Here is a 144179-nt window from a genome sequence, read left to right as displayed (position 1 = left end):
GTTCACACACACTCTGCTTTGGTGGCCTGGGTTCATGGGTTCAGATCCAAGGTGCGGACCTACACCACTCGTCAGCCATGCTATCTCAGTGACCCACGTATAAAGAGGAGGAAGATTGGCACAGATGTTAGCTCAGGGTGAATCTTCCTCAAGCAAAAAAGAAAAAAAGACTTCACCCAGTTACAGACAGGAATTTTCTCAGCACACTCTGCTTATATCTGTGCAACTATGAATATAATTGTAATAGAACTATTTTCTTGTGTGTATTTTACACACATTACTGGTGTGCATACACGTGAATGAATGAATGAGTACAGGAAAATTTTGAACTTGTAAATATGTAGATTTTTAAATAGATATTCCTATTTATGTAAATGTTTAATATTAAGTGTTTAAATTTCATTAGACTGAATGATGATCTCTGAGATCCTACTTAGCGCTGAGATTTTACTACTCTGTTTATATTCCCATAGCCTTCAATCACATCGGTGGTGTTTATGCTCGTTCAAAAAGGAACAGCTTTTTGGGGGCCAGCCCCATGGCCTAGTGGTTAAGTTCAGCATGTTCCACTTTGGTGGCCTAGGTTCATGGGTTTGGATCCAGGGTACGGACCTCCACCACTCATCAGCCATGCTGTGGTGGTGACCCACATATAATGTAGAAGAATATTGGCACGGATGTTAGCTCAGGGCTAATCTCAAGCAAAAAGAAAAAAGGTACAGCCTTTTTTTTTGCCAGTGAAGAGCTCAAAGACTAGTACAAACATGAATAGTGGATGTATCAGAGTTGGGGAATATGCAGAACTGCTGGATGTTAGAGCTGGAAGGAATCTTGGGAATACTGATTCCTAAGAATGAGACCCCAGTGGTAGAGCAGTCCTCAGTTCCAGACCTCCCGCTCTTCGCCTCCACATCTCCCCTAGCTTCCTCTGTCATTCTGCTCTGAGCAGATTACTGGCAGGTGTGCCAAGAGCCTCATGCGCTGACAGCATGAGCCTGGAGAGTTTGACCACCACCTCCTGGCCCCTCCCAGCTGATCTGTGCCCCTCCCTGTTCATTCCTTCCATCGCCTCTTCAGCCAGGGTCCCCCTGGCAGCACTCTGCTGCTCCAAGCAGCCATCTGGATGTCACCACAGATTCTTGCAAAGTTTTTCTTCATTCAGTGAAACAAAATGTCTCAGTGATTGCCAAGCCGTGGTTGAGGACTAGAAAATAAGGAAATTCTTACTGGTTTCTATCTATAAGAATATTAAGTGTTAATTTTACTTTAGGAAATAGGATTTTTTAAACATAATTTTAAAAATAAATCTTTTGTGACTTTTCATTTTATAGATAAGAAAACTTATCGTGAAATTCTTGAAGAGTTCCATCCAGTGCGTTGAAGTTTCCAAAATGCTTGCTCCAGTTTCACTGATACTGGTTATTTCTGAATTTCGTGGAACTTGTTTCTGTAACATCTAAAGTTTATGTTAATCTGTATGTTAACACCTTGTGATTAAAATGATCATCATGAGCACTCTGACTCCTTTTTGTCATAAGAAAAATAGTTCATCAGAGAACGGTTGGTTTCCATTCACCCAGTTTTAAGACGACATCGGACAGAGGTTAAAATGGAGCTTAGTTCCAGTTGGAGTCGGCACGCTGTAGCTGGTGGGCCAAATCTGCCCCCTGCCGATAGAGTTCTGTTGGTACACAGCCATGCTCGTTTTTTATGTTTTGCTTACGGCAGCTTCCATGCTACAACAGCAGAATTGAGTGATTGTGACAGGGACCCTCTGGCTTGCAAAGTCTAAAATATTTAATATGTGGCCCTTTACAGGAAAGTTCCGCCTGCTCCATTCTAGTGCTGAGTGAAACAAAGTGAGCCAGCTGATGCAGGGCTTTGTGAATCATGCAGAATAATTTTGATTTGATCCTATAGGTAGTAGGAAGTCACTAAAGGGTTTTAAATGGTAATGACATGGTCAGGTTTGTATCTCTGAGCTCCTGCAACAACGCAGAGGATGGCTTAGAAGGAAGAGACTCAAGACCAGGAGGGCAGAAGTCTAATACTGCAAAGGGGCCGTTGCCCTTAGAGCATCACCCTGGGAAAGCGGCCGGCCAACTGTCTGCAGGGGAGCCGGCGCAGTTAGAAGTAAGAGATCTCACCTGACTAAAATGAGGTTACTCTCTATGGCCTATCAAATCCAAATGCTTGTCCAAAGAGATTTTTGTTTCCAAGCTCAGATTTTATCATCAGATTAGTTTCTGGAGATTAATAAAATTGTTTCTCTGTTTATATGTGATTTCAAATTAGGGGCAGTATGAATATCAGCATATGGTTTCTGGGGAAAGTCAGATGAGTTCCATCTCTATTTTCTTGTGTCCCACTTGTTAAAAATGAAAGCGTTATGTGAGAAAGTACCTTAGAAGTTAATAAAGATATGTACAAATGTATTATTTTTTTATTGCTACTGCAATAAACAGGTTTATAGTTCACCTGTGCTTGGCAGGTACAAGAGTGAACCACTCATCCCAAGGCATTCTGCTCTCCCTTGGTTCTGGAGAGTAAAATCAACAGCTGGAGCAAAGGCAAGGTGAGCTGAGAAGAAAACAGGCTAGAATAAGAGCGCTCAGGTGCCAGGTGCTTTTGATTCATCATCTTGTTTAATTTTCATAACCTCTCTGTGGGGTAGGTAATACTATCCCCACGTCATAGATGAGGAAATTTAGATTCCAGTGGATTAAGTAACTTGCCCAGGATCACATACTGAATGACTGCCAAGAGGAGGGATGGGAACTTTGGTTGGGCAGATGCTAAAACCCATGCCATTTCTACCAGACCACACACTGGTCAGGTAACATCTGTTCCCTCGTGAACCACTGGCCACCACCCAAGCTTGTCAGAGGAAGGAGGGGAGTTGTGGATAGCAACAAGCATCCCTAAAGTGACCCGGTGGAGAGGCCATGAATTGGTGCTCAGAGGGAGGGAAGGAAGCTTCCCAGAGGACCAAGTCGCCTTCGCTTCCAGCTGCAGGTCCAGGCCTTTCTGGTCGCATCAGGGCTAGTGAACAGCTCCATGTCCTCCTCACAGAGTCTGCCTGCTATCACATAGAGTGATCTGTGGAGTGCAGAAACGTAAAGAACCAAGTGAGTACAAATTCATGCCGCTGAGATACTATCACATGCCTATTGAAGTAGGAAGACTAATGAAAAGGCTCAATGGTGTTGCTGTAGGACAGCTCTGGCAGTGTCCTGGCACTGTAAGAAGAATCAGGTTATCAGAGCTGCAACAACTCTTCTAGTCTCACCTCTACATTTCACTAACAGGGAAAATGCGAGGCAGAAAGGTGAATACGTTGTCCAGGGTCATACAGAGGTCAGTGGCAGAACCAGGACAAGAACCCAGATTTTTAAACTCTGCTATAACCATACAGCCTCCACGAAAATCAGGTTGGGAGTGTTGAAGCATTATGGTGTCGATTTGCTCTCGTCTTTGAAGCCGTTTGGTTGGTCAAGGAGTAGGGTTTCTATTCACTCTGCCACTCCCAATTCCCACCTCCAGCCAGGCTGCAGAATTCTAAGGCGCTAAGGAAATGCACTAGTGTAGAGGAAAGGAATTAGATGTGAGTTAGGCCGGGGTTCATTCACATCTTGGCTCTGCCATTTCCTGAGTAACCATGGACTCACTTTACTTCTCAGGCCTTTGGTTTTTTCATCTGGAAAAGGGGATGATAATTTCATTAGATAATTGATATGGAAGTGATTTTAAACTATAAAACTATTCAAGTGCCAGTTGTTATTTTTTACTCCTACTGATATTATTCAGTGAAGAAACTGAAACCCAGAGAATTGAGCTGGCTAATCCAAGGCCTCACAGCTCTTTAGTGGTAGAACCAGGACTTGAACCCATAGCTGTTGACCCAGCCCACTCATATTCAAGAAGAACCTCTGAAACGCACCCAGGGAGCCTCAAGAGGAGAGGGAAGCAGGGTTGAAGTTGGCAGTTTGGGTGTAGGTTTGAGGTTGAGGAGGGAAGAATGGCTGCGAGAAAGACCAGAGCAGAGCTCTCTGTAGGCTGTGTGTTCAGGGTCCGTGTTCATTCCCCGTCATGACAGAGCGGCCTGCGGGTAGATTGTGAAGATAGCACAATACGGCAGAGAGCGGGTGTGAAGGAGAGAACAGCCAGCTCAAAGCTGGGGCCTTTCTTGCTTTTGTCCTTTTACTAGGTGACTTTGGGTGAGTCACTTCAATCCTCTGGCTTTAATTTCCTTACTAGTAAAATGGGGCTAAAAATCCTGCCCCACATACCTAGCTCAGGTGGGTTTGAGATTCCCACGGACATGGATGTGGTTTATCACTGATGAAGCCAGTCTGTGGGAGCAGCACAGGATCAAAACTAGCAGGTGCCGTGGCCAAATGTCTCCCGATCTTTGCCCATGAGTGACCCACCCATGACTGTTCCAGGTCCCACCACCTGCTTGTCTAGCTTGCTGCTCATCCACACTCACAACCCCAGCCCTTCTGTGCATAGACATGTGGGCTCAGACTCCAACACATATGCATATATCCTCACAATGGGGCCTCCCAATGGGCGTGCCTCCACGCTGGCGTGCCTGGAATGGATTAGAGTGCCAAGAGAGCAGTCTTTTGGCTTTCCATTTGGCTGGCTGCAACCTAGGATGGCCAGAGTACCCTGGCCCATTGCAGGAATACTGTGAGCAGCCTCACCGATGTACCCCCAGATGCCATATAAATATAATTTTCCATGTTCTGTGACTTGAAAAGATGTTGGAACCACTGCCACACACAAGTAGAATTCACGATGGACACCACCTGAGTAAATACACGTGTCTTAAGTAAGTTTTTTTATTTGTAAAATGAAATAATAAAAATCTATCTTCATAGAATTATGATGCTTAAATGAGATAATCTATGTCAAGCCCTTAAGGGCTGTGCTGGCACTTACTATGTGCTAAAATGGAAGCTCTTATTAATATATGACATTAGGGTTGGGTTTTTTTTTTTTTTTTTTTGGTGAGGAAGATTGGCCCTGAGCTAACATCTGTGCCAATCTTCCTCTATTTTGTATGTGGGACACCACCACAGCATGGCTTGATGAGTGGTGTGTATGTCCGTGCCCAGGATCCAAACCCACGAACGCAGGCCACCGAAATGGAGCGTGCATTTAACCACTACACCACCGGGCCGGCTCCTAGGGATTCTTATTTTAGGATTTGTGGGTGGGCCTTGGTGAATAGCACATCCCCTGAAATCATATGTATAGTTACATGTCTATATACCTGGACTCTGGGGAGAGAGTGCATAGCTTAATCAGACTCTTAACGAAGTTGACGGTGAGAATGTTCTCATCCAGTTCACACAGTTTCAAGCATTTGCATACTTGCTAGTAAATGCATACATGCATAAACACGTAAATGTGCACATAAGGTATGCACTCGCAGGCCACTTTCCCTTCTGTCTCCATGACAGTTGACGGCCATTACCCACCAATTCTGGGTCAGAAGGAGAGTAAGGCAGGTCTGGCCTTGGGCCCTCCGAGGTCCTGGTCCCAACACCCTGCAGTGAGGGTGGCTCTGTTTGAGAACTGGGCTCTCCCTCTCCCCTGGGTTCCACCACTGCTCCCATTCCTCCCCTGGAATGTCCCTTGGAGGATCCTGACATCTACTAGCATGCCTACCATTACCTTCCATAGAGTCCAAGGACTACATGGCCTCTCCCATCATCTCCTGGTATTTCCTTGTCACCTCCTCGGCTTTCAGGGTAAGATGGGTGAGGACGTGATGAAGACTGGAGAAGTGCAGGTGGAACTGGGCTTCTAGGTCCAGCTGTCCCGCGACCCTCTCCTCCTCGGCCTCCTCTGTCTCTGCAGCTTCATCCTCAGCCTTACTGGCTTTGCCACCTGCCACCTTGGCCTGCCACTCCTCCCGGGGCAGCAGCCCATGGTCCACATCCACACGGATGGCCTTGAGCATGGTGAAGCAGTTGTAGAGATCAGGGGTCCCAGGCTGGGCCTGGAGCCCGTGTGCACTCAGCTGCACGTCCTGCAGTAGGCTAGGGATCATCACCACTTGCTCCATGTTGCGCACCACGGCTGAGTACCGGTCCATGACGGTCAGCAGGCAGTTCTTAGGGTAGCGCTGGGTTAGCACCTGCATGGCGGCTTCCTTGTTCATGCTGAGTCAGGCAGACTACCGCAGCACTATTTCTAGGCTGTTAGTATTACGTGTGGATGTGACCGCAGCTTGACAGGATGCCAAGGTCAACAAAGCCCTGTTTTAGGCCAATCCCAGGGCTTGAGCCCTAACATCTACATCAGGTGATCCATCTGCCCAGGAACAGAACTGCCAGACTTCTGTCTGTCATTTCAGCACTCTGGCTCAGCAAGATCCTGGCCCCTCCTCCTCCAGCTTACAGGGCCAGTTAGAGGGAAGCTTTTCACTTTGGCACCTGGTCCACTCGACCCCAGAGCAGCAATTAATTTTTCAGATCACTTGAGACCAAGCAGCCTCTTCTCTGCCAGCTTCCTATTGCGCAGCTCCCTTTGACTTGGGGTAACTCGGCTGTGAAATGAACAAGGGAGGAGGGTCATGAAATGAAATAGCTTTGTGTGGGGCAAAGAGCACTGAAGCAGGGGTCAGAAGCCCAGTTCTGCAATTTCCTAGCTGTGTTTTTGGTTGTTTGCTGGCTAGCACTTATTGAGCACCTACTTTGCGTCAAGTTCTGCCCTAAGCTCTCTCAGGGGTTATCCCACTGAATCTTCACCACCACCCTATGATGAATGTGTTAATATTCCTGTTTCACCAGTGAGGAAACTGAGGTGCAGACAGCTAAAGTAACTTGCCCATGGTCACGTTGGAACTGGGATTCCAGCCCAGGACTACCTCTCTCCCACCTCTGCTCAGTAACCTAGACTGATGTGTGATGTTGCATAAATCATACAAGTTAACCGTGCCCATGCCCTTGTCTGTAAACTTGAGGTGGTGTTGGGCGGCATCAAACAAGACAAAGCTGAAGAAAATGCTTTGTAAACCACAAGGCACCATCCCCAGACGTTTTATCTATGTGGATTCGAGAACAATGCTGAGGTCCCTCTCAACTCTAGCCTGTAATTCCACAAGTTACAATGTTTCCTCTTTACCAATGACCTAGTCCTTTTTTTTTTTTTTTTAAAGATTGGCACCTGAGCTAACAACTGTTACCAATCCTTTCTCTCTTTTTTTTTTTCCTGCGCTTTCTCCCCAAATCCCCGCAGTACATAGTTGCACATTCTAGCTGTGGCTCCCTCTAGTTGTGGCATGTGGGGTGCTGCCTCAGCATGGCTGGATGAACGGTGCTATGTCCGCGCCCAGGATCCAAACCAGCTGGGCCTCTGAAGTCAAGCGTACCAACTCAACCACTCAGCCCTGACCTAGTCCTTTGACCAACAGTCTCAGAAGATAATAATCCTTTGCAGAGCCACATTATCACAGTTGGCAAACTCGCTATATTTATTTATGAGATAACTAGGAAAATGAGGCCCAGGGAGAGGCTCAAAGTGCACAGCAAGTTACTGGCCAAGTCGAGTGAACAAGACCTTCTACATTCTGGTTCAGGCACCTGCTCACAACACCACCTCGGGTGGAAAGATCTGCTAGGTACCTCCCGTCCCAGCGAGGGTGGAGAGAGAAGGAGGGGAGCACAGGGAGACGATCTTATCTCACCTAAGCCACCTTCACCCCCACCCCAGGGCGGGAGCCCCCTCTGCACCCTCCTGACTGACAGCCATCCTCTCCCCTACTCCCTCCCACTCCTATGGCCAGAGCTATGAGAAAGTTCCTCCTTACATTGAACTGAATTCTACCTCCCTTTAGCCTCTCCCCATTAAATTGTCATATCTGCCTCACCTCAAAGTCACCGGCCTAAACTATGCTTATATTAGCACAACAGGGTAGTGTGAAAAACCATTTCCCAGCCTTTAACTCACTCGATCCCCACAGGAGCCCTATGTGGCAGAAAAACATCAGCACCACCCTTTTCAGATGAGGAAACTGAGACTCAAAAAGGGGAGGCACTTGCCCAGGGTCTCAGACATGACAGGAAGGAGGCTCAGCCCAGCTCTCCAGGCCTCAGAGGAAAGCGGAGGTCGTGCCTCTCTCCAAGTCCCCTTCGTGAGCTGGCTGTGGGCCAGACAGTTGACCTTGCATCTCCAGGACAGAGAGGGCAGCCAAGTCCAGGCCACTGGCCTGCTGTGAAGGGTCCAGCTTCCACTTTAAATCTTCCTGTACTGCAGGTCACAGAGTAGAACAGAGAGCATGGGAGAGCTCTTCCTCTCGCCGGCTGTATGGCCCTGGGCTAGTCACTCCTCCTCTCTGAGCCTCAGCTTCCTCCTATGGTATAGTAATAAGAGCAAACATTGACTGAGGGCTTGCTATGCTAAACTAATTTATGCCCAGCACTTAAAACAGAACTCAATGCTCCCAATAATCATATGTGGCAGGAGTCCCCATTTGCAGAGGAGAAACTTGAGGCCTAGGAAGGTAAAGTAGCTGGCCTGAGAACACTATTAGTTCTTAGGCAGGGAGGAGTCAGAATGGGTAATAACTCCCAACCACGGGTAGTTATGAGGACTAGAGAGGATGTGCGTGGAATACTAGTATATTGCAAGACCTCGACACCTGTGCATTGCCTCCTGACCGCTTCCCCTCTCCTGCCGTATGCTCCCCCAGTTCCTCATTTAGTCCTCCATTCTAGGACTGGCTACACACATTCCAGTTTGCTTTGTACCCATCCCAGGGCCCAGGACTGCAAATGCTCGGTAAATACTGGCCGAATGATGGCCAATAGATTCACTTCTTGATACATTCTAGGGTCTTTGGTCATAATGTCCAGTCACCTGGAAAAAACAGGGTCCCCTGCCTTGGTGATGGTGGGGGGCAGTAGGGAGGTCCCTGTGGATGAGGGAGCCCAAGCACTACAGCCACACATGGCCACCCAGGAGCTGCGTGCAACCTCACGGACCTGACTCTGAGGTGAGGCTCTTTTCCAGCATGACTTCTCAGAGACGGAGGGTGTGCTGTGCTCCTGTCCTGACAGTCGTCATGATACAGGGTGCTTCCCCAGTACTTTACTGAAAACAAAACTGGTGACAAGACACATTCGCTCAATAATACCTCCACCAGTCAGCAGCATGAAGAATTTTCCTGAAATTGTTTCCTAAACTATGAGTGGAAAAGAGCAAGTTTTCTAAATTAATAAATTAAGTGAAAGAATTTAATCTTAGCAGATTACTTAAGTAAACGTTTGCTTAATTCGTTTCCATCCCTAAATTATTTCTTTAGTTTGTTTGCTTTTGACTTTTACTGGAGAAAACATTCTGAAACATTCTTAAATGTCATCTCCTCAGGAAAACGGGGCTTCCCTTATACGCGAACATCCAGGATGGCTGAGCAGTAGGCATAGCCAAACACCACGATGCTGACCGTTGCGGTTTGGGTTTGGGGTTCTGCCAGGCCCACTTATGAGCAGGCCCCCTGGGCTCCAGTGTCCACGCTGTAAAGCAAGGAGTTTGGAGAACTCTGAAGGGAAGCCCTTCCAGCCCTGGTTGTGTAACTCCTTCTAAATCCATAGTCCAGGTCCCTGAGGACATTACCCTGCCCTAGTTCTTGTGGTTTTAACCCAAGGTCACTGACCTGGAACTGGAAACAATGATGTCCTACCTGCGGACAGGGCTGGGAGAGCTGGTCCTGATGTGGCAGTCAGGCCAGGAGTGCCCTGCAAGCCATGGCCTCCTTCTTCTTTTCCCCAGTGACCTGGGGCTGCCCTGGGCCTCCCTGGCCCATCTACTCAATGAGGGGCCTTTGTCAGGGCCTCTCCAGCTCAGACTCTGGGGAACTCCCCCCGAGCACATGGCCCCTGTCCCCCGCTGTGTCATTCTGCCTCTGTGTGTGCATCCTAATCCCATCTCAGGCCAGTCTAGTCCCAGATGTGCTCCTGGACTGGCCCAGAGGGATGAAGGGAGTGCCCCATGAATGAGTGAGTGAGTAAATGCGTGTGTTTGTGGAAAAGGGAGAGAGTGAGCAAACTGGTAACTGGGGGAATAAATGAGCCTTGTGAGTGAATGAGCACAGAACACACAAGGAGCACTGGGAAGGTGGGGAAGGAGGGTCCTCATGGCCGAGGTCATCCAACCAGTAGGCTCCAGACCAACTCTGCCTCCAGGTCCTCCTGGCAGATGGAATGCCCTGGATAAAATGTTGCTGAGGGGCCAGCCCCATGGTGCGGTGGTGAGTGTGGCCTGCTCCATTTCGGGAGCTGGATTCATGGGTGTGGATATACACCACTCATCAGCCATGCTGTGGTGGTGACCCACATAAAGTGGAGGAAGACTGGCACAGATGTTAGCTCAGGGCTAATCTTCCTCAGCAAAAGAATGTTCCTGAATCAGCAGTTGCCAGCCTTCTCTGAGAGAGAACAGAGGACAGGGATCTAAGGGGATAGACCAGACTCAGAGTAGTTTGAGGAGCAGGGATAAGAGGAAGGAGGAAAGAAGGGATGTGGGATCTTCTCAGGGAGCAGGAGAGGCGACCCTTGGTTCAGCAGGGCCCTCTGAACTCAGGTGTCCCTGCTCACAAGATGCCGTGTTCCAGGGTTGGGAGGTTATCTGGTCCAGCTGGGTCACTGCAGGAGGGGAATCCTGGCAACAAAGAGGACGGAAGCAGCAGAAGCTGGACTAGACCTCAAGTGTCACCTCCTGCCCTCAGATAGGGAAACTGAGGCTGAGTGGGGCACTTTACTGGAATGGCCTGACCAGAGCTGCCTGTGATCTCACCCTCACTGTATCTGAACGGCCCAGTCTGGACAAACTAAACTGGCTCCAGATGGACTGGGGTCAAGGCCCCTAAGGGCCAGGCCAAGAACACCACGTGAACGCAGTGCAGGGAGTAAGATGATCAAGTCATGCCCTGGGGTTGCCTGACTCCAAGTAACCCTAGCTGGGTTTGAGCCCAGGCAGCTACAGAATGGACTCAGACTAAGGTTGCAACAAGTTTTCTAGTTTTAAAAAGGATTTTAAGGGGCCGGCCCCATGGCATAGTGGCTAAATTCAGCGTGCTCTACTTCAGCAGCCCAGGTTTACGGGCTTTGATCCAGGGCGTGGACCTACACCACCTGTCAGCCATGCTGTGGTGGCGACCCACATATAAAGTAGAGGAAGATTAATACATATGTTAGCTCAGGGCGAATCTTCCTCAGCAAAAAAAAAAAAAAAAAAAAGATTTTTATACACATACAGATCACCTGATGTCTATGGACCTCTCGCTGTTTTTCTTCTCATTGTCATTCCAGTCCTGACCTATAAGGGGACATATGGGGTCAAGAGTCAGGTGCTGCTCCACCCATTACCTCTAGTCACTGAGCGCCTGCTGTGTGCTCCTACCCTTGCTGTTCCATCAGAAGGCAGGAGAAAACAGGACATGGTCCCTCCCCTCCAGAACCTGATTCTCGCTGTTGTCAGGGGACCTCAGTACTGAGAGCCTACTGCGTGTTTACACTGCGCTGGGCCTGCGGGTATAACAGGGCATGAGGCGGACCAGGCAGTTTTTAGCCACTGGGAAGAGAGCCACAGTGAACACAGGCACAGATAAATGTGATAATATCACATTGTGACATGGGCTAAGAAGAAAATACAACAAAATAAGGAGGTAGAGCCTGGCTACTACAAGTGTGGTCTGCAGAGCGGCCACAAATGACTTCCAGGGAGCTCATCAGAAATGCAGATTCTCAGGCCCTGCCCAGACCTGCTGAATGGGAAACTGCATTTCAACAAGATCCCCAGGGCGTGCCTGTGGTCAGGGGGTCAGGAATTCACTCCAAACACGGTTACTATCCCCAGGGAAAAGGAGGCCTCTGTATTGAGACCTGAATGTTCTCAACTTCTGGAGCTCCATATTCGAGGCACAGGGAACAGCCAGTGCCCTTCATCATAAAATATGCTCCTTAAGTGGTGCCGGCCTGGTGGCGCAGTGGTTAAGTGAGCACAATCCGCTTTGGTGGCCCGGGGTTCACCGGTTTGGATCCCAGGTGCGGACATGGCACTGCTCATCAAGCCATGCTGTGGTAGGCGTCCCACATATAAAGTAGAGGACGATGGGCACGGATGTGAGCTCAGGGCCAGTCTTCCTCAGCAAAAAAGATGAAGCTTGGCAACAGTTAGCTCAAGGCTAATCTTCCTCAAAAAAAAAAAAAAAAAGAATGCCTATTCTCATTAAAGGCACAGCTAACTCGCTGGGTAACCTTACGCAAGTCATTCCACCTCTCTAGGCCTCAGTTTCCCAACTGGAAAATTGAGGAGTTGGACTAAATAGAGGCTCTTTCAAGCTAAAAATATATATACAATCCTCTGAATAGAGGATTTTGAGGCATGAAGAGTCAAATGGCCAGCTAAGAAAGAGCTATTGGAGGGAGCAGGGAGGCCCTGGAGTCCTCAGGTCACCTCAAGAGGCCCAGGCCTTTTCTCACACTCAAGAATATTGGTATCTCTGCTGTTCGGGGAACCACCCCATTACAAAGGCTCCGCGTGAATGGCTGACCGGAGTAGACCCAGGAAGCTGGCAGGACTGCCCATCCAGCCTCCATTCCCAACTTCCTCCCTGTCACACCTCTTCCCCGGTTCTGGGAAGACCCAGTCCTTCCTCAGGCCGATACAGCTAGCTCCAGGACAGCCTAAGGGCTTCTGGGCTTGCTGAGTAGTAGACAGAGTGGCTGGCATGCCAATAAAATGCTCCCAAGTCAGTCAATTGCAAAGGTCTGGATTATCAGAGCTGGACACGCTCCAGTGACCCTGCAACCCAACCTCCCCTTTGTTGATGAAGACACTGAGACTCCAACTTAAATTTCCCATCATGTTCTGTTCACTCCCCTGGAAGGACTTCACCAGGCCATACACGTCACTTACTATAAGGCTATGATATTTTAAAATTCTGTGACCAGACAAGACTAGTCACTCACACAGAAAACACGTCTATATGTCCTCTACCTGGGCCAAGAAACAGGTCTGACTCTTGCCCATGACCCCAGGAGCTCAGGAAAGTATCCTTAGTTTGAAGACTGAAAAGATGAATGAATGAAAACTGCAGAGATCTGTCTGCCCTTGGCATGCTTCCCAGGTACTTCTTCATTCCTTCCTCCGTTTTTTTCATTCAACACACTTTTCCCAAGATCCTCCCTGCCCCGCCCCCGGGGAAGCGCTGGCTACAGAAGGCACTCAGTGGGGAGGCTGCCAACGCCAGCCCGAGGACTCCAGAGAGCTCCATGGTGATGGGGCCTTGGCTCACCTGCCTCCTTCTGAAATGGCCAGTCCCCGACAGAGATGCTCCACGAGTCACCCTCGCTGAGAGGAGTTCTTACTCTGTCCACAGGGCTGGCCCTCAGGCTGGGAGCCAGGTCAGAGTCCAGAAGTGACTGAGGATCCCCTCTCTGCCGGGGTCCAGCCTCGGCAGAGTCCAGCTTCCCGCGGGAGAGATGGCGTCGGCGAACGTGTAAGTGCTAGATGTGAGACTCGAAGCAGTTGCAAGCAAGTCCAATTTATTTCGGGGACAGGGTACACTTATATAGGAAAAAAATCACACGAGGTTGTCTAACTATTGTCGTCATGGGAACAATAGATGAGGGGCAGTGCGTGACTAAAGGTAACAATCAAAGGTGGTTATCTACATACCAGATGTGCAGCATACATATCGATTGTTCAGGAAGAGGTTACATAGTTTCAGGGTCTTCAAAGAAGTTAGGAGGACAGCGAGTATATAATTAACGGAATATAGACCCCCTCATCCTTGGGGGCTGCTATTTGTTCTTTGAGATATGTTTATTGCTAGTTCTGCCTGTTTTTACAAGGCTTCCAGGACAGAGGGAAGACGTTAATCAGTAATAGGCTTTAGAAAGGAGGACAAAGGACTCTGCTTAAAGAATTATGTTCCCTGGAGAAGCGCCTTGCATGATTCTCCTTCCATTGCCAGACCTTGTCACAATACAATGGCAGCTAGATTGGGGGAATGCTTCCCACACCTCTCCACTCTGGACAGCTGTTGGGAGGCAGCTTGGTTGCAGAAGGTGGAAACACTGACTAAGAGCCATGAGTTCATACACAAAACTCAGCCCATGAACCCTTCTTCCGGGCCTTCTCAGGTCTCCCAGGTCTCAATCCATCTCCAGCCATCTTTTGGGGGCCTCCTACCCTTTCCAGCCTGGGGTTCACGTGCTCTGGCTGCTCCATGATTCTTCCCTGCACAGTCAATCTTCCTGCAGTGCAAGAAGGGCCCGCCCCTCCCCAGCTCAGATACCTTCCATGGTTCCTCGTGTTAAGTTCCTGTGGCTGCTGTAACAAATCACCACAAATTTGGTGACTTAAACCAACACGAATCTACCACATCGCAGTCGTAGAGGCCAGAAGTCCAAAATGGGTCTCACTGGCCTAAAGTCAAGGTGTCAGCAGGGCTGTGTTCCTTCCTGGAGGCTTCAGAGGAGAATCTGTTCTCCTGTCTTTTCCAGATTCTAGAGGCTGGCTGCATTCCTTGGCTCATAGCCCCTTCCTCCCTCTTCTAAGCCAGCAATCCTTCTCATACTGCCATCTCCCTGGTTGTCCCTCTTCCCGTTATGAGGACTTTTGTCATTATTTTAGGCCCACCTGGATAATCTCCCCATCTCAAGGTCAGTTGGTTAGCAATCTTAATTCCATCTGCATCCTTAACTCCCTTTCGCCATGTAACCTAACGCATTCACAGGTGCCAGTGATTAGGACCTTGACATCTTTGGGAGCCATAATTGGGTCCCCCACACTCCTTATCCCTTTCAATTTGGTTTTTACATACCATGATATTTCTTTCAATGAAATTTTGCACAGAAGCCCAATGAATAAAACAAATTGAGAAGAAACTGATCTGGCCGCAGGAGGGTGAGGGAGGCGATAGCTGCATCCTCTTGACTATCTTTCCTTAGCCCTCAGGTTTAGAGCCAGAGAACCCGAGAGACTCCGCAGAGTACAGCTGCAACACAGCCAGCCAAGGTGAAGTGCAAAGCCTCGTCCTGGCATTCGAGGCCTCAACTAGCCTCCAGGCCTTCTTCTCTGCCAGCAGGTCATCAAACCTGAGCTCCACCTGTGGGCCAGGCTCTGAGCTGGGCAGGAGGGACACCTGGAGGCACAGTCTTGGCCCCCAGGGAGCTCAGAGCCTGATGCGGGAGGAGGACAGACAACTAAGCAGGCCACTTCAACCTCGCCGGGTAAGTATCACAAGAGCCCAGGGAGCAGAGAGGAGAGGGGCTTGGGGAAGCTTCCTGAAGGAGTAGCAACCTGTGGAGTTAGCAAGGTGGAGAAAGGTAGAAATAATCTTAAATACAGGATGGTAAGGGGAAAGTTTCTCTCTCTCTCTTTGTATATATATTCACTCACTATACACAAGGTACATACACTATATACTATACATATATGTATAAATACTATATAAGACTCTAGTATATATAGTATATAAAAATATATATTTATATATTAAAAATATATAGCATATATACTCTAATAGTATACAGTATATATAGAATAAAAGATATGTCTATTACAATCGTTCTGATTTCATGCATCTATACATGATTTGTGCATACATACATATACAGTAAATAAAAACTTACATGGGAATGAAAACACGAATTTGAAGAGCCATCTCTGGGAAGAGGGAGGGCAAAAGGGAGAAGGACATGGCTACTTTATATTTTTTAGGTCTTATTTCTCAAGCAGAGTGATGGGTACATGGACATTTATATATTTATTCTCTAATATTTTTTAATACATTAGGTACTTATAACAAAAAATAAATAAATAAAGGAAAAGTGGGAAGTGTTTTCCAGGTAGAAGTACCAGCTTGAGCAAAAGCCCAGAGACATGAAATGGCAAGACCACTGATGGCTTCCTCAGCACGCCCACACTTTCCCAAACTCCACAGTAACTTTTCCAAGTCTTTGCTCCCCATCTTCCCACTTCACCCCGTTAGGTCCAGCCTCAGCCCCCGCGGCTGACCTTTCTGACCAGATCAGCCTCTTCCCCTAGAGGGTGGGCTCTCATCCCATTTGCCAGAGCACACCTCTCGTCTGATGTTTCAATTCCTGAACGTATGCCTCGCCCCAGAGGCCACAGACTCCAGGAAGGCTGAGCCGGGTCCAGCCCCAGCGCCTGGCTCGGAGCGGGCGCCGGCCGCTGCGGCTCTGGCCAGCAGGGGGCGCTGCGGGGCAGGCGAGGACCGGGGCTCTGGACCCCCCGCCCGCGGGAGCACACGGGTTTCCAGGCGATGATTGTCCGCCTCGTCTTCATAGAAAAGGGTTGGCCGATGGCGGAGAGAGTGGGCGGAAAATCCTCTCCTCGTTCGGAGACCCCACGCCGCAGACGGGCGTCACGAGTATTTCGTAGCTGCATATTAAGGGGGCTTGACTCGGTGAAACACACGGCCGGTTTCTCTTCCCCATCACTGCCCAGTCGGATGGATTCCGTGGACTGCTTCTTTGCTGTTCCTGGATGAAATCGCGGCAGGCCCCCTAGCTTTTCTGGGAGTCTCCTGTTTATTGTCAGGGATCTAAGCGCAGGCCAGTGTTCCAGCAAAACTCTCGCAGTGGCGGCCATCTCTGCTGGGACACCTGCTGGCCGGGGAGGGGACGGGCAGCCCCGCTCCTTCCCGCCCCGCTCCTCGGCTCCTCCGGCCTCTCCCGGCGGCCTCTGCTCCAGGGCTTGGCGGGGAGGAGGCGAAGTCACAGCTAGCTAGGTCTAACGACACTAGAGCCCTCTCTCTGGACGCGTCAGGCGCCAGATGCTGGCACTGTCTCTCAGGAGCACGTTGATGGCTCCTTGGAGACCCTCCACCCCGTTCACCTGCAGTAGCCCTAAAAAAGGGGGTGTCTCCTTCGGGCTGCTTACGACCCCTCAGCTTCTGCATCCCTCTTGACGCCTCTGGTCCCCTCACCCATAAGTGGAAGCCCTCTTCCACGGGGTCCTTTTCAAGAAGGCCTCCCTTCTGCTTTCTGCGGGGTCTACATGTGCCCCACAGGAAACACTCACAACTGGAAGTGCAGCCCCTGCCGAGAGCCCCTCCACTCGCCAGCTCTCGCCAGACTCCAGACTCCAGACCCCAGAGCCTCCCGGCCAAGTGCTCCCCACATTGTTCTCTGAAAGCCTCTCCTGCCTGGTGTGAGGAGGGCAAGGGCAGCCCCTCTGCTCCCTGGTGAGGTGAGGGTTGCAGGACCCCAGAGTGAGTTCTCTGACAGTTCTCTCCGAGGAGCGGCTCCTCCCACCGTCTGGGGGGATTTCAGCTTTCTCTCCGGGGCTGGCAGGTGGGTAGGAAGGCGGGTCTTAGCCCTGCCGGCCCTCTCTCCCTCCGGGTCCTGCACAGGTGGTCCAGTCTCTCCCCTTAGAGGCAGCAACTCTGGCGTTGTTTCTGCCTTTGAGGCCTCAGCTGAAATTCTGAGGTGACTGGAAAAGTCTTTGTTTACATCTTATTAGTTTCCAGACTTTGTCAGAGAGCAGTGTCTCTAACCTCAGCGCAGAAGAGACCTCGTCAGCGTATCCTTCCAAAACACAAATCTGACGGTCCCTCCCCTGTGGAAACCCTTTCACTCTCCAGCCTCTCCGGTGGGCGTGCTGCATGTCAGCTCCTGGGCTTTACAGACACGGCCTGTGATGCTTTCTCTCGCACTTTTGCCTTTGCTGCCACCAGAAGAGTTTTAGCTCTGCTTCTCCGCTTGGCTGAGGCCTTGTGGTCTTTGAAGACCAGAGTCAAAATGTCACCTCCTTCAGGAAGGCTTCCCTGACACCCCCCTCCACTGTGCTCTCACAGGCCTTGTCACAAATAGTGTTTTGTTGGAATTATCACCAACTATACCTATCTTCTCACTAGATTCTGAGCTCTTTGAGGGCGAGGATGGTATTTGTTTTGTTGACTGTGTTTAAGTTTTTTTGTGAAAAACACCAAAAAGAAAGTCAAAATCGCTCATAACCCTACCACTTCTTTTTGATATCACAGAAAGGACAAAAAGCCTTCCTTCTCCTACCTGTCCTGCCAATCCTACCTCCAGTGACAACCACTTCTACTTAAGAGGGTGGTATGCTTCCTCACTGCCTTTTCCTGGTGCGCGCACACACACACAATTTTATAATTCTTACTATATGTCTTGGTCTGTAATTTCCATTTTCACTTAACAGTCTATCTTGGGCATTTTGCATGTTAGTGCATATGATTCTACCTCATTCTTTTTTTTAAATTATGTATATATATATATATATAACATAAAATTTGCCATTTTAACCATTTTTAAGTATACAATTCAGTTGCATTAATTACATTCACAATATTGTGCAACCATCACCACTATTTCCAAACCATTTCATCACCCCAAACAGAACCTCTGTACCCATTAAGCAATAGCTCCCTGTTCTCTCTCCCCCACCCTCGCCACAACTCCTGGTAACCTCTAATCTGCTTTCTGTCTCTGTGAATGCCTCATTCTTTTCTAATGGCTGAATATCATTCCACAGAAGGAGACAGCAACATTTATTTAACCATTCTCTACTAATGGACGTTCAGAGTGTTCCCAATTTTTTGATAATTCAAACAATGCTGCAACAAATACCCTCATGCATAATACATGTGGGAATATTTTGGTAGAAGGCCCAGGAGTGGGGCAGCTGGGACCGAGGGTGTGTGCATTTAAAAGTCTAACAGGAAGCCCTGAGTCACCCCAGTTGACCAGGTAGATCCCAATTCTGTGATCTCTTAGCTTTACTCTTTGAGGCAAATTCATTACTCATTGAATCAAGGCCTACCAAGCCTTATCTCCCTGGGGAAATTGTGACTCACCTGCTGGAGTGGTGGGTGGAGGACAGAAAGCCCCCGAGGAGAAAGAGAAAAGAGACAGAAACAAGGATAGAGTCAGGGGGGAAAATTAAAAGGTGGAGGAAAAAGAGTAGAGAGGAAGAGAATGCAGAGAGACACACAGAGAAAAAAGAGGCCAAGAGAGAGAAGACGAGAGTCAGAGGGGAGACACGGAAAGGAGAAGTGGAAGGAGAAGGATAAAATAGAAAGGCAAAAGAGGGAGAAAAGGGAGGGGGAAGCCAGAAGAAAGAGAAGACAGGAGAAAGGAAAGAAAAGATGGAGCAGGAGGTAGGGTGAGTTCCTTAGCTGATATTTTGGCTCAGTCCAGAAAAGAGTGCTCGTGCTTCAGATGCCAAGACAGAGGTGGTGAAGGCCTGCCTATAGCCCAGCTGGTGTTTTCAGCCCTTGCCTGCAGTCCCAGCAGCCCGCCGGGTTGCGGGGGGGAGGCGACAGACCCTGAACACGGGGCAAAAACATACTCGGGGCCGCCCCACCCTCTGTGTCCGGGGGGTGGGCACAGCTTTCCTAATTATTTGGCAACAAGGAATAAGATCCTCAAAAAAGGTGCATAATCCTTGCACAGTGTCTTAGCTATAAAGGCTGCACACTGCAGTGCTATTTCCTATTTATAGTAAAGGAGAAAAAGGAAAGAAGGAACGAAGAAATGAAATGTGGCTTAATGGATTTATGATGTATTTATACAACACAGTGCTTTGTAGTCATTACAAATGTTGTAGAGAAGAACTTGATAATGTGGGGGACGTCCTGACGATACCAGATTAAAAAAAAGATAAGTGCATAAATGTTTAAACCAATCTTTAAAATGGTATGATTCAAATTTTGTTAATGGATATGTGTGTAGTGGGGGTGGCACACCCCAGCCCAGTCTTCTCAAAGTTCAGCTCTGTTTAGCTCTGCGCTAACAGGTAGTAGGTTTTTGTGACGATTCCAAGTGCAGACCCTCCCCCTTCCCTACTAGCTCCATGCTCTCTCTTTTGGGGGAATGCCCATTAAAGTCTTGCCAGGGGGGTAATTCCTCATCTCTGCTTCCATCACAGAAGCCCAAGCGATTGGATTCTTTTTTGCCTGCCCCTGGTATAGCCAGGGGCCCGCCTGTGACCATAGCAGCGGAAGCCATCCAGTTCTCCAGTGTGATCCTGGTCGGGCTCCTACCACCTGGCCCTCCTCTTTTTTTACTTGAGGAAAATTAGCCCTGAGCTAACATCTGTGCCAACCTTCCTCTATTTTGTATGTGGGTCGCCTCCACAGCATGGCTGACAAGTGGTGTACGTCCGTGCCCAGGATCCAAACCCATGAACCCGGGCTGCTGAAGCGGAGCGTGCCTAACTTCAACTACTATGCCACAGGGCTGGCCCCAGTAATGATTTTTCCTGTGTGAGCTTTTTATTGACACATAGCATATACACAGAGGAATGCACCCAAGTAATTTTCACAAAAACTAAACACACCTGTGTGACTATCACCCAGCCCAAGACAAAGAACATTACCAGCATCTCAGAAGCCCCCCATTTGGGTGGCAATGATTTTAAAGAGGGTAGTGGGCAGGGTCTGAGAGCAAAGGAGGAAAGAAGGAAAAGATCCTCTCAGGTACCAGCCTGAGCTGATTTTTGGTCAGGAGGGCCCCCTGCTTTATTAGCAGCAGCTGGTGAACTGGCCTGCATGGGGCTCTCAGGGACACACCACACATCTGGTGTTCAGGGTTTGCCCTTGGGAACTTGGTGAGCAGGTTATTAGCCCTGGGCAGCCCTGCAAAGAAAGACAAGGAACAGGGTGTTTCACAGACCAGGTAGGGCTGGGCCAAGAGCATGAAGGCAAACAGGGAAGAGGATGGCTTCCTGGCTGGGCTGGAGGGTGTGTGCTCACGAGGGTCTGGGAGTAGCCAGTCCCAGGGGAGTGGCTGCAGCAGACAGTATTTGCTCCCTGAAGTTTCTATTTGTCCAGAAATGATTCACATGAGTTCCACAGATCAGCGCCTCCTCCTTTTCCCTGACTCTGGACACCTGTGTGGGGGACAGAAGAGCATCGTGGAACAAGCACAGCCGTGACATCAGGGAGACCTGCATTTGAACTCCAGCTCTAGGCTGTGTGACTTTGGGAAGGTCACATTCCCTCTCTGACCTCCGTTTCCTCATCAGCAAAATGGGACAACAACATGTACCTCATAAGATTGTTGCGAAGAAGAAATGAGATAATCCATGTAAAATGCCTGACATTGGGTGGGAACTTAGTAAATGTTTGTTCCTTTCCTTTGTCACATTTTCAGTTAGCAAATATTTATCTGGGGCCTAGTATGTAGCAGGCAACTGTGCTAGGCACTGGGAAGAGAGTGGCGAACAAAACAGATATGGAGACTGGCTGCCCTCATGGAGCTTAGAATCTCACGAGTGGGACAGACATTCAATCAATAAACAAACACACATCGTGAGGGGAAAAAAGCACAATGTCTCATGAAAAAGAATCTCAGTGGTGTCTTCCTTTAAATAGAGTGGTCAGAGAAGACCTCCGGGGGAAGGTGACATTTAAGCTGAGACCAAAAGGATGAGAATGAACCCAGTATTTTGGAAAGCAGTACCCTGAGGGGCTAACAGGCATGGGTTATACATCCAGATGTATACGGGTTTCAAAACCTGGTTCACTGCTTACTCAGCTGTGAGAGTTTACATGAGGCTCTTTGCCAATCTGGGCATCAGTTTTACCTTCTGTAAAATATGGCTAAAAATACCTACTTTACAGAATTGTGAGGATGAAACCGAATCGTGTATAAAGGGGGCCCTGCATGGAGTCTGGCACACGGCAAGTACTCAGTAAAATCAGTTCCCCTCCTGGCCCAACTCATGAGGAATTGTCGAGTAGCTGACTCGGAGACAATGCAGGCACACATGTACACACACATGTCTACATGCACCATGCACACACACACACACACACATTCAAGAACACACAATCGGGACATAGATGGCTTACTCAAGCTGGATATTCGAGGAGATTTGAGTAAAAGGACTCTTTACAGAGGTCTGCAGGGTTTGGGGAGAGCAACAGGGCTAGTAAGAGTGGGGGCCTGGTGGAGGCGAGGAAAAGTTGCCAGAACCCGAGAGAATAGCTGTGTGCAGAGGGCGCCTGACAGGAGCTGGGACCTTCTGGAGAGGGAGCCAGCTGACTTACAGAGACTGGGCAAGGCGGGGGCCGAAGGAATAATTACTCTGACCTCAGCCTCCCCTTGCCCTCTGATCTCCTGCTAGGCCTCCCGTTGGCCAAACGCAGGTGGAAGACAGAGGGCCTGGAGCCTGGGGATGAAACCTAGAAGGACCAGCCGGGAGGCCGGCAGTGCTGGCTTTGTGCCCTGGTCTGGTGGCACAGGGAGTAGCCAATGCAGCAGGCTCTGGAGCCAGGTTGCCTGGATTTGAATCCCGACTTAGAAAAACAGCCTTTCTCAGCTCCGATTTCCTCACCTGGAAAAGGGGGATGATTTGAATCTTCCTGATAGGATCGCAGTGAAGATAAATGAGATAATTTACCTTTTATTGCCATCCTGTCTCTAGGCATCTTGACTCCAACTCCTCGAAAGGGGCATTCTTGGGGTTAAAAGGCCCATGCGCTGGTGAACTCAGGGCACACTTGGCCTCCAGCCTTGGTCTGTCTCCCTGTAGTCAAGGCCAAGCAGAGCAAGTTCTAACCTCAGCCGGGAAGCTCTGGCTGCCTCCTGCCTCCAGAGAGGAGCTTGCTGCGTCTGGGGCCAGATCGGGGGGAGGGCTTCAAACAGAAGCCCAGCCATGTTCTCTCCTGATATGGGTCTCCAGGGATGGGCCCCCGCGCCTGCCCTGTGCCTGGCACTGACTGTACACATTCCTTTCAGAGACGCTGTAGGGGCATTACAACTGCCATTTCTGAGCTGAAGAATGTGAGGTTCCCTGAGTTAAAGGGACTTGCTTCTAAATAAAGACTTCCCCTGGGCAGAGTGGGGGGACTTCCCGGGGCAAAGAGCACACAGTGATTGATTATGAAGTTGGTCCATTGAGGCACTGCATTCTCTGGAGTTTATACTGTGGTCTTTCCATCCAGAGGCTGCCTCAGCTGAAGAAGATCAAAAGGGGACACCCCTCATTGCTCCTGTCACAGACCTCCTTCTTTCCCTTCCTCTTCTCACTCAGCACCTCCCTGCTGCCTCGGAGCCCTGTGTACCCCTCCCTACCCCACTCTGCTTCTCCTCACCCTTCAGACCTCACCCCAGGAAGGCTTCACTGCCCTTACGCCCCACGAATGAGCCCACCATTATCTGTACGCTCGCCTAGTTTCCTGCTCTTCCCTCTCAGAGCACCGATCACGCGGTATAACCAGTTATTTATTTGTGTGGTTATTCAGTTAGTCTGTGTCCCCACTGACAGTGAGCTCCATGAGGCCAGCTCTTATCCCCTGGTTCACTACTCTTTTCCCAGTGCCTGGTGCCATGATTGACACATAGTAGGCCCTCAGATATCTGTGTCCCTCCTCTCCGTAAGGGGAAGAGCACTACCTGCTACCAGTGTTGTTCTGAAGACGAAATGGGGGCAAAGCTCTCCAAAGTGCCTGGCCCAAAGGCACTGGTCCAGTCCTGGACCACTCTCTAAAGACCTGGATATTTCTCAAGTGGGTGTGGAGCAGAGGGAAGGGAAGAGGGTCCTGTGGGTTGGCAGGGGTCTCCACTGCGGGACTCACAAAGGGAGCCTTATATGGGAGCAGTGGAAGGAGGCCTCGTGGGACAGCTGGGCGCAGGACTGCCAGGCCTGGTCTGGGCACTCTGCCACAGGCAGCCCTCTGAGGGCCCTTTCATCTGAGTCCCAGCTGCCACTTGGCTGGCTGGCCCAAAGCCCAGCTGCCTGGAGGGGAGAGGGGCTGGCGGCTTTGTCTCAGGAAGAAGAACAAAGACTCGGGTGGGCTGGAGGAGGGCGGAGGGAAGCATGCTCACTCCTGGAACCAGGCGAAAGGGAAACAAGATCCAGCCATAGGCAGCACCAAGGGCTGTCTGAATGCTTTTCTTGCCATAGCATCAAGCAAGACGGGATTGCAGGGACCATCTCAGACAACATCCCCCGCCACGTTACGGGTGGAGAACTGAGGCCCAGAGAGGGGCAGGGACTTGCCCAAGGTGACACATGAATGGCAGAGCCATAGCTAGAACCCTGGTCTCTTATCTCCCGGTGCTGATGACTCAGAAAGAGGCACTGGGGGCCGAGCCCCGGAGGCCGAGTGGTTAAGTTTGTGCGCTCCACTTCGGTGGCCCAGGGTTTTGCCGGTTTGGATCCTGGGCACGGACATGGCAACATTCATCAGGCCATGTTGAGGCGGTGTCCCACATGCCACAACTAGAAGGACCCACAACTAAAAGAACACACAACTACGTACCCGGGGTCTTTGGGGAGAAAAAGGAAAAATAAAATCTTTAAAAAAAAAGAGAGAGGCACTTCATCTCTGGGAGGCTTGAGGGTCCTCCCACATAAAATGAAGATGCTCATTCCTATTTTGAATGGTGAGGGTGAAACGTGCTAATGGAATTAAAAGGAAGAGGAGGACCATTTGAGTGGGGCCTCAAAAGCTGCGTAGGAGTTTTCCAGAGAGAATGAGCTAGTGGAGAAAGGCATTCTGAGCAGAGAGAACAGCACAAACAAAGGTAGGAAGGTGTGGAAGTACAGGTTGTGATTCAGAGTAGCTGGGGCTGGAGGAGAAACAGGAAGAGGAGCTAAAAGAAAGGCTGCTTGATGCTGTCAGAAGTGCCCACTGTCCTTCTGAGTGTCCAGCCCTCCTTTCTGGGGTGAGGACCTTCAAGACTCAGCCTCCTGGTGAAACCATCCTGGCCAATGCAGCCATCAGCCCTCTGCGGGGAGTAGGGCTACACAAGGGGAAATGGGCACCTGTGCTGTGCAGAGCCTGTGGGAGGGCAGGAAAGCCTGCAGTGGGGAGGTCACAGCTGCCTCCCCACTGATAGCAAACCTGAAGTGAGTTTGATCACCCGTTGTGCAGTAAGCCAATCTCTGACACTGGGTGTGGTGGAAGAAAGTAGGAATTTTATTTTTGCACAGTGCTGAGCAAGGAGAGAGGGCAGCTAACGCTGAAATCCCAAACTCCCTGAAAAGCTAAAAGGAAGGGTTTTTCTTTGGGGTTTTAGGTAGGGGAGGGAGAGAACATGGCCTTGCTCGTCGGAGCTTTCCCACCAGCCTGTCTTTGACCTTGAGACTACTTGCAGAGAGGAGGAAGCCTGTGACCTTGCTGGTCTGCAGCTTTCCCACCAGCCTGTATCTCTTTGCGGGGAGGAGATAATCCAGGTGCTTGTCCTTGACAGTGTCTTTCTCCATGGAGGATAGTGGATTCTGGAGCCAGGAAGCCAGAGAGTATGCAGGGAATGAGTGCTTTGGTTTTAACCCCATATATGCTGGGTTTAATGTGGTGAAACTGATATCAGGGTCGGTATCACCACGGCTTGGTCCTATTTGCAGTCACGATGTTCAAGGCCCATACTTTGCCCAATGTCTTAGTCTATTCAGGCTGTTTTAACAAAAATACCATAAACTGGATGGCTTATAAACAACAAACATTTATTTTTCACATTCTGGAGGCTAGCAAGTGCAAGATGATGACTCAGGCAGGTCCGGTGTCTGGTGGGAGCCTGCTTCCTGGTTCATAGACCATCTTCTTGCTATGTCCTCAGACAGTGGAAGGAAGGGGCTAGCAAGCTCTCTCGGCGTATCTTTTAAAAGAGTACTAATCCCATTCATGAAGGCTCTACCCTCATGACCTGCTCACCTCCCAAAGGCCCCACCTCCTAATACCATCACATTGGGGATTAGGTTTCACCATATGAATTTGTGGGGGATGCAAACATACAGACCCTAGCACCCCGATACAAAACAATTCTTCACAGTTACAGAAAGAGAATTTTGGAGTAAGAATGACATGGAGTCCAAGCTTGGCTCTGCCAGTTACCAGCCGTGTGGCCTTCAAGCTGTTCACTTAATATCTCCAAGCCTTGGTTCCCTCATCTGTAGAGTAAGTTTACCTACTTGGAAGGATTGAGACAAGTGTCTGTGTTCAGTGCAGGTGCTCAGCACATGATCATTTTCCTTTCCTTTCCCTCCTTCACTTGGCACAGCTGACCCCTCTGCTGGGAAGAATCCCTCGCAGGCTTCTCTCAACAAACCTCTCCCTCCAAGACTCACCTTACATGCCACCTCTTCCACAAAGCCTTCCCAGATCTCCCAAATTGAAAAGCCAACTTCCTCCTGGCATGCCTGCCTTGTTCTTGTCTTATGTTACCTTTACTTTTTAAAAATTTTTCTCTTTTATATTTTTTCATGTTCCCTGCAACTAGTGACCTAATACAAAGATATATTAAGAAAAAAATCAATAATTTCCTCTCTCCCTTTCAACCCCCACCCTACTGAATAACCAACGTTAACCCCTGGTACGTATCATTCTACACCTTTCTGATTATATGCTAACATAAACAGATATTAGTTTATATAAGAGAAGGTTTGTTACCTTTATGGTTTTACACAAATGGATTCCCACTGTATACACTGCTCTGATATTTATTTTTAATTGCTTAATAAATCATGGATGAATGAATAGATATAGATGTACCTCATTCTTTTTAATAGCTGCGTAGTATTCCAAGGCATGGACAAATCATGATTTATTCAACCATACTCCTATAGATCTAATTTTTGCCACCACAAACAAAACAGTGATAAACATATTTGTTCATAAATCCTTTCATAGTAGTACCTTTACTTCTATTGGATAGACTCTCAAAAGTGGGAATATTGGGTCAAGTGGTATCTGTATTTTTTCCTCCCAGTAGACATGGCCATAGTACCTTCCAAAAAGGTCACAGCAGGTCACATTCCAATCAGCAAAGTTTGAGGAGCTATTTTCCTGCATCCTCATCAGCTCTGGCATATTGTTATTCTTCTTAGTATTGGTCAAAATGATGAATGAAAATGGTACAACATCGCTCCTTTGATTGCATCTCCTCTACCCCTACTAAGTTTCAATAACTTTTCATTTTAGTTATTTTATTTTTCATTTCTAGAAGTTCTATTTGGCTTTTTTCAAATCTGCCTGGTCATTTTTGATGATATCTTCTTGCTCTTCATTCCTGTTTTAAATGAACCCTTATATTTATTTAAGCACTTGTGGGGTTTTTGGTTTTATTTTTCAAAGATTGGCACCTGAGCTAACAACTGTTGCCAATCTTTTTTTTTTCTTCTCCCCAAAGCCCCCCAGTACATAGTTGTATATTCTAGTTGTGAGTGCCTCTGATTGTGCTATGTGGGATGCCACCTCAGCATGTCCTGGCAAGCAGTGCCATGTCTGTGCTCAGGATTCGAACCACCGAAACTCTGGGCCACAGAAGCAGAATGCATGAACTTCACCACTTGGCCACGGGGCCGGCCCTAAACACTTGTTTTATATTCTGTGTCCAAGAATCGCAATATCTGAGGCACTGGTGGACCAGTTTCTGTTGACTCTTGCTCACAGTACCTTGTTTCCTTTTGTGGTTTGTGACTTTTGATCATGAGCTTGCAATTGTCAGCCCGATATCTGTGCGGATTCCCTGAGGGTTGGTTTGACCATGTGCTTTCCTCCAGGAAGGGTTTTCATTTTCTTTGTCAGGCATCTGGGGGCACTGCCAACCTAAGTCCATTTTAAATTAAATCCCTGGTTGTTGTTGTTATTGTTGACCATGAGAAAAGTATTTGGGCCCCAGATCTATCTGAGCTCTAGCCTGTAGCCAAAAATTCTCAGGGGAGACTTTTCTCAACCCAGAACCAAGGAATGAGACGGGTAAGTTTCCACAGCATTCGCCTTTCAGTAGCGGATTTTTTATCATTTATACTTTTATAGTCTCTGTTCTGACATCCTACGACGTTGTGAGTGGCCCAGACTTTGTCTCCTACTCTCTCTCTCTCTCCTTAAAATAAAAGTTTTAGGTCACTCAGGGTTGGAGATGACCTCAGGGAAGGCCCTGGAGTCAGTGCCGAATCACCTCAGAGCACCTCAGAGCATTTCCTTGACTTTCTTGCCAGCTCAAACATAAAGATATACACATCAATATTCAATATTTTCCATCTCAGTTTTGAGATGCTTTGTAGCAGGAGGTTTTGAGACTATCTAGTCTTCCACATTACTGGAAACAGAGGCCCAGTATGTTTTCCTATGCTCATGTACTCTTTCATTAAAGTTATTTTGCTCATATCTTTAGGACAGAGACACGTCTCTGGCACCTGTGTCCCCAGCCCCCAACCCTTAGCCAAGGTCGGTATCAGGAACGCATGGTTGAATAAATGAAGTGACAACCCACAACCCACTTCGAAGGAGGGAGAAGAAGGGATTGGACAGGTAGCCATGGCTGGATGGAGTGATGCTGGATGGCTAGTGCCAGGGAGTCTGGGGGCACTGACGGTCACTGAGCCCACGCTAGGAAAGGCCCATAAATGCATCACTCTAGTGTCTCCCAAATTTCCATGATGACAAGATGCTTGTTAAATGTACGGATTCCTAGGTGCTTCCTTGGCGATTTGGTTTTGGTATCGTGAAGTTGGGGCCCAGAATGGTTTAACAAGAGCTTTAGGTGAGTCTTAGCAACAGAAAAGTTTGGGAAACACAACAGATTATGTCACTTAATTTAATTCTCACAAAAATCCAGCGAAGTAAGTACTCGCATGTATTTTACAAAAGAGGCACTTTGGGTTCAGAGAGGGGAAGTGATGATGGTCACACAGCCGGTAAATGGCAGCTCCGGGGCTCCATTCCCAGTTATCTCACTCCAAAGCTTTATCTTTTTTCACCAGATACTGATTCATTATTATTATTTTTTCCCAAGTTTCTGAACCATTAGTTTATGACCAAGAGTCATCTTTTTTTTTTATTGTGGTAAAAACCACATTAATTTACATTTTAACCATTCCTAAGTGTACAGTTCAGTAATGTTAAATATATTCACATTGTTGTAAAACAGACCTCTAGATCTTTTTCACCTTGCAAAACTGAAACTCTGTATCCATTAAACAATTCCTCTCTTCCCCTGGTAACCACCATTCTACTTTCTGTTTCTACTGACTACTTCAGATACCTCATATAAGCGGAATCATACAGTACTCATCTTTTTGTTACAGGCTTATTTCATTTAACATAATGTCCTTATGGTTCATCCATAATATAACATGTGACAGGATTTCCTTCCTTTTTAAGGCTGAATAATATTTCATTGTACGTATATACCACATTTTGTTTATCCATTCATCCATTGATGGACATTTGGGTTGCTTCCACCCCTTGGCTATTGTGAATAATGCTACTATGAAAATGGATCTGCAAATACATCTTTGAGATCCTGCTTTTAATTCTTTTGGATATACATGCAGAAGTGGAATTGCTGGATCATACAGTAGTTCTATTTTTAATTTTTTTACTAACCTCCATAGTATTTTCCATGGCAGTTGTGTTGTCAGTTTTTTTAGATTTTATTCTTCAGAACAGTTTTAGATTTACAGAGAAATTGAGAAAATAGTACAGAGTTGCCACATACCCCACCCTCAGTGTCTCTTATTCTTATCACATCACATTAGTATGGTACATTTGTTACAATTAATGAATCAATATTGATACCCAATTATTAACTAAAGTCAACAGCTTATTCATATTTCCTTAGTTTTCACCTAATGTCCACTTCCTGTTCCAGGATCCCACATTAAATTACATTCACTTGTCATGTCCCTTTAAGCTACTCTTGGCTGTGAGAGTTTCTCAGATTTTCCGTGTTTTTGATGACGTTGACAGTTTACTGGTCAGGTATATTGTAGGATGCCCCCTACTGGAATTTGATGTTTTCCTCAAGATTAGACTGGGGTTATGGGACATGGGGAGGAAGAACACGGAGGTAAAGCACCATTTTCATCACATCACATCAAGGGTACACACTATCATCATGATTTTATGACTCTTGATGTTGACCTTGATCACCTGGCTGAAGAAGAGCGTCAGTTTCTCCACCATGAAGTTGTTCTTCTTTCCCCCCCTTTCCATACTGTCCTCTTTGGAAGAAAGTCACTAAGCACAGCCGGTAGTTTGGGAATGGAGAGTTATGCTCGCCCTCTTTAGGGTTATTATTTTTTTTTTTTAAAGATTTTATTTTTTCCTTTTTCTCCCCAAAGCCCCCCGGTACATAGTTGTGTATTCCTCGTTGTGGGTTCTTCTAGTTGTGGCATGTGGGACGCTGCCTCAGCGTGGTCTGATGAGCAGTGCCATGTCCGCGCCCAGGATTCGGGCTAACGAAACACTGGGCCGCCTGCAGCGGAGCGCGCGAACTTAACCACTCGGCCACGGGGCCAGCCCCTAGGGTTATGTTTTAACAAGCAAAATAACCCACACAACAGGCATCGAGCGCTTTTCATCACTGGTCATGCTTTGCACTTTTAACAGCTGATCGGAGCTGTATAAATAGTCCACATCTGCTGTCTCCTGGATCCTCACTCTTCTCATCTGTAAAATAGGTGTTGCTGATCCTTCACTTTCAGGACTGTAGCCAGTAGAAACTCTTGTCGTCAGTGTCTGTTCCCTCCCCCATTTGGCTGTCGGGGAACTCCGGGGCGAGAAGGGAGCACGGACTAGCCTAGGGTCTCACCGCAAGCCCGCCGACTCCAGGCCAGTCCGGGCTCTAACCACACCCTGGGCCCAGCCGCCCCACCCCGGGGCGGGGAGCTAGGTGCACTTCCGCCCGCCCCAAGTACCTGCATGTGGCGGGCTTGGGCGGGACGCGTCAGCGGCGACGGGCTGCACAGTGCCAGCTGCCTGTGGGACCAGACGATGAACCTGACCGCGGCGCCCCGCTCTGTGCGGCCAGCCAGGGCCGTGTCCCCTGCGGGCCCGCCGGGGGTGAGTGCACAGCCCGGGACGCACGGGGGCCCACCCCGGCCCCCGCGCCTCTCCCTCCTTCAAGGGTCCCTTGTCCGCTCCTTGCCCTGCTCTGACTCCCTGCGTCTGGCGCGCAGTCTCCGCCTCTGGCCGGGCTCTCTCTTTCTCTTTGGCTGTTCCTGCCGTTTTGATCTCTCTCCTTCCGCGCCACCATCTCCAGTCCGGCTCAGTGCAGCCTCTCCTCTTTGGCCTCTTTCCTGCTTGGCTGCCTTTGTTTGTCTCCTTCCTCTCTTCTCGGTCTTTGTTTTAGCTGTCCTCTTTGTGCTTCCTCGCTTGGTCCCCTGTCCTGTCCGCTCTTCCGCCGTCCCTCCCCCTCCTCTGCCCCCACCCTGTCTCCTGGCGGTGGGAGAGGCAGCCCCAACTAAAGGCTGGCCGGAGTATCATTCCCTCACGCCGCAAACCCCTACCCTTTCCTGCCTGCCCCAGCCCTCTGGTTGGGTCCTGAATCCGCCTGCCCACTCCCAGGGTTTGGGTGAAAGGAGTTTGAGGGGAGGACCAGGCAAAGGCTCAGAGCACTCTAGGAGCAGAACATTCTAACCTCTCCTGGCTAGGTGCTATCCTGAAGACTTGTAGGAAAGGAAAGCAGATCCAGTAGTGCGGGACTGTGGCTCTTTCCAATAGGACAATGATAACGTCATTGTTGCTGGCAATTGACAGAGTTGCCTGCTCAGAGGCAGGGCTGCCCTAGGTGCTCAATAAATGTCTGAAGGCATTACTGGGCAAGGAGGGAGCCAAGAGGGTGCCTGATGCCAAGTAGAGCAAGACTGGCCCTCATCAGAATACCAGGCACTCCTGTAAATCAGTGTTGTGGGTAAGCTCCAGCTGATTCAACAGAACCTTATTGAGCATCCTTGCTGTGCTAAGCCCTGTAGTAGGTACTGGTGACATAGAGATGAATCAGGGATAGTTTTCCCTTAGGAACCTCACAGTCTAATGGGGGATACAGATGAACAAACAGAATTACAAGAGAGGTAACCACCATGACAGTGGAAGCACAGGGCCCTCTGGGATCACGAGGAGACAACCCATCCAGAAACATTCCTGGAGGAATTAACTGGAAGGATGAGTGGGCAAAGTGAAGGGAGTGGGGCGGTAAGTGAGTGAAGTCCTGGAGGCATGGGGGCCCAGCCTGACCTAGATGGTGGGGGTGGGGGAATGGGAGGCAGGCTTCTGGTAGTTGATTGCTAGGGTTGCAAAGGGCCTTGTAAACCTTGTTAAGGAGTCTAGAGTTTATCTGGAAGGAAATGTAGGGTCGCTGAAGTGTTTAATGCAGGGAGTGACCAGATCAGATTTGCACTTCAGAAAAACTGCTCTGGTTTCAGTGTAAAGATAGGATTGGGGGAGGGCACTCAAGGGGGCAGGGAGCCACGGAACTAACCAGGCATTTAGAATTGCCAGGACTTGGTGATTGATGACCTGGGTTGGGGGAGGTTGAGGACAGGAGTAGAATGCAAGATTACAGCCTGGGTTTCTGGCTCAGACGACTGAGATAGGGAACAAAGGAAAAGGTCAGGGTTCTGGAGTGGGGAGAGATCTTTAGGGGCCTAGAGGACATATGAATGGAGATGTCTCTCCATTGACCCGACTAAAGGTGACCAAAAGAAAGGTATGAATGTTTGGCATGGGAGTTGCAGATGTGTAGGAACCCTTTAGACTGGAACTGGGTGAGAGCTGGCCTGTCTGATTCATCCTTGTGTCTTCGTGGCCAGCACTGGCCTGGGACCCTGCAGGTGCTCCTAGAGACCACGTTTCCCCAACCTATGCACACAGGGTGTGGGACAGGCTTTCCCATCCAGGAATGCTTTGGCAGGGTGACTGGTAGAAAAGCTGGGGAAGAGGGGCCACCAGGAAGGGCAGGTGGTTCGGAAGAGGGGTAGAAGAGAAGTCTTTATCTACTAGAAATACATAGTGTAGTATTCATGGATGCTGTAGGAGGTCTGATTCCCAAAGAGATTGGGAGTTTTGGGAAAAAAGGAGGGGGGGAAAAGTGGGACAGAATTAAGAAGCTTGGGAACAGGGCCAAGGTCTTATTTGATAAAGAAATGGGGTTGAGGATGTCAGGGCTGGAAGCTATTTTGGTAAGTATCTGGAAATGAGCTTCAGAAATGGCACTTGAAGTGCCTGGATTCATTAGGCTTTCAGAGCTGGAGAAACTTAGAGTTCTCTTTGTCCATTTTGCCTCCCTATTTCATAGATGACTAAGCTTAGGCCCAGAGAAGGAAGTGAGCTGCCCCAGACACATCGCTAATTACTGGCGCAGTGGGACTGGACGTTGAGAGGGGTAGGGCACCCATGCTGTGCTGGAGTCAGACTGATATGGGTTTGATCCCAGCTCCAACTTCATCACTTCTGAGTTATGTGTCCCTTCTTTCTGAGCTTTCCTCACCTGTAATGTGGGGAGATTAAGAGCGCCTGTGAGCTCTCAGTGGTACAGGAGTGATGAGAGCACATCGATCCATTCAAGGATTAAAGTCTGCAGCTTTGCATTTAACTGCCTGCTTTACAGGGCCACCTTGGGGTTAACCAAACAGCCCTGCAAAGGGGCTTTGAGGTTTGTGGGAGAGAGAGGGAATCATAGGTTCTGGGATTATTTTTCTCCTGGCTGTATTGTTTGGCTGCTGTCAGAATGCATCCTCTTGTCTCCCTTCTTCACTCCAGCCTGTAAAACTATCCCCTGGTAGGAGCTGTTGCCATGGCAACTCAGTTCTCCCCAGCAGTTTGGCTGCCTTTGGCTCTGTTCATTCCAGTACTTTAATCTTAGCGGTAGAGCCCACAGACAAGCTGAGAATGAGGTCACACCTAAATCAGACTGAAGGGTAGTCCTGAGCCCTGGCCCTGCAATGACCTTTGATAAAGTCTCCAGGTTGAAAATGCAGCCTTCTCTCTAACACTGCATAGATCTTTGCTGCTGCTGCAGCTATCACACCCCCTAGGAAACCTTCTCTGGCAACCTCCAGCACATCCACAAAAGAGCCGACCCCTCTTCCTTTGAGTTTTCCCTCTCAGCACCTACATCTTGCAGCCATCTGTTTCCCTCTCTCCCCTGTGAGCTCCTGGAGGGCAAAGACTGTGTCCTATTCGTCTGCTTAGGAGGCGGCTTGAATGAAATAGGCCCCTCTACATTTGGTTGAATTAATGAGTAACTAAGGGAATGAAGAATGGAGGTATTTGAAGATTGAAAACTAATTTATGTGATGACTCAGAGGGCAAGCTTCGGGGTAAATTGCACCTGAGTTCAAATACTGATACCATCACTTAATAGCTGGTCAATCTGGGGCAACTTCAGCTCCTTAAGCCTTAGTTTCTTCATCTGTAAAATGGGGATTTAATGCATTCTTCAAAAGGATTGCTGTGAGGATTGAGTTAGAGACTGTATGTACAGAGCTTTGCACAAGTGCTAGACTGTGAGAGGAGGGACTGTGTCCTGCTTGTTCCTCACTGTGCACCAGGGACCTGGCACAAAGTAGGCACATACACATTTTATTGAATGAGTGAATTTTAAATAGTGAAAATTGTCTAGGAAGCTGGTTTCTAAGGATAACATCTGGGGTCTCAGCTCATATGTAATGATCGCTAGATGGTCTGCTGGTATTTTTGGCAGTACTTAGTGACTGCAGCCCAATTCTCGGTCTGTTTCCACGTCCCTCCCCACACTGGCCTGTGGGCCTCTGCAGGCAGGCACCACATGGGTGTCACCCACATCCTTGGTGCTCAGCCCAAGGTCCAGCATAGAGAAGAGGCCTCCAAAAATTCTGTTGAACAGCTACACCTAACTTACATTGGCACCGCACTTTACAGTTTATGAGGCAGTTTTATATCCATTGTATCTGGTGTTATTGGCCTTTTCACCACCAAGGATATTCCTGTTATTTAATCCCCATAGGCCCATATTTTGAAAAACATCCATCAAACAAATTCCATTTGTTAATTAATCAAAGTCATGCCAATTGCTAATCAGAACTTCTGATCTCTATGAAATAAGAATTTGTATCCCCAACTTCCAGCACAGGATGTTGACACACGGTAAGTAGCCAAGAAATGCTTCCTGAATGAATTTAGCCTTTCTGAAAGGTTGAGAAAGGTTTGCACCCTTTTTTTTTTTTTTAAGCTGTATCTTAGATCTTAGATCTGAGCATCCCACTATTGGGAAATTCTAACTTCACAACACCTCCATATACCCTTTTTATAAATGAGGAAACTGAAGCCCAGGGAGGGGAAAAGCCTTGCCAAAGGCCACAGAGTTTGGAGTTTGGGAGTATTCTTGCTGAGAATTGCTTCCACAGCAGCCCCCTCTACTAATATTCTGTGACTTAAACAAGACCGTTAAAATGCTTGAATGGGTATTCTTATATCAAACTGAAATCTTTTTTTCCTTAAAATGCGCACACTCTGGAGCTCTACAGCATAAATATAACCCCCTTGCTAAGATGGGCCCTCCAATAGCTGAAGCCAGTCATCACGCCTCCCCTAGATTCCGTGCTGGGTTGTTCTTTGGATGAAAAGGTCATGAGCTCCCTGGAGGTGGCACTGTTGATTCACTCTGCCTCTTGTGCCCTCAGCTATCTCCCGTCGTAGAGCTGAACGTGGGGGGCGAGTTCTACACCACCACCGTGGGCACCCTGAGAAAACTCCCAGGTTCAAAGCTGGCAGAGATGTTCTCCAGCTCAGCCAAGGCCTGCATAGATGCGGAGGGCCGCTTCTTCATCGATCGCCCCGGCACCTATTTCGGACCCATCCTGGACTACCTGCGCAGCGGGCAGCTGCCCACGCAGCACATCTTCGAGGTGTACCGTGAAGCTCAGTTCTATGAAATCAAGCCTTTGGTCAAGCTCCTGGAGGACACGCCACAGATCTTCGGTGAGCAGGTGGCTCGGAAGCAGTTCTTGCTGCGGGTGCCAGGCTACAGCGAGAACCTGGAGCTCATGGTGCGCCTGGCGCGGGCCGAGGCTGTGGCGGCGCGCAGCTCCGGAGTGCTGGTGTGCGTGGTACCCACAGAAGAGAACGCCTCATTTTGCGCGGATGCCCTCCGCGTCCTGGAGGCGGACAAGAGGTCGGTCATCAAGTTCGGGCCTTGGAAGGCGGCTCCGGACGTCAAGGACCTCCTGGACTGTGTGAAGATGGACATTATGGCCCAGGGGTACCAGGTGGACTATAAAAGCCATAATGAGAAGGCATTTTCATTTGCTCACTCCGATTACTTCTATACTTTCCTCTTCACCTGGTGGTGATCCCCGGGGGCAGGGGCTGTGTGTTATGGGCTCTGTTGGGGCTTACGAAATTAAAAGTTGCCTTGAAACGCCATCTTCCTTTAATTTCAAAAACAAACATCAAACAGCTTCCGAGGTGGTCTACCGAGGCTTGCCCCCAGATATTTATCTCCCCCTTGAGGACTTTCCAGTCATTGCACCTGACTCCACTGTGCTTGCCTAGTGAGGTGCGGCTGCTCCCTGTTTAAGGCCTCATGTACCTGCCAGACCCTTCCGTCAAAGTCCGATGGCAAGGCTGAGATGAACTGGAATAGTTCAACAATGCTTTGGCTGGGGATGCAGGATGACAACAGGAAAAGAACAGGATATCATGAATCTGGATAGTCTGACCTAAAAATGTAGCCTACCCAGCTTCAGCTTGTGGTCCAATCCTCTAACCCTGGTGTGTGCTTCATGAGGAATATGCCAGGTTAGTACCTATACTAGATGCTGCTCAGATCTCCTCTCCCAGGTGCTGTGAGTGTTGGCTGCTAGAGCCTCACAGCTGTCACCTTCTCTAGAGCAGTGGTCCTCAAGGTGTGGTCCCTGGACCAGCAGCATCAGTAACACCTGAGAACTTGTTAGTAATACAAATTCTCTGGCCTCCACCTCAGACCTACTGAATCAGAAACTCTGGGGGTTGGCCTGGCAGTCTGTTTTAACAAGTCCTTCCTGTGATCCTGATGCACTCTAATTTTGAGACCTGCTCTAGAAAAAAAATTGCCATCTTGCTTGTGTGGAGGTACGGAAGACTGACCCCTTACTACAAGGAGGAACCAACTCGGTTCCAGAGCTCCTTGTGGGATCCGGCTGAAGCCAGTCTTCATCTGACACCACAATCTTGGTTAGGATTCCTCCTCTGCTCTAGCCTGCTTCCCTTACTCCCCTTGCCTGAGGGCACATCCTCAATAAACCGCTTACACAGGAGATCCTGTTTCAGGTTCTGCTTCACAACCTAAGACATTCTGTAACTCTAAGGAGGACACATGTAGACATTCATCCTTCTCCAAGTCCATGTCTGGGAAAGGTGACCCCCTTCCCTGCCTAGTAGGGTGAGCAGCCATCCTGGGTTCCCCGGGACTGAAGGTCCATTTAACTGTTAAGCTTTAAGGAATTAATGCTGACTCAGGGAGTTTCAAACTTAAACATAAAATTGCTCAGAACATAGTCATTTTTCAACAAGCATTATAATTCAGTAACCGCATCTGCTTGTATATTTTTTCTTATTTTCAAAGCTTGTTCTATTTTCCTTTTTTGGTATTTAATGTGGCTGGCAATTTAAAGTGGAAAAATCTCGAATGTCTATTTGAACTTTTTATCACGAAGCAATTCAACATTATCAAGGGCATGGAAAAAAAGTTCATACCTTTTGATCAATAATTACACTTAGGAGATTAGATTTCAAGGAGACAGCTCCTTGAGATCTAAATAGGATTGCTTAAAATTTCAGTTTCTTGAATTATGGAAAGGTCAGTGTCGTCCCCGATATTTCTGCACATTCCCAGAGGGCCTGTCCTCTGTGGTCAGCTCTGGGTTTCTGCTCCTGCTGGATTCATTCAGCATAGGGATCATGTAGCTATCTGGAACCTGTTGTTTCTGGTATACAAAATCTCACCCAGATTTAATGCTCAGATCTTTTTCTTAATTTTTGCAAATAACATTCCCGTGAGCTATTTCTCACATAGCAGACTGGAAAATACAGGCTAATTAATGGGAGGGAATTTACAACACAAGTGAAAATAACTTCAAATTGAATATTGGACATATCTATTCTTAAAAGTGTGTCAGTAACTCCCATCGCTAGGGCTTTTCATTGGTAGATTGTATTTGTTCCTATTCTTTCTTCCCCCTCTGTTCTTGCCATGCTTCTCTGTAGTTGGGAATAATCTTTCCCACTCCACTGATGGGGGTTGGCCTCATGACTTAATCTGGCCAATGGAGTATGTGTGGAAGTGACAGTGTGCCAGTTCCAAACTGAAGCTTTAGAGGCATGCCAAGTTTCCACCAGCCCTCTTGTGTTCTTGTCATTTGCCAGGAGAAGACGATGTTTCAGTTTAGCTCTTTCGTTGCTTTGGCTCTAGCCTGCGTCCTTTAGGAGCTGACTCTTCCTAAGCAATTTACCAAACTATTTTATTAAACAAAGGCAATTCCAATATCTACCCCCAACTTCCAATCCATAATACACTTAAGATAACATACTACTTTTTTCTTTTTTTTTTTTGTTTTTTGAAAATTGGCACCTGAGCTAATATCTGTTGCCAATCTTCTTTTTTTCTTCTTTCCCTCCACAAAGCCCTGCGGTACATGGTTGTATATTCTAGTTGTAGCTCCTTCTGGTTGTGCTATGTGGGGCGGCACCCCAGCATGGGCCTGATGAGTGGTGCCATGTCCGCGCCCAGGATCCAAACCCATGAAACCCTGGGCTGCCAAAGTGGAGTGCATGAACTTAACCACTTGGCCACAGGGCTGGCCCCAATAACGTATGACTTTTTATCCCACTTAAAATAGCAAAACAATTGGAAATCAGTCACATTAGTTATGGTACATGTATATAATGCCATGTTATGCAGCAATTAAAATTACATTTATAGAGGGCTTAAAATTATTGGGGAGGAGAATGCTCCTTTAATTCAATGCAATTTAATTAAATCTTTACTTCAAAAAGGACTTAAGATGGTGAGGCTTACAAGGCTATGAAAAAAAGACGTATCCAAAAAGATGTAAATTAGAAATACAGAAATCAAGTGGACATTCTTGGTTGCCTATCCAATATACTATCTCTTCCCTTACTTTTTCCTAACAGAAAAGGCAAAATAGTAAGGCATATACATAATGTTCAAAATACTATATCTGTTCATTTGTGGGGGCATATAAGACTTTTCAGAACTGTTGAGATTTACTAAAGAAAATTATAGAGTCACAGGAGGAAAACTTAAAATGGAATGCTAAATATAACCGTCATTATAATCCAAAGGAAAAACACAAAGAGTAAAACCTTTGAGATTGCCCTCATGGAGACACCCTAGTTTATAGCACTCTGCCAGTTTTCAGGTCTACATAATTCTCCTAGAGTAACTTTTTTTTTTAATTCTCTACTTATTTTCCCTGTCCTTCCCCACCCCCCTCCCCAAACATTCTCTTCTCTTTTCTGCTGTGCTCAGTGTCCTGGAAGGCGGATCCCTAGGTACTGCAGGCCCAGTCCCTTTCCTGATTGGCTAAAGACTTGGAAAGTACAAGAGTGAAAGACTGGTGACAAGAAGGCCTGGGGAGTTGGCATGTAGCTGGACCTCTTGGAAGGCTGAAAATATTTGTGTTTCTTATGAATGCCCACCAGAGGGCATCCATTCTAGAAGAGGCTCTCAAAAAATAAATGGGCACAATGATCCAACCTGTAGACGTCAGTCAGCGTCTTTCCCCATTGCTTGCTCAATGGAGTCATGAAAAAGGTGGCCATGATGGCAGGGATGGAGGCTATGCACGGCCTCTACAGTACAGACTTCCTCTCACCAGAGCTGATCTGGCCACTGAAGGATGTCCAAGAGTAGAGACCGACACTAAGCATTTGATATGGTATTATTGCCGGGGGGCGGGGGGGGGGGGGGGGGGGACTAGACGCTTCTTAGTGGTAGGTTGATTGCACTGCAGATCAGTTAGCTATACTGTTCTGTAACAAACTGTTGGGAGAAATGCTGGCGTTTCTAAGCAAATGGCATTGACAGCTTTGTTTCAGGATGTTTGCAAAGCTGCTTCGGGGTAGGAAGTAGATTTACTTACATTACAGGGTAATAAAGCTTGAGACATTTCAGGATGGTAAAAAATGTCTCCCACTGGGTTGGAAGGCAGATTTGTTTCCTAACTGGTATAATAAAGATAAAGTCTCTCTCCAGAGGGTAGGGTTGTTAGTGTTCTTCTTTTAAGATCGAGGGTTTCCTAAAGTCAGTGTTCTTCATCTGTGTTGCAGATCTATTGTGTGCATGGCATTCACCTGCATCACCTGCGATGCGCTTTTGGGGGGTGGGGGGCAGGAGAACCAATACAAACAGGAAGTTCATGCCACCTGCTATGCTGTGAATAGTAAACTGTCTAAATCCATTTTGGGTTGTCTCCTTACCAGCTGAATCCATGGAAGTGTGGCAAGTCACCCTAGTAGCTGAGGGACTGTCTGACTACATGACAACACCCTGATCCTAAAACTTAATTAACCATTAATTATTTCTCATAAACTTATAGATTGGGCAGTTCTTCTGGTCTTAGCTGGGCTCACTCATGCATCTGTAGTCACATGGTGGATCAGCCTAAGCTGTCCTCAGTTGGGTCAACCTAGCTTTGTTCCATGTGGCCACTCACTCTTCAGCAGACTAGGTTGGACTTATTCTCGTGGCAATGGTAGGATTCCAAAATCAAGCAAAAGGCCTGGGGAATTGGTATGTGGATAGACATTGAGGCCCAGGCTCAAAACTAGCACACTGTCACTTCTGCTACATTTTTCTGGCCAGGCACAAGGCTAGCCCAATTCAAAGGGTGGGGATATAGCTCATGTATCTCTTGTCTGTTTTTTGCTGAGGAAGATTTGCCCTGAGCTAACATCCATGCCAATCTTCCTCTATTTCTTTTCTTCAGTATGTGGGCCATGAGCACAGCATGGCAGCTAACAGAGTGATGTAGGTCCATGCCCAGGAACTGAACCTGGGCTGCCGAAGTGGAGCATGCCAAACTTAACCACTAGGCCACCGGTGCTGGCCCTACATTACATCTCTTACAGGAAGTAACTTCAAAGCTACATTTCGAGGAGAGGAGAGGAGAATTGGGGCCATGTTTGCAATCATTCTACTGCACACTGGATCCTTCCGTCAGGGAGGGAGTGGTGATTTATCCTTACAGGAATAGATACATATTCCAGATTCAGATTTGACTTTTTTACTTCTTTAGACTGAATCTTTGCATCCCCCCCCCCCCAATTCCTTTCTTAAAATCCTAACCCTCAATGTGATGGTATTAGGAGGTGGGGCCTTTGGGGGGTGATTAGGTCATGAGGGTGAAGCCTTCGTGAAAGGAGTTAGTGCCCTTATAACAGAGATCCCAGATAGCTCCCTTACTTCTGCCATGTGAGGACACAGTGAGAAGATAGCTCTCTAGAAACCACGAAATGAGCTCTCACCAGACACTGAATCTGCCTGCACCTTGATCTTGGACTTCCCAGCCTCCAAAACTGTGAGAAATACATTTCTGTTGTTTATAAGCCACTCAGTCTTTGGAATTCTGTTATAGTAGCCTAATATCTATATATAGCCTATTGGTTCTGTTTTCCTGGAGAACCCTGACTAATACATCTAACTGTGGTGTTTCTGCCAGCCCTACCATTCATGGATACCTTATTCATTTTCATGTATTTCACACATTGCCTCTGACTAAGGAGCTTACGTTACGGTGAAAAAATTATAGTAAAGAAATTCGTTGGTCTTGCTAGGCACCCCAACACTTTGATGCAGCCGCTCTGACAAAAACAGCATAGTGACTTTTTGCAGACTCAGTTATGGTGCTAGCTGAGAGACAACACATTGTGAGTTTGAAGTGCTGTCTTACAGGTTTGTGGTATATGCCTTTTACCAACAGCTAAAATATAGCACTGTTCCCCCCACAGTTAGAATACATGGGTCTTGGAACTAAGGGGTGGAGTTAGGAGTGGTTCTTGTCATTTTTACACCAAATAACTCATTTATGAATTTTTGGGTCCAGTGGGTTGGGAGTACTTAGTCTCCAAGGGAGGAACAGTTCCACAGAAGAACAGAGTTGTTCCATTACACTGGCACATGTAATGAGACTGCCCCTGGTCACTTGGGGCTCTTCTTGCTTAGGCAAGAGGCAGAGAAGGAGTTACTATACCAGTCTGAGTGACCCAGATTTCCAAGGAGAAGTTGGGTTGCTGTTATGCAATTGGGGAAAGGAAGACTCTATTTGAAGCCTAAGGGATTCACTGGGGCACCTCACTGCATTCTCATGCAATAATGAAAGTCAAAGGCAAATGTTATCAATTCAGTAAAGACAGTTTTTCATTTCAAAATTAGATAATGGAATATTCTTGTTTATGTACTAGTCTGCCCCCAGCTTCTTAATTTTATTTCTATGGCTCATTCCTGTTCCCTGTATGCACTTTACTCTCAATATGTACTGAATTTCCTTTGGTTTTCTGAGTGCACCAAACTCCTTCCTGCAGCCATGTATCTAATAATATTGATGTGGATCAAGGCTGCCCCAGGGAGAGAAGCCCAAGGCGTTCTGGCCTACATGCTAATCTATATGACCCAATTCATATCTAAAGTTATACGACCACACAGTAACCAGACCCCATGTGCACTGATACCATTTAATGATTTTTCACATCATCTTTCCTTTGTCTAGTAGAAAATAAGTCACGTACCCCTGCCTTATAAATTTAGCCCTAATCCTCAACACATTGCAGCCCTTCACTGCCCATGGGTCCTGTCCCTATGCCTACAGCCCTTTACTGCCCGTGGGTTCTGTCCCCATGCCTACAGCTGTTCACTGCCCATGGGTCCTGTCCCCATGCTGTTTTGTGCTATTCTCTGAATAATGGAGCACTACTACCAGACTTTGAGAGTCCAAGAAATCTTTCTTTTGACTCTTTGTCTCGCCGAGCCCGCAGCATTTCTTCTGGTGGCCTGTACCGGGATCTTGCTTCATTGGCTTGTGAACTTAAACTCCGGTAAGTGCCCTTTTCTTCCTTGTGTCTTCCTCTTTTTCAAGGATGGATCTAAGTTCACTTCTCCATCAGGAACCTTCTTGGACAGCTGTATGAATCTAAGTTTGCTGCCCATGGCTACTCTACGGGGCAAATCTTGGCATTTAGCCTGAAGAGAATCAGTACCTTAAGCCTGAGGGTGATGAAGAACGAATTAAGCCATTCCTTCCTAATCCTGTCTGTAACATACAAATATTACATGGGTGCAAGTCAACCACTTAAGTCATTAGCACAGTCACCAATCTCCAAGACTCCCGTGCCAGGTTTCTTTTCCTAAGGCTGGATTGGCATTCCTCCTTATGGCTCCTGACCAAACTCTGAACCATGGGAAAGTCCCAATCCGGGCTCCGGTTGAAGGGAAGTACCTAACTCTAACCTTGGTTGAGTATGGGAACCCTTTCTTGGGAGAATGGCAGCTTATATTTGATAGAATATGGTAATCATAACAATAATAACTGCTAGCATTTATTGAAGGCTAAGTAACTTTACTAAGCGCTTTTCATTCCACTTGACATATTTATATATGCGGTAGACTCTGTGGTCTGGGATTCCTTTCTTTCTGGACCATTCACTGTTCTGAAGCCAGATTAAAAATCATTTCCTCTGTAAAACCTCCCTGAGGCATCTTGAAAAAGTTAGCTCTGTTTGAACCACATTCCTCTGTTACCCAGCACACTTTGGTTGCCCTCTAATGATCAGTTTGGGTGTCTCTCTTCCCAGTTAGACTGTAGGACCTTGAGGGTAATGACCATCTTTTATGCATTGTGGAGTCTTCTGTACCTACCACAGCCTGCCGCTTTTTCTAAGCATCCCATGTTAACTCTTTTGAAAGAACCAAACAATGAATAGCCAGAGTTTAAGGTAGGATGTAAAACCGACCTTGGATTTATTAACACTAACACGTGAACTACACTTTACAGTGTGCGAAATATTTCTGCATTCTTGTATCCCATTGTCATTACATCTTTGACAGGTTAGGTGTTATCAGCGCATTTGTAGTTGAGGCTGCTTGTTCATTAAGTGCCAGGCGGAGCCTGAAGCTTTGTTGCTCGACCCTCGGTCTCAAGATTCTTTCCACTCTACCCCACGTATCAGAGGAGGGATTGATTCCTTAAAGAATGGGTAGCTTTTGAACAATTGGAGTGAGCGAGCAGGAAAAAGCATCCCAGGTCAGGAGAGGGATGACGCAAGGCTTGATCAAAAGGAAAGCTCAGGGACGCTGCAAGCAGTAAACACTGCGAAGAGCAAAGGACGACGAAACTCCTACTCGGCGTCTTCCCGTTATCTCGAGAGTCAAAATCCTTACGCAAGTCCAAGTTTTGCCTCTAGCTCTGAACCGCCCCGACTCTGCCCTTTACTCGGTACTCCCTCCCTCCCTCTGCTCTGTTCCACGCCAGAACACTTTGAGACGAGCAGCAAACTCCCGAAAGCTCCCATTGGCTCGTCTGCCCTGTCAGTCCCGTCTCCTCCCGCCAGAGGTCCCGCCCCCTCCGGGCTACGCTCTAGTTTTCGTTCCCCGGCCGCAAGAGGCGGAGGCGCCCAAACTTGGTTGTACTGCGGCAGGGCAGTCGAGCAGCAAGAAGAGGCCTCTCTTTCCCGGAGGCCCACTGCCTTGTGGGACCGTGGCAGGTTCCTCCGGCTTGGGCGGGATTTCCGGGTTCCTATGCCACGCCTCCTGTCGAGTACGGAAGCTGAGAGGGTCTGCGGGCAGCCATGGCGGCGCACCTTAAGAAGCGGGTGTACGAGGAGTTCACTAAGGTGGTTCAGGTAAGCTCCGAAAGGAAGGGTCCCAAAATCTGTCCTGGCGTAGGGAGAGGTTATCCACGTCCCCGGCGCTTTGCCAGAACAGACGCCACAAATCTGGGTTGACTGCCGCCTACTTTGATAGGCTGAGACTACATTTTAGTGGGTGTGTTCGTTTGCCGCTACTGTTGCCATTATTATTAACTAATATGTGCAGTCTGACACTTTTTTTAACTATTAGAAGAAACAAATAGCACTTTACAATTTACGAAAATACCGTTATCTCATTTCGTTCGGATTATATTAGCATCTTCATTTTACAGCTGTGAACTTTGAGCCTTCTGGAGGGGTACGAGGACTTAAAACCAGTTAGTGGCAGAGACCCTCCTAACTCCCGTTACAAAAAAAAGAGCCCAGGGACAAGTTGGCTGTAGGCAAAGGTCTAAGGGATTGGAAGAGGAGTCTATAGAAATCCTCAAGACCCAGTCAAAGGAGGCAAGGGTCACAGGCTTCATAGGGGTAGAACTCTCCGTTGGTGGAACAGCTCACCTAGGAAGGAGGGTAATACCTTCCTCCTTTAGAGTTGTTTAAGGACTGGTGTCAGAGCAGTCAGAGATTCTCCATGTGTCTCCTCAAAAATGTCGCTAAAGTAGAGGTTGATTCCAAGTCATCCCTTGTGTCGTGCTTCTCAGACTTTACGTGTATACGAATCAGCTGGAGATCTTGTTAAAATGTAAATTCTACTCTGTAAATCGGGCAGGGGAGGTGAGCCAGTAATCTGCATTTGACAAGCCCCCAATTGATCCTAGTGGATCAGCAGCATCCTTAGATCTGTAGATCACCCTTAGGTCCTTAGACTTGTAGAATAGCAAGACTTAGACCATCCAGCAGGAAACTGATCCTTAAACATTTCATTCATTCTTTCAACAAGAGTTTATTGGGTAAATGAGTGATTACTATATATCAGGTATGGTGAAAGGCGTTGAGCTACAAAGTCCAATATGCATTAGGGTCCCTGTCCTTTAGGAGCTCACAGGCTAGTGGGAGAGAGAGAACAGCAAATCTGTCATTATAGTACGGAGACATAATTGCATTGACAAATCAAGTCTTCGTCTTTTGCAGCAGCTCCTTTTTTAAAAAACTCCCTAGACAAACTCCCTAGCCGTTTGGGATTTGACAAGTATTCCTTCCAGCTGTATCACTTTCTCTTTTGTTTTGTAGACACATCTTTGTAGCATATTCTCCTTGTCTGTAGGGAAGTTAATCTGCTCCTTATTCTTGTTTTTTCTTAAATTAACTTTGATTGAGATTTAACCTTGACACTTTTTTGTTGTTCCTTTTTATGTGAAATTAGGTTTCCTGAGCTTTTAGAATGAGCCAAGATTCAGGAAACCTTTTCTAACTTCACAGAGCTCCCTCTTCTGTGACTTGCATTCTGCGATTTCCCGGCTGTTTCCCATGCACACTTTTCTTGTCTTTCTTTTTCTGTAGTACAATATATGTAACATAAACTTTACTATTTTATAGATAAATTCTTAGACTCATGCAACCCCCCCAAAACTGAATCAAGATGATAGGGAATCTAAGTAGGCCAATCATGAATAAAGAGATTGAAACAGTAATCAAAAATCTCTCCAAAAATAGAAGTCTAGAACCAGAAGGCTTCTTTGGAGAATTCTACCAAATGTTCAAAGAAGATTTAATACCTATCCTTGTCAAACTATTCCAAAAAGTTGAAGAAGATGGAACACTTCCTAACACATTTTATGAGGCCAACATCACCCTGGTCCCAAAGCTAGACAGGGACAACACAAATAAGGAAAATTACAGGCCAATATTGCTGATGAACATACATGCAGAAATCCTCAACAAAATATTGGCAAACCGAATACAGCATTACTTTAAAAAGATTGTCGTACACTATGATCAAGTGGGATTTATATCAGGGACACTGGAATGGTTCAACATCTGCAAATCAGTCAGTGTGATACACCACATTAACAAAATAGGGAATAAAAATCACATGATCATCCCGATAGATGCAGAGAAAGCATTTCACAAGATCCAACATCCATTTATGATAAAAACTCTTAACAAAATTGGGATATAAGGAAATTGCCTCAACATAATAAAGGCCATGTATGACCAACCCACAGCTAACATCATACTCAATGGGGAAAATTGAAAGCCACCCCTCTGAGAACAGGAGTAAGACAAGGGTGCCCACTCTTGCCTTTCTTACTCAACATAGTACTGGAGGTTTTGGCCAGAGAAATTAGGCAGGAAAAAGAAATAAAAGGAATCCAAATAGGCAATGAAGAAGTGAAACTCTTGTTGTTTGCAGATGGCATGATTTTATATATAGAAAACCCTAAAGAATCCATCAGAAAACTATTAGAAATAATCAACAACTACAGCAAAGTTGCACGGTGCAAAATCAACTTCAACAATCAGTTGCATTTCTATACTCTAATAATAGACTAACAGAAAGAGAACTCAAGAATATAATCCCATTTACAGTTGCAACAATAAGAATAAAATATCTAGGAATGAGTTTAACCAAGGAAGTGAAAGACCTTGACAATGAAAACTATAAAACATTATTGGGAGAAATCGATGATGACATAGAGAAATGGAAAGATAGCCCATGCACATGGATTGGAAGAATAAATGTAGTTAAAATGTCCATGCTACCTAAAGCAATCTACTGATTCAATGCAATCCCAATCAGAATCAGAAGGACATTCTTCATGGAAATAGAACAAGGAATCCTAAAATTCATATGGGGTGACAAGAGACCCTGAATAGCTAAAACAATCCTGATAAAAAAGAACAAAGCTGGAGGCATCACAATCCCTGACTTCAAAATATACTACAAAGCCACAGTGATCAAAACAGCATGGCACTGGTACAAAAACAGACGTGCAAATCAATGGAACAGAATTGAAAGCCCAGAAATAAAACCACACGTCTATGGACAGCTCATCTTCCACAAATGAGCTAAGAACATAAAATGGAGAAAGGAAAGTCTCTTCAAAAAATGGTGTTGGGAAAACTGGACAGCCACATGCAAAAGAATGAAGGTAGACCATTATCTTTCACCATACACAAAAATTAACTCAAAATGGATCAAAGACTTGAAAGTAAGACCTGAAACCACAAAACTCCCAGGAGAAAATATAGGCAGTACACTCTTTGACATTGGTCTTAGAAGGATCTTTTCAAATACCGTGTCTACTCGGACAACGGAAACAAAAGAAAAAATAAACAAGTGTGACTTCATCAGACTGAAGAGCTTCTGCAAGGCAAAGGAAACCAGGAACAAAACGAAAAGATAACCCACCACCTGGGAGAAAATATTTGCAAATCATATATCCCACAAGGGGTTAATCTCCAAATATATGAAGAACTCACACAACTCAATAACAAAAAAACAACCTGATGAAAAAATAGGCAGGGGATATGAACAGACATTTTTCCGAAGAAGGTATCCAGATGGCCAATAGGTACATGAAAAGATGTTCAATATCACTAATCATCAGGGAAATGCAAATCAAAACTACACTAAGATATCACCTTACACCCGTCAGAATGGCTATAATCACTAAGACGAGAAATAACAAGTGTTGGAAAGGATGTGGAGGAAAGGGAACCCTCAAACACTGTTGGTGAACTATCAACTGGTGCAGCCTCTAGGGAAAACAGAATGGAGATTTCTCAAAAAATTAGAATAGAAATTCCATATGGCCCAGCTATCCCACTACTGGGTATTTATCCAAAGAACTTGAAATCAATAGTTTGAAGAGACTTAGGCACCTCTACGTTCATTGCAGCATTACTCACTATAGCCAAGAAGTGGAAGCAACCCAAGTGCCCACTGACTGATGATTGGATAAAGATGTGGTATAGGTATACACATGGAGTACTACTCAGCCATAAAGAAAGACAAAATCATCCTGTTTGCAACAACATGGATGGACCTTAAGGGTTTTACGTTAAGCAGCATAAACCAGACAGAGAAAGACAAATACTGTATGATTTCACTCATATGTGGAAGATAAACAAACACACAAAGAGAACAGTTTAGTGGTTACCAGAGGGGAAGGGGTTGGGGTGTGGGCACAAGGGATGAAGGAGCACATTTGTATGGTGACTGACAATTAATATTGTACAACTGAGGGGCCGGCCCCGTGGTGCAGCAGTTAAGTGCACACATTTTGCTTTGGCGGCCCAGGGTTCGCCGGTTTGGATCCCGGGTGCGGACATGGCACCACTTGACAAGCCATGCTGTGGTAGGCTTCCCACATATAAAGTAGAGCAAGATGAGCACAGATGTTAGCTTAGGGCCAGCCTTCCTCGGCAAAAAAAGAGGAGGATCGGTGGCAGTTAGCTCAGGGCTAATCTTCCTCAAAAAAAAAAAGTACAACTGAAATTTCACAATGTTATAAACTATTATGTCCTCAATAAAATAAAAAGAAAATTTACCATTTTAATCATTTTTAAGTGTATAGTTCAGTGGCATTAAGTACATTCACATTGTTGTGTAGTGTCACTTCCTTTCTTCCCAACATTCTGTGGTTCCCACTTCCGAAGACTACTCACTCTTCCTTCAGCATGCCACGTTTGCACCTCTCCAAACTTTTGTACCTGTTGTCTCTTTTACATAAAATGGATGTCTTTCTTCCCTTTGTTTTTGTTCTCCACCCGTTGGACTTCAATTTTTGCTTCAAGATCTAACTGAAACCTCAGCGAGTGTTCACTGTCTTCCTCCCTTGCTTCTGTAGCACTCTGTCTTACTCATCTGTTTGTCCTTATCACTCAGTGCGCCTATAATTACCAGTGTACATCTCTCCTCACTAGTCTGAGCTCCTTGAGGGCAGAGATAATGCCTGGTTCATCTGTGTCCCCCAGGTAGATCATAGGGCCTGGCTCACAAAAATGTTGATGATTCAATAATAGCAGGTATCAGTTTGTCTTTCCCCTTACAAACTCTCTAGGAAAACAAATATTTCCTAGCTTTTGATCTAACTGCAGCCCAGATAACACTGAAGATTGAATTTGTCTGGAAGAGGATGGAACTGGATAAGGATTTTAAGAGAACAGCTCATTTCTTCACTTTATTCTGCATGAATGGTTACCGTGGAGTGATAAAATGAGTTCTAGTGCTTCTGTTCTTTTTTCTTTGCTATGAAGATGAGGAGGGAGAGAGAACTGACTTGTATCTGGTGCTTGTTGTGTCTTATACAATAAAGACATGCTTCTTGAGGCAGCCCTGTTGGCCTAGCAGTTAAGGTTTGGTGTGCTCCACTTCGGCATCCCGGGTTTGGTTCCCAGGCAGGAACCACACCCCTTGTCTGTCAGTAGCCATGCTGTGGTGGTGGCTCCCATAAAAGAACTAGAAGGACTTACGACTAGAATATACAACTATGTACTGGGGCTTTGGGGAGGGGAAAAAAAAACTCCAGGAAGACTGAAAACATGTTAGCTCAGGGTGAATCTTTCCCAGCAAAAAAAAAAAAAAGATGTTATACTTCTCAGATATGCCTACGATACAGATACTGTATTGCTTTTTATAGAAGCCTCCCCTAGCTAGTAAGTGGTTATTGAACCCCAGTTCCTCTGACTTCAAAGCCCTTGGTTTTTTTATCATGCCGTACTATGTTCCTGTCTAGAATAATTCTGATTTCTTCTCTGTAGAAGTATAAATTTGTAAGGAGGTGGTTGTTCAGGATGTGAAAATGATGCATCAAGTGTTAAGGAAAGTTACTGATTCCATTTATCTTATGATCCTCTCTATACCCCACCAGGGCCTGACTTAAGCCCTCGAGTGACAGGTACTCCTTTACATGAACTTGTTGGCACCCATTATATGTAACAAATGCATCTAGGATGGTTCTAGTTATGCACCATTCTTGGGAGAATTTAGAAGATAGTCACCCAAATAATTTTGTACGTTTTGTGCTCAGATGAGGATCCCTGGTTGAGAAAGACTGGTGGTTGGTGTCATCCTTCCCATTTTACAGATGATAAAAGTGATAATCATGACTGACTTACAGTACAGCAGCAGAGTTGGAATTCAGAGACAACTCCTAATTCTAAATCAATCATTCAGTAAACATTCATTAAGTGGCCGCACTTTGCTGGAGCCAGCCCCGGTGCCTAGTGGTTAAGATTCAGGGCTCTCACTGCAGTGACCCTGGTTCGTTTCCCACCCAGGGAACCACCCCACCCGTTAGTTGGTTGTCATACTGTGGCAGCTGCTTGTTGCTGTGATTCTGAAAGCTATGCCACTGGTATTTCAAATGCCAGCAGGGTCATCCGTGGTGGACAGATTTCAGCAGAGCTTCCAGACTATGACAGACTAGGAAGAAGGACTGGGCCCCCCACTTCTGAAAAAATTGTCCATGAAAACCCTATGAATAGCAGTGGAACATTGTCTGATATAGTGTTGGAAGGTGAGAGGACGGCACAAAAAGACTGGGCAGAGTTCCACTCTGCACAGCATCGCTAGGAGTCGAAATCAACTCGATGCCACTAACAGCAACAGCAGTTTGCTAGGCATGTGGCAGTGTGTTTTTTCCCTACCCTGAACATTCTTCTAATAAAGGTGGAATGATTTGGGTGAAAACAGTCATCTGGAGTGAGGGGAAGATTTTTCTCCTCACTGTAAGCTGCATACGTTTCCCCTCAGTTCTAGTTTTCTCAGGAGGGAAGCTGAACCTGGTAGGTGCCTCAGCACAGTCTGAATATATTTGTGCAATTGAGATTTCTTTTCTGATGAAGAATGGAGCAGATACTTTGTGTGTCCTCTTAACCCTAAAGTTACAACAATCCTAAGAGATAGTCAGAACAAAATGTTAGTGGACCTACTTTACAGAGAAAAAAACTGAGACTTGGAGAAACTAAACAACTTGCCCAAAGTTCGTAGGAGCTAGTGAAAAGCAAAACTGGGACTCATAGCCTTATCTCCAATCCAGTGTTCTTTTTCCACTTCATAGCACTGTGTTTTCCTAAGACTAGGTCTCTTACCTACATTCATTATTTGGTATAAGGACAAGTTAATTCCATTAAATGAGGCAAAGTTAAACTTGCAGACCCTGTGTTTTCAGTTAGGTCTTCATGTCTTATCTTCCCTCCCCCCTTGCAGCAACAACAGGAGGAAATTGCTACTAAGAAACTACGACTGACAAAACCAAGCAAATCTGCAGCACTCCACATTGATCTGTGTAAAGCTACCTCCCCAGCAGATGCTTTGCAGTACCTACTCCAGTTTGCCAGGAAGCCTGTGGAGGCAGAAAGTGTGGAGGGGGTCGTCAGGATTCTCTTGGAACATTACTACAAGGTATGAAAGTCTTGAGGACCTGATGGGAGTATGTGTAAGAGTGGTGTCATGTCTGCAAAATGGGTTAGTACTGCCAAGTAAGTAAGAAGGTGTTCATTCAGCAGTCTTTTACTGAGGGTCTTCCACGTGCTAGGCACTGTGGATACAGAGATAAAAAAAGATCCACATCCTGTCCTCAGAAGCTTACAGTATCGAGATGGAGACGGGGTGAACGGTAAGGATAAGGTGCGTCACGTTGCTGGGGCACTCTGAGTGTAATACGTACCGCGTGCAGTGGGAGCACAGAGGAGGAGTTCATTTCAACCATGACCCTTCTGAACAGGGCTTGTCTCTGGGATGTAGTCCTGTCATCCTGCTGTTACTGCCCCAGTTCAAGGTGCTTATCTCTAATTGCAATAGCTCTTTTTTTTTTTTTTAACTTTTTTTAAGCTAAGTGGCATTTTATTTCTTCATGTATTTTAATGGATTAGAAGAAAACATCAATTTATGCATATTAACTATAGGAAATAGTTTAAACAGAAAATGAAATCCACAAAATGTGTTTATTTTTCAGTTTTTATGTGTAAGTGAGATCTCAAGTAAAAGCAGAAATGATTTTTAAATATTTGAATCACAGATGAATTAAAAATTTAAACTTTAGTATGAAAATTAGTAAGCTTATAGAAAAGCAGAGATGGTACTATAATGAACTGCCAAGTACCCATCTCTGGAATTAAACAGTTATTGACATTTTGCCAAATTTGTTCTGTTTTCCTGAAAATTTTTACAGTATCATAGTGTTTTTCCCTAAGTGATTCAGTAAAATATCTCTAAAACAGGGACATCTTTTTTTAAAACATAACCACATCAAATAAAACTAAATAATTCCTTAATGTCATCTAACAACTAGTCCATATTCAAATTTTCCTAGTTGTTTCAAAAATGTCTTTTTATGGTTGATTTGTCCACATCAAAGTACAAACAATGTCTACACATGACATTTGCTCTTTCTTAAATCTAGAACAGCTTTTATCATTTTGGTGACATTGATCTGTTAAAGAAATTTGGTCACTTGTTTTGTAAAATGTCTTGTCTTCTGAATTTATTTACTTCCTTGGGGGTTAACTTGCTCCTCTGTCCCCTGTATTTACCATGAACTGGAAGTTAGATCTGTAGGTTTTGTTCGATTCAGGTTAAGCACAGTTTTGAGAATTTAAGAATACTTTGTAGGTGATGATTTGTACTTCACGTTGCTTCTGTCGGATGCACATAATGTCTTGAAGTCCCACCTAGCAGAAGCTTCTCATCTTTTTCCCTTCAGTTTCTCTTCTTTCTATAAACTGTCTTTATTTAGAGCTTTTATGTATGCCATAAAGGTCCTTCTATTTACATATATAATGTTCTAGCTTAATCAAAATGCTTGTAGTTTTCCAAAGACCTGTGTGTTTTCAGAAATTGGTATTCTTTCACATGCTTTTCCCTCAGCCTAGAACCCCACTCCTGTGATCTGGTCTGCCATTTTCTCTGCCAACTGTGTTCCTTTCTCTGAGTCTTTCCACTTACATGTCTTTCTCTCTGGAACACTTCACTCAGATGTTCATATGACTGCTTCCCATGTTTCCTTCAAGTCTTTGCTCAAATGTGGCTTTTTCACAGATGCCTTCCTTTATCCCTCTATTCGAGACTGAAACTGCCTGTCCTACCCCAGCACTTTGTAGCCCCATTTTGATTTTATTTTCTCCATAGCATTTACCATCTTCTAATATTCTATATGATTTTCTCATTTGTTTTGTTCCTTGTCCATTTCCCCATGCTAGAATGTAAGCTCCTCTTGAGTAGAGATTTTTGTTTGTTTTTTTAAGTTGATGTATCTGCAGCACCAAGAACAGTGTGGGGTAAAGTAAATATTTGTTGAATGAATGAATGAATGCTTTGTGACACTTTTTACTCAGTTAACAAATGATTATTATATATCAGGTATTGTTCTGGGTGGTGGACAGTGTCCTGTTAGCACATTTGTTAGCTCTTAGCATTGCCATTATTTGTCATGTGTGTCTATCTCCTTCAGACTTTGAGCCCCTAAATTCAGAGACTACATATCTATTAATAACTTCTGTCCCAGTGTTGGGCAAGTTCTCTGGAACACTGTAAGGGCTTAATAAATGTTTCCCTCATGTTGTATATGAATGAAATCAGAGTTTTTGTTCTCAAGAAGTTTTCAGTCTCTTAGTGGTCTATTTTTAGTTGTCACTTTTCTTATCAATATCTACCTATTATTATTATTACATAATAATATAACTCTGTTGTCAATAATCATCTATAATAATACATCTAAGAGCAATTAACATTTATATAGCTTGTTGGAGTTTATAAAGCTCTTTCCACGTGTAATATTTTATTTATTCCTGGTGACAACACCATTGTTCTCTCTGTAATCCAGATAGGGAACTAGGCTTAGAGCAGTTTCACTCAGCTTAGTAAATGGAGGGGTTAGGTTTGAATCTGAGTTGTTTTTTGTTTTTCAACTTTTTGTTGTGGAACATTTCAAATATATTTGCAAGTAGAGAGAATGGTTTAATTAATTCCCATGTACTCATTACCCAGCTTCAACAATTATCATTTCTCGGCCAAACTTGTTTCATTCCCACCCCACTGTCCACTTCTACTTCCTCCACCCTCACCCTCTCTACCAGATTCTTATGAAAACAGTTCCCTGGCACCATATCATTTTATTCATAAATTTCAGTTTATATTTCTAAACAATAAAGATTCTTTTTGAAAACATAGTGACAATTCCATTTTCATGTCTAAAAGAAAAATTGGACTCGGGTGTCCTGATGTCAGACCCCAGGCTCTTTAACCAGACCATGCTGTTTGCGTTAGTCTAGCAGATTCTAACCCCAAAGGAGTGAGGAGGGATGCCAGATGGGGCCAGTTCTAGATTAACCACCATAGTGTTTTTTACCCTTTCTTCTGTTTTATCCAGAAATGTGGTGTCTGGTATTTTAGTAGATAAACTACTTTGGATTCTGCTTTTCTTGTCCAAGTCTTTCTGTGGTCAGGCAGCAGTACCTGAATTTATTTCACATGAGGGATTCTTCAGTTATACCACTGTGCTCATTGCTCTGTAGGATGTAGGAGAACTTTGAGACCTGATCCTTGTCCTTTAGGGGCTAACAGTATAGTTGGTAGAGCAAATAATATATGTAGCATTTAGATATTAAGGACTAAAGTTATTCTTTGGTGATTTTTTCATTCTCTCAAGATGTTCTGAATACTAACTCTGCCAGGCCTTGTGCTTCGTGTTGGTGATACAGAGATGAATATATGATCCCCGATCTGAGTCTAGTTGGTAGATGAGACAATAAATGGATAATAAGAATACAACGTTATAGGTGCTGTGAAATCTGGGACAGGTTATGATGTGACCTCAAAGAAGAGGATAATCAGTTCTACTTGGGAGCAGGGGTCTGGAAAGCCATTATATACTAGTAATGATGCTTCAGATGAGTCTTCAAAAAACAAATTTTGGCCTCTTGGAAAACAGAGGAAAGGCATTTTAGAAAGAAGGAGCAATTGTGAGCAAAGGCATGGAGATGTGAACTAGCCTGTTACATTAGAAGAAATGCAAGTAGTTTGGCTGGTGTAGATTTTAGGTTGAGAGCCCTTTAAGAGGTAAGACTAGAAGGATTGAAAGGGGTCTGATCCTGAAGAGTCTTGCATTCTGCTTTGTGGGGTTTTGTTTTAGACATGTCACTGTGGGGGCAATATGGAGGAATTGGATGAGGGCAAGACAGGACTTAGGGTGATCAACCAGGAGTTAAGTCTGCAGCACTGTCATGAAAGCCTGAACCAGGACAGTTTTGCTGGTGAGAAGAGCAGTTATTGAAGAGGGCTTCCCCAGAGGCAGTTTGTTTTAAGCTTAGGAGTGAAGGAGGTGATTTATGTGTTTCAGTAGCAGGTGTCCCAGGGGATTATTTCAGAAAGTAGGAGAACTACTCTGAGTAAAGGATCCGGATGGATAAAGAATGTCACTAGGTCAGATACTCTCTTATTCTTTTTGTCCCATTCTTACCTTCTTGCCTCTCTCTTAGCTGCTAGGCTTAGTACTTCTGCTTTCTGTGCAGTTCCCTTGTGTTTGGAGGTCTGACTCCATTCCAGACTGTTGAAAGGCTATATAGTTGTTCTCCTATACTCTCTCACTACAAAATTAGGGTATTTGGCTAGTCCAGTGCCTCTGAAAGACAATTACTTAATTCTATGGTGTTAGTTCATTGAGTTGAAGCCCATAAAAGAATTGGCTTTTATTTCTATTCAAAAGTGAATTCAGTGTCTTCCTTCATTCTCCAGTCTACTTTATCTCAGGAAATGGTACCACCATCAATATAGACCCTTAATTAAAACCTGAGAAAGTTCCTTTATAGCGCCTTCACCCTTTCCTCTTGTCATATTCCCTTCCTCACCAAGTCTTGTTGATTTTTTCTTCTAAATATCTCATGAGTCCGTTTACCTCTGTTTCTACTGTTACTTCAGTAATCCAAGTAACTATCATATTTTTAAAACTTATAAAACCTATGAAATATAACACATAAGAGTATATAGAATAACTTCATACAGCCTGTTGATTTATCACAACATGAACACAGTATGTAACCACCATCCAAGTCAGGAAATGAAATATCTGTATCCCATAGGCCCCCTCAAACTCCCTTCTAATTATTTCTCCTTTCTTTCCCAAAGGTAACCATCACTATCCTGACTTTTAGGGTAGTAACTTCCTTTCTTTTATTTTTTTACTATTTAAACCCGCACCCCTAAATACAATTAATTTTTGTCTCTTTTTCAACTTCACATATGAGGGAATACAGTATGTACCTTTTTATGTGTGGTTTTTACTCAAAATTCTGTTTGTGAGATTCATCATATTGTTGCCTATAGCTATAGTTCATTCATTTTTTACCACATTATAAGATTTCATTGCATGAATATTCCATAATTTGTCTATTGATTCTATTATTGATGGACATTTAGGCTATCTCCAATTTTTAACTGTTACAAGAAGTACTGCCGTGAACATTTTTGTTTTTTTTTTTTAAAGATTTTGTTTTTTTCCTTTTTCTCCCTAAAGCCCCCCGGTGCATAGTTGTATATTCTTTGTTGTGGGTCCTTCTAGTTGTGGCATGTCGGACGCTGCCTCAGCGTGGTTTGATGAGCAGTGCCATGTCCGCGCCCAGGATTTGAACCAACGAAACACTGGGCCGCCTGCAGCAGAGTGCGCGAACTTAACCACTCGGCCACGGGGCCAGCCCCAGCCGTGAACATTTTTGTACAAGTTGGTTTGCATGGCTTGCATTTCTGTTTAGTATATACTCTGGAGTGGAATTCCTGAGCCTACTGTTTCCAAAATGGTAGTACCAATTTAGTACTACCTGAATTGTACAATTTAGTACTACTTCTATTAGCAGTATGTGAGAATTTCAGTTGCTCCACATACTGGCCAACAGTAGGAATTATCAATCTTTTTCATTTTGACACTTCTTATGGATGTGTACTATATCATTGTGACCTTAACTTGCATTCCTCAGATTACTAATGAAGTGGAGCAACTTTAGCGTGTTTAATTGGCCATTTGCATATCCTTTTGGGTAATGCCTATTTATCTCTCTTGCCTATTTTCACTGAGGTGTTTTGTTTTGTTTTTTGGTGAAGAAGATTGGCCCTGAGCCAGGATCTGTTGCTAGTCTTCCTCTTTTTGCTTGAGGAAGATTGTTCTTGAGCTAACATCTATGCCAATCTTCCTCCATTTTGTATGTGGGACACTGCCACAGCGTGGCTTGATGCACAGTGCATAGGTCCACGCCCAGGATCTGAACCTGCAAACCCTGGGCTGTCAAAGTGGAGCGTGCAAACTCTACCACTATGCCACTGGGCTGGCCCCTTAATGTTGTATTTTGATGAAAAGAAGTTCTTAGTATAGCCCAATTTGACAATCTTTTCATTTATATTTTGTACTTTTCTTGTCTGATGTAAGAAGGTTTTTCCTACCCTGAGCTCATTAAGACATTTTGCTAGACTATTACTAGGAGCTTTATTATTTGCTTTTCACACATGGAGTTGATTGTTGTGTACTGTTGTCCCTTGGTATCCGTAAGGGATTGGTTCCAGGATCCCTGAGGATACCAAAATCTACAGATGTTCAAGTTCCTTAGGTTGGCTCTCCATATCCGTGGGTTCTGTGTCTGTGGATTAAACCTACCATGGATTGTAAACATAGTACAGATGGTCCCCCACTTAGGATGGTTCGACTTACTATCTTTCGACTATATCATGGTAAGAAAGTCATACATATTCAGTAGAAACCGTACTTGGAGTTTTGAATTTCGATGTTTTCCTGGGCTGGGGGTGTGCCGTATGATACTCTCTCCTGATGCTCGGCAGACGCAGCAAGCTGCAGCTCCCAGTCAGCCACGTGATTTCGAGGGCAAACAACTGACACACAACCATTCTGTTTTTCACTTTCAGTACGGTATTCAGTAAATTACGAGATATTCACCACTTTATTATGAAATAGGCTTTGTGTTAGATGAGTTTGCCCAACTGTAGGCTAATGTAAAGTGTTCTCAGCATGTTTAAGGTAGGCAAGGCTAAGCTATGATGTTCCATAGGTTAGGGAGATTAAATGCATGTTTGACTTACGATATTTTCAATGTATGATGGGTTTATCAGCATGGAACCCCATCATAAGACAAGGAAGATTTATACATATCTGTGGTTGGTTGAATCTGTGGATATGGAATCTGTGGATATGGAAGGCCGACTGTATGTTGCTTGGATATGTGGAAACCCAAATGTTCCAGCACCGTTTATTGAAAATAATGTCCTTTTTTCATTGCTTTGCAGTACCACCTTTGTGGTAAATCAAGTGTTTCTGTATGAGTGAGTATGTTTCAGGGCTTTCCTATTCTGTTCCATTGGTTTGTCTATTCTTATGCCAATGCCATGCTGTCTTAGGATAGTATTATAATAAATCTTGACATCTGGTGGGATAAGTTCTCCCACCTTGCTCTTCTTTAAGAATATCTTGGTTGCACAACCAGAAGGACCTACAACCAGAATTACAACTATGTACTGGGGGACTTTGGGGAGGAGGAGGAGGGGGAGGGGAGGGGGAGGGAAGGGGGAGGAAGAAGAAGAAGATGAAGATGATTGGCAACAGATGTTAGCTCAGGTGCTGGGCTGGTGGTATGCCATATGATACTCTCTCCTGAGTAGCTGCCAACACCCAGTTTCCAGGAGCTCCAAGAGCAGTGGTGCTGGCAGCAACGTTGGGTGCCCAGTGTTGGTGGTGCAGGTTGCTGCAGCTCGCGTCTAACATGATCGCACAGTGGAAGAAAGGTGTTTTTAATCCCCAAAGTACATTTCTGGCTAAAAGTTAATGACATCAGGAAGGTGTAAAAAAATTCCCATTCACTTTGCAGTGTTTGGGTGTAACATACTGAGTGAGAAAAGCTCTCTTCCCTGAAGTATATAAAGTTAATTTTTCAGAAATAAAGCCTTCGAATACTTGGATCATTGAATCCCTTTTGAGAAGTTAGTTTCTCCTGTTCTTGCTTATTGTTTAGCTGAGAGTAGAGTGGCAAGGTAACAATAGCTTTTTTTGTTCCAGGAGAATGATCCATCTGTGAGACTGAAAATTGCATCATTGTTGGGTTTATTGTCAAAGACCGCAGGATTTTCCCCAGACTGTATTATGGATGATGCCATTAACATCCTGCAGAATGAAAGTAAGTTGCAATTTAAAAGCTGTCTAATCAGAGCGGAAATCCTTTAGTTCCTTTTATATAGAGTTTAGAACAAAATTTTGTTGTTGGTTGTTATTGAAAAGCAATTTGAGGATGATTCAATAAAACCATACCATGTATATACATTTATTTACATTAGAGTTAAAATACAGTTTTGTCTCTTCATAGCTATCATTAATTGACCTCTACCAAATGCCATATACTTAAGGTAGTTTACATGAGTTATAAGATAGGTATTATTGTCCTTATTTTATACATGAGGAAACTGAAGCTCAGAGAAGTTAACTAATGTGTTTAAGGTTACATAGTATGTGACAAGAGTTGATGTTTTGTTGACTGTGCTATGCTCACTCAGAAATCATGAGAGGTGCTGTCCTCCTCACATGGTCCCTCACAACTTAGTTCCTATAAAAATGACATTTCCCAGGTCTTACATGTTGTTGCTTTTTCTATTTGTTCCCTGTTGATGCCCACTAAAATTATTCTTAGCATTTAGGTGAAATGGAAAATCGCTTCATCTTTTTAATTTTTTCAATTAATTATCTGGTTTTATTTATGTACAAGATTTCTTTTATAGAGTTAGTGCCTCACTTGCCTTAATATTTATTTTAAAATTAAATAGAAACCTTTTGTTGCTGTTTTTAAAAATATTGTAATTTTATATGAATTGGTTATAGTTTCAAAGAATTGTTTTATTTTGGGGTATACATATTTCAACAAATATCACTATTTAAATATTGGACAACATTTAGTCTATGAACTTGAGGTTATGAGAGTAATAAAGGGCCTGTGAACTCAGAGACAATCTAAATTCATTTATCATACAACTGTTTAATGGTAAAAAGTATCTTACATATGTGACCCATAGGCTGAAGTTGAGAATTTTTAAAATTTTGTTAGAAACAACTTCATATTAAAATTTTACTTGTATTGGATTTTTACCCAAGACTTTTAATTCACAGGAAACAATGAAAATATCTTTAAATTTTTTTCAAGAGGAGTTGGTTTTATTGAAATGCCAATATCACAACATTAAACAAAAATTTAAAAAATATTCCTACTATTTCCATAAAACAATGTTTTACAAATTATCTTTTACTTATATACATTTTATATGGTTTGACTTATAGTGAAAGTACTATTTTGTGTTTTACTGTGCTCACTTAACATTACATATAATTTTTTCTGTTTCTACATTACCTTCATAATATTTATGGTGTTGATAATATATTAAATATCAACAAGTACACTAGTGTTTGTAATGTTTTGCTACTGTAGATAGTAGCAAGAAAAATTAATTTCTTTTAAAAGCACCAAACAGTTACATTGCCTCAGTACCAAAGTATCCTTTTTTGCCATGGAAAGTTCTTGAAGGTGCTAGCTATGTACCTGGAATAATCGCATACTTTAAGATTGGAGATTCATAGAGCTATAGACTTTTTGAGCTGTACATGGCCTTATAGAGATCATCTGGTCTAATTTTTTCATTTTGTAGATGACAGAAACAAAGTCCCAGAGAGATGAGGTGAATTCATTTAGCTAAATAGGAGCAGAACTGAGAACTTAATGCGGTGCTTTTTCTTACAGACCCAGGTTTAGCTGAAACACTTTACCTCTAAAATGGAAAAATTATAAGAGTTAAATTTTTTTGCTGAGGAAGATTTGCCCTGAGCTAACATCTGCTGCCAATCTTCCTCTTTTTGTGTGTGAGCTGCTGCAACAGCATGGCCGCTGACAGGCAAGTGACGTAGGTCTGTGCCTGGGACCCGAACCTGGGCCACTAAAGCAGAGTGCGCCAAACTTAACCCGTAGGCCACTGGAGCTGGCCCCAGAGAATTAATTTTGGTGCAAACCTCATCCTAGCCTTTAAAAGAAAGAGACTCAAATTATGCAGTGTACGTGGAAATAGCTGTTTTACTTTTTGTTAACATTCTAATTCTGTTTTTTACTTAATTATCTCTAAGAGATTTGATCTGGGTCTCTTCCTGGTTTCCAGTTGCTAGCCTACCTAGATTCACAGAAGATAGAACTGGAAGGGACCGTAAAGATCATCTAGTTCAAGCTCTTTATTTCATAGCTGAGGAACATGAACTCCAGTGAGGTAAAGTGACTGCTGACGTCACTCTGTATTTTTGACTTAGAATTAAGCCACAGACTTAGAATTGAGAGTCTCCCAGTTATCAGTCTTGTGTGCATTTTCGAATCCCAAGAACATGGTCAACGCTCTGGCCCCGAAGTCTTTCCTTTCAATTCGTCAGGTGTGTGAGTTCTGTAACTCCTTGGCAAGCACTGGGCACGGCACTTTATATCTGCTTCTCTAGTACGTATTAGATCACTAATGATAATGCAGAGCTTGCTTTAGAGGAGGTATAATCATAATACTGAGGGAGCAGAGGAGAGAGCGAGGTCAGTGCTGACTGGTGGGATCTAGAAAGGCTCAGTGAAGAGGGGGCTTGGAACATCAGAGGTGGGGAAGAGTAGTGCCAAGAAAAAGGAACCTTATGATAAAAGGTAGAGAACTGGGAAAGTACAAGAGATACTTGAAGAACTGGATTGTTTTTGAGAGATCAGCAGAGAGTAAGGGCTTTAGGAGGAAAAACAATGGTAAAATGTGTTCAAGCCCAAGGGTTGGTGGTCTTGAGCACTGAGGATTTTGAATGTTATTTTGTAGACAGGGGAAACCATGTAAAGGTTTTTTGAGCAAGGGATGAAATGATCAAGTCTGGATTTAGAAAGATAATTTGGTGGCTCTGAGGAATTTGGTTTGATGAACTAGGTGGTTTAGAGAAGACATGTTGAGGATTCATTTATTGTCCATGTGGAGATGTCCATCCTACCTGTAGTTGTAATGTAGGTCTGGAACTCAGGAGAGGGACTAGGGTTTGAGATTTAGATTAGATTTATGATTTATCAGAGGCAAGAGTTAAGTTTTAAAAAGATTTATCTAGCTTTTCATGGATGTTAGGCAGAATCATCTTTTTGAAGAAATACATTGTAGAGTGGTGTGGTGGTGGTGGAGATTTTCACCACTTTTCTGTTTTCTCTAAGTACCTTCTTTTCTCTTCGTATGTCACGTCTTTCATATTGGAGACTTTTCTTGATGATCCTTGGCCTTGCATGTAAATTTAAGACTCGGCACTAAAAAGCTGATTGGTACTTGTGTGTGAATGGATGGGGCTTGTCAACTAGTAGCCTCCACTCTAGGATGATCCTCTATGTCTTTGGAGGACTTTTAAATGTTAGTATCTTTTGGTGTGTTTTTTGTGGGGCCCATCAATTTTTCCAGTTATCAGTTCATGACTCCCCTTCTAGGAAGACAGAGAAATGCCCGGCTGCCTTCTTTTTAGAGCCAAAGCAGTTGAAGGTGGCTAGGGAGAGGGAGGGAGTGTCTCATTATCAGTACTTATGACTCTCTCTTAATCTCCTCTTCTTCACTGTAATTCCTCCTTGTCCTCACCTGATATCCCCAACATTGGATCCTTTCTGGTCCAATTTCTATATAAAATAAACCTCCTATTTCAGTGGTCACTTGGCTGTGTAGGATTGGGAAGGAGGGGTCCAATTCTTCTTACAAAGACCTCAAACAAGTCCCTGCCTTATCCCTGTTTTTTTTATTTTATTTTTTTGAGGAAGATTAGCTCTGAGCTAACATCTGCTGCCAATCCTCCTCTTTTTGCTGAAGAAGACTGGCCCTGAGCTAACATCTGTGCCCATCTTCCTCTACTTTATGTGTGGGATGCCTGCCACAGCATGGCTTGACAAGCGATCTGTAGGTCCACACCTGGGATCTGAACTGGTGAACCCGGGCCACCAAAGTGGAACGTACAAACTTAACTGCTGTGCCACCGGGCTGGCCCACCTTATCCTTGTTTTTTGGAGTTTTTTTGTTTGCTTGTTTAAATCTCCAGTTCCTGAATCTAGAATTTATTTGCTTTGAAGTGACATCCTCCTCAGTAGGCATTTTATGTTAGATTTCTCAGTTTTGCCAAAGAGCTTTTCTTTGCTTTCCATCTCTAAAAAATTTGTTGATTTTTCTCATCTACCTACCTTATTCTCTGTTTTCTTGGTCTTTGTAGGTTTATACCTTTTAATTTCTTTACTCTTATTATATTAATGTTTTAGGATGCGTGCCCTGCTGAGGAGTTTGCACTTTATCTTGAAGGTGATGAAAAGCCCTTAGTCAAGCATAAAACATTTTTGGAGCACTATTTCCAGTGCTTTGGAGGACTCAATTTTTTAGACATGATCCCTTTAGGAGCTTAGCTTTTAGTTGAGGGGAATCCAGGATCAAATAGTAGAACCTAGCTGACAAAAATCTACATTTTTTACCCAAATACATTTAGTTTCTACAGTGATCTCCTTTTGAAATTCTACAACCCAACTTTGTCTTCCTTTCTAGAATCTCATCAAGTCCTAGCTCAGCTCTTGGACACTTTGCTTGCAATTGGCACCAAACTCCCAGAGAATCAAGCTATCCAGATGCGATTAGTTGATGTAGCATGCAAGGTAAGAGTATGACTGTTAGACACACGGTTACTTCTGAACAGTTTTGCAATATCTGGAGAGATGATAAGAACTGTAAGATCGGCTTAGCTTTGTCCTAAATCCGTAACTGAGAATTGCCAAGGACTCTTAATGGTTTTTAAGAGCTGCCTCAGATTTTTGTTTCTTGATGTTGGATTAGGAGCAAAGTTGAGTAATTGTTTTAAAAAGCACTTCCTCATCCTCCCCAAAGAAATGAAAATAATTATAGTAGCTGCCATGTATACTGTGCCTAGTATATGCACTCTGCTAATTATGGTACTTTGTGTCCAGTTTTTCATTTGTTCCTCACAGTCCTTTAGGTAAGTACTGTTAACCCTGTTTTACAAAGGTGGTAATTGAGGTTTAGGGAGTCTAACTTGCCCAAGTTTTCACAGTTAGGGAGTTTCAGAATCAGGATATAAACTCTGGTGTCTCTGATTGCAATGCCTATGTTCTTTCTATTATGCTTTGTTGCCTCAGTAAACAGACCAAACAAGTGTTTGGGAAAATTTTTTTTAACTTTGTTTTTTCTAATTATGAAAGAAATACATGTACATTAGCTGTGCCTTTGATTTAATTTGGAGCTTTTAATTAGCTACCTTTTGTGCATAACAACAGCTCCTAAACCTTGTAGAATTGGTTTTGCTTTTAATCTTTTTGATAAATTTATTTTGAGACTATGAGAAAGATATGTTTGAATTGTGGAAGAGTATTATATGCATGGATTAGAAAACTATTTCTGAGCTCCAGGAGCAGGTGTTTTATTTATCTTAGTAAACAATAACAAAGGCAACAAACAAAGCCCAAACACTTTGACAAGTACAATATTAAAAGCCTAAGTGGAAAAAACTAGGGATTATATGTTTGTGAGAGTAAGTCGATCTCCCGTGTGAAAGAATATATATATGTGAGAAGCTTTGTACTAAGTAGATTGTTACTTGAAGTAACAGTTTCTTAAATTTCTTAAATTTGATGTATTGCTTTTGGTTTTTTTCCTGTACACAGATTGTTAGCTACTTTTTTAGACAGATAGCTGTAATTATATTCTATATACAATTTTTCTTTTTCACTAACATTTTTTTTTTAAGAATTAGCCCCTGAGCTAACAATTTTTGCCCAGTTTTTTTTTTTTTTCTGCTTTTTCTCCCCATATCCCCCCCAGTACATAGTTGTATATTTTTTAGTTGTGGGTCCTTCTAGTTATGGCATGTGGGACCCCGCCTCAGCATGGCCTGATGAGCGGTGCCACATCCATGCCCAGGATCCGAACCGGCGAAACCCTGGGCCATGGAAGCAGAGTGTGTGAACTTAACCACTTGGCCACGGGGCCGGCCCCTCACTAACATTTTAACAGAAATATATTCATTATATTGGAAATATTTCTTAAAGATTTTTAATGAATGCATGATATTTCATCCAATTGTTAAACCATAGTTTATGCCATCATTCTCCTATTATTGGACATTTATATTGTACCTGTTTTTTAAATTATAAATAATACTGCAGTGAATATTGTTAGTCTAATGTTTTTTGTATTTAGGGTTATTTCCTAAACATAGATTGTTACAAGTAGAATTATTAGTTGAAAGCATTTAGGTTTTTTTTTTTAAGGCTGTTGACACTTTTTGCCAAATTATATGCCCAAGTGTTCCAGTTTATATGCCCACCAGTGTTCTAGCATTAGATATTAATGTTTAAGAACAGAAGATAAACCTGTTAATTTGGTAGGAGGAAAATGGTGTTTCATTTTTAAAAATTTCCTTTTTAAAAGATTACTAGTGAGCCTTCATATTTAATCTTCATTTGTATTTCCTTTCTTGAAAATGAACTTTTTATGTTCTTTGCCAGTTTCTCATATGTGGTTTTTGTGTGTTTCTTTACTGTTTGTAGAGGTTCTAATAGGGTAAAAATTTGACCCATTTGGAGATGGGAGTTTTGTCAAAAGCTTTTGCAGACTCAAGTAAATAAAGACTATCTATGATTCATAGCTATAGTTATTATTTCTATTGCCTAATGTCATTTTGCCTGTGATTTTGTCATACATTGTGCCCTGAGATGTAATTCACGTAAAACTTTCACCCTTTTGATAGAATACTACAAAGTATGTTGTCCAACCACAATGGAATGAAATTAGAAATGAGTCACAGAAAGAAATTTGGGAAACCATAAATATGTGGAAATTAAACCACATGCTCTTGTATAACCAGGGGGCCAAAGACGATATCAGATGGGATGTTAGAAAATACTTTGAGATGAATGAAAATGAAGACATGACATACCAAAACTTGTAGGATGCAGCTAAACTGTGCTTACAGGGAAATTTGTAGCTAAAAGCCTATTGTAAAAAATAAGAAAGATCTCAAATTAGTAACTTAACCTTCCATCTTAAGACACTGGAAAAAGAAGAGCACACTAAATATAAAGCATGCAGAAGGAAGGAAATAAGAAAGGTTAGAGAGGAAATTAATGAAATAGTGGTAGAAAAATAGAGAAAATCAGTGAAACCGAAAGCTTGTTCTTTGTAAAAATCAACAAAATTGACAAACCTTTAGTTATATTGACTAGGAAAAAAAGAGAGAAGACTCAGATTACTAGAATCAGAAATGAAAGAGAGGATGTTACTACCAACCTGACAGAAGGGAAGAGGATTATAAAAGAATACCAAGAACAATTGTATGCCAGTAAATTAGGTAACTTAGATGAAGTGGACCAATTCCTACAAAGACACAAACTGACTCAGGAAGAAGTAGACAATCTGAATAGACCCATAACAATCAAAGAAATTGAGTTAGTAATGAAAAAACAAAACAAAATCTACCCATAAAGAAAAGCTCAGGCCCAGATGGCTTCGAATCAAACATTTAAATAAGAATTAATAGCAATTCTTTATAAACTTTCCCCAAAAATAGAAGAGGAGGGAACATTTCTCAACTCATTCTATGAAGCCAGTATAACCCTAATAGCAAAACCAGACAAAGACATCACAAGAAAAGCAAACTATAGATCAGTGTCTCTTATGAATATGGATGCAAAAATCCTTAACAAAATACTAGCAAATCAGATCCAGCAATATGTAAATAGGATTATACAACGTGATCAGGTGGGATTTATCCCAGAAATGCAAGTTTGTTTCAACATGTGAAAATAAATTAATATAGTACACCATAAAAATAAAGGACAAAAACCATATGATCATCTCATTAGATGTGGAAAAAGCATTTGACAAAATCCAACACCATTTCATTGTAAAAACACTAAAAAAACCTGGGAATAGAATGGGACTTCCTCAACCTGATAAAGGGCATCTGTGAAAAACTGACAGCTGACCTCTTACTAATAGTGAAAGACTGCCTGCTTTCCCCACATAAGATCAGAAACAAAACAAGTATGTCCTTGTGTCCCTTTCTACTTGATTCAACATTGTACTGGAGGTTCTAGCCAGTGCAATTAGGCAAAAAAAAAAAAAAAAAGGAATAAAAGGCATCCATATTGGAAAGGAAGAACTAAAACTATCCCTGTCTATTCTCCTGACCTGACTTGGTATATAAGAAGTCCTAAGGAATTCACTAAAAAACTATTAGAAGTAATAAATGAGTTCAGCAAGGTTTCAGGATACAATGTCAATATACAGCCATACCTCATTATTGCACTTCGCAGAAATTGCATTTTTTGCACATTGAAGTTTTGTGGCCACCCTGTGTCGATCAAGTCTTGATATGGAATCTACTCCTGGCTAGGATGCTGTGAAGGTTGTTGAAATGACAACAAAGGGTTTAGAATATGACATACACTTAGTTGATAAAGCAGTGGCAGGGTTTGAGAGGGGTGACCCCAATTTTGAAAGTTCTCTTGTGGGTTGGAGATTACGTTTCAACATACGAATTTTGGGAGAACACAAACATTCAGTCTATAGCATGTCCTCAGAATTCACCCATGTTGTAACTTGTGTCAGAATTTCATTCCTTTTTTAAAGCTAAATAATATTCCATTATATGTATATACCACATTTTGTTTATCCATTCATCCATTGATGGACACTTGGGTTACTTCCACCTTTTGGCTATTGTAAATAAGGCTGCTGTTAATGTGGGTGTACAAATATCTTTTTGAGTCCATGCTTTTGATTCTTTTTGGTATTGTTGTGGACTGAGTTGTGTCCCCTCAAATTTGTATGTTGAAGCCCTAACCCCAATGTGATTGATTTGGAGATGGGGCCCTTTAAGGAGTTAGTTAAGCTGAGATGAGTCCATAAAGGTGGACCCTAATCCAACAGGACTGGTGTCCTTATAAGAAGAGGAAGAGAGACCAGAGTTCTCTCTCTCTGTGTGCGCATAGGGAAGGGCGGGTGAGGATACGGCAAGAAGGTGGCTTCCTGCAAGTCAGGAAGGGGGTCCATACTAGGAACCTAATTTGCTGGCACTTTCATTTTGGACTTCTGGTCTCCAGAACTGTGAGAAAAGTTTCTCTTGTTATGCCATCAGCCTGTGGTATTTTGTTACGGCAGCCCATGCAGACTAATGCAGATGTATGCCCAGTTGTGGACTTCCTGGGTAATATGGTAATTCTGTTTTTTAATTATTTTTTTTTTTGAGGAAGATTAGCCCTGAGCTAACATCTGCTGCCAGTCCTCCTCTTTTTTGCTGAGGAAGACTGGCCCTGAGCTAACACCTGTGCCCATCGTCCTCTACTTTATATGTGGGATGCCTGCCACAGCATGGCATGCCAAGTGGTACGTAGGTCCATACCTGGGATCCCAACCAGTGAACCCCAGGCTGCCGAAGTGGAATGTATGAACTTAACCACTGCACCACTGGGCCAGCCTCTCTATTTTTAATTTTTTGAGGAACTGATGCACTGTTTTCCACAGTGGCTGTACCATTTTACATTATCACCAGCAACGTACAAGGGTTCACTTTCTCCATATCCCTGCCTACATTTTTTTCTTTTCTTTCTTTTTTTTGGACAGTAGCTGTCCTAATGGGTATGAAGTGGTATCTCAATGTGGTTTTGATTTACTTTTCTGTAATGATTAGTGATTAATGATGTTAAGCATCCTTTCATGTGCTTATTTGCCACCTATATATCTTGGAAAAATGAGATTCTAACCTTTAAGGAACTCACGAACCAACATTCAGGCTTATAAAAGATACACAATGTATTATAATATGTTTTTCACAATAACAAGTAACTATGAGGTATAAAAGTTGCTCAGGTGAAGGAGTGAAAAAAAGTCTTTGGGGTAGAGAAGTATTAAGGAGAGCATTTTGGATGTTGTCTCACTTGGGATTTGAAAGATCAATAGTTTGTGAAACAGGTAAGATTAGGGCAGAGTTGTTTTTTTTTAATGATTTTTTTTTTTTAAAGATTGGCAGCTGAGCTAACGTCTGTTGTCAGTCTTCTTCTTTTTTTTCCTTCTTTGTCTCCCCAACCCCCCCAGTACATAGCTGTATACTCTAGTTGTGGGTCCTTCTGGTTGTGCTATGTAGATTGCTGCCTCAGCATGGCTGGATGAGCGGTGCCATGTCCCCATCCAGGATCCGAACCAGCAAAACACTGGGCCTCTGAAGCGAGTGCATGAACTTAACCACTCGGCCATGGGCCAGCCCCAGAGTTTTTTGGTTGTTTTTTAAAATTAAAAAAATTTTTTTATTGAGTTCATAATAGTTTACATCAATGTGAGATTTCAGTTTCAGTTGTCCATTATTTCTTGTCTGTCACCATGTAAGTGCTCCCCTTCACCCCCTGTGCCCAGCCACCACCCTCCTTCCCCTGGTAACCACTGAATTGTTTTCTTTGTCCATGCAGAGTTTCTTAATTAAAATTGTTTTAATTGTTCCAAAAGAAGGATATAGTGTCGGGCTGGGGCTTAACCTATTTAGGGAATTGAGAGGGTTTTCTAGAGGAAAAGACAGTTGAGTTTAGACTTTAAGATCTTAAGGCATGGTAAGAGGTAATTAAGCAAAAGGAATGGAAGAAGTTGGTGGGAAGAGTATTCTAGGCAAAGGGAACAGCAAAGATCCTGTGGTAGAAAGGAGCACACTATGTTAGAAGACTTAAAAGATGGCAGTCAGGCTAAAGCTATGGTTCTCAGTGCGGTCTGAGGTCTAGGAGCCCTTGGGTTCTCAGGAACTCTTTGAGGGGGTCTTTGTGGTCCTCCTTTTTCAGCTACTTATTTCTAAGAGACTATGTTTTCTTCATATACTTCAGACAAAACAACATTGTTTTGTTGCAGATTGACCGTAGAAGCAGATATGAGTCATTATTCTAAAGGAATTAATAAAGAAATGTTTTTAAAATTTCTGGCTTAATTTCTAATACAGTTAATATTGATAGACATTACCCACATAAACAAAAGGTTTTTGGGAGTTCTGATTAGTTTTTAAGAATGTAAAGGTATCCTGAGACCAAAAACGATTTAAGAGCCATTAGGCTAGGTGCAGGGCCTTGTAGGTCTTGTTGAGAAGCCATTGAATTGTTTTGGATAGATGACGGGTAGAGAGGTGACATCAGATTTGCATTTCATAAAGACTGTTCTTGTGTTTCAGACAACTGATTGGAGAAGAGGCAGTATAGCTGTGGAGAGACCAGTCAGAACGTCATTGTAGTAGCCTACGTGAGAGGTGACAGTAGTTTGGATTAAAATGATAGACATATGGAAAGATATGGATAGATTTGAGAAATATTTACAAAGTAAGATTGATAGGACTTAGTAACTGACTGACCACAGGGTGAGGATGAAGGAATTGTTGAGGCTGATTCCTAGCTTTCTGGTTTATGTGCCAGATTAGATGGTGGCGCCTTTCACTGAGAAAGCAGTGGTTGGGTCTGGGACAAATCCACGCACCCCAGCAATTTCAAACTTACCAAAAAATGTTACAGAAATATAAGGAATTTTCATATATCCTTCTCCCTGATTCACCAGAAGTTAAGTTTCCTATATTTGCTTTATCATTCTCTCTCTCTGTTGTTCTTTCTTGAACCATTTAAGAGTGAATTGCAGACATCGTGCCCCTTTTGCACTATAGTAAATACTTGTGTGTATTTCACACAAGAAGAAGGATATCATTTTTATAACAACAGTACAATTCTCAAATTCAGGAAATTTAACTTTGATACAATACTAATACTAATCTGTAGACTTTAAGTTCTACCTATCATCTTAATATTATCCTTTCTATAAATTTTTGTTGGCCCGATGGTGTAGTGGTTAAGTTCATGCGCTCTGCTTCGGTGGCCCAGAGCTTGTGGCTTTGGATCCTGGGCGCAGACTTATACACCACTCATCAAGCCATCCTCTGGCAGCGTCCCATATACAGAAAAATAGAGGAAGATTTGTGCAGATGTTAGCTCAGTAACAGTCTTCCTCAAACAAAAAGAGGAGGATTGGCAACAGATGTTAGCTCAGGGCCAATTTTCCTCACCAAAAAAAATAATAATAATTTTTCTTTTCTGGTCTGGGATCACATATTGCCTTTAGTCTTCATGTCTCTTGTCTTCTTTAATCTGGAAAGGTCCTTCAGCTTGTCCTTGTCTTTCATGACCTTGACATTTTTGCAGAGTATGGGCCACTTATTTTATAGACTGTCTTGCCGTCTGGATTTATGATATTTCTTCTGTTTAGATTCAGGTTATGCATTTTGGCAAGAATACCACATGAATAATATTGTATCCTTCTCAGTGCATCATATCTTGAGATACAGATGAAGTTTGACTCATTATTGATGTTTTTACCTTTCATACTTCGTTAAGGTGGGGTCTACCAGGTTTTTGTCATAGAGTTACTATTTTCCCTTGTGATTAATAAGTAATTTGTGGGGAGATACTTTGAGGTTATATAAATATCTTCTGCCACATCAAACTTTTGCTCACTATTTTAGCAACTATTAGTAAATCTTGCCAAGTCAGTTATTGCTCTGATCATTACAAAATGGTGGTTTTCTAACTCTATTATTCCTTCTGTGTTTATTAGTTGGCATTCTACTGTAAAGAAAGCTTTCCCTTCCTTCCTGTCATTTTATTCAATAAATTGTAAACTATTATCGTTATTATTTCTTGAAGTTCAAATTGTTCCTTTATGTGTATTTTAAATAAAAGGTGTGAATTTCCCATATTCCTTGTTTCACAGTAGGAAGAAAGTCATGCTTTTGCGTACTCTCAACTTTTTCAAGTTCATCTCATTTTATCCTGTCAGTAATCCTTTGAGGTTCATTGTACACCTAATCCTCATTTGAGAGATGAAGAGATTTAGTTCACAGATTTTGCCAAGAAATTAATATTCAGTTCTTGTGTAGCATCTGCACAACTGAAATTGGAGGTCTTCTGCTTGCTTTCATATCTGTGAAGATTTTTCTGGGAGACTAAATATCTTGTTATTTTACTTATAAGGGCTCCTTAGAGCCTAGTTTAATTCTTCTTTGTTTCTCTGTCTCCATCTTGCTTTCTATTCCAGTCTGTTTCTTTTCTGTTCCTTTATTCTATGGGAAAAGTACATTAAGCTTTTAAGGCAACAGATAGAACCATATAGCATTTTAACATTTATATACTCCTCAAAGAAATATGATGTGTGGTTTGTTAGGAGAGGGTATCTGTTAGAATCATTTGCATATAAAGTACTCTGAATTTTTATCTGTGCTTAAAATTGATCCATATTGAAACTAAATTAGTCAGTGTTATTTTTGTCTTATTTAACTTCATTCTCAGATTTTCTTGATTATGTAACTGTTGATTTTTTTTTCTATAGCAAGAGTATTAAACTGGTTGGTTTAGCTTGTTTTATTTTTGAGATGGTTTGCTCTTATTGGGAATGTGGTTTGCATACTCACTCCATTAATATAAAAATGATGGCTCTTTAATGGCCTGAGTGTAACACCAAAATAGCATCATCTGCAGAGCTGACACTAGGCAGCTATTACTGTTGATGGCCGTGATGCAAGAAGTGACCTGTAGGGGAAGGACATCATAAAACTGTAATAGCTGCCCTGAGGGTGTGATTTAGACTTCCGCTCTCTTTTCGGCTAACGTTCAGTGCGCAGTAATAGGCAGGTTATGCGTCAGTGTTGCTTGGTTACCTTAATAGAAGCTAGAAGGTTTTAGTTTGTTGTTTGAAAATCAAATAAAGTATTTGTAACAGTGGTAGCAGCCTTCCAGGGGCTGGTGGTTGAGTCAACAGTTTGGTTATGAGAAATGATGCTTCTGTACTAAATATAAATAGTTTATTAAACAAACAAACTACCCTGCTCTATTAACTGTGACAGTCATTGTCAGCTTTGTATCTGGAAGTTTCTCTTAACTTCTTGGTGTCTTATTTTGATGGATAATTTTGAGCCCTTACTATATATATAAGGCATTGTGAGGATTTAGAAGTGTATGTTTTCTTTAGCCTAAATAACTGGGAGGCAGGAATTAACTCTGAGCTAAAGTGTTTGAGCCATTTTAAGTTCCCTCTCTGAGAACCCCACCCTCTGTGTGGGAGCTTTCCTCCCAGGTTTCCTTTGTTCTCTCCTCCAAGTAACCCTCCCTGCCCACCCCACCTTCACAGAAGACATAGCTTCTCCCCCAAAGTGCAGTTTCCCATTTAGTTGAGGCATCTTCCCCTGGAGTGTTCTGATGTGAACCATTAACCGGTGCTCACTGTCTTTCCTGTCAGCTGCCCTGTTGTTTGACAACCGTCACTGGAAAGTTCATGCTCGTGTCTGCCAGAATGGCGGAACTATTTCGTCCGGGTGGTCTACTCTTACCTCTGATCCTTTCCATTTTCTGTTTTTTTTTGCCATCAATTTTCCTTCTCTTCTTAAATAGTTTTTGTTTTTTTAAGTACATGCTAAGTGCCAGGCACTATGCTAGACGCTTGTGCTTGCTGAATGTCTGTTATGTCCCAGACACTGTTAGCTGATTTTACATACAGTAATTATTAAATGAATTCATTTAATCCACTAACCATAAAATTCATAGTAGGATATATTATTCCTATTTTTACTAAGTAAAGATTTCTAAAAACTTAAGAGGCTTAGTGAAGATCACGTAGATACTAAGTGGCGGGGCCAGCAAGTCTGTGCTCCTTCCACTCTGCTACTTTGCCTCTCAAACAGGAGGTGAATCAGTTTGTGAAATCTACTTTCTCTGCAAAGCCTCCTACACCTCCTGGAGGCATTCTTACACCTGCGTGGGTGTGGTTCTGCTGTAGCTGTTCCTTTCTTTTTATGATCTTAAAGGACTCTCATTCTTATGGATAATGTAATATTTTTCTAATGTTTATGAAAAGTATGGTTATTTTCTTTTTTGTGTGCATTTAGGCTGTTTAATTTTTTAAAAATCTCAAACATGCAGAAAAATTGCAAGGACAGTAATAAACTTTCTTGTGAACCATTTTGAGTAAGTTGCTAATGTGTTGCCCCATTATTCTTGAATACTTCAGTGTGTGTTTCCTATAAACAAAGATATTCTCCTACATAGCCTCAATACAACCATCAAAATCAGGACATTAAGGAGCCGGCCCGGTGGCGCAGCAGTTAAGTTCACACGTTCTGCTTTGGGGGCCCACAGTTCACGGGTTCATATCCCAGGTGTGGACATGGCACTGCTTATCAAGCCATGCTGTGGCAGGCAGTCCACATATAAAATAGAGGAAGATGGGCACGGATGTTAGCTCAGGGCTAGTCTTCTCAGCAAAAAGAAGAGGATTGGTGGCAGATGTTAGCTCAGGGCTAATCTTCCTCAAAAAGAAAAATTAGAAAAAAAATCAGGACATTAACATCAACACATTACTACCATTTAATCCTCAAACCTCATTCAAATTTCACTATTTGTTCCAATAATGTCCTTTATAGGAAAATGCTCCAGTTCAGAATTACTTTATATTTTAGTCGCCATATCTCATCAGTCTCCTTCAATCTGAAATAATTCCTGAGCCTTTCCTTGATTTTATGACCTTGACACTTTCCAAAATTATAGGACAGTTATTTTTTAGAACCTCCCTGAATTTGGGTTTGTCTGATTTTTTCTCATAATTAGATTCAAGTTATCTCCCTTTAGCAAGAATATCACAGATGTTATGCTGTTCTCTTCTCTTTGCATCCTATGATGCATATACCGTTTTGATTTGTCCCATTAATGATCACGTTTACTTTGATCACTTGGTGAAGGTAGTGTCTGGTGGACTTCTTTACTGTAAAGTTACTCTTTCCTTTTGAAATGAATAAATATTTTGTGGAGCAGTGCTTTGAAACTGTGTAAATAGTCTGTCCTCAGACTTTCAATTTATTAATATCAGTTATGGACTCATAGATTTCTTGTTTATTCAGTGGATCATAATCTGTTACTATCATTATTCATCTTGATGTTCAAATTCCCTGATATGGCCAAGTGGGAGCCCCTTCATGCTGGCTTATATGTCCCTTTGACTTCTCTTTATTATTCTTTGAATACTTCCTTTCTTTCTGGCATAAAATATTCCAGGCTCATCTTGTACTTTCTCTGCTCTAGCCCTGGTATCAGTGGTTCTCCAAGAATCCCTAGTTCCTCTTAGTGGAGAACTGTATTATTTATTTGTTTTTTTTTTTGAAGAAGAAGAGTAGCCCTGAGCTAACTACTGCCAATCTTCCTCTTTTTGCTGAGGAAGACTGGCCCTGAGCTACATCCATGCCCATCTTCCTCTACTTTATGTGTGGGACGCCTACCACAGCATGGCTTTTCCAAGCGGTGCCATGTCCACACCTGGGATCTGAACCGGCGAACCCCGGGCCGCCGAGAAGCAGAACGTGCAAACTTAACCGCTGCACCACCGGGCCAGCCCGCGGAGAACTGTATTTTGAAACCAAGATCTGGGCTCTGAGTGTGCTCATTGCTGTTAGGGTCTTGCTGCTTTTGGGCCCTCTCAGTGGACAGAGCTAGAGGATATAGGTACATTATAAACTACACGTTTACGTCTGTGTTTATTTCTTTATCTGTATTTAATGAAAATTGTATTATCATCTCTATTTGTAATTCAAACTCAACACTACAGTGTTCATTCTAGTTTTTTCTGTTGTTTGTAACTTTCTTCTTAGACAGTATTATCCTTAATATATTTACTTATTTGATACATCTTCCTGTTTGTTCAGTTTTGTGTCTGTGTGTTACTTACACCAGGTGTTGGCAACCTAGTTAGCTAATCATAAGAATTGGTTATTAATTTAGTATCACTATATTTATCAGGCAGTAATTAGAAACCTGAGTGATTCTTAATGGAAGAAGAGAATAGTGTTACTTGAGAGTAACAGTATAAATATATGTAAAGAGAACAGTTAGGTATTATAGAGCTTTTTGAGTATTTAAGGTTCAAATGCCCAATACTGAACATAGTGAGCAAAGTTTTCAAAATCATGAAACTGTTTATGCATCTGAGTGGGGAAAAGAGCTCTGGATTGAGTGAGTGCCAGGAGATGTGGATTCCAGGATTAGCTCTTCCACTAAGTTATATGTGTGTTATTAGACATGTCACTTAATCCTTATGGTCCTGTAAAATAGGGGATTGGCACATTTAGGCTGGAGGAGAGAGAGAGGTGATTGTGGAGGGTACTTCCAGAGACTGTAATTTCCAATGTTAGAGTGAGCAAGAGAGAAAGAAACTAGTTGTGTGATTTCAAATCAATGATTTTATTTATAGATAGATAGCTTTTATAGATAGAAAATCCTGGAGAATTTGAACTGGAAGGGAATAACTAAAGATAACTTGTTTTCTATTGACAATTATGTAGGTACTTATCTCCCAGTGAAACCATATAGATGCTTTATCTGTGACCATATACCTTCCTTACTGTTTTAGATTATAGTAACAATAGCTAATAGTCATTTTATGCTTTATAGTATATACATTTTTTACATTTATATTATAAATATATACATGTATTTATATTATACATGCATATATTTATATATATATTTAAGCCTCATGATAAACCTGTGAGTTAGGTAAGGCAAGTATTATTGTTCCTTCTTCATAGATGAGGACGCTGAGACTCTGAGAGGTCCAGTGACTTGACCAGTGTTAAATGTATAGTAAGTAAGAGCTGAAATTTGAAGTTAGTTCTTTTATATTTTATACGTATACTTTATATTATGGAAAATTTCAAATTTGCTATTCTTTTCAATTTTGAGTATAAATTTGACAATTATTTGTACTTTGCAGTTGTTTTACTCTATTATCTCCTCTCACTTTTTACTGCTTTGGAGAGTTATTTGGTAGTGTCTTCTTAAGATGGACATACACATGTCCTTTGATCCAGCAGTTCTACCCCTAGGTATACATCTAACAGAAATGTGAATATGTACACCAAAAACCACACTCAATAATCATAGAAGTGTTATTCAGAATAGCCCAAAACTGGAAATAACCCAAATATCTGTCAACAGTAGAAAGGAGAAATGGATTGTGGTGTATTCACAAAGGGAATACTATACAGTAATGAAAATGAATGAACCATTGCTATATGCCCTACTATAATCTCTGATCTCACAAAATATTAAGCAAAAGAAGCCAGACACTATTTGATTTTACACAGTACTAAAATAGGCAAAATAAATCTATGTATTAGAAGTCAAGATAGTAGCTATTTTTGAGGGTGGTAGAGTAGTTATTGGGAGGGGGCATGAAGAGAGTTTCTCGAGTGTTGGTCATGTTCTATTTCTTTTTCTGGGTGCTTGTTATATGTGTGTATTCATTTTGTGAAAAATAATTGAGTGGTACACTTAAGACGTGTATTACTGTATGGATACTAAAAGTTTTGAAAATTTATAATTTGTGTTTTTAGATTTGGTAGCAGATAAATTTCAATTTAGGGGCCATTTTTAAAGTACTTACTCTTTTTTTTTTCTGTCTCTCTTTAAAGTACTTACTCTTTACAAGGCAAACTGCTAGCTGCTGGGAATTCAATGATGAACAAACAGGAGTCTTATTTTCTAAGGAATCTTGATTCTTTTCGGAAGACACATACTCAAGTGACATGCTACCAGACAGACTACTAAGAATGTAGTTTTGAAGTCATCCCTAAAGTTGATGCAAAGCTTTTGTTTCTGTTTTTTTTTAAGCTTATTTTTAAGATATCTTAATCATGTCCTTTTGTTCTCTTTTCTTTTTAATAGCACCTGACAGATACCTCCCATGGTGTAAGAAATAAGTGCCTGCAATTACTTGGCAATCTTGGCTCTTTGGAGAAAAGTGTCACAAAAGATGCAGAAAGTCTAGCTGTCAGAGATGTCCAGAAGATTATAGGGGATTACTTCAATGATCAAGACCCACGTGTCAGAACAGCAGCTATAAAAGCCATGGTAAACATAATCATGGAAACTAAGTGGAGACAGTTTTGTTTGTTTGTTTTTCAAAGTTCATGGCTAATGCTGTCTTGGATACATTTTGAGTCCTCCCAGAATGCACCTTATGCACACTTTCACGAAGGTGTTGGTGGCATCACAGAACTCAAAGGCACACGTTCCTCTATAACGGGTGTGCTTTTCTTTGAGCTTCTCTGATAGCTTTCATCTGTATTTCTGAAACACAGAGGGTACAACCTGTACCTGTTGTAATATGGTACTAGTCATGTCCCTTCTCCACGTCAGTGGGAGGGATGTTACTTGGTATTGTATTACAATAGGTACAGGTTGTACCTTTCATGTTTCGGAAATACAGGTGAAAGTTACAAGGGAGGTGTTTTTTCAGGGGGAAATGGTGTTAACTATTTCTTCCTTAGCCTTCTTATCATTATTTCATATTTTTCTAATATCCCCTTGGGAAACAGTCCGTGGGTTAGATTTATTAAGTGTTTGAGTGCTTCTACTAAAAAGTCTTTGACCAGGTTTCTTATTTATATAGCACTAATTTTGGCTAAAGGGAACCATGTTAAATAATGGGGGAAAATATGTGAGATTGTGGAGAGACATTGGAAATATTAATCTTTTTTTCCAAATACTTAAAATCTATCTCTGTTATCTAGTTGCAGCTCCATGAAAGAGGACTGAAATTACACCAAACAATTTATAATCAGGTACCTCACATGACTGCTGTCTGGAAGGGGAGGAGGCATCACTAAACCAGGAGGATGGCACACTGGTTGTCAGAATTTGAGAACATAGAGCTTCAGCTGGCTGTCAGTGGCAGCATTAATTGGGATGAATGTGAAGTTGTATCCAAAACATTCTAAGAAGAGAATGGAGGATATGTAACTGAATAACACTAGTATATGTGAAAAGGACTTTTAGGAGGATTTAGGTAGCTCAGTATAAATACCAGAGTACACAAAGAGAAGTGTAGTGTTCAGCATAAGGAAAGTGGTAATCTTGCTGATCTTTGGTTGGTTGGTTGGTCCAAACATGAAGCAGTTCTGGGCACCACACTTAACAAACTAGAATATTTCTGGAGAAGGATGACCAAGACCATGATATCATAGGATAAAAAAGATACCATGTGATTGTTATATTGGTAAAGAAAGGCACAATGAAGTTATAGTATCACTAGGAGAAGCTGATTGATTCCCTAACCAAAAGGCCTTATAAGGTAGTAGTTCTCTTATAGAATAATTGCATGAATTTAGAGACAAGCAATCTGAATTCATGCTCAGAAACCAGATTACCAAGAGTGGTTTTGTCTTTTAGAGGAAGATGATAACTAGCCAAGCCCCTGTGACTGATGTGTAAACCAAATTTATTCTTTTACAAAATGAAGTAGAATGAGTTCAGAACGGTTATGTTGATGTGACCAGCACCTTCTCTTCCTAAAGGAAAAGTAATGGGAAGCCAAATAGTTAAAAGAAGCTTGGAAAGTAAGGACTCAGAGGAAGAAGAGTTAGTCAGATGATTTAGATGTTTAGTAGCATAAGACTGTGTCAGTTAACTAGGCTGGCAATGGTGAGGGCCTCAAGGGAATGACAGTGGAATGGTGGTGGAAGATTTGAGATATAAGGTAGGATTAGGTACCATAATGAGTTGTCTTGGTTATGTTGCATTTAAAGGGTTGGTGGGACACCCATGAGGAGAATTCTAGGCAAGTGGATAGTTGTGAAGGTCTGGCGCACAGGAGAGATCAGAGCTGGAGGTGGATATTTGGACTTATCAATGTCTAAGGTGCATACGTATACCTAAGGAGAGTAAAAAAATTGGAAGAGACCAAGGATGGAGCCATGGGTAAGGTCCAACATTGAAGAGGTGAACAGAAGAAAGGAGCCCTAGAATGGAACTGAGAGCAGCCAGATGGAAGAGGAAGAAAAATATATTCCAGAAAAGGCAAGAGGGAGTTCTCATAGTCAGCAGTGTCAAATGCTGGTGAGAAGTCAATTAGGATAGGACTGAAATCTACCCTTTGGATTTAGCAACAAAGTGGCCGTTAGTGAGTTTGAAGAGAACAGTTTTAGCAGGAATGTAAACCAGATTAGAGTCAGTTGAGGTGAGGTGGTTTAACAGTGATTATCAACTATAAAGAAACTTGGCTATGATAGGAAAGCAGGATGGAAGATGGTAGAATGGGGCATAGGATTAAGAGAGAGTTTTTGTATTTTAAATGTAGTTGCTAAGTATGTTTATATGTTGAAGGGAGAGCCAGTGTTTTGGGAGAAGTTGATGGTAGAAGAGACAGGGGGAATAAATGGTGGAATAAGTTCCTTGAGGTAGAAAATCAGATTCATGAGCTGACTCATCCAGCAAACATGAGTGAATATCTAAGGCTGGTTGTGCATTGCCAAGCATGTTAGATAAGATCCATGTCCTCTAGATTCTCATGGGTAAGACAGGCAATTAACAAATAAATACAATAATTATAGCATATGAGTAGTATTGTGAAGTAAATAAATAGGTGCTATCATAGACAATCACAAAGAAGAGGTATTTTGGAGGATGGTAAAGGGAGGCCTGTGTGAGGAAATGAAGGGATCCATAGCAAAAGTAGAAGGTTTAGAAACTGGAAAGTACACTTCTTCCTCAGATATTGAGGAAACAAGATGTGGGAGAATACAAGTATAAATGAATTTATGACTGTTATGGAATAGTTGAGAGAGTTTATGCCTGAGAACCTTGATTTTTCTCACATAGGCAAGTCACCTTATGCTGGTAGTGGGACAGGGGTCCTGAGGAGGAGGTTAATAAAAGCTGTCTTGAGAAATGGAAGTGGAAAGCAGGGGTGTAAAAGATTTCAGAGTAGGGTCAATAAGGTTAGTGATGATGAGCCACCCATCCCCTGGAGAGTGTGGTCATCTTTGCCAGTGCTCTGCAGCCCTTGTGAGGAGTAGAGAAGGTCTTGGGTTTGTAGAGCAGCTGTAGCAGAAATCCTGAGGACGTTGTGTATGATGATGCTGACAGTGCTGTCAGGAGACTGGAGTAATGGAAGGGTATGGAGCAAAGAGAAGGTGGTTCATTTGGAGAAAAAGGATGGGATTAAAGTAGTGGCTCTCAACCAGGGTGATTTTGCTCCCCAGGCACATTGGCAGTGTCTGGAGATATTTTGGATTATTGCAACTACTGGGAGAGAGAGGGTGCAGTGCTACAACCATCTCCAGGGTAGAGGCCAGGGGTGCTGCTTAACATGTTACAATCTATAGGACGGCCCCTCGCAACAAAGAATTGGCTAGTCCAAAATGTCAGTAGTGCCAAGGTTGAGAAATGCTGGTTAAATGGATAGGTAGGTTAAGTGGGATTGAAAAGCAGGTGTGATGGTTAAGACATGGACTTGGAAGAGCTGGTGGAGTAGCATGTTATGGTCAGAGCATGAATATAGGATTTTTAAATTTCAGAAATGGAGTAGTTCTGGATGTTGTTGAAGTCTAGGGTATTGCCATGACTATAGATGGACTATGGATATTCCATTTCAGACCAAAGTAAGACAGAAAAATCTGGCCTCTTTTGGCAGCTTAGCATTAAAATTGTACATTTATTTGGAGTGCTTGAGTTTTCAGATGGATTGTCAGTCAGAAATTTGTGCTTTGATTTTACAGATAGGGGAAAAAACCCATCTTTGGGTTTGAGGCTGTAAGAGCAGCACTGTGGGCTCCCAGCAGGCTTTGCTGGGATTGATGCTATTCTAGATGGCTTTTGTGCTGTCTGTCAGTCTGTGGTTCTGCTTTCAGACATGGGGTGGGAGGGTGCACATTCAGAACACAGCCAGAGCAGCTGATAGAGGCCAAGAATTCTTTGTTGGGCAAAGACTGAAGAAGTTAAAACCACCTACAAGTTATTTTGATTGGCATCCTTATCCAACCGCCCTATCTTCATTTTGAAGAGTTTAGACATCACCTGGAAGGACAGAGAACTAACAGACTTCTGGAATCCTTGTTTGCAGGCCTGTAAATTGCTCTCTGATGACTATGAACAAGTGCGCAGTGCTGCAGTCCAGCTTATCTGGGTTGTCAGTCAGCTCTATCCTGAAAGGTCAGTGTGGGTGTAAACCAGCTTTTGTTCATTGCCAAGCCATTTTTCTCTCCTCCCACCATGCAAAAAGCCCACCTCCAGAAAAGCAATGTTGGTTAGATTTTTGGATGGCAGTGTGGAAGAGGGAAAAAGCACAGACCCTGAAAATTAGGATGCCTGATCCTTGTTTTTCAGCTCTGTCATGAACTTTCTATGTACCCTGGGAAAGATACTTCACCTCTATGAGTCCCAACCACCTCATCTATAAATGAAGAGATTGGACTATCCTTCTCAAGTCCTTTCCAGCCACTCACACCCCCCGCCTTAATCTTTAAAATTGTTTGGGGCTCGTTTAATAAATACAAATACCAGATAAAGATACCAGGTGACTTTGATAATAATGATCACCTGTGTAGTGTTTTCCTGGCTAAAAATATTTTCACAGTAATTAAATCATTTATTTTCACAGTGATTTTTTAAGATGGAGAGATGAATATTACTCTATGTTATAGAAGAGTTCTTTCTATAGGAAAAAGAACTGTTTTTTCCTCTTCATTAAACTGCCTGCTGAAATTGGAAAACCAGAATGAGTTGATAAACCTATAGACACCAAAAAAAAAAAGACTAATTGGAAATTGTTTCTCCTTTTAGGAGCGAATTTACAAGTACGTTTTATATTGATTTATTCTGAAATCTACTATATTGACAGCAATGTAACTATAGGAGAGAATAAACTTTAAGATACAAAATACTCTCTGGTGGCAGGTTTTTGGTATCTTCATAAATCTTTGAACCTTTGGTAGGTTAAACACTTTTATTCAAGACACTGAATATTTGCAGTGCAACTAAAAGGGTTGGTTCGTGCTACCATAGTGATTTGTTTAATATGAAATGTATTTTGTCATTCTAGGATTTGAATTATTTAATTGTTTCAATTTGTGCCTATTTTCCTTGGTCGTTCTCAGTTTTTTGAACTGGCAGCATTAGGCCTATATTTTGTCATTTGTGGTTTCTTTTAATTTAGCATTGTCCCCATTCCTTCTTCTAATGAAGAAATTCGCTTAGTTGATGATGCATTTGGAAAAATTTGTCACATGGTCAGTGATGGCTCCTGGGTGGTTCGAGTTCAAGCTGCAAAGTTATTGGTAAGTTATACTTTATTTAATCAAAACTTTTCCTATTACACTTCTACAACATTTTGAGAAACTATAGATAGGGACAGGTTTAACTCATTTTTAGAAGCTCTAGTATTTCTTAAAACAGAAAGAGGTGGCTTCCTTCCCGTGGAGAAGTAGTCTTTTAGAACTAGAAAAAACTTAAAGATAATCCTATTTAAATTTACTGGCATATGAGACAGCCAAGGCCTGGTTGCTACCATTTACTAAGCACCTCTTATAGCCTAGATACTTTGCTATGAGGCCCTTTGCGTTATCTCATTTACTCTTCACAGTAACCCTTCAAGATAGATGCTGTTATTCCCGTTTTGCTGGTGAGAAAACTGAGGCTCTGAGAACTTAAGTAAATTATCTAACTTATACAAATAGAAAGTTGTAGCCTGGCTTCAGATACTAATCTCCTGACTTTTAGCATGGTACTTTCCTACTGTTTTGCCTTTAGGGACTCAGTTCATTTGTAAACAAATTTTAACTTTTCAGAGATAGACTGTCTTACAGAAGAAAGAGTGTTGGTCCAATACTCAGCCTTATTTTATAGCTGTGTTATCTTGGACATGTCACTTGATCTTAGTTTCCTCATCTGTTAAGTGGGTAATATCTCTCATGTTTACCTCACAGGGTTGTCATGATGCTCAAATGAGATACTGTCTATGAAAATGTTAATAAATTGTAAAATACTGTGTGGGATGGTGGGGGCGGTTATATATACTATATAAATAGATATAAGTATCTGTAAAAATTTGTATAAACATCACAGCAAGAAAATCTGAGATTCTTTTTTGGACACCTCCCTTTTGAGGGCCTCCAACTTTGCTGATCTTGGTATGACCGTTGGCTAAATACTTTGGACCTGACTGTACTGGACACAGATCCAGTGATAACCTAGTTCTATGACAACGTTTATGAGGTGACTGCTAAAACCTGTGTGAAGCATTTTCGTGGGATAATAAGGAATCTGGATGGTTTCATTATTTCCTGTTTATAGATTATATTGCTTGTCCGTAATAAAATATAGTGTTAAGCCAGTTATTGATTTTATTTTTAAATTCACATTTTAAAGCTTTGTTTTGATTTGTAAATATTTTAAAATCCAGAGCAATCTAATCATTCATCAGATTCTTTCATTCAGCTTTTCCTGAGCATCTACAGTGTGCTGCATGTCTGTATGTGTGTGTAGGGGGTAGTGTTTCAGAGGAATAATTCAATGACAGATGACTCTAACGTGTCAAGTACTTTGTGTTATAATTTCAGTGATTTCAAATCCAAACAGCTCAAAATTATATAAATAATTATGTTTGTGCTTCAAAAGTAGTTAATACTCTAAACTTACTGATAATAATTCTTATTATTTATAGCGTTCTTAGCCTACTAAGCTAGACACTTTTCGTCATACACACATACACACCCACTTCCTTATACACAGGCACACCTGCATTTATACATACATACGTGCATATACATGCTCACTTTTTGCAAGTAATTTTTAATCCTTTTAAACTCCATGAGGTAGATACTATGTTATTCATTTTATAAATAATAAAACTAAGGCTTAGCATTGTCCAAGGCCACATAGATAGTAAATGACACTTCATTTACACTTCATGATCTAAAGCCCATGTCGGATCCCTTCCTTTTGAGAGTCCAGTTACACGCTGGGAGCTACGGTTGTGCAGCTAAGGCCCTGCTGGTTTACTAGTTCCAGCTAAGCTGGAAGCTAAGAGGTAAACTCCCCCACTCCAGCTCTTGAGTGGACAAACCTGTGACTGAGTGAACTACATGTGGTCTTTAGACCACATGTTCATCAAGTAGACAAACACTGAGCATAGTATATAGTCTATGTCTTTGAAAGAGTGGATAGTCTGGTAGGTTGACATAGGCAATCAGTTAATTATAATAACTGGTACTCCTAGGAAAGAGCACGTAACATAACCACAGAGGCTTCTTGGAGAAGGTGATTTCTGAGCTGAGTTTGGAAAGATGAGTATGAGTTAGCTAGGTAAAGAAGTAGGGAAGGAGAACATATGAGCAGAGATACAGAAAGAATACAATATCATGCATACTATTATTGTGTAAACTACGAGAAGTTCAGTGGTTCTTGATGTGGGGAGATAATGTTCAAAGTAGGGGATGTGTAACAAGGTAAAGCTCAAGCTCAAGAGGAAAGCAGAAGCCAGGCTCTTCAAGGACTCAAATGAAATGATAAGGCTTTAGGCTTAAGTCCTTGCACAGAAAATGAACAATCCCCATTCTCCTTGGCTCATAGCAGCATGAAAAATTTCGGATGTGGACTATATCAGAAAATTCAAAACCATGTAAAACGTTGGTTTTTGGTATACATAACTGCCCTAATGAGGCAAAGAAACTTGATTTCCAAGTGCACAGCTCCATGAGACTATTTAGGATACAGTCACTACTTTGAAATTAATCATAGTAGTTGACATTCTATCTAGAATAGGGTCTTTAGTTCAATGATTTCTTCTTCTTTTTTTTTTGATGAGGAAGATTGGCCTTGAGCTAATATCTGTTGCCAGTCTTGCTCTTTTTGCTTGAGGAAGATTATTGCTGATCTAACATCTGTGCCAGTCTTCCTCTATTTTGTATGTGGGATGCTGCCACAGCATGGCTTGATGAGTGGTGTGTAGGTCTGCCCCCGGGATCCGAACCCGTGAACTGTGGGGTGCCGAAGCGTAGCACGTGAACTTAACCACTATGTCAGTGGGCTGGCCCCTCAATGATTTCATTTTAAGATGTTTAATTTCTCTTGTTCAGTAAGAGTTAAACCTTATTTATAAGCCTCCAGAAGTCTTTTACCTTAAAAATTATAACATTTTCAGACAATTAGATTGTAGGATAATATGTCTGTAAAGATCAGCCCGGGGCTAATCTTTCCCAGGGTAAATGCAGATGTCTTAGTTAGTGGCAATTTTACATCTCACATAGTAATCAATCTTTGTTTTTTGGTCTGCTTCTCTTTTTTTCACCTAATTGGATAGAGGCTGGGAACCTTAAAATTGGAATAAACAAGGAAGGCATAGATTTATGTTATTATACTAATTGAGCAGTTTCTGCTCTGAAAGCAAGTTTGGCACACTTGTTTGTTGAATATCATGGTTTTCTTAGTGTTTATATAAATAGATGTTTTTAAGTAGTGGTAGTCGTACAGTTGGAGAAATTTTACCTGAATATATTTGTCTTGGTTAAAGTAGACAAGAATGTAGATGTTTTTCTGATTGGCGAGATACACTTTATGATAGGCTCGTTATCTTTTTGGTCCAAATCTGCTCCTCCTATGCTTTCATTAATGATGCCATCATTTACCCAGTTAGAACCCAGAGGCCTTTGGGAATCCTTTCTCGATGACCCATGTCCACTGAGTCATCAACTCTTATCAGTTCTACCTTCTTGACATCCCTCGAATCTATCCGTTTTCTGTTCCCACTGGGCCTGTCATCTTTCCGGTCTCACCATTTTTCAAGTGCATTACTATGCTGTAAAGGTCTTGGTGTTTGTGGATTTAAAATGGAAAGTTTTAGCTATTCTTAGATAACAGTGGAAATTTGTTACAAGTAATGATACATAATTTTTTTGAGACTGGAATTTGAATAGCTACTGTCGAGAGAGCTCAGCTGAAGGCATTGGAGGAGGGCATTGAGACTATAGATTACGGTAATCACAGTACTGTGAAGTCATTAAAACTTTCGTTCTTTGTAGAAAAAAAATGCTCCTTAAAAAGCCCACTGTTAGCGCTGGTGGTAAAACTAAAGAGAAAGTGAGGAGATCTTCAAAATTTATACTTTTTGTTCATAAAACTGATGTTTTGTATTGAAAAATGAATGTTAGATTTGGTATTAGCTCAGATCTATGTAACAAACTGTACCACATAAGAATAAGAAAAAGTGTTTTTGGTTTTTTCTTTTTAAAGATTTTATTTTTCCTTTTTCTCCCCAAAGCCCCCTGGTACCTAGTTGTATATTTTTAGTTGTGGGTCCTTATAATTCTGGCATATGGGACACCACCTCAACGTGGCCTGACGAGTGGCGCCATGTCTGCGCCCAGGATCCGAACCGGTGAAACCCTGGGCCAGCAAAGTGGAGCCCGTGAACCTAACCACTTAGCCACAGGGCTGGCCCCGAAAAAGTGGTTTTGAAACTACTTAAGTCAGAACAATACAACAGTTGCTGTCCTAGAGTTGTAGGAAAGGCGTTAACTTGGGTAAAGATATTCCCAAAGAACATGTAACTTTTTGTGGAATATGTGATTGGAGAAAAAGTCTGAGCTTGTAGAGGCATTTCCATATTTACTAACTTGGGAATAAGAGAAGGTCTCTAATACATTCCTTAAGAATGTCTAGGACCGGGGCTGGCCCCGTGGCCGAGTGGTTAAGTTCGCGCGCTCCACTGCAGGCGGCCCAGTGTTTCGTTGGTTCGAATCCTGGGCGCGGACATGGCACTGCTCGTCAGACCACGCTGAGGCAGCATCCCACATGCCACAACTAGAAGGACCCACAACGAAGAATATACAACTATGTACTGGGGGGCTTTGGGGAGAAAAAGGAACAAATAAAATCTTTAAAAAAAAAAAAAAAGATTTAAAAAAATAAAAAAAAATAAAAACAAAAAAAAAGAATGTCTAGGACCTGCTCTAATAGCCTCCTAACTGGTCTGTCTGCTTCATTTTGATTCCTTCTGGTCCATTAGCCACATTGCTGCCAAGATACTGTTTGTGAGGTGTAAATCTGACTGTGTTTCTCCCTTATTTGAAATGAGCAAGTTACTGAATCTCTTAGGCTCAATTTCTTATCCAAAAATGAGGATAATGTACATTCTTCATGGGATTATTGGGAGGGATAAATTTTTAAAATACACATAAAATATTTTGTACATTGGTGAGCTCCTTAAATATTTAATAGAGATTATGTGGTTATTATTCATAAAGCAAACTCTTTACCATGACAAACAAGGCCCTTTATGCTCTGATCCCTACCTATCTATTTTGCCTCATTTTTGGCACCCCTATCCTATATTCCACTTATAGAACCACTGAATGATTGCCACATCGCATTCTCTCTTCATGCATTTGCCCTTGTGATTTCCAATTCCCAAAATACCTCTCCCTGCCTCCACCCCATATTGCTTTTTTCTGAGTTCCCATAGCCCCCTTTATAAATGTGTATTATGACATTTCATACCATTATGCGGTTATCGCTTTACTTGTCAGTTTTCCTCACTAGTCTGTGAGATTGTTGAGTGTAGAATTGGTATCTTTTTATTTTTGTATTCTTGTTCCTGGTAACTGTAGGCATATAATGGAATGGTTGCTAAATAAATATTTGTTTTATTGAATGAGTGAATGAATGAACAAATGAATGGCAAGACTGAAATGAAAAGCAATGGAGAGAGAGTAGTAGTGGTGAAGGCAAAGGATTCTGGAGCCTGGGTTTATAGCACAGATCTATGTTTTACATTCCTTGTGACCTTGACTGAGTTACTTAATTTTTTTGTGCCTTCTTTTCTCCACATAGAAAATGGGACTAATAATAGTATTTACTACGTAGGGTTGTAGTGAAGATTAGATAGATGAGTTTAATATATGTGTAAAGCACTCAGAGCAGTGCATGACGTAGTAGGCTCTATTTAGGTGCTAGCTGCTGCTGCTGCTAAGGTTTTTGTTGTTTTCCTGATAATTCAGAACCTATTGGCTCTTTGCTATCAAGAATAATGTTATCTTTATGCGTTTAAGTTGGCTGCAAACTTTGAATTTTAAGATAATGTTCATGGGGCCTGCCCGGTGGCGCAGCAGTTAAGTGCGCATGTTCCGCTTCAGCGGCCCAGGGTTCACTGGTTTGGATCCCGGATGTGGACATGGCACCGCTTTGCAAAGCCATGCTGTGGTAGACGTCCCACATGTAAAGTGGAGGAAGATGGGCACGGATGTTAACTCAGGGCCAGTCTTCCTCAGCAAAAAGAGGGGGATTGGCAGCAGATGTTAGCTCCGGGCTAGTCTTCTCCAAAAAAAATAGATAACGTTCGGGTCTTAGAAGTTGTTTAATTTGCTCTGTATGTTTTTCTTTTTACAGGGCTCTATGGAGCAAGTCAGTTCTCATTTTTTGGAGCAAACGCTTGACAAGAAGCTGATGTCAGATCTGAGGGTAACTGAATTCTTTGTTGTTTAAACTCAGTTTCTGTAACCAGCATCAGTGTAGCTATGTGCCAAGTTGTGTTGATTTAATTTGCAGCCCATGCATTTGTTAAGTTAATGTAGGGTGACTAGATTACATTTTAATGTAAAATCTTAGTAACTTGAACCAAATTACAAGTTACTTCATTAAATTTTAAATTATTATAATGAATACTTTTATACAGGTTGTGTTTTACAAAAAGAAACAAAATTAACTGTTGGAAACTATAAAAGTCTGGTCTTATTTTGTGAGATTGTCTGACATCTTAGGACTCCTTTTCAACAGCAGTTCCCATGGGAGAGTGAGTAAATCCTTTCCCTGAACAGTAACAAAATGCCTCTTACGGAATGCCCTTAAGCCTTGACTGTGATAGTTCTCTGATAGAGTTGTCAGGACCAAATATGAGTCTGAGAATATGATATGAACATTCATTGTCAATACCTTTATTATCATTTTCATAATTTAAAAATTAAGAGTTAGAGAATCTTGGATAAATAGAAGGGAAAGGGAAACAATTTACCCACGTTCCCACTACTCTAACACAGTGACTTTCATTATTTTCATATATTTCTCCCCAGTTCTTTTTCCTGTGCATGTTTTAAACACTGAATCATTGTATAGTTGCTGGTTTTCATATTTATCACTACATCATTTGGTTTTTTTTAATATTGCTAACTTCATTTTTACTGATAGCTTAATATTCTGTTAAGTAGATGTGCTATCATTTTTTAGCCCTTCATTACACATTTAGATTCTTCTAATTTTCCCACCATTATAAGTCACATAAAGAGTATCATCTTCATGCATATTAGATTTTTTCTTCTTTGAGTTGTTCTGTAAGATAAATTCTTAGGAATGATTGAGGAACTGATATCTGTGCTTCATTAAACATTGCCACATGGCTTTCCTGAAGGGCATAGCCTTCATTTGAGGTTGGTGATTAAGTGTTCTTTGTGTATACTGGGGTAGAAGTGTAAAGAGGGACATGCTCATGGTGAATGGTGAGGAATGGGAAGTACAAGTGTTTAAGACATATCACAGGGTACAAACTTTACTGCTGGGTCTGACCTACATCCTATAGGCTCAGATTGCTATATTTCATCAAGTTCCTTTGAGATGATCAACCACGAGGATGTGGACTCACACCAAGAATGTTCATAAGAGGCTGATGTATAAAGTAAAATGGCACTTCATTCATTCATGATGAGAACTGTAGCTGTCAAGTGGACTGGATCTTTACTTTAGCCAGCCAGTGTATTCCCCCTTACGCAGTCTGTGCAGAAAGTGAATTTACTAGAAGGCTGCTTGGTGAGCGCAGTGTTGCTCAAATAGAGCATGATTTTGCCAAATAGAGACTGACTTCTACTGGGACTGAAAACAGTTCTTCTCTGGGGCCAGCATAGTTTCTACTCAGGATGGTGCTTGGAGAGACACTGCCATTATTTACCTCTCTGATTTTCCCTTTCCTGTGTTGCCAGGGCAGACATAACCACCCATCTGATCACCACATTCTTTCGCTATCTTAATGAGTTTATTATTTTTAAATAAGGTTACTATCAGCTGTGATAGACCTGAGAGCCTTTGGTCTTACTTTAATCTCTGATCTATTGAGTATTTTTATTAAAAATGTAACTTGGAGAGCAGTCTTATTTCCTACCTTCTCATCTGCTTGGGGTTCATCTTACTATTCCCTCATGAATCTACCGCAAATGGTAATTGCTGTCATCCTCCACAGAGGAAACGCACTGCACATGAGCGTGCCAAGGAGCTTTACAGTTCAGGGGAATTTTCCAGTGGCAGGAAGTGGGGAGATGATGCTCCCAAGGAAGAAGTAGATACGGGGGCTGTGAACTTGATTGAGTCAGGAGCTTGTGGAGCCTTTGTTCATGGATTGGAAGATGAGATGTATGGTAAGTATGACTGCATAATATTATCAGTGCCATTTCCTGAGTGACTGCTGTGTGTCAGGCATTGTACTGGGTGATATACAGGCATTGTTTTGTTTTAATCTTCACAGTCATTTTATGAAGTGCCTACTACTATTTTAATTTTACAAACAGAAGAGACTGAGGCCCAGGTGGTATGATACAGTGGTTAAGAGCATGAACTTTGGGTTCAGTCAATCTAGGTTCAAATTCCAGCATTTCCATAAAACAAGGTTAATGCTAAGTGTTTCTGAATTGTGAGAATTAAATGAGATGATATATACATAAAATGCTTGGCCCAATACTTGACTCGTTTATAGTAAACACTTAATAATTGATAGTAAAAATTTATATCAATACTGTTAACAACAATAACTTGTTATGAGTCACCCAGATAGTAAGAGACAGAAGCAAGTTTTAAATCCAAGTATGTTTGACTTCAAAGCCTTTGTATGACAAATGAAGACTTTATTTCACCTTCATTTTTTAAAGATATTTTCACTGGGAATAGAATTGTAGATTAATAGGGTTTTTCCCCCCGGTCTTTTAAAGATGTTGTTCCACAGTTTTCCAGTTTGCATTGTTTCTTTTGAGAAGTCTTCTGTCACTTTTTATCTTTGTTCTTCTGTACGTGATGTATCTTTTTCCTCTAGCTGTTTTTGAGATTTTTCTCTCTATCACTGATTTTAAGCAATTTAGTTATGTATCTTGGTGTAGTTTTCTTCATGTTTCTTATGCTTGGAATTTGTTGAGCTTCTTGGACCTATGGGTTTATAGTTTTTGTCTCATTTGGAAAATCTTTGGTCATTGTTTCTTTAAATATTTTTCTGGCCCCACACTCCTTTGGAGATTCCAATTACATATGTATAGGCATACCTCAGAGATATTGGGGGTTCAGTTTCAGACCACTGCAATAAAGCAAATATCACAATAAAGCAAGTCACATGATGTTTTTGGTTTCCTGGTGTATATAAAAGTTATGTTTACATTATACTGTAGTTTTTTAAGTGTGCAATAGCATTACATCTAAAAAAACACTATACATATCATAATTAAAAAATACTTTATTGCTGGGACTGGCCTGGTGGCATACCAGTTAAGTTTGTGCTCTCTGCTTCAGTGGCCCAGGTTTTGCAGGTTTGGATCCCGGGTGCGGACTCACACACTGCTCAATAAGCCATGCTGTGGTGGTGTCCCACATATAAAATAGAGGAAGACTGGCACATACATTAGCTCAGAACAGTCTTTCTTAAGCAAAAAGAGGAAGATTGGCAACAGATGTTAGCTCAGGGCCAATCTTTCTCACTAAGAAAAGCCATAAAATTTTATTGCTAAAAAATGCTAGCCATCATCTGAGTCTTCACCTAGTCATAATCTTTTTTGCTGGTGGAGGGTCTTATAAAAAATGCAATATCTGCAAAGGACAATAAAGGAAAGCACAATAAAATGAGATAGGCCTGTATTAGGCTGCTGAGGTTGTCCTGCAGCTCATTGGTGCTCTAGTCTTTTTTTTTCCTCCTAGTGTTTTTTCTCTTTTTTTCACTTTGGGTAATATCTATTGCTTTGTCTTAGAGTTTATTGATCTTTTCTTTTGCAATGTCTAATCTACTCTTAATCCCATCCAGTGTATTTTTCATCTCAGACATTGTGGGTTTCATCTCTAGAAGTTTGATTAGAATTTGGATCTTTGGGTTTAGTATCTTCCATGTCTCTACTTAACCTGCTTAGTCTTTTCACTTTGTCAACAGAGAATGCATTTACAGTGACTGTCCTAATGTTCTTGTCTACTAGGTCTATTATTTGTGTGATTTCTGGGTTGGTTTTGATTGATTATGGATTAATCAATCCACATTATGGATTATATTTTTCTGCTTCTATGCATGCCTAGTAATTCTTGATTGGATGCCAGACATCGTGAATTATACTTTATTGGATGCTGAACATTGTTATATTCCTGTAAATATTCTTGAGCTTTTTTCTGGGATGCAATTAATTCAGGTCTTATTTTTAAGTTTTGATAGGCAGGACCCAAGCAACATTTAGTTTAGGGTATATTTTTCTCCACTACTGAAACAAACTCTTCTGAAAAAGCAGTTGAAGCCTATGTGTGAGCTTTGGAGATTGTTCCCTCTAATCCTGTTGAGTGGTTCTTTCTCAGACCTTGGATAGTTCCCTCACAGATCAGAACTCAGCTAGAGACTTGAGGAGGATCCTCTGCAGATCTCCCAAGCTCTCTCCTTGCATGCATTTCTCTCCTTTCTGTGCTCTGCCCTATGAACTCTAGCCACATGGCCTTTCCAGACTCCCAGCTCTGTCGTCTTCTTTTTTTTTTTTTTAAAGATTGGCACCTGGGCTAACAACTGTTGCCGATCTCCTTTTTTTTTAAGGATTGGCACCTGGGCTAACAACTGTTGCCAATCTTTTTTTTTTTTTTTCTGCTTTATCTCCCCAAACCGCCCCTGTACACAGTTGTATATCTTAGTCGCATGTCCTTCTAGTTGTGGGATGTGGGACGCCTTCTTAACGTGGCCTGACGAGTGGTGCCATGTCTGCGCCCAGGATCCGAACCCTGGGCCACTGCAGTGGAGCGTGCGAACTTAACCACTCGGCCACGGAGCTGGCCCCGCTCTGTCTTCTCAACTCAGGGAGACCTGCAACCTGGAAACTCTCTCCATACAGTAATCTGGTGTAATCATAGCGTTCACCTCATTTATTTCCCATCTCTCAGGGATCACCGCCCTTTCTTGCTTGGTGTCCGGTGTGTTGAATACTGGTGTTTCATATATTTTGTCTTTGTTTTTAGTTGTTTCAGTGGAAAGATAAATCTGGCCCTTGTTATTCCATCTTAGCCAGTAATAGAAGTCCTGAAAAGCTCTTGTGATTTCCATAATATGATGCTGTCTGTCTCACATAGATCACAGAATGTCAGTACTTTGAGATAATTGATTCCATTCTCCTCATTTTCAGTGAGGGTAACAGACCTGGGGAAACAGTGTTGGTTGTCCAGATTTTACAATAAATTTGTGTCAGAGGATTAGAACTCAGATCTTTAAAATGCCTATAAAAATTGCCTCGCAATAGAGCTGCTTCTCAGAAGGGCAAGAAGATTACTTTTGAAAGATAATTTTCTACTAGTGGATATAAGAATTGGGTTACCGTATCCAATTTGCTGTAAGGTTTTCTGTATAAATAGAAATTAGTGAAATCTGCCTCTGCTTCTTTGTTCTCTATGAACTTGATACAAGAGTTATAATTTAAATGGTATTAGTTAATAAGGAAGTGCAGTTATTAAAACCCATTTTATCCTAAGACAAGTAACTAGCATCTATTTTATTTTGTTTCTACCAGCACTTTTGCTTTGTTTAGTTTCTACATTTGGATTTCTTTACTATTAATGTTTATGTGGTTTAGTTCTACAGTGGTCAGTTTGTCACTGAGATTTGATTAAAGGAACTTAATTTTGGAAAGTGAGTAGAGCATAATCTGCATCAGGTATGGCAGCTTCCTAATTTTCTCATATTTATAAAATTCGGGGTAAATAAGGGTTTAAGGACACATCGCTGGGAATGAAATGCCACCTTCTTTCATTGACTGTGGACTCTAGTGTAGTGTCTTCTCATTTCATGTTATCCCTCCCTACTGGGCCTTTGTTCATGCGGTTCCTCTGCTTAGAAAGGCCTTTTTCCTTTCCATTGGCCTAGCAACTCCTTCAGATGTTGTTTTAGGGGTCACTTGTTCTAGAAAGCTGCCTCTGATCCTGTTGAGTGGGCTGTGTGCCTCTTCTGCATTTTCGTGTACTCCTGTGCTTTTCCATTGTACCACTTGTCGTTCTGTAATGCAGTTAACTATTCTTGTCTGTAGGTGCTGGGAGACAGTCTTGTTCTTGTTCATTTTTGTATCTTTAGTACTAAGCATAAAGCTAGTAAGTAGCAAAGTCAGGATCTGATTACGCATGTTAAGATCCCAGAGGATCAGTCTTTTTTCTTTTTTTTTTTTCCCCACTAGCATAGCCAACTCCTTTTCTCTGCCCTGGACCCTTAAGGAGACTGTAATGTAATTTAAACATTCCAAAAAGTGCATTAGAAATTGTTAATTTACCTGCCTGTACCGGGCTGTGCATGCAATGTAAAATACCAAGTTTCTTTGCTTTTGCTCAGAATTGCATCAGTTCAGGTCATACTGATTACGTCATGCTGATCAAAAGTTTCTCTGTGATTCCCTTCATAGACTTGCAAGAGTTACACATGAGTCTATGTGCTGTAATGGTTAAAGCCCTAGGAAGAAGAATCAGTAGTTAACACATTTGGGGCCATCTCTGGCTTGCTTTGTAATTATTAAAAGTTTCATGTTTAAATTACATTATTGTGAAGTGGAGCAGATCCTTCCCCTCTGATGAAAAGGAGGAATTCATAACTACCAAGAAAAATCTGAGTCATCTCCCTTTAATGTAGTAATTCTGCTTTTAAAGTGTCTATAAAACCATTCTTATACAAAAGCCAAATTATATTTGTGAGTTTTAACCACAATTTGAGTGTTTTTCTTTTCTTTTCTTTTGTGAAAGTATACATTTTGTTGCAGAACCATATGCGAGCCACTGGAACAAACAAGCGTGTTTGGAAGTCTTGTGAGCATTGTCTGTAGCTTAGTCATCTCTCCTCTCTGTCTCCCGGCACTTGGCACAGGGCTTGGCCTGTAGTACACATTCAGGAAACATTGTTAGTGAGGGAACAAAGGGCCTCCTGGACTCAGTGGCTTTACTCTTACAAGTTCTGAGCGTGCAGAGAGGTAGAAGACATGCCTCTATTTTCAAGGTGCTTACGAGACCCTTACCTATGCCATAGCTAAGATTTGTTGAGCTTTTAACATATGCCAGGCAGTGTGCTATGTGCTTTACCTGTATTATGTGATTTAGTCCTTTGAACACCTCTAAGAAAATGGGTATTATCTCGATTTAACAGATGAGAAAATTGAGGTACTAGGAAGTTAAGTTGCTTATTTGAGATCACCCTCCAAGTTATTGGAGGGATTATTCTTCACGATTCACTGCAAGACCTCCATCATTCCTTAACCCCACTTTGTGATGCTAGTCTAGAATCAGCAGACCTGGGTACTAGTCTTATCTCTGCTCTTACTCACTTTGAGGTAAGTTAATTCACTTTGCTGAATCTTATCTCTAACATGAGAGTGATGATATCTAGCCTGTTTTAATTTTAACAGTATTATTATTTAAAAACTGCCTTTTTAGAAAGTACTTTACTGTAGTTGGAATACTGAGGTAAATAAGACAACTTAGTTTGTGAAGAAATTCCGTTAGTGGAGACAGATGTGTGACTTGATCACAAGTCTGCAGAGTCAGGGTGTAAACCTTAGTCCCTGTGACACTAAAGTCCTTGCTCTTAGGTCAGTGTGAAGGTGGTAGCTGACTCCGTGGGCAGGAGGAGATCTCCCAGAGAGAGCTTGTAGAGAGAGGAGCAGAGAGTGAGGAGAACTTGAATGAGAAAACGTCTTTCTTAGATCTTTCCCACAGGTCTTAACTTGATGTGCAGTTTTCTTTGTCCCCTTTTCTCTAGAGGTCCGCATTGCTGCTGTGGAGGCTCTCTGCATGCTGGCCCAATCTTCACCCTCTTTTGCTGAGAAGTGCCTGGATTTCCTGGTTGACATGTTCAATGATGAAATTGAGGAAGTACGTCTGCAGTCCATACATACCATGAGAAAAATCTCTAACAATATCACCCTCCGAGAGGATCAGCTTGACACTGTCCTGGCTGTGTTAGAGGTGAGCGTTTACAGTTTGTTGCTCCTTTCTTCAGCAATACCTACTGAATGCCACTTTTTTTTTTTTAAACCAGGTGTTGTCCTAGGTATTGGTGATATACTAGTATATAGGCAGCACAGTTCTGCCTTCTCATCGCACAGCTCCCCTAAGATGGAGACTGACTGTTAAATAGGAAATTCAAATAACACTTGGTATTGCTATGATCAGGAAAGGATATGGTGCACTGGGAATACAGAGAGTAGCTAATCTGAATTGTCTGAGGAAAGATTGGGGAGATAGAGAAGAAAGAAGGAGTGTTGTAGTGGACACTTGAAGGAGGAGTAGGACTTAATGAGGCTTTTTACTTGGAAGGAGTGGCACTGATGGAGAATGGAAAGGTACCAAACAGAAGGAGCAATGTCTAAAGACCCAGGGGTAAGAGTGAGTATGATGTATTCAAGGAATTAAAAGGAATTAATTGTCATAGTGTCATAGAGTGGAAGAGATGGAGGAGGGGAGGGAAGTGGCTATAGATAAGGTAGGGGATAAACTATGAAGAATTCTCTTCAGCCTTTGATTTGATTTCATTCTTTAGTGAATCATAGGATGTTGCAGCAGGAAAAGATCTTAGGGATCAATTCATTCAACCCTGGATTTTTACAGAGAAAAAAGTAATTTGTTTGAGGTCACATAGCTAATAAGCGGTTGTGCCAGGATATGAATACAGATTTGCCTCCCAGGCTGTACAACTCTATGGTTCTTGAATTATTTTTATAAAGTGTCTGTATTTTATTTGTGAGTACTAAAGTTTTAAAAAATATTAATAAAAGAGATTTGGCCTCTGGTTTTTCTTTTTTTTACTTTTTCAGATATTGTGCAATTTGATGTTTAGTCATTAGAGTTTGTTACACATTTCTGCTACATACTTCACAAAACAGATCGGGTACTTCGAAGTTCCCTATCATTCTCTCAGTTGCTTAGCACTTCTGTTAAGATTTTTCCTGTATTTCGGGGCCAGCCCCGTGGCCAAGTGGTTAAGTTCGTGCGCTCCACTTCGGCGGCCCAGGGTTTCACTGGTTCCGATCCTGGGTGCGGACATGGCACCACTCATCAAGCCATGCTGAAGTGGCATCCCACTTGCCACAACTAGAGGGACCCACAACTGAAAATACACAACTATGTACTGGGAGGCTTTGGGGAGAAAAAGGAAAAATAAAATCTTTAAAAAAAGAAAAGATTTTTCATGTATTTTTTCCTAAGATGAGTTTGCATTCAAAGTATTGTTCGGTAGCGGTGGTCCCTATAACCTAGCCCATTCTTTCCTTTTTAGCTTTCTTTCCCATCATTCCTCACCTTGAACCTCATGCTGTAGTCACTCCCCTAATCATCATGCTTTTCCTCACCATTTTTTCTTTGTAATTTTTTCCCACCTGCCTGCAAAACTGCCGCTTTTCACCTAGCTGACTTCTCCCCTTATTCCCAGGATCTACATTAGGCAACAGATCTAGGAAGCCTTCCTTAACTAACCCCACCCCCTTGTTGGGCTAAATAGCATGCCTCTGAATTCCAATAACACCCAAGTGTAGACTACTGTAGCATTTATCAGTATATATTCTGATTATTATTCAGACCCTTCTCAAGGGGGCAGGGTCTTGGCTTTTTAAGTTCTTTTATTCCCAGTGTCTTGCAGTGTTGGATGCAAGGAGATGCAGAGTAAATGTTTGCTTAGTAGCTAAACTATGTTTTGATGTACAGAATTGTTCATAGGGCCACAGGTATTACTTATTAGTGAGTGCTTTTTTATAAAACTCACGAAGAATTTGTTTAGGTCTAAACTCCTTGACTTGTGGTTCTGTCCAAGAAGTTTAGACTTATATAAACTCAGTGTCTCAGTGTTCACTCTTGTACTCAGTGCTCCTTGTATTTACCATGTCACTGTACTTCATTGCATTAAGACTTAGCTAGCTGACCCTTCCAGCTTTAATTTGCCTTTTTTGTTTGTTATGTTAAGCTACTACCTGAATTCATCAAGCACTGTCTATGTTCTAGAAATGTAGTGGTGTCGAAAACAGATACGTTTTCTGCTGTTACAGAACTTATATTTAAAGAGAGGTAGAGTAAAAAAAAACAAAATGATTTCAGATAGTGAGAAATCTTATGCAGAAGATAAACAGTGATGGAGGAATGGGGAATTTCACTGTAAAATTGAGTGGTTAGGAAAAGCCTTTCTAAGGAGACAATGTTTGAGTTGAGTCTTGAATGACAAAAGAAACCAGCCATGTGAAGGTTGGGGGAAAGACTTTCAGGTAGAGGCAGCTAGTAGAAAGGCTGTAAGGCACGGATGAGCTTGGGGTGTTTACAGAACAGGAGTAAGAAGGCCAGTATAGGTGGAACGTAGTGAGAAAGTACAAGTATGGCATGAAATGAGGTCTGAGAGGTGGGTAGGAGCAGGTGGAGTGCCTTGGGGGCCATTGTAAGATGTTTGGATTTTACTCTAAGTATTATGGGAAACCACTGGAGGATTTTATGCAGAGGGGTAACATAATGATTTGCCCCTCTTTCAGCATATGTCATTCTTGATGTTTTCTTGAAATTCATATCTGATAAATTGACTCTTTCCCTCATTCCTTCATTTAAGGCATATTTATTGAGTGCTAAGCCCATGTGTCTCTTACATAGTTTTCACATTTTATCATTGATGACAGGTTTACTGTATTTGTCTTATCTCCTAGATGAGACTATGAGCTCCTTAATTAGAGTGACCATGTTGTACCCTTTACTGTATTCTTTTCAGGGTGTAATGTGATGACTTATGCATAGTGGATCCTTAGTTAACATCTGAAACAAATCTGCACAGGTCAGCTGGATAACTGGGAAGTTCTTAAGAAACACACAAGTTGTTTTCTTCTTACTTTGAAATTGTTTCTTCAATACATCGCTATAGCTGTCCCCTATGATTGGTAGAGATTTGGGAAGTGTTATATCTTATGGTTAAGTCCACAGCATGTAGAGACAAACAGATCTGAATCAACTTGTCAGTCCCTCTTTTTGGTCCTTCCTTTTTCCCTTTGTTTTGTTGATATTTAGTGACCACCGATTATGTGCCAGGTGCTATGCTAATAAAGAGGATACAATAGTGAGCAAAAACCATGGCCCTGCTCTCCTGGACCTTATAATTTAGATATGAGGGAGACAGACAGATGCAAATGAAGGTGTAATAATAAACTGAGGAAAGGAGCTCGCGACAGAAAGGAGTGAAGTCCCATGGGAGTATATCATAGAGGCGCTTGGTCTTTGCAGGTTTATGAGATGCAGCCATTAGGAAAGGCTTCTGAAACTGAGCTCTAAGGAAGGAATTACGTACTAACTAGGCAGAAAGAGTTGGGAGTGTGAGGTATAAGAGCATTCCAGGCAAAGGAGCAGCAAGTATAGAAACTCTGGGGTAGGTGGAAACATGGCACAGTTGAGAGACCAAAAGAGGGCCTGGCTGTAACAAAGAGCTAGTGTGTGGTGTGAGATTAGGCTGGAGGGGTGGGTGGGACCAGCTCATGCAGAGCCTTGAAAGTCATATTAAGAAAAGAGCAACTGGAAGCTATTAAAGGATTTTAGCAGAGTGTCGTACTGGCTTTGTGACTTTGGACAAATTATGTATTTAATCTCTCTGGTCCTTAGTTTTCTCATCAATAAAGTGAGGATAATTCCACATGAATATGTGTTTCTTATGAGAATTAAATGAGAGAATTCATGTAAAGTGCTTAGCTTGGTGCATGGCACATAGAAAGCATTCATATGGTAGTAGTTCATATATTGATAAAGTCATTCAAGAAACATTTACTGATTTTTTTTTACTGAGCCGGATTCTGTACTAGGTTCTGAGGATGTCCAAGTAGACAGTGCTAGTTCTTGCCTGTGAGTTGCTCACAGTTTTACAGGGAAGGCAGCAGTATAAACCAGTAATACAAAGTGGTATCAAATGTAAGGTAAGGAATGACATTCTAGCCAGAGGGATAGCATATGGCCACAGGTAGAGGCTGGGAGGGGTGAAATGGCACAGCATGGACAGGGAACATTGATAAGTTCACGTGGCTTTGAGGGAGAGGTTAACGGGAGAGCTGAGCAGGGGACTGATTGTGAAGGGCCTTGTGTGCATTCTGGGGAGCCTGAGCTTTATCCTAGAAGCGGTGGGAAGCCAAATGAGGTTCCTAAACGGGAATGACTTGGTCAGATGTGTTTAGTAGGAAGTTGGCCCCTCTAACTGTACAGAGTAAAGAGATGAGAGACCTGCAGGATGTGAGAGGGTGCCTGGAGAATAAAGAAGGCATGTCTGCAACCCAGCGTTGAAGCAGCATCCTCTGTTCTTAGATTTTGCCATGTGGATGCAGATATGTCCGTTAAAATTTTTAGTTTGATTTCTTTCATGTATTAAGTAAAACTTAAGATATAAAATTTTTAGGAGAAAATATTTGTGACCTTGGTTTAGACCTTGGATTAGATAGAACACCAAAAGCTTAACCCATAAAAGAAATAACTAGATAAATTGCACTGCATCAAAATTAAAAAGCTCTTCAAAAAGACACTGAAGAAATTGTAAAGATGGCAAAACAATGTGAATGTACTTAATGCCATAGAGCTGTACACTTAAAATGGTAAGTTTTATGTATATTTTACCACAGTAAAGAGAGATAATGAGACCAAAGCAAACACACAGAATGCTTTTGGTATATAAACCATCCATAAAAGGGGAGGAGGTGGATTTGGATACAGAAACATGCATGGGGGAACACAGTGTGAAGACCCAGAGAGAATGCCATCTACAAGCCAAGGAATGCCAAGCCTACCAGAAGCGAGGAGAGAAGCATGGAACAGATTCTCCCTCAGCCCTCACAAGGAACCAGACCTGCTAGTAACTTGGTTTTGGATCTCAAGCCTCCAGAATGGAGACAGTAAGTTTCTTTTTTTCTAAGCTAAAAGAAAATGTTTTTGAAAAGACATACTGCAGACTGAGAAAAATATTTGCAAAATACATATCTGATAAAGAATATATAAAGAATTCTCAGGGCCCACCCCAGTGGTGCAGTGGTTGAGTTTTCACATTCCACTTTGGCAGCCCGGGGTTCACCGGCTTGAATCCCGAGTGGACCTGTGCACCGCTTGGCAAGCCATGCTGTGGCAGACGTCCCACATATGAAGTAGAGGAAGATGAGCATGGATGTTAGCTCAGGGCCAGTCTTCCTCAGCAAAAAGAGGAGGATGGGCAGCAGATGTTAGCTCAGGGCTAATCTTCCTCCAAAAAAAAAGAATTCTCAGAAGTCAGTAATAAAAAGCAGATTATTCAGTTGCATTAGGGAAATACAAATTAAAACCTTAGTGAGATATTACAACATACCTATTAGAATGGCTGGGAAAAAAGAAGAAAAGAAACCCTGACAATATCAAGTGCTGTGAGGGTGGGGAGCAACTGGCACGCTCATACACTGCTGGTGGGAGTGCAAAATGGTAGAATCACTGTGGAAAACAGCACGGCAATTGCTTATAAAGTTAAACCTCCACTTACCATGTGATCCCACAGTCCACCTCTGAAGTATTTCCTAAAGAGAGTTGAAAACATTTTCATGCAAAATCCCATATGCAAATGTTTATTGCAGCTTTATTTATAATAATCCCAAACTGGAAACAACACAGAATCCTTCAGTTGGTGAATGGGTAAACTGTGGTACATCTATACAATGGAATACTACTCAGTAATAAGAAGGAATGAGCTGCTAATACACGTAACAACGTGGATGAATCTCAAATGCATTATGCTAGGTGAAAGTTGCCGACTCAAGAAGCAGCATGATCTCTGATTCCATTTATATGACGTTTTGGAAAAGACAAAACTGTAGCAGGAGATATCTCAGTGGTTGCCAGAGGCTGGAGGTGAGGAGTAGACTACAAAGAGACGCTAGGAAAGTGTTTGGGTGATCAGAATGTTTTATATCATGATTGTGATGGTGGTTACATAACTATATGCATTTGTTAAACTCATATAAATCTACACTAAAAAAGATAAATTTACAGAATGTAAATTATATGTCAGTAAACCTGACTTAAAAAGATGCTTTGGAGATCCTATTTCCTTCTAAAAGGAACCAAAATTCATAAGAGAAGTGGCTGGTTCCAGGTCTGGCACGAGAAACGTAACAAGATGAACTTATACCACGTTGTCATACAGAAAGCAAATATTAGCCATCAAAGACCTATAAGATTGTATCAGAAAGACCCAGGAGACAAATTAAATAGCCTCTCACTGGCCAAAGGTGAAACACATCATTAAGAATTATAACTGCAAATATGTTTAAATTCATGATTTTGTAATGAAACTTAAAAAACAAAACAGTATGTTAGTCATGTTTGGAAGATTAATAGTCAACTCATTTTGAAAACTGGTAAATTAAGCAATCAAGCATTTATCCTTCTTTTTTCCTACATAAACTGAACTTCAAGATAACTAGCTGGTTGATAAAGGAAGATTTCTCTTGGTAGAAGTATTCCAGTTAATAAATGCAGAGGAATGATAGAATTTGTGTATTATTGTTTTACAACTTTAATGAATTACTAGATCTAGTCAGTGATCATCAGTGGTTGCTAACATCCCAAAAAAGAAACAGACATCGAAGTGCACAGTACCACCTATGAAGTGGTCTTATAAAAAAGAAAAATTGGGACAACTAATCTTTGACAAAGGAGCCAAGAACATACAATGGAGAAAGGAAAGTCTCTTTAGTAAATGGTGTTGGAAAAACTGGACAGCCACATGCAAAAGAATGAAAGTAGACCATTATCTTACACCATACAAAAAAATTAACTCAAAATGGGTTAAAGACTTGAATGTAAGACCTGAAACTGTGAAACTGTTAGAAGAAAATATAGGCAGTGCACTCTTTGATATCGGTCTTAGCAGTATCTTTTCAAATACCATGCCTACTCAGGCAAAAGAAACAAAAGAAAAAGTAAACAAATGGGACTACATGAGATTAAAAAGCTTCTGCAGAGCAGAGAAAACCGTCAACAAAACGAAAAGACACCCCACCAACTGGGAGAAAATATTTACAAATCATATATCTGACAAGGGCTTAATTTCCAAAATATGTAAAGAACTCAGCAACAACAAATTGAACACCCTGGTCAAAAAATGGGCAGAGGATCTGAACAGACATTTTTCCAAAGAATATATCCAGATGGCCAAAAGGCACATGAAAAGATGTTCAACATCACTAATTATTAGGGAAATGCAAATCAAAACTGCAATGAGATATCACCTTACACACATCAGAATGGTAATAATTAACAAGACAAGAAATAACAAGTGTTGGAGAAGATGTTGGGAAAAGGAAACCCTTATACACTGCTGGTGGCAATGCAAACTGGCACAGCTGCTATGGAAAACAGTGTATGGAGATTTCTCAAAAAACTAAACATAGAAATGTCATACGACCCAGCTGTTCCACTACTGGGTATTTATCCAAAGAATATGAAATCAACAATTCATAAAGGCTGTGCACCCCTATGTTCACTGCAGCATTTATTCTCAATAGCCAAGACACAGAAACAACCCAAGTGCCCATCAATGGATGAATGGATAAAGAAGGTGTGGTATATATACACAATGGAATACTATTCAGCCATAAAAAAGACAAAATTGTGCCATTTGCAACAACATGTATGGACCTTGAGAGAATTATGCTAAGCCAAATAAGTCAGGCAGAGGAAGACAAATATCGAATGATTCCACTCATATGTGGAAGATAAACAAACACACACATAGATAAGGAGAACAGATTAGTGGTTACCAGAGGAAAAGGGGGTGGGGGAAGGGTGAAAGGGGTGAAGGGGCACGTATATGGTGAGCAATAAAAACTAGACTATTGGTGGTGAACACAATGCAGTCTATACAGAAACTGAAATATAATAATGTACTCCTGAAATTTACAGTGTTAAAAGCCAATATGACCTCAATAACATTTTAAAAAATTTTTAAAAATACTAATAAAAAATAAATTAAAAATTAAAAAAAATTTAACCTGGATCTGATCACGCCTCTAAATCTAAACACCATCACAGGACATACAGGGGAGAAATTGCAGGGGTTGGAGGGGAAAGTGAAATGTGAAGGGATTTTGCTTATTAAAAGATACTTAAGGGACATATTTAACCCAATTGTAATATGTGGACCTTAGCTGGAGCCTGATTAGAGCCAACAAAAAGTTTTGGAGTCAGGGAAATTTGAGTACTGACGGGATATTTTGATATTAAAGAATTATTAAATTTTTAAGCATGATACTGGTTTTGTGTTTTCTTTCTGTGAAGAATCATTTTTAAAAAGAGATTTGTGGAAATATTTACTGATGGAAAGCTATGATTTCTCTGATTGGCTTCGAAGTGATCTCATTGGGAGGAGTGGGTAAAGGTACGGATGAAACAGAATGGACGATGAGTTAATTGTTGGAACTGGGAATTTATTATCTCTGCTTTTATGTATGTTTTAAATTACATTAAAGTTTTAAAGAACTGGCAGGAAATGCTATGGAGATATCAAGTAAGAGTAGAAATGAGGTGTCCATTGACTTTAGCATTAGAAGTTGTTGGTGACCTTTTCTAATCATTTTAGCGAGGTCAAGCAGGAGGCATTGGGAGGGAAGAGGCCACTTCTGACGTCATCTCATACTACTCCCTGTTTACTCTGCTCTAGCCACACTGGCTTCCTTGCTATTTTTCAAACATGCTTCCCTTCATGGCCTTTATGTTTGCTGTTCCCTTTGGTTATCCCATGTAAAGTACCCCACATATGCCAACTCCCTTACCCTTAACCTGCTTTATACTTTCTCCATAATATTTATCACTCTCTGACGTATATATTTAGTTATTTATTTTTGTCTTTTCACTAGAATGAAGCTCTTGAGAACAGGGATTTGATTTTAATCGCAGCCATATCCCTAGCACTTGGGACATAGTAGGTGCTTGATAAATGTTTGGCTGTATAATGTATTCAATAAGTGTTGAATGTATAAATGAATAAGTGAATGAATTCTTCAAATCTCACTTGAAATGTCACCTCCTCTGTGAAATCTTCTCAACCATCAGCCCCTCCACTCCCAGAAAACTGGGAGACTTTTTGCCCTGTACTCCCATTGTAATTTGTACACTCCTCCATAATAGCTCATCCACACTGACTGCTGTTATTATGACCTTTTTTTTTTTTAAAGGATTCATCCAGAGATATCAGAGAGGCTCTTCATGAACTCTTATGCTGTACTAATGTTTCAACCAAAGAAGGGATTCATCTTGCACTGGTGGAGCTGCTGAAAAATTTAACCAAGTACCCTACTGACAGGGACTCCATATGGAAGTAAGGACTTTTTGCTCATTTGCTCACTGAGTCCAATGTGGTAAATGTACAATATTGACATTATTCAGTGGATCATCATAGATTGAGGGTATGGCTGTCAATTTTCCGTTCAATTTAGAAACCTGAGTTAATCCAACTGAGCTTAACCCAATTCTCAGGAGTCTGAATCCTAAACTGAAGATCGCATTTTAGATTATGTATTCATTTGTCCATCCATCCACCAGCAAATGTTATGTGCCTGCTATGTGCTTACTGTGTGCCAAGCCCCGTGGTAAGTGTTGGAGGTACAGAGATGAATTGATTAGATTTCCTTTTCCTCCTGTCTAGTGTTAATCTCTCCTTTGTCTGTTTTGCACTTTATACAGGATCACAACTATCATTGTAGAGATTAGAGGCAGGGCCACCCCTTAGTTTACAGATGGAAAATCACAATCCTGTTTTCCCCTGATTACCTCTGGCTTTACTGACTAGAGTCAAACTGTTAATGCTGTTCATGAATTGCTGTTTGAGGAACTACTTGCATACATTTAATATAAAATGTGTGTTATTGTGCTTCGCCTATTTAAATGATCTTATGTGATGAGGTCACTCCAACTGTATAATTTATTGATTTTCAGAAAAATTTGTTACTAAAAGTAGAAAAACTATGGGTCAAATCAGGTACTTGGAAGATATATTAAAAACTAGAAATACCAGGGATTCTTGCTCCAAGTAACATTTTTGCTATCTGATTTTCTGTTTTGCCGTTTCTTTCATGTTTGTTCAGTCCAGTTCAGCTCAATTCAGCATGTTTACTGATTGTCTTCAAGGAGTGCTCAGTCATTTCGGGTGTGGGGGTTGTAGTGGGGAGAAACACCTATATCAGTAACTGCAGTTCTGATACAGTTTACTCACTGTGAGAGAAAGGGCTGAGAGAGGTCAGAAAATTAGTGAATTAAGTTCTTTCCACATTGAGGGAAAAACAGGACTAGAGAAAAGTGTGCTTTCTCTACAATATCAAGTGTTTTAAATGTGATGGCTTTCATACCCCATGTATCCATGAATTTTTTCATGGTATTTGTTTTCTCTCTTTTGCTAGTCTACCTATGTTCCAGTCCCTGGGGAAGTCCCATCTCCTCTGTGAAACTTCCTCTGATCGTAGTGACCTCTTCTACCTTTGATGGGTAGAAAGCAGAGTATCATCCACTTGATAGTTCATTACCTTGTAATGTTAGTCATCTTTGCCTCAGCTGGATTATAAACTCAATAATAATAGAAATTAAGATTTATATTTCTTTTCAATTCAGCACACCTTCTAAACCACAACTTAACAAATAAAAAATAATAAAAATGCGTGATTACCAGCTCTTGTGTAGTTCTTTGTAGCTTATAAAGGGCCTTCCTGTAGTCATAGTATTTGACTAATAGCCAGTTAATAATAGCTAGCTAATAGCTAATTGAGTTCTTAGTATATGACAGACACCTTGCTAAGTACTGTTCATTCATTATCTCATTTAATCCTTGTAGCAACGATATGAGGTAATGATTTCTAATACCATTTTGTAGGTAAGAAATTTATCTGCCCAAGGCCACACAGTTATTAAGTTTCCTATTTCAGGTCAGGTCTCTTCTGATTTCAGAACTTCACCCAGGATGTCAGTTAGAATGCTTTTGCCTACAAGTAGCAGAAAATTTGATTAAAAGTGGCTTAAACAATATCTAAATTTTTTGCATAACAAGAAGTCAGAAAGTTGGTTTCAGGATTGATCTTTCAACAGTTTAACAGAGTTAATACTACTCTGGTTGATTTCTCTGTGATTCCCTTGACTTTCTCCTCATAGTGCAAGATGGCTGCCTCATAAGACAATATCTTAAGACAGAAAGGAAAGAGAACTCCTTCTCAGGCATTTTTCTTTTTGTTTAGTTAGGAAACTATTCCTGAGAAGCTCCCCAGCAGACTCTCCTTCTTACTCCATTGACCAGAATTGAGTTACTGGACTACCTGCAAACCAGTCACAGGAAATGGGACTAAGTTTGCCATGATGGGTTTAGACCAACTGTGGTTGAGTCCTGGGGCTGGGCCTACCTTATCTGAGCACTTTGGTACCTACCTGATACCTGAGTAAAATTAGGGTTCTCTTGGCAAGGAAGATGGGGGAAATGGCTGTTGGTTAAATGACCAGTATAGTATCTGCTATACCAGCTCTTTTATCTTCATAATAACCAAATTTTTTTTTTTTTTTAAAGATTTTATTTTTTTCCTTTTTCTCCCCAAAGACCCCTGGTACATAGTTGTATATTCTTCGTTGTGGGTCCTTCTAGTTGTGGTATGTGGGACGCTGCCACAGCGTGGTGAGCAGTGCCATGTCCGCGCCCAGGATTCGAACCAACGAAACACTGGGCCGCCTGCAGCGGAGCGCGCGAACTTAACCACTCGGCCACGGGGCCAGCCCCCATAATAACCAATTTTTAACATGAATTAATTGAGTGACTTATCTGAAGTCATAGAGATAGCAAAAGTAGATGGTTGAGAATTTGTGATCCTAAATTAGGTTTTCTGATTCCAATTCCCAGTACTTCTTAAAGCATTTATTAGCTTACTAAAATGGGCTCTCATTTTCTTTGTTTCAGATGCTTGAAGTTTCTGGGAAGTCGGCATCCAACCCTGGTGCTTCCCTTGGTGCCAGAGCTCCTGAGCACCCACCCGTTTTTTGACACAGCTGAACCAGACATGGATGATCCAGCTTGTATCCTCTGTGCTTAGGATAGGCCCTGCTGACGTGGCAGGGAATTTTGTCATCTTTTTCTGCAGTGTAGCTTAGGTGGTCTGAGTCTTATTTTTTTCCTTTCTGTTAGGTAAGAGTATATCCTGAACGAGCCTAGTGGTTATTATTCTCAGCTTTCATTCTTGTTTTCACAGCAGTTTGCCTTTGCCATTTAATACTACTAATAATTAATATATTTTTTTACTGCTTATTGATTGAACACCTAACTATATTCCACATACTGTTTTAATGCCTTATACATTTTATCACTGATCTTCCAGACAACCCTGGAAGGAGGTATTATTCCCAGTTTACAGATGAGGAAACTGAGACTCAGGGAGGCTATTTAACTCTCCAAGCAGCAAATCTGGGATTCATAGCCAGACATCTTTGGTTTTAAAGCCTGTGGACTTCCCCCTATATCTTTTTCCGTGTTTAATTTGATCTGCAGCATGAAGGAGGGGATTGGCTGAGCTGTGATTAGTCTAATTACTCTGCCTCTGATGCAAGTTCAGTGGGTTTGTGATAGCCATGGACAGCCTGCCGTGCAATTGGATTGTTTTCTGTTTACAAGAGTACATTTACATCAGTGCATCCATGCTTTCCCATGGTTCTTTTTGCTCTATGGCAGATCCGTGGTGAGGTTTAGGGGCATTTATTGAGATTCAGGGATCAGCCAAATAACTGGCTGTTGTAAGATGACCATTGTATTCTCTCAATTCTGTTTATTTTCACAGTGTGTTTGGAGAATGTTTTTAAAGATCTGTGTGATTGATGTGCTAACCAATGCCTAATTCTATATTTACCTCTAAGAAGGGCACATCCCGGACCTTAGCTCTAAAGGTGCAGTGCTATAGCTGTTTGAAATTCAGCTCATCAGAGAGGGGCTTGTGGGCTAGGTATTCACTACAAATCTCACGTGACGTATTGAAGTGCTCTGAAATCTGAAGGCCCTTTCACGTTAAAAAAAAACACTGAACATTTTTGGAAGCCTCTTATGTTAAGGTACTTTTGTGGGTAGTTGGATCATCATGTTATTTAGGAAATATATGTGGCTGTGAGTAAGAGATTGCCCCCAATTGTAGCTTGAACAAATTACTGTTTTTATTTTTCTCCAATGTAAAAGAAGTCTGGAAGTAAGCAGTCTGGGGCTGGTATAGCAACTCCACGTTATTCTTGTAATCCAGGTTCCTTCTGTTTTTCTTTTCTGCCGTTTTCAGTGGTCCAAGAGTCTTGCTAGAGCTCTAATCACCAGGCCCAGGTTGTAGGCAGGATGTTAGAGGATATTTGGAATAAAATCAGTATTCTGATAGTAAGGAAAAAGGGAAGAATGGATATCAGGTAGGCAAATAGCAGGCTCTGCCATTGGGATGCATATGGAAGATTGGAAGATATGTTTATCTTTTACTTTTAATTTCTGATTTTCCCTCTCTTATAAAATTAATATACATAGAAAATTCAAAAAAGTAGAAAGAAGAAACTTCATATTTAATTCCTGAAGTCCTACTAACCAAAGTAATTGACTGTTAATATTGTGTATTTCCTTCCCCCTTTTTAAAAGCTTGAGGTTGGGATTTTGCTATTATTTTGTTTTTTAACATAGTTTATTTCATCAACAAATATTTGATAACAGCTGCTCTCATATCCTGCATATATTTTGGACCCTGCTTTTTTCACTTATGACAAAATGCTTGTATTATAAATCTTAAATATATATTTATATATTATATATTAAACAATATTATAAATTCTTTGTAAATATAATTTTTAATGATTGTATAATACTCCATCAAATAGATGAAGCACAAGTTGTATAATCATTCTCCAGGTTTTGGACATTTAGGTTGTTTCTGATTATTTGCTATTATAAATGATTCTGTACTATTTGATTATTTACTTAGAGCAGATTTTGAGATGTGGAATTACCCGGTATTTCTACGGCTCTTACTGTCTAGTACTAAATTGTTGTCCAAAGGAATTATGCCAGTATATAGTTTAGTAGGCAATGTACTGAAAGTTTCCGTTTGTTAGTATTCTCAGTAGCATCAGGCATTATTTTTAAAAACCTTTGTTAATTGGAGGGGTAATTGGGGTAACTTGGAGTCGGGTAGTGTGTTTCTTTGTTTGAATTTGTGTTTCTTTGTTTGAAAATTGTAGTCATTTAATGGGAATTTTCGGAGTGGCAAGTTGGGGCACCAGATTCTGGCCAAACTCAACCGTTTATACCTCCAGGTTTACTTAACCCTCTCATCCATCAGACATTGCAGTTTTGGTTCTTATTTTCAATGCTGCCAAGACCTGTCCCACAATGCCAGCACTGTTCTCAGATCATACCTTCAGGCACTATGCCTACCTCCGAGACAGTCTTTCTCATCTTGTTCCTGCCTTGAGGGTATGTTGAAAACATCTTTTGTCCTTGTTTTTGGTTTTTTGATTTTGGTCTTTTGTGGTTGTTCAGTAACAGAAAGCAGACTATATATTCTTTGAAAACTCATTCATTTATTCTCTTTCTCTCTTGGGCTCTCTCCCAGTGTTTTGTACTTTTGCTTCTGTATCCTTTACCTTTTAAGAAGATTCATTTTTTAAATGACTCTGGGTTATTGATTATGTTATGTTAGGCAAGAAAAAAGAATCTAGAACAATATATTTTAGACCACGGATTAGATTGCGCTGTATTTTAACATTTACATAAAGCCATAATTCTCAACAAGTTTATTTTTTAATAATAAAGTCTTTATTATTTTTAAAACCTAGAGATATAGAAAGAAAAAACTTTAAAAATGAACCATAATGATAATAGTAGCAAACACTTATTGAATGCAAACTGTGTGCAGGTAGTTTTCTAAGCTCTTTATGTTTGTTAATTCATCACTGCTTAGGTAACTAAATCACTTTATTTAGAGCAATGTATGTACATGGTTAGAAAATTTAAACTGTATAGAAGATACAAAATTAAAAGTGAAATCCTCTTTGCTCTCCCCTCCTCATTCCCTTCTTAAAAGATAACCACTTTTAATAGTAAGAACAAGAATTATCATCATATAAGACATTTTTATAGCATTCTATATATACTTATTTGGGAATAAATCATCACTCTTCTATGAAGTGAAAGATCAAATAAAGTTTAAACATAAATGCGACAACAGATAATGGGACAATTTTTGTCCCATTTCTATGGTTAGCCCATTTATTTCTGTTAGCAATAGAAAATAATATTATACCATTCTCTTTTCTTTTTCTCCTTGCAGTTTGTGGCTACCTTGGGTAGACCCATGTTCTCTTTCCCTTTCTCCCACTGAAGCTGGGGAAGGAAAGAAAGGTTATTTACAGAATCACCAAGCCTTTTTTCCCTTTCCTTTGGTTGGCTCGCATTTTTTTCTGTTTTTTTTTTGTGTCACCAAAAGCTGAGCCACAGAATTTGATGGCACTGTAACCCCTCTATGTTTGCTTAGTTACCAGGTAGAAAACTAGTGTCGTCAGCCGTTTCCCCGAGTCTCACGCCTCACGAGGATCCTTCCCATCAGTTCCTGCAGCAGAGCCTTGAGAGGGTGTACAGTCTGCAGCACTTGGACCCTCAGGGAGCACAGGAGCTGCTGGAGTTCACCATCAGGTGAGGTGACCACCTCTTTCCTTTGCAGAGTTAACCCTGTCGTTGGGCTCAGCTTGACTGTTTTGATTTCCAGTGTTGGTTACAGGCTGGTTTTCAGACTCTGTTGGCCTACACTCACATATGCTTTTATGATCTGTTTGTATTTGGGTTAGATTGTGGTTTGAGCATATTATAAAGAAAAGCTCTTTGTGTTCATGACCAGATTGATGATTAGTAAAAAACTAGAGTTACAAAGAAGCTGATTTTAGTTTTTCTTTCCTTGTATATTAGTTAGATTAGGTGACAGAAAAATGCCAAGTAAGAGGACAGGTTAATTATTTCTCACAGGCAGGACAGAGCTGAGATAGTTGTCAGGGGCCTAGGCTCATTCTTTTCTTGTTTCTCCATCTTCTGCGTCAAGTGGCCTCTGCTTAAAGACCCACCTCTAACTATGCCCTCTCTATTCCAGCCTGCAGGAAAAGGGAAGGAGCAGGAAAAGGGTGTCATTTACACCCTCACCCACTTCTAAAGACACTTCCCCAGAGTTGCATGTTTTAATTTAACTTGCATCCCATTGACTAGAACTTAAGTCACATGGCCATATCTAGCTGCAAGGAGCTGGGAATGTAGTCTTTATTCTGGGTGACTAGTGCTTAGCTAAAGTTTGGTGACTGTTACTCGGGAAGAAGGGGAGGATGTTGGGGAACAACCAGCAGACTCTGCCAAACCTTATTACAATGTCCTGGATGATATGAAAAGAATTGAAATCCATTTGACCCTAGCAAAAACAATGTCTATCTGCTTTTATAAATAAGGTTTGATTGAAACACAGCTGCTCTCATTCGTTTAGGTATTGTCTATGGCTGCTTTCATGCTGCAGTGGCAGAGTAGTTGCTACAGACACCTTATGGCTTGCAAAGCCTAAAATATCTACTATCTGACCCTTTACAGAACAAGTTTGCTGACCCTGAAGTGATGCCTCGATCACATTTTTTTCCTCTTGTGTTCTCTCATCAAAGTGATTAGTTTTAGAATCCACTATCTAAAGTTGTTGGCCCTGAGCCCAGGAAAATACGCCTTACTTCCTAACTCAGCCCCGTCTAAATAAACATTTAGGTTTTGTCCTTGAAAGTTTTTTATCCTATTGGCACTAAAGCAAGTCAAATGCACAAAAGCAAGCCGATTTGGTCATCAGCTGCAGTGCTGGCTCTTAGTAGGTGCTCAGTAAACACCTGTGGGTTTGAGTGGCCCTCATGATCTGGGTTTTATCATCAGGCTGGGTTTTACCATTTATCAGGCTGGTTAGACCACTGTTCTAGGGCTGTGGTCAGTCCTCAGTGCTGTGTTTCTATGTCTAAGTGCGTTCTGAGGAGAGTGGTCAGTATGGTGAAAGATTCAGGAAGGAAAGCAGGTGGTGCAGTAGTCATTGACGACCTGCTATATTTTACAACCATTATTGCAGTTAGATGTTGTTACCATTTCACAGGGAAAAAATGGAAATTTGGGGAAGTGAAGCAATTTGCTAGGAAGAAGCAGAACCGGAATTTAAATCCAGCTTTGTTTGACTCTAAAATTAATACTCTGTGGTATGCAGCAGTGAAGGGGTTTCTGTGTCAAGTGGAGATTAGATCAGATGACCCCTGGGGTTCTTCAGAACTTACATTTTCTGTAGTTGTTGAAAAGTGAAATGTTAGTTAGAGTTTCATACAGAAGTTTCTCTGATTAGGACTTGGGCCATTTACTTGTTAGTACTGGTGTAAAACTAAAAAACAAACTTCACCATCATACATGTCACCGTTTGTTGTAATCCAAGCAGTCATTTAACCCAATCAAGATCTCACCTACAGAAATTCTGCTCAGTTCACTGAAGGCTCTGGGAGATGATTTTTTTGTTTATTTCTAGAACTTGACATAACTACTTTGTCTTCACCACTGTACCTTAGGTGCCTTATAGGAGGGAGCTCAGTAAATATTTGTTGAAAACTCTGGTTAGGATGGCTTAAGCAGGAATGAAGACTTTTAAGATTTTTACAGATGGCATTTTCTTCTGGCCATACCTCACCTCCAGGTATATAGATGGATGTTCTGTAAGGCTCTGCTAACCTTGATCATAACAAGAGCTGCTGTCTATCAAGTGCCCACTATGTACCCACTCTTCTAGCTGCTGTATGTACATTATTTCATTGAATTTGAAAACAGTCCCATGAGAATTTCCCAATTTTTTACAGTGAGTGAGGGAGCTGGGGTTCATTCATTTGTTATATGGTTTTTTGAGTATCCATCATCTGCCAGGCACTGTGCTAGGCAGAAGGGAAACAGTAGTAAATAGGGCATAGTGTCTGCTGCGAGGGATCTTACAGCCTAGTTGGGGAGATAGCTAGGTGAACAGGAGATGTGGTATTGTGCTCTTCACGCTGCAGTACAGGAAGTACAGGTTCTCTAGGAGAATGGAAGGGGGCACCTAAACCCTTCCTTGGGTGGTCTAAGCAGTGACCTGAAGAATGAATAGAAATTAGGTGAAGAAGGGAGAAGACTATCAAGGACAAGGAACAGCAAAGTCCTGGACTAGAACATAGGTCTTCGTAGCCCTCCCATCTCATCATACTGCTCTGTTTCTGGGTAACATTTTGTGTGACATGAAGCATCTAGTATAATGAGATTTAAAACCAAAGGACTTGGTTCAAGTTTTATCACTTCCTAGTTACATGATCTTGGGCCTCAACTCCCTCATCTGTAAATTGAGGGTACTGTATAGCTCACAGGACTGTTGTGAAAATTATTATAATGATACCTGGAAAGCATTTTGAGAATAGCAGTTAGGTAGATAATCGTAGGGCATATATGAAATTTTGCTTTAAAATTTAAATCTAATTGTGACTCATTTGACACACTAGATATGCTCTTGATATTTGTAAGTCAGTCCGATCCCAACTTTATAAATGTAATTGTGTTTCTAAATTCACTGGTGTTGGAGGAGTTTGTTTTGTATAGAATGCTGCAGTCACTGGTCTTTCCAATAAAGAACTGATTTTTCGGAGTTTGGATTTTTTGTGTAAGTCCATTAAGGTGCTGTTACTGGGAATACATGTTATTGTTTCAGTAAACCCTATCACTTTAGAAGTATTCCATGATAGACAATTGTTCTTTTGGAGTGAAACAGCTTATTTGAATTTGAAACAGATATGGCTTCATTTATCTGGAATCGATAGAAATACACTTATTTCCTTGTGAGAACTCTTTTAAACACCAACCTTTAAAGAATTTCTTGGTTAAATTCTTTAAAATCCTCCTCTTGCTATGCAACTTTCAATGTCTCTAAGGAGTAGTGCCTCTGGGAACTAGTCTAGTAACTAAAGAGGTGGAAATAAAATGTTTGTACTTTGTGATCATCTGGGTGCAAGGCTGAAGATAGCTTTTGAAAAGTCATCAGGACTCTGTACTCGTTTTGCATTTTCTAACATTCCTTGTTATTCTGCCAAACTACTAAGAGACATTAATTGTGTAAATTTGATGTTTAGAGATTATAAGAGATTGAAAGAAATGTTTAGCTATAAACATTTGATTTACACATCCCGAGTCTTTTTGACTATCTTTAAACAAAGATTTTAAAATTAACTATTTCAGCTTATTGTGTAAACTTAAAAAAAAAATTGCAATATATGTAAACTTGTTTTATTATAATATTTTTTAAATAGTACTTATTGTCATCATGTGGACTAAGGATTGCTACAGTGTATGTGCCTGGGAGGGACTCTTTTGCCCTGCCAGATCACATCTGTAGAAATGTGGCTTAATATGTATCTGATTTTAAATCAGTTTTGGTCTCATCTATAGTTGATGTAATTCATAAATAAAATGAGTTCATTACCGAATAAATAAATGAAATGCAATATGATATAGTTTTAAAAAAAGACTGTTAGAGTCAGACAGACCTGAGTTCACGGCCTTTTTTCGGCACTTATTAATTCTGTGACCTTGGGCAAACCACTTAAACTCTGATCTTCAGTTTTATTCTCAGTGAAAGGGGATTAATTGCAGGTCACACTGTAAAGACTAAATGTGAGGAAACACCCAGCACACTTAGTTCAGGGCACATAGAAGATACTCTTTGTACCTTTTTCATTAGAGTCCCTAGTCTCCTGATGGATGTCTAAACTGAGGCTTCCTGAGGATTGTGGACATAAAGAGGTACAGAGAGGAAAGACTGGGACACAGAGCATTTTGCCCAGGGCTAGCAAGTTTCCATTTTTGTTTGTATTGTAGTTCAGATTTCCCATGGCTAGTTGGGTTGCCTCTTGTTCTGTGCAGTTCAGAACAATTGCTACAGTGCAAGGCTGGTAGAATCACTTAACACCTGGGGGCAGTCAGCTAATGTATATAGTCAGCAGGTCAGTGTTGTCTATAACTGTAACAGAAGGCAGTATCTTCCTGGAGAGGAAATGGTTCAGAAGTAGGATGCTTCAGGGCTGTCTCTTGCAAGAGAGAGATCACAGAAGTGAAAGGGAGAGAGAAGTTGGTCTCCAAAATAGCATGTCACAGGTGTGCTAGCTAGTGCAGGTCTTGCCTTTTATTGTGCTGGCTCTCCAGGACCAGCTCAGGCCACCAAAACTCACAAGAGGTGATAATAAGCCACAGACCACACTTTCCTCAGTCAGTTTGGGGAAAATTCATTTTGTGCCCCTGTCCAGGGCATCCCCTTCCTAGTATCAAGGTCCTTGGAAAGCAGCATTTGCTATCAGAAAGTTGGCTGAGATTGAAGGGAGGGGCTTAATCCATATGACAATTTTGGACAGGCTACTATGAAACCTGATATATTATGCCAGCCCTGAAGCAGTTAATGTCCCTCATGACCCAAATCATCAGGTTTACCACAGATATCGTTTCTATATGAAATTTTGATGCTGCCATTAAAAAACAAGGCAGCTTTCTATGAATTCTTTCTGAGATGGATCATTAGGTTATGCGCACCCATTCCTTCCCAAAACAGGAAGAAAGAAAAGAAAAACAGTACTTTTTGTAGATGTATAGCATATTTCCAGAAGAAATCAAAAGAAGTGGTAATGATGGTTGCCCCTGGGAAAAGTGCACTGGTTAGAACCCAGGTATAGGAAGGTGGACTAATTTAATTGTATAACCTTTAGTATCTTTTGAATTTTATACGTTATTGATGTAATTCTATAGCTAGGTATGTATTTTCTATTTAAAAAAATTAAAATGTTTAAATCAGTAATCCCAGCCCCCAACACAACTATTTTATTTGCGCGTGCCACTGTTTTCTTGTCCATAGGCAGATACGTTTTGTATGGTGGCAATCACTTTGTCTATACCTACATCCAGTTAGGATGCTTTTAACTGCAAGTATCAGAAAATCCTTATCTCAAACTAGTTTTTAATGGCTGTTTATTTTCTCATATGAACAGAAATCAGAGGCAACTCTAAGTATGGTGTGGTCAAGTAGTTTATTTATATCATTAAGGACCCAGTTTCTCTCTGTCTCTTTGGATTTTTCTTGTCCTCAGCATTTGCTTTATCCCAAGGCCTTTTTCTCAGAGTTACAATATGGCTCCAGTGGCAATCAGAGCTATAAGCATTCTTGTTTAGTCTATTGAGAGAGAGACAGAAAGAGACAGAGGGAAGGAGAGACACTGAGAGACCACCATCAGACCTGCTCCAAGTATGAAATGTAAGTCCTTCCATTAGGACCGATAAGGCCACATATGTCACATAACCGGGGAAATGACACCTGATTGGCTTAGAGTCGATCAGACTCTACCTGGAACTGGATTTGGGGACACCTTCCCTTGAACCAAAGCAGGGTTCAATTAGTAAGGAAGAAGCGGAGGATGGCTAACTGGATAGGCAGCCAACAGAGTCCACAGCAATACCTTAAAAGAATTTTATTTTCTGATGATACAAAAAAATACTTGTCCATTGTATAAAACACTTGGAACATAAAGCATAGTTGGGAGAAGGCACCAAAAAAGCACCCTGATACCTCTATCCAGAAAACTACTCTGCTGTATTTTTCTCCTATATGTAGTTTTTACATAGTTGAGATCATATACCTTATTACTATTTTATATTTTAATGGCTGTGGAATATTTCATTGACTGGATGTACAGTACTTCATTTAATAATTCCTCTACAATTGAATATTCAAGTGGTTACTGGGTTTTACTATAATAGTCCACACAACAATGAATATTATGGAGCGTAAAGCGTTTCATTTCTGTTGAATATTCCCCTTAGTGTTTCTTCTCAGCGTAAAGCTACTGATCAAAATATTTGATCACGTGTGACTTTTGTTAACATAGTGACTTTTGTTAACATAGTATGGTTTTACTTTCCCAAAGAATTACGTCAGCTTAAACTGCTATCAGATGGTGAGTGAACCAGTTTCGTTATAACTACTCCAGCAGTGGTTGTTGTCATTTAAAAATTTATGACCAATTTACTAGGTGTAAAATGCTTCTGATGTGATCTTTATATTGGTGTCATTATCCTTATCTTAAGTTTGGCTTGGGGTTTTATTTACTTCAGGGATCTGCAGAGACTTGGAGAACTTCAGTCTGAACTGGCAGGAGTAGCTGACTTCTCTGCTGCCTATCTTCGATGTCAGCTTCTTCTCATCAAGGTTGGTTTGGATTCATTATGTACATAATTGTGATGCTAAGAATGCACTTTAACAGATCTGGCAGTTTTTGAGGCCGTAAGTGGAAAAATATATGGTCTTATGCAGCCACTTAGCAATGGAGAAATTATGTACTCTGCAATATAATTATATTTGTCTCTAATTAAAGAATTAACTCATATAGGAATTTGAATTTTTTAACTTTGGGAGAAATCTTTCATCGTTTTGTAATTAGAGCAGATTGGATAACCATTTTCATTAGAATCCCAAGGATTTTAATTGTTTTTTTATAATTTGATTAGCAAAGAACTTTTATATTATTTTCTTAAAATGCTGATTTCACTTTGTCAAAGTCAAATTAGTTGAAGGTTGATTTCATTGCTTTTTAAGGGCCAACCTGCTGGCATTTTATACTAGGTAGTCAGATTATGAAAACACACACAAAATTTGTACCCAAGAAGCTGTTTCAGTTTGCTGAGGTGAAAACCAATTAAACTAGTTCAGTAGCTTTCAGCTTTGCAGCAGAGTTTTGCTATAAATTTAGGCTTAGCATTTAGGAGAGCCATTCTCACTTGATAAGACTTTGTCTTGGCTTTAGTTCCAAATGTTGTTAGTCTTCAAAGTGATTAATGATATTTGACCAAAGTTAGAATGAATGGGGACCGGCTCCATGGCCGTGTGATTAAGTTTGCATGCTTCACTTTGGCAGCTCAGGGTTTTGCTGGTTCAGATCCTGGGTGCGGACCTAGCACTGCTCATCAGGCCATGCTGAGATGGCATCCCACATAGCACAACTAGAAGGACCTACAACTAAAATATACAGCTATGTACTGGGGGCTTTGGGGAGAAGAAGAAAAAAAAAGGAAAAAAAGATTGACAACAGATATTAGCTCAGGTGCCACTCTTTAAAAAAAAAGATTAAATGGAGGAATCAGAAATTATTTCCCACTGTAAGATGTGTGAGCTTAGGGTTGTGCAGGTGTGTGTATACATGGAAGGTGGGTGTGTACACTGAAGTGGGTTGGGATTTAAATAGCCCTTGTTTGGTTAGATAGATTCTTTCAAATATATATACCTGTGTAACCACCACCACGGTCAAGATATACAACAATTCCCTTTTTCCAAAAAGTTCCTTCATGCCCCTTTGCAAAGTTGTTTGGATTTCCAAGCTTCTATGAAATAGGACTAATAGCGTCTCTACCCAGGTATGGGTTGGTAAGAATCAGTGTGGAAGCCCTTGCCCTAGTGTCCGGTACTAGTGAGTGCTGTGTCGATGGCGCTTCTTCTTGCTTCTTCCTTGGCATCCTGTCTTCTCCATAGGAATATAAGAAGCCCTTTGAAAAGAATCCACTTTTCTAAAGTAGGAAAAGAGAAGAGATTACTCCTAAAAAGAAGACAGAACTATGTTGTTTACTCAAGTGGCAGGGTAGGTAAGGCATCCAGACTTAGATCCTGAAGCAGGCAGGTGTTTGATAGTAGAGGAAGAGCTAAGTAAATTGTGGCGCGTCTGCTGCACAGTGTATTCTGTAGCCAGTAATGATCTTTATGAAGAATTATGCACCAACATGACAAATATGGTATAATGTTATATACCCAAAAAAGCGTACAAAATTACTTCTGCTTTCTGGCTACAACCATGTGAAAACATGCATCGTTGATCTCCTCTTTCTCTATAATAGGTAGGGCTTATTGGCTTAAAAGAATAAGATTGAGAGGAAGTCCTGATCATGGTAGATTTTCAAAGCAAAACAAACACGTAAGTCTCAAATGGCATGCCAGTCTTTGTGACCTCTGTGTTCTGTTCTTTCCTGATTTCTCTGTGTAGGCCTTGCAGGAAAAGCTGTGGAATGTGGCTGCCCCTTTGTATTTGAAGCAGAGTGATTTGGCTTCAGCAGCAGCAAAACAGGTAAGCTTATTGAGACCTTCTTCTCAGGTGAATCTCTGTCTAGGAATGGTTTCACCCAAGTCTGAGCCAGAGGCCTTCACATGGCTCCTTGTCTCTGCTGTGGCCTCCCCAGTTTGAGCTGTGACAGAAGTTAGTGATATGGGAAGCAGCATGGTTAGGAGACACAGCACTGGCGTTAGAGTCAGGGGACCTGGCTTCTAGTCCTAGGTCTGCCTCTAATTTGCTGGGTGATATTGAGCAGGTTACTTAATCTCCCTGGATTTTTACTCCTCTATAAAATGTAGCAATTGAATTAGGTGATTTTTAAGATTCTTTTGTGTTCTAAAATATTATCAGTTTGTGTTTCAGATATCATAAAATTCAATAAATACTATCCTGAATCTTTCATCTGAAATGTAGCTGAACTCATTTTGAGTTGTTTATGTTTTTAGCCTCTACCATCTCTTGAATGTTAAAAGATTCTTATGTTTCTCCTCAGTTCATTAAGTAGCATTTAATTTTATTTGCCTTGCGTTTCTTTCTTTCTAGCTTTGAGCAGTTTCCCTTCATTTCTAGGTATTGGGATTTGGGAACTCTTCTGAGTCATGTCTTCCAGATAATGAGCCTGTATATGACCGACTAATTATGACCCAGTAGGAAGCTAATGATGGTGACTGTGATTGTTACATTACAGTTCACTAAATGATTTCTAGTCTAATTAACTCTCGCAATAATCCCTTTAAGTAGGAATAAGTATTAAGTCCATTTTACAGATGAAACAATTAAGGCTCAGCAAGGTTAAATTCATAGAACTATAGGTGGTAGAATCAGGGACTTAAGCCCAATCCTCTGATACCCAGAGTCTGTTTTCTTTCCCCTACCCTGCTTGGTCTCTCGTCTGATCTAGATTCCCTCTCACACTTTGCTGTGTGACTTGCTGTAGGGGAGTAGAACTGAATGACTAGAGTCCCTATATGGGCCATGGTGGGAGGGATGGGACCAGGGAGCAGCAGTCTGGAAGAAAGAGAGGAAAGATTCTCATTGCTGTGTGCCGCATACTGTGCTAAGAACTTTCCATGCCTTGTTTAATTTTTTAAACTTTATGTTGTTGGTGCTGTTTCTTTCCTGTTTACAGATGGGGAAACTGAAGCACCATGTAATTAAGGAACTTGTCTTACTGCCAGTTGTAGAAGAGCCTGGAGTCATTTCTTTGACCCCAAAGCCTTCAAAGGAAGGCAAGCACAGAAGGGGAAGAGAAGCATCATTTGGATGGAAGTAGCTGATTTGGATAGAATAGAGCAAGAGCTTACGATGTGCACTGGGCTGAAGCTGATCATAGACATTGTTTTCTGCACCTATTCCCTCCCCAAACTCCCTCCCACAGACCAGGCCCGTAGAACAGTCTGGATGACTAACAGGTGGTTAATGTTTCCTGTTGCTAAATTCTTGAGGACTTTTCCTGGGGATTGGATTTCCATACATAGTATATATTCATTTGTTCCCACAGCACAGTGAGTCTGGTTTAGGGTAACAGGCAACGCTTTACCATGTTATCCTTGATTCTTCACATTATCAACTAGTGATATTTATTACCATGTGAAACTTTTTTTTAATTGACAAAATAATTTATTCTCTTTTCACAAGACATATACTAATTTTTCTCAACACTTAGATTAATTTCTCTCAAATTATACTAATTTCTTTCAACATAGGCACTTCAAAATCTTAGTTCATAGGCTTTAAAAAAACTGAGTTTCACCCAAAATTCTATGCTGCTCTCAAGTAAGACAATTATGATATTTTTACTGTTCGTTAATTACCTTTTCCTTATAGATCATGGAAGAGACCTACAAAATGGAGTTCATGTACAGCGGTGTGGAGAGTAAGCAGGTGGTGATTATCCATCACATGAGGCTGCAGGCCAAAGCCTTGCAACTTATAGTAACAGCACGAACTACTCGAGGGTAAGAGGTGCAGGTGGCCAAAAGAGGTGGCACGGTCCTTTCAAAGACACTTCCAAATGCACTCAGAGATATCACTAAGGTTAATGATAAGTGAAATGATATTTAGGAAAAATTCGCTCAGGGATATATGAACTATTCATTTTTTCAGATATTCCAAGCTCTATTCTTAGATCACATTAAATCTCTGGAAAAACCCCTCAGTGGCTCTCCATTTCCTACAACACAACTGAGGACTTCTGGCTACGAGCACATTCTGTGTGGTCCTTGGTAGATTTCCGTAAGAATTTAGTGCCAGGAACTACTTTTTCTCTTCTGAGGGGACAAGTAAGCTCCCTGCCATGCGGTAAAGACAAATTAAGAGAATGTACTGTGCAGTGGGACTACCTTGTTCAGATCCTGACCTCTCCACATACTAGTTGTTTGATAACAGACAGGTTTTTTAACCTCTCTGTGCCTTGTTGCCCTGTCTTTCAATGAGAATGGTGACATCTGTCTCGTGGGATTTCTATGAAGAGTTAATGGGATAATACATGTGAAAGCACTTTGCCTGGTACTTAGTACATACAGCTCAGTACATGGTAGCTGCTAGATGTTCTGATAGTGAGAATTGCCATATTTCATTCAGTCTAAAATGCACATTTTTAAATTTTAACTTCTCTGAAAGCAGATGCTTTGATGGTGTGCCATAGTTTGATTGAAAGTGTTTTTTGTTTCTTGGTATTTCATAAAATAAAGATTTATCTTAAGAATGATGGCATCATAGATTTCATTTCATACAATACAGTACTTATGTAACTCATTACCAGATGGAGGACACATTTGATGCTCAGTCCAGCAGTTGTGTCAGCCTAAAAGTGGTAGAGTGGTAAATATGGGTATTTAAGCACCAAAAAGTACTGGGTCAGAAAGAACCTTCTGAATATTATTTTATTTCTTCACTTATCCTGATAGTGACCTGATAAACTCAGGTAGTGATTTAATCTTAGAGATATCCCTGCTTTCATTGGAGAAATGTTTAGTTCATACTGTGTGTGAGTCACAGCTGAGAAAAGATAGGTGCTTGTGGTAGCATCTGCACTTTTTCATTTTAAAAAAATAGATCTATTTTTCAGTTTATACATGATTGTGGTAAAAAATTTAAATACTGCAGATTAAGTGATGGTCCCCTGGTAATCTAACACTTCTAAAATAACTGTCAGTAGACTTTTCCCGAGCCAGATGAACATGTGTAGATTATAAATGTGTGTGTCTTAACGTAAGTGGAATCGTAATATAGTCTGCTGTTCTGCCTCCTTTTCATTTCATCAAACAGTATGATATTTCATTTTCCCATGTCATTATATAAAGACTCTATTTGGTCTGTACTCATACTGTGTTATTTTATATTTTCCATTTGTATGCATTCTGTTTCTTGACTTTTGCTGGATCACTTGTTTCCTTTGTTTCCTTCTTCTTCCAGGGTCTTCTGTACCCTAATTCTAACCTCTTCAAGTGAGAGGCAGTAGAACATAGTGGCTGAGAGGGCTCTGGTGCCTCATTGCTGGGGTCCAGATCTTGACTCCACCATTTGCAGACAGTGCGCTTGGACAAGTTACTTAAGACTTCTGTGCCTCAGTTTGTCCCCCAAAGTTAAAGTGGGATAATAATAGTACCCGCCTCTCCTTCACAGGGTTACTGTCAGGACTATTGAAATATGTGAGGCCCTTAAAATGCCACCTGACGCATTCACAGTAAACCCTGATAAATGTTAGCTCATATTAGTTGTATCAGTAGTATTTTTACTCTTAAATTTTTAATAAACATATTGAGCTTATATTTATAAGCATAAAAAAATTAAATAGAATTTATGATCACCTCTGTCAAGATCACCTCAGATCAAGATGAATTTTATTTGATTGTCTCATACTGTTAAATAATTTGGAATTTAGTTTCAGGGCCGGCCCAGTGTCGCAGCGGTTAAGTTCACACGTTTCACTTTGGTGACCCGGTGTTCACTGGTTCGGATCCTGGGTGCAGACATGGCACCGCTTGGCAAGCCATGCTGTGGTAGGCGTCCCGCATATAAAGTAGAGGAAGATAGGCACAGATGTTAGCTCAGGGCCAGTCTTCCTCAGCAAAAAGAGGAGAATTGGCAGCAGATGTTAGCTCAGGGCTAATCTACCTCAAAATAAATAAATAAATAAATAAAATTAAAAAAAAAAATAGGGGACTGACCTGGTGGTGCAGCGGTGAAGTACGCATGTTCTGCTTCGGTGGCCTGGGGTTCGCCAGTTTGGATCCCGGGTGTGGAAATGGCACCTCATGGCACACCATACTGTGGTAGGTTTCCAGCTATAAAGTAGAGGAAGATGGGCATGGATGTTAGCTCAGGGCCAGTTTTCCTCAGCAAAAGGAGGAGGTTTGGCAGCAGTCAGCTCAGGGCTAATCTTCCTCAAAAAAAAAAAAGAGAATTTAGTTTCAATTTATTATCTTTTTATAGTGTATCTCTTATTTTAAGAATCCTTTTTTAAAATATGTGTTAATCTGTGTAAGTACATTATCAAAATTGTTTAGCTTCAACTTGCCCACCACTGTTCTGTTTGTACCAGTTGCCTTTCAAAATTCGTTGTTTTGATTCACTATTGATTTGACTGGAAAACATTCTCTAGTAATCGTTTTTCAGAATAAGTATATAAGTAGTATACTCATTGAGACCTTGTATGTCTGAAACTGCCTGCCTTTTGCTTTCGTACATCAATGGAATTCTTTCAGAAGTCTGTAAATATTGCTCTGTTGCCTTTTAGTATTTGATGTTACAGTTAGGATGTCTGATGTCACTCTGGTTCTTATTTTTCCTGGCTCAAAGCTATAAAGTTTTTTTTTTCTTTTTAGAATTCAGAAGTTTCACTAGATTTATTTCGGGGCGTGTTTTCTTTCAATATTCTTACTGACCTTCAGTGGGACTTTGAAGTCTCAACCCCGTGTTTAGCTCAGAGATTTTTTTCCCCTCCATTATTTCTTTAATTACTACTTCTTCTGTCCACTCCAGTGTCTCATATTGGATGTTGAATCTTCTGGATCTATTTTCCTTGTATCTTAACTTTTCTCTCATAATTTCTTTGTTTTTCTACTCTAAATTCTGAGTAAATTCCTCAGTGTGCTCTTTTAATTTACCACTTTCAGTTTTCATCATTTTTCATTCTGGTGTTCTTTGACTGTTGAGTTGATTTCATTATTACTGTTTATTTCCAAGTATGCTTTCTTCTCTGTACCTTTTTTGTAGCAGTTTCTCTTGCTTTATCAATGCAATGTCCTTTCAAATTTCCTCGTAAATCTCACTGAGGTTACTTATTAGAATTTTTTTTTTTTAAGTTTTCTGTGCTTTCTTGCCCTGACTTTAGCTCACTGGGCTCTGCTTGGTCTCCTTTACAGCTCCTGATTATCCTTATAGCATCTGGTAGTTTTCCATTGTCTTTGCATTGGTAGTTTAAATTGGTAATTAGTGTACATTTCCCCAGCCATTGTAGGTCATTAGAATTCAAATGAATGTTGCTTGTAGAGTAAGTTTCCATTTGCTGTTTCTCATATATTTATTCATTCAACAAATATTTATTGAATAGCTGCTTGTGTCAGGAAATATGTGATGATCAATACAATGTCACTACTTGCATGGAGCTTACATTTTAGTAGAAAGACTAAACTAGGTTATTAAGAACCTTGACACCATTCTCTTATATGTTTTTATATAAGCAAAAAGTATTTGTTTTTCTTCACTGGAACTTTACTCCTCCAATGAATAATATATTAGTGAAAATAAATGGAAAGTTTCATACAGAAATTAGAAGAAATAAAAGAAAATGCACAAAGATCAAAAGGAAAAATCTGTTGTGTGATTAGTCAGTTACATTGGCCTAACATGTTGCCTGGATTTTTAAGGTATGCAATAAGTTTTTACTGAAATGAAATACTCTTAAGTACTAGGAGGCCAGAGGAGTCAAGATAGAGAGGAAAGAATATAGTCTGCATCTGTGGGCAAAGTAGTAACAAAACCTTTTCCCCTTCTGCCTGAGAATTTGACCTTTGGTTAACTTTCTAGGTCTGTTCCCTGGAAACCTATAGTGTCAACTCTATTACTAGGTAGCACTGCTATGGTAAAAATGATCTCTCCAGAAAATTGCTTGCAGACTAGAAGGAGCTATAAATAAACTATAATTACCTGATGCAGACACCATAGCTTTGGGCTTCATCGAGTGCAGTGATACGTGTAACTGGGCATATCCCTGGTGGGGACCTGGAGGGATATACCCATGGAGTCGTTTCAAGAGATATTAGCACCTATGGAGCATGAGACTTCTCACCCAATGTCGATCTCATCTCCTTGCCCCCGAGCTGTCAGCTGCAGAGTCAAAGCTCCCAGACAGCTGTGTGGATGGACTGCTGAATGGACTGCTGCAAGGCCTCCTGCAGAGGAGGAGCATGACGCTGCCCTGCCTGCAAGCTGTCCTCCTGTCCTGTCCTTAGTGAATCTGGTGCCAAGAGTGGCCTGTGATAGTCTTTGATTTTGAAAGTTCATTGAACCTAATGGGCACTGCAGTATTTTAATTGGATCTTGGGATCCTGGCAAATATTTCCCCCTGAGTCTATTAGCAGATTTCTATTTCACTTAGACATAGTTTTTATAGTGTAATGTGCTCATTCTCCTTTTATGTAGGCTCAGGTTTCTGGGACTTTCGTCCTCACTTTTCTGTTCACAGATTTCACAAGCAAATTACTTTTTCTCTTTTCTACAGGGTCGACCCCTTATTTGGGATGTGTGAAAAATTTTTACAGGAAGTGGACTTTTTTCAAAGGTAAGTATTTCATCACTCTTCTAGCTTATTCAACCTTGGTAATGCAGAGAATAGCACTTACAGAGCGACAAGAGTGATCACAAGCCATAATTCTTGGTTTAGCCCATGTAGCCAAACTATTGTCTGTGGCAGTGTGCCCTAATTTGTGTATTTTCTTTAGTGGTGTATAAACAAACTTCTTTGATGTTAGCTTCAAACGTAAACATACAACAGAATAATAAAAACATCAAGAGTCATTTGGATTTAACATTCGATCATAAGAAGACAAGTATTATGTGAGAAACTCATGAACTCTTTTGTTGAAAAGTCACAACTTGTCTATTTTTTTTTACCACTGATCTTAAACTTACGTATTTCTCTCTAATCTACAAAAATTCTTCCATAATTCTGTAGGTAACTTTTATTTTGTAGGATAGATATGTTTTCTCAGAATTCTCTATGAAGCAAATTGGTTAAAACAGATGCAGTAGATGAGTGGAAGTCTTGGCGAAGAAGTAGGAATCAAGGTCGTGACCAGACCTGTGTGTGCTGTCAGTATAATACCAGGAGGCAGCCATTTATAGAATTTTAAAGCACTTGATTAAGTCTAATATTTTATTCTGTCACCTGTGTCTCTACCCTGTGAACTTCACCAGACCTGAGGCTTATGTAACACTATACTTCTCGTTCTTTTTTCGTTTGGAGGATGAGCTTCTTATAGGGCTTGGTTGCAATACCTCCTTTCACCAGTAGGTACTGCTCTCTAGCAAATGAGACAGTCTAGCTTGTCTCTTTAAGATCCTGGCTTCAACTCTGAACTAAGTTCTTGCCTTACTCTTGGTTCTAGATTCTTTAAGGTAGTCTGTTTTTACACCATTGGGTTGGAGAGAGTTTTGGAAAGGTGACAGCTCTGAATTGCGAAAGTTCCTCCTCTGTTTAGAGCTGCACAATCCTTCTTCTTCTTAATTCAGCCTCTGAGTCCTTGCACTGATCTCACCACCTCACTGAAATATTTTTTGACTATCCTGTTCCACAAGGCGGAAGTACTGTGGAATCAGTCAGAGCTGGGATTAAGTTACTTAACTTTTTAAGCCTCAGTGCATCATCATCCTCTCGGAGTCTCGGAGTTCCTGTCACTTGAATATAAGCTCCATAAGACAGGCATTTTTTCTCTTTTGCTCACTGTTACATCCCCAGTGTCTAGAATGGTACTTGACACTTGGTAAGTCCTAAAGACATATTTGTTAGATTAATTAATCCACAATATGAAAAAAGCAATTGTAACAATGTACAGGATTGCTGGGAGGATTAAATAAGATAATGTAAAATACGTCAGAGTATACCTGGCATGTAATGGGTATTCCGTAAACAAGGCTGTTGTGATGATCATGTCACTAAGGCATAATTAACTGGGTACCCACCTGGCTGTCTCAGTCGGGAACCATGAGCTGTTACAGTTCATCACTTTTCCTACCTTGGTGCTTGGCAGATGTTTGGGGCCCAGCCTGTGATGAATGAATGCATAGTCAGTTGTTTCTGTTTGTCCCTCCAGGTGTTTCATTGCTGATTTGCCCCACCTGCAGGACAGCTTTGTGGACAAACTTCTTGACCTTATGCCCCGACTCATGACATCCAAACCTGCAGAAGTGGTCAAAATTCTACAGACCATGTTGCGGCAGAGTACCTTCCTGCACCTCCCCCTTCCAGAGCAGGTCAGGGTTTGTGTCATACCCCTTCAGGCCAAGTCTGTCCAAGTCAAAATTGCTCACCTTGGTGATCTTCTTTGACCATTAGAGCAGCTGGACTAAGGCCTTTCCTCTGATTGGCTTTCATATGCCCACCCATTAGATAAGGAGACAGAGAGGTGAAGATCATGATTTCTTGCCCAGGGATGACCTGGCTTTAGAATCATCATATTTTCTTCTTGCTTACAGATCCACAAAGCCTCAGCCACCATCATTGAGCCAGCAGGCGAGTCAGACAACCCTTTGCGGTTTACATCTGGGTTGGTGGTGGCCCTGGATGTTGATGCAACCCTCGAACATGTGCAGGATCCTCAGAGCACTGTGACGGTCCAGGTCTGTCCGATTTCGGTCCCCATGGAGCTTCTATACTGACTCTGTGTTGAAGCATTTAGCTTGAGCACCCCTGTAATCTTGACCTGAGGGACAGAAGCTGGAGAGGGAGAAGAGTCTTTTTGGAAAAGAGCCTGGGCTTGAATCTCAGCTCTCCAGCTGAGTGCGGTCTGAGCAAGTTACTTTAAACTCTGAACCTCAGATTCTACAACTAGCAAATAGGAATAGTTGATATTGAATTGAAATGATGTATGTACAGCTCCTGGTACCCAGTAAGGGTTCACTAATAACAGGGCCCTTTCTATTCTTGTAATGTGAAGTTAAGACTTGGTATTTTCAGGGCTACAAGCAAACCGTAATAAACAAGTCCTTTTCAAGCTGTGAGTGGGTCAGCTTGGCAAACAAAATTTATGGGTGTGGAACAAAAATCACTAGGGAATATTTTTTCCCAAGTTAGATAGATACATTAGAGACACATGAGAGATGCGGTAGAGACACTAATCAATTTCGATAGTCTACAGTTAAGCCCCACAAAGAGTACTACCCATTTATTCATTCATCCATCCTTCCATCCATGTAATAATGTATATTCCATTGCACATGCCAAGTGCTAGGGTTGCAAAGGTCAATGTGTCAGCATTCTTGCCTTCAGGATGCTCAGTTTCAGTGAGAGACAGACAGATGGTTCTAGCCAAGAACCTAGAAGGGCAGAGGGAAAATTATTTTTCCTCCTCTACTGAGTTATTTCCAATTTTTCACTAGTATAAAAAAATTCTGCAATATACTTTTAAAAAATATTTTGAACAATACTATGGAGAGGCATTCAATACTATGGAGGCACCAATACTATGGTGGAGACTGAGGAAAAGAAAGGCTTTGTGGAGATGCTGGTGCATGGGTGAGGTCTGAAAGGATGAAAGAGAACAAACGATAGGGGCAAAAGGAGGTATTCTGAGCAGAAGGGCTATGAATAAAAGTAGGGCCTCAAGCACTAGCAGTAAGTTCAATCAGAGGACAGAAAAATAGCCTGGAGCAGGAAGGGAAGGCTTCCTGGAAGAGATAAGGATGAATCAGGCCCTGAAGATGGTAATATTTCCTATGGTGACAGTAGGGGAAAAAAACCTTCCAGCTTCCCAGCAGCAGTTATTATAAATCCTGAGACCTGTAGAGAACTGATTCTGAGCTGGCTGTGAAGTTGTACTGCAGATGTTTATTTTTTTTTTCTTCCACATTAGTGGTTCTCCACCCTAGCTGAACTTTAGAATTACTCAGAAAGCATTAAAAAGTGCTCATTTACAGGCCTCAGCCTACATCAGTTAAATCATAATCCTAGGAGTAGGGCTTTTGGGTACCAGTATTTCTTTAAAGATAACGAGGATCAGGAAGCTGGGACACCTGCATCTTTCTGCTGTAGAAGGTTGGGGGGCCTGGAGCCTGGAGATAGTGTGGAGAGTAGCAGCCTTAAAAAAGAGGGGTAGAATCAGGGAGGCCCTAAGAGGTGAGGAGAGATGAAAGGAGATCGGGGGCAGGTTGGCTGAGACATGCCTTCCAGAGTTTCCAGCTGAAAGACCTGTGTGGTTCCCTACTTTGCCCTTAACACTATATTTCCACAGCCTAGGTCCTGTGTGGTTCTAGGATAAGCTTCACTTGTTCATGTAGTTCCTTTGGATGCTGTGCCGTGCAGTAGGCCCTCTCCACAGACAGCTGTGAGGCCCCTGGGGTACTGCGGAAAGAACTCAGTTTATGACAAGAAAGACAGTTTATGAGAAGTGAAGAACTGGTCAGTGATTTGAGCAGACCCTTCAGTGCACAGTGACTCTGTAGAAGGAGACAGATAAACATTGCCGAGCGGCTTAATAAGCTGGTGGGGAGAATACAGTTACAAAATTACTCTTAATACTTGGTGGTTGGTGATGGATGCTGGGCCATGATATGATTCAGAGCCACGAGGGAGAGAGTCATCCTGATGACGGGAAGGCTTTTCCTGTCAGGATTAATGTTTTACCTATCTTTGTACTTAAAGAGATGCTTTAGTCCTATCACTCGTTCACCATGAATTCAGGAAGCATTTACCAGACGTTGCCTTGTGCTGGGGCAGCGGTGTAGAGGAGTCAGCAGTGTTGCCCTCCCCTCAAAGAGCGGTCTTCTGTGAAGGCTAGTGTCATCTTTCTTTACCTCCTGTTTCAGGGTTCACAGCAGATGTCACTAGCAATTTTGTTAAGACCTTATGGCTCTTTTGCCTCTTTTTATTATTTCTGTCACTTCGCAGGTCTTATATCCAGATGGCCAGGCTCAGATGATCCACCCCAAGCCGGCAGACTTCCGCAACCCTGGCCCAGGGCGGCACCGGCTCATCACGCAGGTGTACCTCTCCCACACTGCCTGGACAGGTGAGGACTCAGTGGGCCAGAGTGAGCAGGAAAAGATGCTCCCAGGGATCACACCCACCCTTACATGTTTGGTTTTTTGGGGTTTGAAAAATACATGGTTGAATCAGGATTGCTGAGGATTGTTCTTGATTTCTTTTTTTTTTTTTTTAAAGATTTTATTATTTTTCCTTTTTCTCCCCAAAGCCCCCCCGGTACATAGTTGTATATTCTTTGTTGTGGGTCCTTCTAATTGTGGCACGTGGGACGCTGCCTCAGCGTGGTTTGATGAGCAGTGCCATGTCCGCGCCCAGGATTCGAACCAACGAAACACTGGGCCGCCTGCAGCAGAGCACGCGAACTTAACCACTCGGCCACGGGGCCAGCCCCTTGATTTCTTAAGGAGCTCAAAAGCGCACTCTGTGTGCATTCAGGCTAATTCGCTGCATTGCTTTGATTGCACGAGGCACAAGTTTTTGTCAGAAAATATACAGGAGATTATGATAGAATGGAGTCTCACGGAAAGAGCCCTGAGCTGGATGCCAGGAGACTGTTTTCTTGTCCTAACTCTGCCACTGACTTGCTGTGTAACCTTGGACTAGCCACTCCCTTCTGAATGTTTCCTCACCTTCAAAATGAAGATGATAATTCTCAATCACCTAGTTAGTTCTGAGCATTGCTATGTCTAGAAATAAAACAGTTTTATATTTCTTACCAAAATTTAAAATCATTCTTTCTTTATGAGCAGCTCAGTTCATTCCCTGAACAGTTACTGCCCTCCTGTCCCCGATGGCTGGTCTGTGGGGTAATGCAGAGTAAGATGATCTGTTCATGCTTTACCCTCCCGTACAGCGACCTTGATAACTGGTGAAAAGACAAGAAAGTTGCATAAGTATTTTTTTGAATTCATATGAATAAAATGGGAGAATACAAGTGCAAAAGACATTATATTTCAAGCCTATAAGGCTGCTTTAGAAACTTTAAAGAGAGACTCAGTCTGCAGAACCTAAAACGTGGTGTTTCCTGTACCATTGAAGATGATTCAGAAGCATGGCTGTTACTGGAGAAAGTATTTAATGCCACCAGATTTGGTTTATTTTAGAGATAGGTGGATGTTTTCTGGAATTTTCTTTCACCATTTTTTAAAATATATGAATATTTAATGCCATTATTAATGCAGTCCCTCTATCAGGGGTATTAGGTGGGTATAGCTGATTTTATGAAGTTTTCAAAAAGAGGAAGTACCATTGAATGTCAGGGCATCCCCCTCGGGGGTCCGGTGACCCTGGGCCTGGCACAGTCAAGGGAGCATCCAGCAATGCTTTTACCCAGGGTCTGCCTCCCTGAGCATTTCTCAGTCCATATCCTTGTTGCATGCAGTGCTTTTGCACTAGTATTTGCCAAACCTCTAGCTCCATAGGAAGGTAGAATTCCTTATTCTAATCTCTTCTCAGGAGGGGATCCTAGATGTGGGGAAAGAAATGCAGTGGCACAGCATTGTTTTGGAAGGGCCAAGGCTCAGGGGGACAAATGACAGCATATTAGACCTGAAAAGAACTTGCAGGGTCTTGAGGGCCCTACTGACTTGTCCCTGGTCACACAGCAGGTCATTGCTTGAACCAGGGCTACAATCTAGGCTATCCTGAGCTTGCAGAATTATAATTTATCTAGGATCACCTCCTCTGAGAGGTTGCTACCCAGTCACCCTTACAAATCTCTGTGTTAATTCTCTGCATAGTATTTACTAGTGTCAGATGTTTTCTCATTTGTTTACTGACTTTCTCTCCAATTAGAATGCAGGCTCCACCAGAGCAGGGAACTTGCTTGTTACTTTTACCTCTGTATTTCCAGTGCCTCTCTATCTTGTGTCCCTAGTGCCTGACATGTAGTAGGTGCTCAAAAGATAATGAAAAGTTGACACAGGATTTTATATGTGCCATTAAAATTCATTTAATCCTTAGACCATCCTCCTGGTGGGAATTAGTATTCTCTTCTTCATTTTGTAGATGCATAAATGGAGGTCCACGTAGCCAATCAATGGTGGTACTGATGCTGGCACTTAGATTTCCTAATGCCCAAATCCCTAGTTTTTTCACTATGCCATGCTCCCTTCTGACCTGGGACACTAGGTGAAACATGTTCTCATTCTGAAGGCACCTGTGCTTTCTTTCTCCTAAACCAGGAGATGAGGCCTCGTGTTGGCAGAGAGCTCCTCCATGCAGTCTCTCACCAGCTCCCTATCAGGGGCTTCTCCTCTGGGAGGCAGGATGCTGCCAGGTCAGAAGCTTTGAGTGATGTAGACCAGGTTCCAAATTCTGCCTCTCTTGCTGTGTGATCCTGAGAAAGCTATTTTACCTCTGTCTCATTTTCCTTATCTGTAAGATGGAAGAATATATACCTCCTAAGAGAGAGGTGCTTCCTGTCATGATGAGTAAGTTGCATGATTTGTCCCAGATGATCTTTTGTCTCTTTCTCCCACTGTCTCCTTCCTCTGATGGCAGTGGCGTGAACTGCCATTCATAGCACATGCTGGTGAGGGAAGGCATAATGACCAGGTGGGGTTGAGTCCTCTGACCTCCCAGGGTTTGGTTCCTGAAAGTGCTGAGAGAGCTGAGGCTTGGTTGTGGTCAGGAGTTGGCAACAGCCATCTGGGACAAAAGAGGAGAACATAGTGGGAGAGCTGATACTGGAGCCTGGTACCAGAGAGCAGTGCTGGTTTCATTACAGATACACTCAAGGCTGGGGGAAGGCCCCAGATTATGTGGGAGTGTCCACACCACATGGCTGGTAAATGGTGCTGCTGAGGCTGCTCTCTGGGGCTGGCTAGGTTGCCCTGGCTGCCTGTGAGCCTGTCCCTTCCTGGAGGACAGCAATCTAGTCTCTGCTCTGATTCCTAGAGAGAAGTCTGGAGATGACCAGGAAGAGGTCTGGGGAGACATTGAGAAGTCCTGGGACCTCTGCCCTTGTTTGTTTAGATCCATCCAGTCCTCATTCCCCTGCCCTCTGAACTTCTTAGCCTTGGGCTTCTCTGTAACACTTGTACCTTTTGCTCTATTCAAATAAAGTTAAGGAGGACATCCCAAGCTTGTGCTGTTCCTGGCCCTTGCACTTGCCCTTAGATTTTCCTGAAATCCTCTCCCCTTCCTTCATTATTTAAGCCATATGACTAATAGTAAGATTAATTGCTTCAGCTTATGAACTGGGCTCAAATTCTGTCACTGGTGTGGATCTGGGCAGTCACGTAGAACCTCTCAGAACCTTGGGACTTTTTTGGGATTGTGACAGTCTTTCATGGTGTGGCAGGGTGAGAACTCTTGGGGCTTTGTGCTTGGCAGAGCAGGTGTTCTGTTCCAAAGCCTTCCTGGGCTTCTCCCTCAATACTTCTTAGAGACTCGATTAGAGCGTATACTGTGCTCCATTGCAGCTGTCTCTGTCTCCTCAACCAAACGGTCAGCAACTTGAGGGAGTGCATATTTGCTTTCACTGGGGCCTGCCACCTGCAGAAACTAGATCAGTATTGCAATGTCATTTCATAAAAGAACAAAAGGTTTAATGACATGATTTTAGGTCACTGAAACATGTTCCTGTTCACTGGTGAGAATTTTTTGTCAGGCTTCTCCACTAAGACAGTAGAGTCTGTGGCACACACAGCCCTGAGGGCTGAGATCAGCTGTGCAGGAAAAGCGTGACTATCCCCAGATGACATTGGCCACATGCTTGTACCTGTGGCCCTCTGTCTGGAGGCTGGAAGGCCTTTGGGGAGGAAGGGTTGTTAGCTCACTCTCTGCTCATCTCGGCAGCCATGGCTCTGAGCGGCAGCGAGCCCACAGAGACTTGAGGAGGAGATGGTGGGGGCAGAGAAGCAGTCCGTCTGCCGTCTTAGCATCAGCCTCACAGGGTTCAGGATGGGAAAGTGTTTTTGTTTGGTGAGGGGGAAGGGAGGGATGCAGATAGATGAAGAAATGTTCTTGAAACTCTACTGTTTCCATCTTTGATGTTGCTTTTATTTACATTTCATCCCATTTCCCAGCCGTTGCCCAGTCATAGAGGACTTCTTTTGTCTTTTTTTTCCAGAACCATGCCAGGTGGAAGTGAGGCTGCTGTTGGCCTACAACTCCAATTCACGCATTCCAAAATCTCCCTGGATCGAGGGTGGTGAGATGTCACCTCAGGTGGAAACTGGCATCGAGGGTACCATCCCCTTCAGCAAGTCTGTAAAAGTTTACATAATGCCCAAACCTGCAAGGCGCTGAGTCACAAGCAGTCTTTACAGCCGTGGCCTAGAAGGCCCTTCATGGGTATCAGAGTGAGCCAGAAGCCTGGGGCACTTCACCTGGAAGTGGTGTATAGGCATAAGGAGGAACATGTGACCCTTACAGTCTCATCTGGTATCAAACACGGGATAAATTATTTTGTATTGAGAAAACAAAAACCTTCAAGTCTATTCGCCCCACCCCACCCCCATACTCCTTACCCTAATAAAGTTGAGAAAACACCAAGTCATTCCAGTTCCTGGTCCTTAAATTTGTGTGGCTGTGGGTTCACCATTTATACCACTTGCTTACATTCCTCACGTGTGAAACACAAAGATCCAATTTTGCAGCCACCTCTAAAGAACTGGTTATTGAAGTCATAATCTTGTTTCTTAAAGCAATAGTCTGTTTCCCAGGGCCAACTCCAGAGCAGCTTTCACAGCTGTCCTTCTTCACCACTGACAGTTCCTGAATGGCCTGACATATCCGTTATCTTGCTGAGAGCTTCCTTTCCTAACTCAGGCAATAGCTGGGCCAAGGACTGAATGAGTAACTGGAGAATGAATCATTTTCATCCCTGAGGGAAATTCTTGACCTTGCCTGCCATTATCCTTAGAACCAAAATAATAGAGGCCATATTTTAGAAATAAACCAGGATTATGGGAAAGAGGGGTCCAGTGTCAGAAAAAAAGCCATTTCCCACTCCATCTCTGATGAGTCCAGTGTTGGAGCTGCACGTGAATGAAAGGTGCAGCTGGGGCGTGAGGACAGTGAATGCCCCGTAAGTGTTAGCCACATGAGGCCCTGTGCTCTCTGCCCACCATGTAACCTTACAACAGCCAAGTGAGATTGAGAGGTGAAACCTCTGGTCAGAGGATCACTCAGATCCAAGATGATTCCAAAGGCCTGAGCTGTACTACCTCAGGGGAAGTATACGGAAAAAAGCCTTCCAATCCTCAGCTCTCTATGCCTCAGTTTCCTCATCTTATGTAAAATCGAGATCATTATACCTCAAGCGTTGTTGAATGAGTTTAGTTAAATAATGCTTGGTAGAATCTGAAGGTCCAGCCAGTCTTGATCACGTTTGGTTCTTGGAAAGCTTATAAAAATAAGAGCAAGATCATACAATTACTCAGAGGTGGAGCTGGAATTTGGGTTCAAGCATGTTTGACTTTTGATTTAATGCACCTAATGTGTTCCCTACAGTGTTGTAAGCCCTTTACATAAATTAACTCATTTGACCCTCACAACCACCCTATGAAGTAGGTACTGTTATCTTCATTTTATAAACAAGGCAATTGAAGTTCAGAGGATTAAGTAACTTGACCTAGGTCACACAACTAGTTAATGACAGAGCTGGGATTTGAACCCAGGCATTCTGGCTCCAGGAGGACATAACTGGCATAGAAGGACTAAGGGAAGAAAGATCATCTCCAAGGAGCTTACTTTTTCTAGCGTGCTCACCTATTTTGTACATCTCAAGTATGTGCCGTTGGTGGGCTCTCGTATGTCAACGACAAGATGCCTTGCCTTGGAGATAAAATTAAGCTTCAAGTCAGGCTGAATAATACCACAGCCCTGACACAAGCACCTAATGACGACTGCTGGGTTGAAGCACAGACGAAAACATTAAGACCCAGGGCTGCTGACTGAGCCCCTCGTGCCGGAGCTACAGAAAGCGTGCTAAGGGAGGGATATACTGGATCCTTTTTGGATACAGTACTCTTTTTATAAAAATCCTTCCAGGTTATCCCTCATTTTACAGGTAGGGAAACAGGCTTTGAGGTCATCTTTCTCCTAAGGGGTAGAGCCAGGACTTGATCCCACGTCTTAAAACACAAAGTATAGTGCTTTTTCTACCAAAGGTGGAGCTACACTAAGGGGCAGGTTTCCGCTTAGTAGCAGGCTGAGTTTTTTACAGCTGAGAATGGGACGGGCTGCATTAGGAGATACGAGATTCTCCAGGTGGATGTGAACAAACTCCTGACAAGTTTGTTGCAAAGGAATTCAAGTATCATATGAGGGGTTGGGTTCAACGTTTTAAATTCCTTTTCCCCTGAATTCTCAGGTTCTGTGAAATATGAGAATCTTGATTTTCTGCATCTGGTTCCTACTTTTTTCACTGAAGTGGAAGAATGACCTTATATTACAAAGACCTGTAAGGGAGCATGAAGATCACTCTGGTGTGGCACCTCCATTTCACATGTGAGGGTGTGAGCCCAGAGACCGAGTTTGTGGTGAAGTCAAGGCTGGACCAGCCTCCTGAATCAATATGGTTTTCCTAACAGGAGTCTACCATGTCTTTGTCAGTGGCCTACCACGCACCCAGCAATCAGAGCCAGAAACCTGTGTGTCACTTTGGACTCCTTCCTCACCCCTCATATAAAAACAGCCATCAAGTCCTTCAGATTCTGCTTTTCCAAATGTTTCTTGACTCACTCCTTTTCTCGTTATACTCACTGTTTCTACTTTGATGCAGGCCACCGTTGTATCTCGTAAAATATGGCATTGGCTTCCTAATGATCTTCTTGCCTCAGATCTTCCCCGTTGGTCCATTCTTCACACAGCTGTCAGTAATCTTTCGAAAACCCAGACCTGATCACGCCATTCCTCTGCTTAAGCCCCTTAAGTGGATTACTTCTGGTCCCAGGATGAAGTCTAAACTCCTATCTTTGAAGGCTCTTCATGCCCCTCCTGTCGTCTCCAGCCTCATACTCCTTGTCCCAAACATTTTCTGTACTTCTCCGGCTGCAGATAATTACCTGTAGTTGTTCCCAGTGCTCACCATGCTCTCTTGCCTCAGACTTTTGGACCTGAGCCTGGAGTGTTGTTTCCTGTGGTGCCTTTTTTTTTTTTGAGGAAGATTAGCCCTGAGCTAACTGCTGCCAATCCCCCTCTTTTTGCTAGGGAGACTGGCCCTGAGCTAACACCCGTGCCCATCTTCTTCTTATGGTGCCTTTCTCATTCTTCAGGACTGAGCCTTATTCTAGGACCTGTGTCTGCTGTGGGCTTCGTGCATTGCTTCTTTCTTCCCATCTGTACATTCTTCATGCATAGTATTTATTGCAGGTTCACAAACACAGACTCCTAAAGAAGGTAGGCAGGAAAAAAGGAGTCAAGTGGCTTAGAGGAAATTAATAGAGACTTTAGAATGAGAGCACATTCTATCAGAAGGCAGTTACTATTCAGCTCCACTTGGTTTTTTATAAATGTGGGTCTGGTGGTGTCAGATCTTTCAGAAAAGCCAGAAATCTGCTTTTTCATGTAAAAAATACCCAACTTAAAACTTTTGGTAACTAAGTAAATGTTAAAATTACTGAGACAAACAAAGCACCTCTCTGGGTGGATTTGTGACGGTTTGCAACTTCTGCATCCTTGCTGTATGTTTACATGTCTGTTTCTTCCAACGAATTGGTGAGTACCTGGACAGTAAGAATATCTGTGTTCTTGTGTCCCCAGCACAGCTCCTGGCACATACCAGGCAACGAAGGAATGAATGAATATATGGATCCAGAGCAAACTTAGCAGTACCGTGGCATGTCTGCCAGAGCCAGCCCTGAGACTGAAGTTTCTGAAAGGACTTTATATTTGGCTTTGACATGACTGACATCAGAAAACACAATTAAGGGGAAGAAAGGTACACACTTGGCAGACTTGTAGGAACCACTCAAGCTGGAAGAAATTAAGTGTGGGCAGAGGGTTGTTCAACCTACAAATCGAATCAAAGGGCTTAATGATCCAGACATGGGACTAAGTAGAGTGTCATGTGGGAAAGAGAGCTTCTCTCCAGGTTCTGCACATTTCTAGCATTGACCATATAGAACAGATTCAAAAGTAGGGCTATTTATTAGCAGGTTCTATACAAAGTGTAGTAACCTCACTGCCAGATACTTCTTTAGGAAGTTTGTACTAAGTTCTCTTTAATGTGGAGACAACTCACTTGGGAACACTGATTATACCCACACCTAATTCAACACCCACTGGAGCTGCCTCACCTTACGTTTGACCAAAAAAAAAAAAAAAAAAAATGATTGCATCAAGAGAAATAGTCTGAATTTATTAAACATCCCTCCTAGCTATGTAGGTGCCTGGCTTTATGTGCCGAGGGAACTGAGATCTAGAAAGATCCTTCATCTGACAAATGACTGGTTGCAGAAAGGGCACTGGGCAGGACCTTCCCAGACCTCTAGGCTGGGTGTCAGGTCTGTGAGGATCTCACTCCCATGGGCCTCCTAAGGATGTGTATGGTAGAAAGAAATCAAGACACAGCATTGGGTTCTAATCCTGGCTCTGCCACTTACTTGCTGGGTGAACTTGGAAAAATCTCTTCACTTTCCATTCTGATGGTCTTAGCTCATCTTTTCTTGCCAAGCCACATCTTAGATTGATGCTCAGGGGCCTGCCTCAGTAGCCTAATGCTTAAGTTCACGCACTCCACTTCAGCAGCCTGGATTCGGTTTCCAGGTGTGGGCTTACACCACTCATCTGTCAGTGGCCATGCTGTGGTGGTGGCTCAGATACAAAAAGAGGAAGATTGGCAACAGATGTTTTCCTTAGCAAAAAGCTAAAGAAACAAAATTTGCTGCTCAGCCTATGGTTTGGCTCCCATTAGATCAGATGCCCAACCGAGCAAACCAGGTGATAGGATCATGTGCAGCAAAAATCAGCTTTCTGGGGCTGCTGCTTCAACAAGGGCGGGAGTAGAGCAATTTTGCTTAGTTATAGCCATGACAAAAACCATACCTAGTAAATAAATCTAGTTAAAGAGTTGCCAACTGTTTGGTGAATAAATGTACAACTCGTTCTTTTAAGACTCAGCTTGTGTTATGTCCTTAGTGATGTCTTCCCTAATTTTCCTTCCATCCTGGTAGGGTAAGTTAGTCCATCCTTTGTGCCACCACTGGACTTTGTAACTATTATAATGTTAACACACTGTATCATTATTGTCTGTCTCTCCCACATAACTCCTGAGGTAGGAACTATAACTTATTCATTCTTGTACCCCCAGGGTCCAGCAATAACTGGTCATAAGAAAAGTAGTGGGGGCTGGCTCTGTGGCTGAGTGGTTAAGTTTGCATGCTCTGCTTTGGTAGCCCAGGGTTTCGCTGGTTCAGATCCTGGGCGTGGACATGGCACTGCTCATCAAGCCACGCTGAGGTGGCATCCCACATGCCACAACTATAAGGACCCACAACTAAAAATACACGACTATGTACCGGGGGGCTTTGGGGAGAAAAAGGAAAAATAAAATCTTTAAAAAAAAAATGTAGTAAGAGACTCAGTAAATAGGCATGAAAGAGAATTACTGAATAAATGAGAGTAGATAGTTCCTTTGGGCTTCAACATTCTATGAATCTATGAAATAGCAAGCTGCTGTATTAAGAACCATAAAATGAAACTAACAGGCTTTAGACAGCAGCCCCATTAATAGAAAGATAATCACAACAGTGGCTTCAATTTATTGAGTCCTTACTACATGCCAGGTGTGGTGCTAAGACTTGCTATGAATTACTCCCTTTAATACCTGCAATAACTCCAGGTGCTAATGTTATTCCTATGTGACAGAGGAGAACAGTGAAACTCAGAGATTATATAAGTGCCCAACCAGTGAGTGGCAGAAAGCCACAGTTCAAAATCAAGGCTATTTGACACCAAAGCCCATACTCATAACTCTTTAAAGAGGAGGAGAAAATGAAAACTAAGGTTATGCTGATAAATTATTATAGTTCTATCAGTCTATTCTAAGGCTTCACAAAGGCCAGCTGATATTTAACAGAACAAAGACGATTCATGCCAGTAGGGATCATTAAAGGGCATCTAGTCCAGCCCCATCTTTTTATAGTGAGGGAATCTGAAGCCCAGAGACCTGTCTGGTGGGGCACAGGTTTAGTTAGTTAGCAGAACAGCCTGCCTAGAACCCTGACCACTTATCTGAAATAGCCCCTAGCACTCTGTCTTCAACCTGCTTTTCTTCATAAGAGTCTACTTACATTATATATTTATTCGTTTACTTGTTTATTTTCCCTACTAGAATATAAGTTTCATAAGGACAAGACTTATTGCTTTTTCTCTGGAACATATAGCAGTGCCTGACATATAAGGTATTTGATAAATATTGGTTGAATTGATGGCTAAACAATCCAAAGCGTGAATTGCAATGTGATTTTAATGCACTGAGATTTTTTCTTTGGTCTTCAAAGCAGAAGGCTTTCTTTGTTTTTGCCTTATTTTGTAATACTTCTGGCCTAACATTTACCACATTATTAAGCTTTGGTAAACATCTGCCTCCTCTCCTGATTTCCAGTCCCCTCTCTCCCCAGGACAGGGATCTTAGTCATCCATGCATCCCAAAACCTAGCACAGGACCTGGCATGAGCAGCTGTTCAAAACCCTTGGGAGGCTGGTGTGGAGAGTGGTAAGAGTAATAGTCACAGGCATGGCTGCTTAGTGATTTATTCTCTTAAGGCTCCATCAGCAGGTGGAATGGAAGACCCCTCCCACTCTGACACCTTGGGCAACCAAGGCGTTATACTCCTTCACTGCCTGCTCTGTCTGGAGGACTCGCACATCAATGCCTTGTTTCTTGAGGTACTCCACAGTTGATGGAGGCACCTAGGAAGAAGGAAAAAGATGAGTAAGTCAGGGAAAAGGCCCCCTAAGATTTCCTTACTGCCATGAGGCAAGTGTACTCTACAGAAGTGGACAGTGACAACTTTCACTCCTCAATCACCCAGAATGTCACCAGTCCAAACCTTGGCAGTGAGACCCAAGGAGTCAAAGAGGCTTCTAAGAAGTTGACAGAAGTATCATGATATGTATGCATAAAGCTCAAGTGAA

At 42.0% G+C, this 144179-nt stretch overlaps 5 protein-coding genes across 7 annotated transcripts in view; 3 read left to right on the top strand and 2 right to left on the bottom strand.

Moving 5' to 3' along the window:
* The window catches only part of NDUFC2 (NADH:ubiquinone oxidoreductase subunit C2), a 7745-nt gene extending 6233 nt beyond the window's left edge, over nucleotides 1-1512 (top strand). Inside the window, exon 3 of the mRNA XM_046685186.1 lies at nucleotides 1332-1512. Coding sequence (XP_046541142.1) covers nucleotides 1332-1381 — 50 coding nt within the window. The 3' untranslated portion in view covers nucleotides 1382-1512. The remainder of the gene's footprint in view (nucleotides 1-1331) is intronic.
* Nucleotides 1513-2425: 913 nt separating this feature from the next.
* Nucleotides 2426-6194, bottom strand: THRSP (thyroid hormone responsive). Its single transcript, XM_046685185.1, has 2 exons — nucleotides 5686-6194; nucleotides 2426-3099 (listed from the first exon to the last, which is right to left on the bottom strand). Exon 1 carries the CDS (start codon nucleotides 6173-6175, stop codon nucleotides 5705-5707), a length of 471 nt encoding a protein of 156 aa, XP_046541141.1. The 5' UTR covers nucleotides 6176-6194; the 3' UTR covers nucleotides 2426-3099; nucleotides 5686-5704.
* Nucleotides 6195-13697: 7503 nt separating this feature from the next.
* On the top strand, nucleotides 13698-36148 carry KCTD14 (potassium channel tetramerization domain containing 14). 2 transcript variants are annotated; one of them, XM_046684608.1, is made up of 2 exons: nucleotides 13698-15254; nucleotides 35407-36148. In XM_046684608.1, exons 1-2 carry the CDS (start codon nucleotides 15207-15209, stop codon nucleotides 36073-36075), a joined length of 717 nt encoding a protein of 238 aa, XP_046540564.1. In that variant the 5' UTR covers nucleotides 13698-15206; the 3' UTR covers nucleotides 36076-36148. The 2 variants fall into 2 exon arrangements, with proteins under 2 accessions (XP_046540564.1, XP_046540563.1); XM_046684607.1 differs by lacking the exon at nucleotides 13698-15254 and adding an exon at nucleotides 30558-30808.
* Nucleotides 36149-44474: 8326 nt separating this feature from the next.
* Nucleotides 44475-137592, top strand: INTS4 (integrator complex subunit 4). Its single transcript, XM_046686186.1, has 23 exons — nucleotides 44475-44620; nucleotides 51744-51938; nucleotides 59584-59701; nucleotides 64119-64225; nucleotides 78362-78547; nucleotides 79210-79260; nucleotides 82539-82627; nucleotides 83631-83751; nucleotides 89858-89929; nucleotides 91695-91869; nucleotides 97455-97660; nucleotides 106885-107027; nucleotides 109638-109753; nucleotides 112030-112163; nucleotides 113224-113381; nucleotides 119901-119994; nucleotides 121817-121897; nucleotides 123710-123840; nucleotides 128610-128669; nucleotides 130201-130360; nucleotides 130583-130726; nucleotides 132993-133113; nucleotides 137164-137592. The coding sequence occupies exons 1-23, from the start codon at nucleotides 44567-44569 to the stop codon at nucleotides 137340-137342; spliced, it is 2895 nt and encodes a 964-aa protein (XP_046542142.1). The 5' UTR covers nucleotides 44475-44566; the 3' UTR covers nucleotides 137343-137592.
* A 6187-nt stretch (nucleotides 137593-143779) lies between these two features.
* The window catches only part of AAMDC (adipogenesis associated Mth938 domain containing), a 36325-nt gene continuing 35925 nt past the window's right edge, over nucleotides 143780-144179 (bottom strand). For both annotated transcript variants that reach the window (XM_046638436.1, XM_046638435.1), the window contains one exon: nucleotides 143780-143954. In XM_046638436.1, the coding sequence (XP_046494392.1) occupies nucleotides 143814-143954 (141 nt within the window). In that variant the 3' untranslated portion in view covers nucleotides 143780-143813. The remainder of the gene's footprint in view (nucleotides 143955-144179) is intronic.

Source organism: Equus quagga, chromosome 14 (genome assembly GCF_021613505.1).
Source record: "Equus quagga isolate Etosha38 chromosome 14, UCLA_HA_Equagga_1.0, whole genome shotgun sequence".
Classification (NCBI taxonomy): domain Eukaryota; kingdom Metazoa; phylum Chordata; class Mammalia; order Perissodactyla; family Equidae; genus Equus; species Equus quagga.
The sequence above is the reverse complement of the archived record's forward strand: the minus strand, read 5'-3'. Positions and strand labels throughout refer to the sequence as shown.

What these genes read in the sequence shown, in the direction of transcription:
- KCTD14 (XM_046684607.1), top strand. Translation starts at nt 30,668, where the DNA reads ATGTGGCGGGCTTGGGCGGGACGCGTCAGCGGCGACGGGCTGCACAGT. An exon ending in CCCCTGCGGGCCCGCCGGGG is followed by an intron (nt 30,809 to 35,406) that starts GTGAGTGCACAG and finishes TTGTGCCCTCAG; the next exon opens with CTATCTCCCGTCGTAGAGCT.
- THRSP (XM_046685185.1), bottom strand. Translation starts at nt 6,175, where the DNA reads ATGAACAAGGAAGCCGCCATGCAGGTGCTAACCCAGCGCTACCCTAAG.
- INTS4 (XM_046686186.1), top strand. Translation starts at nt 44,567, where the DNA reads ATGGCGGCGCACCTTAAGAAGCGGGTGTACGAGGAGTTCACTAAGGTG. An exon ending in GACAGGGACTCCATATGGAA is followed by an intron (nt 107,028 to 109,637) that starts GTAAGGACTTTT and finishes TCTTTGTTTCAG; the next exon opens with ATGCTTGAAGTTTCTGGGAA. An exon ending in ATCTTGTTCCTGCCTTGAGG is followed by an intron (nt 112,164 to 113,223) that starts GTATGTTGAAAA and finishes ATGTTTGCTTAG; the next exon opens with TTACCAGGTAGAAAACTAGT.